General features: G+C 40.9%; 4 protein-coding genes across 6 annotated transcripts; all 4 read left to right on the plus strand.

Moving 5' to 3' along the window:
- The first annotated feature begins 28,037 nt into the window (after positions 1–28,037).
- Positions 28,038–49,676, plus strand: map1b (microtubule-associated protein 1B). The gene is made up of 7 exons (XM_037118012.1): positions 28,038–28,667; positions 30,943–31,044; positions 39,373–39,455; positions 40,658–40,798; positions 41,101–46,282; positions 46,373–46,611; positions 47,308–49,676. Exons 1-7 carry the CDS (start codon positions 28,484–28,486, stop codon positions 47,461–47,463), a joined length of 6,087 nt encoding a protein of 2,028 aa, XP_036973907.1. The 5' UTR covers positions 28,038–28,483; the 3' UTR covers positions 47,464–49,676.
- Positions 49,677–53,194: 3,518 nt separating this feature from the next.
- On the plus strand, positions 53,195–56,341 carry ptcd2 (pentatricopeptide repeat domain 2). Its single transcript, XM_037117339.1, has 10 exons — positions 53,195–53,341; positions 53,755–53,847; positions 53,946–54,075; positions 54,203–54,320; positions 54,425–54,503; positions 54,607–54,698; positions 54,991–55,104; positions 55,201–55,275; positions 55,364–55,477; positions 55,807–56,341. Exons 1-10 carry the CDS (start codon positions 53,212–53,214, stop codon positions 56,020–56,022), a joined length of 1,161 nt encoding a protein of 386 aa, XP_036973234.1. The 5' UTR covers positions 53,195–53,211; the 3' UTR covers positions 56,023–56,341.
- Positions 56,342–57,184: 843 nt separating this feature from the next.
- On the plus strand, positions 57,185–65,373 carry cacfd1 (calcium channel flower domain containing 1). Its single transcript, XM_037117798.1, has 5 exons — positions 57,185–57,826; positions 60,139–60,211; positions 61,589–61,714; positions 61,944–62,051; positions 62,975–65,373. The coding sequence occupies exons 1-5, from the start codon at positions 57,718–57,720 to the stop codon at positions 63,063–63,065; spliced, it is 507 nt and encodes a 168-aa protein (XP_036973693.1). The 5' UTR covers positions 57,185–57,717; the 3' UTR covers positions 63,066–65,373.
- A 5,633-nt stretch (positions 65,374–71,006) lies between these two features.
- Positions 71,007–121,423, plus strand: si:dkey-34e4.1 (carboxyl-terminal PDZ ligand of neuronal nitric oxide synthase protein). Of its 3 annotated transcripts, none has more exons than XM_037117718.1 (11): positions 71,007–71,603; positions 73,113–73,184; positions 95,192–95,284; positions 95,526–95,584; positions 97,351–97,459; positions 98,807–98,948; positions 100,354–100,526; positions 104,495–104,650; positions 106,514–106,718; positions 108,698–109,016; positions 114,911–115,173. In XM_037117718.1, exons 1-11 carry the CDS (start codon positions 71,499–71,501, stop codon positions 114,948–114,950), a joined length of 1,473 nt encoding a protein of 490 aa, XP_036973613.1. In that variant the 5' UTR covers positions 71,007–71,498; the 3' UTR covers positions 114,951–115,173. The 3 variants fall into 3 exon arrangements, with proteins under 3 accessions (XP_036973613.1, XP_036973612.1, XP_036973611.1); XM_037117717.1 differs by lacking the exon at positions 114,911–115,173 and adding an exon at positions 118,941–121,423 and having other exon boundaries at positions 71,009–71,603; positions 100,354–100,502; XM_037117716.1 differs by lacking the exon at positions 114,911–115,173 and adding an exon at positions 118,941–121,423 and having other exon boundaries at positions 71,015–71,603.
- Positions 121,424–144,179: the final 22,756 nt, after the last annotated feature.

Raw genomic sequence — 144,179 nt, forward strand, 5'->3', positions numbered from 1 at the left:
ATCGTGGTGGGGATTGCTTGCTGCAGCTCCCCAAACGAGACCAACATGATCACCCAAATTACCAAAAAAGAATGATGCCCCCAACCACCACCCTCCGCGAACACCACCTAGTCTGCTCTGATTGGTCAGCTCACACACGCCTGAGCCAGTACTGCTCACTGTGTCTCTGGTTGTGTTTTCAGCTTCCAATTAGTTTCATTTCTACTGTGAATATAGGCATAAATTAATCATTTGTTACATGGTGACGTACCCTGATGTCACAAAGTCACGGAATTAAAGGTAGGTTTACTGATGAGGTGTGTTCAGGAGCAGTGTTTTCTGTGGGAGAGAAGAACTCCCGCTGGACTTCAGGCTTAAGACATTTTACATCTAGAAGCCTTACATTCAATGTCATCAAAAAAAAGCAGTCTATTCTCCACGACCACTCCACCACAGCTAATAATTTACAACAAATTAACCAGATCCATAGTGTCTCCTGGCTAAGTTATGATGCCTCATTTCAACTTACTGAATGTTTTTCTTGCAGAAAACGGTCAAAATCACTAGTACAGTAGACAGCAAAATATATTTGAGGATGAACCCCTCTGTCTACATTTTGGCAACAGATGTTGTCTTATTTTCATATCAGAATTAAATGAGACAATCCTTCATCTTTAGCAGTGGGTGCTGGCATCTGTTGTGATACCACAGTGCCACACCTGTCCTCCTCTGCATTCCTTGACAATAAACACGCTCTGATGATAATGGGAACTACAAAACCCTGCTCACCATGACACTTAGACTGTTTAGAGATGTTCAAGTGTGTTTCGTCAAGTCTGCACACTTGTTTGTTTCATGCTGTCGGGAATTTCTCACTTACTCTCACTCAAATTTTTTTTATTTTTTTTATTGCCGCTTTCCATCATTTTATCCCTCCGGCATCCTGCAGGTTCAAAACATAATATATAGCCGCTGCTACATACAAGGAACCTTTGTCTAAATAAACTGGCGCTCACACTAATTTGCATGCCAGCTATGTCTTGGTAAATAATCACTTTAATTTCTGATTCTTTCTCCAGGGTTCCCTCAGGCGTTTGTCTTTTCACACATCCATCATCCAACAAAAGAAGGCTTTTTTTTTTTTTTATAGGCAAACCAGCTGCGTAAGAAGAAGAACATCCATACAGGCCACTTGATCTGTCGGTTTCACTCTGGGGGATTTTTGTAGTTTCTGTTAAGTGAGCGTGGACTGTGGTCGCCACCTCCGGTAAGCAGACCTGCTATGCAAATTAGTAAAGTATTGATGAGCCATGGCTGCTCAAGAAATGATGTCATATTACTCGAGTGCTTGAGTCCATGAACTACATTTTCTTCCTTGAAGCCCACATGTTGTACATATGTTTAAACTTCTCACGGACATGATTACCATGTTACTGTTGAATTACTATCCTCACAAAACAAATTCATAGTTGTTCAAAATAGCTGGGACTTGCCTAAACGCCAACGTCAAAGATGCATAGCAGGCAAATGGACTTGTATCAACAGTGTTTGGTTTGTCTATTTGCATAGGTTGCAGATGTGATGTCTTCAGTAGTGACATGGTACTAATATCACGCTGTATGACAAACAAAGATATACCGCACACAGACAGATATAGATTGTGTGCTGATGGTGACACTGGATAATAAGGTCAGGGTGCATTACACAGCAGACTTCACGGAAATCTGGTTATTAGCTTGCAGAACACACTTGTTTTTATAGCCCAAACTGCTGATAAAGGGAACGTTCTCTTGGCTCAACAAGACAGTGAGTAAAGTTAGTTTGTGAAAGTTAGTCAGTGTGGATTAGCTGTAATAATGATAATGTACTGAAGAATTAGTGTGAGTAATGCGATAGTTTTGAATTCAGTAATCAGTGTACTGTAGAGAACGTATCAGGATGTTAGAGTAGGGGAAGGTTTCCCCCTTAGCCCCCAAGGGTCAGGAAGTCACAGGAGGGGTGATTCTCTCTGCCTGAGGTGTTTACAGGAAGGTAGATCAGATGACATTTAGTGCCAAAGAGATCTGATTCATTGCACTGATTCTAAAATTCTTAGGAGAATGAGCAACTCTCTGCCTCATCAAGTAGAATTTCCCTCACATTAGCATTAACAATTTTTTCAGTTAAAAATGGTTTGACTCTTGGCGGACATTTTTTGTATTCTGTGTTATGGTATTTTGTTCACTGCATTTGCTAGATCTTAATGGAGATGCAGATCTTTTTTAATTATTTATTTTTTTTTGCTAGTGGTGGGACATTTGGGAAGCTGATCAACAGTCAGCAGGGAACGGCATTCTGAGGCAGAAAATCTTTTGAAAACCAAAACAATGAGCTAAAAGACGCTAAAACAAAGATAGGAAGTGTTCAGAGTTGGTGAGAATTCTCTGTGCGTCCATTACAATGAGCAGAACCATTGATAGTGGTAATTTTGTTCAGTTATTAATCTAAAGGTTAAATATTGCGCCGTTGATTCATCAGAATTATTATTCTCCGTAATAAAATGGAGAAAACGATCTATTATTGATATCTGCTTATTACAGGTGCAATTCAGGTCACTTTCCTGATTAGAGTCACTGGCTCACTTCCTTCAGCTCCTATTCAACAAAACACTGAAGTAGTCCAAGTCACAGACGTTAAAACATGATGTATACTAATGATCGTAAAAACATCATGTTTTGTCAACGCCTCCCTTTACAAAACATTCCTTATTTAATGTCAATGCTGGCGTGTGTGTGTGTGTGTGTTTGTGCGGACAGGATATGTCTGTGATGTGAGTTTTGCCCTGCCTGCCCATAGACAGCTGTGTTTATTGGAAAAAGGACGAAAGGTGATCCACCTTCTACGACTATCAGACCTCACATCCTGACATTCCTGTCCATCTCTTAAAAAACTGTGTTCCTCCGAACAAATGTTCGACACCCCATTAAACAAAAGGAAAAGGATATAGATCAAAATGTCTGGAGCACAGAACTTTATGTGGACACTTCCCCATCAAATGCTTATTAAAAACTGATCCCAGCAGTTGGGAAATCAGTAGAACCAGATATTGTCGCTGACTCATTCAGTGATTTGCATGCTGAAAAGAGCTTTCGCAGCCTTTTTGCGGATGAAATATGACAAGGCCGCGCAGCTGAACTGATGAATCCACGTTGCGTTATTCAGTTTTATTGCACAGCCCTTCAAATCTGTGGCTTTTATCTGTGAAAAGTAAGAGGAATAAGAGCCAGGGAGGAGGAGATGGATCGAGAAGTCGGAGCGAAAATGCGGGAAGAGAAAAGACAAATCACTCTCTGCTTACATTTGTCTGAATTTAACGGAGCTTTGCGGGAAACGGCAGCAAAATAATTTACTTTGTGCCAAAGAGAAACATTGCTCAAGCAGCACACTGTTTTGATGAACAACACACGAGAAAAAATGAAGTCATGACTCTTAAACGGCCAGTGGTCTTTTTCCCACTCTGGTGCTTCATATGGGTGCAGCGCCGGGCTTTCCAAAGTAGGGTCAGCAAGCCAAAGTTGGCTGTGATGTGTAATTATTCTTTTCTTTGACAGAGTGACAGTGACAGTTGACAGATAGTCAATTTATGAGAACTTAGGATCCTAGTACTATTTTGCATCTTTACAAACAGCGCAATAACTTTTTTCCCTTCTGGCCCCTGGTCCGACGTTAAGCTTCAGTTTTGGCCCATTTCGGAACAACAAAACAGGCTTTAAAGCTGGTATGATGACTGCATTGCCTAAGTTCAGGAGACAAGGAGGATCATTAGCATTCATGTTCATGGCATTGGTCTCCACCACCTCCCATGGGAAGTATTAGTCCCTTTAGCAGCTAAATGCTCCTCCATGTTAACTCCGCCTGACAGTTATTTGGACTGAAGCGGGTGCTCTGAGGTGGATTTACAACTGATTTTTGGTACGAAAGATCTGCCTGAAAACCATTTTGTCAGCTGTGTAAATCTAGTTGCTCAATACAGAACGGTCATGTTCTTCATTGAATGGAATTCCCCCCTCCCAATCATTAATATTGCCGAGCTTTTTAACATGTATTCAGACAGAGAAGTACGTCAGAGTATGAGCAGTTTTACAGGTGTACATGGTGGTCCCAGGATGAAACTGGTGTGACCAAGACAGAATGAGTGAAAAAGGAGTGGCTCACACCCACGCCGGGTGAAAAAAGCACCGCTCCATCATATGAGACAGATATGTGTGTGCATTTTTATGTCCTTTTCAGACTAGCAGGAGGCCGTTGGAGCCTGCAGGCACAGTGATGAAATATTTGCAGAGAGACACAAAGCACTTCCTGTTTCGAGACAGCCAGCTTGCGCAGGCGGCTTCCTGAGTGTGGGACCCGCTCGGCCAGGTTGAGCTGAAAAACCGACAGGAACACGAGAAAGAGCGAAAGATCAGGCGCGCAGAGAGTCATCCATTTTCATCACCCGGCTGTGATGCATTGTTACAAAAACAAGCTATGGATTCATGAAAACATAAGGAGTGTCCGGTTCTGCCTCAGGGAAGGCGCAATGTGTGACGGGCGCCCATGTGTGTCCGCGGCTGCTGAGCAGTTCACCTTCATGCTCCATCAAGTTCCTCTGAAGCTGTTTGAGAACATGACTCTACACTTTGATTGCAGCATTTTAAAAGAGGTCGTTTTTCGGGCCACAGCTGTACGTGCACTTCATGTGACTTACCATGCCTGACCTTATATACCTTAATACCAAAGAAACAAGTCGTATCTGCTCAATTAGCAGCACATTTCAAACGCTACGAGAATATCAAAATTCATAAAAAGATAAGAAAAGGTCTTAAAATCACAGTATGGAATTTTAAGGTTGTGCGCAGATATGTCTATGGAAGGTTTTTAAAAATCCTATGTAGGTGGAATTGATTATGAGGTATTTAGCACAGGTTGCGCACCCCAGTTTCGAGTGTGAATAATGGATTTTCGTCTTTTTTTTCTAATATCTAAACCCAAAAGGTTCCTTTAACAACACACACACTCACAAAAACACAGTAAAAACTATGTGCATAATTCTATTTCAATGAATAAATACAGACAAAATGTGTGTTTCTTCATTCTTTTGGTCATTTTCTAGCTATTTTTAAGCTTTTCTTGTTATTTGTTCACTCATGTCTGTTCGAACAAAGGTTTATATTAAAAATGCTGTGACCTCCCATATGTGGGTTTGGTGGTTTCCCAAAACGGTGAGAAATTTAGGGGAGCAGGCATTGCAAACTTTTATGATTAAAAGTTCTTCTGTGGGTGGAATCCACTAGTGAGACATGACATCATGTCTATCGCCTTTTCAAATATTTAACCCCAGAGATTCCCCTTAAAAAATCACCAGCATGAAAACTACATGCTTTATTGGAGATTAGTACGTTTGTCTTGTTTTGTTGTCCTTTTTTAAAAAAAAAACTCCCTTTGTGTGTGTCAGACAAAGCGCTCGACAACATCATCAAAATTCATGTTTGAATTGAAATAATCAAAACTTATATTTTCAGAGATCTTTTGGGATAATTTATAGCATGTATGTCAAAATGTCTGAAATGCAAGAGGTTTGAAAGAGAAAGCCTAACACTTAGTCAAATGATGGCTGAATCAATATTTCTGCATTTTCCTATGTCCATCAATTGTTCCTTTGTTGTATGTCAATTACTATGGCAAATATTTTTGCTGTGACTCGCTCCACTATCATTCCCATCATAGGTGTTGTCTTGTTCCATGGTTTGCTTGTGTTAAGCTCAACTTGTGTTTAATCTGCACAAGGATGTCGCCAGTTCATAATTTACCTTCCGCTTTCCACATGGCTGCTCGTGCACACCCTTGTGTCTTTAGTGTCTGTCGTCCTTTCAGGGTGTCAAAGGTTAAATCAACAGTGTAAAAGAATCCCTACGCATCAATACGTCATGTGACCTGCTAACCTGGAATTAGAGCTCTGAGGAAATATTTTTCTGAGATATGGAAGAAGTTTATCTGGGACTGTTCAGCCTTTGTAAACAGGGATCACTAGTGATTGTGAAAGCTCCTCAGACAGGTTCAAACTGCTGCACATGCACACAGACCCGAGCAACATTTTTAGACTTAAATATATTCAGTGATTGTTGTTGTTGATTGTTGATCACTGTATGGTGGATGATCACATATATGGGAGCCCTGAAGTGACATTGGAAATAAACAGTTTATTTCACAACTATTCATTATTATCTTTTTTTAATTTGAACTTATTTCCACATCCTCCATCCTTTGGGAGATGTGGAAATACATGTACTTTTTAAAAAGGTATTAATTATGTGATCATAATTGACAAAAAACATAAATACATGTGAAAAAAACATAGATACTTTGTGATTTAGTCATTGCTGGCAAATGTTTTGTATTTGCATAATTATCTTTTAATGCGTCGTGTTATATTGTTTTGTCAATTTTATTTCTAATGTCTTTGTCACTTTTGGGCTCCAATACACATTGACGATGTGACCACAAATCAGCTGGTCTGGCAAAGTTGGTCTGCATGTGGAGACTCTTACTGACCTCAGACTGCACACTGACAGATTCATGTTGGAAGACGTTGCTGGACGCATTACGTTTCAGGTAAAAGGCTCTTTTACCAGCAATGATGCTCTTATGTGTGTTTATTCTCAACTCGGTTCCCTCTTGTAAATTATTACCACCTTGCAAACGTTCCCATGCCCGACTTTATTCACCACCAGTAAATCCTACCAGAGAGACTCCTGACCTGGCCTGGATTTCGAGATCTGGTACATTCCAGGACACTTTGGGCATATCTGCGTGGCTTGGGAATAGGTCTTAACCAGATTTCTTTTTGATGATTAATTGTATAATGACGTTACTCGTATGCAGGGTTAAGCACAACTACAAGCCAAGTTGTCCCTATCAAGACATTCATGTACGTCACTGAATCCGTGCAAAGCCAAAACCCCGACAAGCTGATATTCCTTTGTGTATGTGACAGCAAATTCTTGTCCTAATTCTTGAGATTGTCGACCTCTGTACCTCTTTGCAATCTCACGAGATTTTCAAAACCCAGACAACATGATCGTGTGACCCCCACTGCTGCTCACAGGGACCAAAGTCTGGACCTTATACGTCATGATTTGTAGATTGTCATGCTATCTCGAATTGATGATAAATGTGAAGGCGGCAAATGAAAACCAGCATCTTCTTAGACATTATATAGTCAGTATCTTTCATGGCATGACTTACTGTTGATGATGCCACAGAGAATTTTCCTTGGTGCCTCCTGATGGCCAATCTGATCCTGCTGGCAGTAAACACGCAGACGTACGACCACCCACCACTGTCCCTCGGACTGAATCGTTTCAAGGGATGTGAATGTTTATTAGTAAGAGTGGAACGGAAAGAATTGCTCCCCAGCAGGGCTTTATACGGATTAATTGATAAGCCTGACTTTCTTAAGGCTACAAACATTCTGATATAAATGGTTTGTTTGCATATTATCTGTCTCATGCCTGAGGCTCCCAGTGCTTCAAAGTCCTCACAGTATGGTATATTAAGTTGCATTCATTGATGTATTGGAAAGCGTTCTGACTATATCACACCGTACAGATTACATGTGAATATACATTCCTATATGTAGCCTACATGCTCTCTACATGTCAATTTCTCTCTCTTTTTTGTAATGTTGATGTGAAAACACCTTTTGTTTTTTTGTTTCCACTGTTGAAACCTGCATAACAACCAGTATAAATCAAACAGCAGCAGGAACATATATAGAAACTTCATACAACTAAAATGTTTCGCTCTTGAAGGGGATGTCCTGAATGAAATATCACTTTTAACTCCAATGTGACAATTGAAAAAGACCAGCAGACAACAATGTTTAGCAGGTGTAATTGTGTTTATCATCCTTGTTAAGTGTGCCAGCATGCTGACATTGCAGATTACCACTCAGCTCAAACCACTGCTGAGGATGGTGGGAACTTAATTAGTTTAGGTATTTGATCGTAAAACGTCAAAAGTAAATAAAGTTTTTTACATAATGACAGCTCTCGTTAGATGAAAGATTTTTATAGGGATTCAACATCATAGTGGTTGAGACCACAAAATGTCAACCTCATGGTGGCACTGGGGATCAGTGGAGTCAGCAGGAGTAATAGAGACTTTTTGGAGTCTGTACTGCACTCTGTGCCTCTCCATCCGATGTTTGTTCAGATATTTCCGTCTCGAACCAAAGAGGCTAAAATTTCGTGAAGGCGATGATCTAATCAGACATTTATGGACAATTTAAGTAGATAGTGAGGTTAAGAAAGTCATAACCGAGTTTTAACCACAGATTGTATTTGGTTTGCAGTAAATAAGTGACGGAGTTTACAGTATCTTGGAAGTCTGTACAGTACAAACCTAATTTCATGGTGGCTACATTCATCATTCATCATACATTTATTCATTTATGTTCTCTGTTTTCTATTTTATTTGGTAATTCACCCCTCCTCAAGTTTCAGGCTACCTCACTTCCTGGCCCTGTGTGTGTGTGTTTGTGTGTGTGTGTGTGTGTGTGTGTGTGTGTGTTTCCTGACTGGGCTCACCTGTCGTACGTTAACACTCCCCCTCACTGGAGTATTGGGTTGTCTCAATACCTTTGTGTCAAGTGTCTCAGCCTTTTTACACACCGTAAATTTTAAAGGCCAACTTTACTAAAACAAGTCAGGAAACCGTCTACCGTCTCAGGATCATTACAGAGTGAGCTTCTGTTGAAAGACACATAAGACCCTTTGTAACTTAAACACCTGATGTGATCTTTGAATCTCTTGAATCAACTCAAATTGACGGCACCTGCCCTGTGATCTCCCCTCATATAAGGCCAGCACAGGTGAGACTTCGGTCAGGAATTGACAAAAGCGTGTTGATGACCAAAGACAAGCGTGCAGCATGGCGGCGTGTTGATGCCGCGGTTCATAAAGCTCATGCAAAATTCACAAAGTGTAATACCCTGACACTGCGGGAGAAAGTGACATAATTTTTAAGATAAGATAAAATCACAAGACCATTCCCTCATCAATGACAGGTTTCTTTGATTGTTAGTCAGGTTTATATCTGTTATTTGTGATTACAAGTCCTAACAGTCACATCTGCTGACTGTCAGTTCAGTTTTTTTCAGAACACAAGCGGGAATGACTGGAATCCATCCAATCACCCAGAACCCTTTTTACACTTCAGCTGTATCATTTGGAATTGCTAAAGCGTTGAAATATCACAATGGCTGATTAAAAAAAAAAAGAAAGAAAAAAGAAAAGAAATTCTTTTTAGCAGCTGCAACTTGTATTAACAAGCAGGATGAAACTACAAGGAAAGAGACAGTTTGAGTTCAGGAAGAGGTAGAGATGGATATGAAGATATGTACAAGTACAGGGTGAAGGAATGGATCATTAGCCTGAGGAGAATTCACAGCATATTGGCCAAACTGCCTGAGCTAGTCTACTTCACAGGAAAAACAGAGAGCCATAATAATTCCAAGTTATCTAATTTCCTCATCACTTTCATCACATAACACTGCTTTTCTTTCCTGAGTAACATGACATTGTTTGGCAGCAAATCATTCCCACAACAGCCTTTTTGTTTAAAAGTCTGTTTTGTTTTTAACTAGTATTTTTTATTTATGAACCTGATCCTCTTCTATAGAAAGCCCCCGCCACAAATCCTTGAATGCATTTTTTTTTTTGCCCAGTCAACTGGTCAAGACATGGAAGGGAATGTATGCGACATGGCGATGATGTGTAGGCGGACAGTTATGTTCTTGAGAAGATCTATATTGTGAAATGTGCTGCAAGGCTAAACAGATGGAACCACTTCTCAGTACAAAAGGGAGGAGAAAACTCTGACTAATGTTTGCATGTTTAAACACTTCATCCCTTTTTAAAAAAAATAATATTTATAGGAACCACATCCTTGTGATGTTAAGAACCATCATCTGTCCCTCTGTCATAATCCTGTTGATTTAAGATGCAGATTCTGTGCAAAATGACTCACAGGTTGATCGGTACGTACAGCTGAGGTTCGCCACTTTCCACTTCATTTTTACATTAGTTTTTTTTAATTAATTGACGTCTTTATTCTTGTGTTACTTTACAATTTAAGGCTTTTGCACAGAAAACATGCAAAGAGCTTGTCAAATATGTTTTGTTATGGATTAAACCAAAGCGATTCTTTTCATCTAGCTGTCAGCAGAAAGGTAATAAAGCACATGCGAGGTTATGTTCAGGAGCATTTCTTGCCTGTAAGCAGCATCTTCCTGGGGGCATTGCACATAAAACTTTTGTTTCACACTTTTTAATTTGGCCTCAACAAACTCCATGTAACATGCTTATAGTGAACTTGCAGATGTTGCAACTTTTTGTGCAGAGCCAGGCTAGCCGTTCCCCCCACTGTTTCTGGTCTAGTTCTGCTAAGCTAAGCTACCCCTTCTAAATTCCTTGGCCACACAAAGTGACCTCCAGAGTCGTCGGATCACTGCACTGTTCACACTTATTTTCTGTCTTGAAATTGCGAGTCACACATTACAAGTTCACACATGCAAGTCCCGATACGGGAAATGGCACGGTTTGATCAGTCTGAGTTTTTTGTTCACCTGATCAGCAGCGAAATGAACAAGGACGTTTAAGAAAATTACACGGGTGAGAGAAGTGATTTGGATGCACAGGCTTTAGAACTTATAAGTGCACTGTGGTATAGCAAGGGCAAAACAGTTACAAATCCCACAAATTCTGCTGACTCAGAACAAATAGATGCATGATAAGATGACAGCAGAGGAGAGGAAGAGGCGGAGGAGGGTTTGCTCTCGCTGGCAGTAGTGCGTCGGTGACTCAGCCAGACTTTTAGACTTTTGGCGTCGTGGTGTTGCCGACAGGCTGCTGGATCAGGTCTCAGAACAGTTCACACATGACAATCATAGCACAAAAAGCAGCAGATTTGCCTCCGATCTGGTTTTTGACGAGGGGCAAAAAATTTCCCAGGAACAAATAGGACAACAGGAAAAATGCTTTTTTCTGTCAAACTCAACCTATCAATAAATTAACGGGGACCTCCGTGATACATTGTGAGATTTTATGCATGCTCAACAGTTAAAGGGATAGTTTGTGGTTTATGGGGTAATATAAAGTACATATCTATAGTCGATCTGTTCCCTACCGTAATCACCGATCAGTGCAGCCTCAGTTTGGAGAAGTAGAGAGCTGCTCCAGCCCAGACGCTCAGCTTTGTACTGCAGTGAACGGGGTCCAGAGAAAAAGCAAAATAAACCACCTAAGACAAGGCTCACCTTAAAAAATCTATAACAGTTCAAGTGTACGTTGTATAGAGAAAATTCACACCGCTTTACGTCGCCGTCAGACCTGCCTTTCTTTTGGCACTACATTTTCTCAACCTTAGAACCTCTGTAACCCTACGCATTAGTGCAACTGCGCTAATGCGTAGGGTTACCGAGGTTCTAAGGTTGATATGGAGGATATGGAGTAGCGGCTCTACTTCGGCTCTACCCTCCAAACTGAGGCTGCGCTGATCGGTGATTACAGTAGGGAACAGATCGACTATAGATATGTACTTTATATAACCTCACTTCAAAAAACACAAACTATCCCTTTAAATGTCCTCTTAATAACGTGTTATCAGCAGCACATTAAAAAGACAAACTGATGTGACGTGGAGGGAATCATAAACGTCAAGCCTTGCTGCAGATTGCATCTGCCCTCTCCTGAGCTACTGTTCCTTGTTTCCGTGGGAAAGGAGTCGGAGCTGCATGGAGCACTTTGAGTGACCCCGGCTGGACCGCGTCCTGTGGTCAGGATGCGAGCTGTTGTCCCCGCCTGACCGCAAACTCCACGCCAAATAATTAACTGTGTGATCTTTCGGAGATAAATGATTTCCTTGAGAAAGAGGGAGCGTTTGAAGCTGCTTCGATTCCGCTGGGGTGAGCGTGTTTTGCGCTTAACGGACCTCTCTGTGTCCCCGTTTGTCTTTTCACTGCCCTACGTTGTCACGGCGGGGGGATTATCTGCTTCTTGAGATTGTCAAGTGAGCATTTAGTTCCATCTCTGCTGTTGTCAAGAGCTGTGAGAGGCTCGCTGCCATGCGTAAGGCCCCTGGAATGACGGATCAGGAGACAGCTGGACTGTCGCACCGGCACTTCTCTGACAAAACAACTCTTCAGTGTACACCATGCGCTAAGACAGTAGATGGAAAACAGAAAAACAATGCCAAGTAGTATTTTTCTTTATGTTTTCTTTCAACTATATCACATCTGACTGTTTTATTTCCTTAAAGCCTCAAACTAACTCATCCAGGCAGCAGTGCTTCAAAACCTGTGTGCGAGGAGGAGATCCAGAGATCTGCGTGGTATTAATGCATCATTTCTCACCAACAACATTTCTTTCTTCAGGATAAACTGTTGTTTACTTCAATAACTTGAGAGATTGCAAGCAATTCTCCATGGCTCGACTGACACAGGCAGATCAGATGAGCAGTGAGATTAAGCGATCGGGTGGCTCTTTTTGGGATCAACCAGACAAATAGTTATTAGCAGCCACTCGCTCCCATGTGGCTGTGAAGTGCGTGCTCGAATTTTGCCCCACGACGAATTTGAAAAACATTCCCAAGGATGTCTGTCTCTCTGCCTTTTTAAAAGCTGGCCTTACTTGGTTACTTGGAAACACTCAGACAAAAAAAAAAAAAAAAAAAAAGTCTGAGGGAAGATCCCTACGGTAACAAGCTGGCAGCCCCCCCTTGGCAGAACACAATAACATTGGCCAGGGTTTACCACACAGACCAGTGTACACAAAGTCTGGGTAAGGTTGTGTTGAGACAAGCGAAAGGGCATTGAAAACACAAGACAAATGTACATAAATTGAGTGACACATTAAAGTCATCACGTCTATACAGAGGAAGAGGTGCGTGCGGTGACGTTTCATCAGTTTGTGAAAATGGTGAGGTTCAATTAATTAGGCAATCGCTGTTTCTTCTCCCCGATCAGCTCCAGACAAATAAACAACAAAAAAACAACACCATCTAATACACAGCCTGGCAAAGATGTAGGTGTATTGGAAATGAGAGGTGGCGCTCATTGCATTCATGGCAAGGTATGTTTATAGAAAGGGAACATTATTAGTTAATAAATAGAAACTGCCCACACTTCTTTGGCAGATGAAGCTGTTGTTTTCTTCACGGTCCTGGAAATAACACAACACAGGCAATAAGTCAAACATGTGTGCTGTTTTCTTGGTGACTCAACTGCATGTTCGTTCCATAACGCAATATAACTTACCTCTAATTCTGTCATGTGCGCATGAACGCACCGAAATGTCTGTTTGAGGTAAGGCAACTTATTATACTTTGGGAATAACCTCACAGAGCTCGCATTTGTAGGTATGTGCCGTTTTGTCCTTCCACACATGAGAGCTGCTGCGCTTCAGAAGAGTGGTTTAAAAGCCCGCATCGCTGGAGAGGCAGCGTTGGAGGGCGTCGTTATGCACTCCTACTTAATGATAATTGGTTGGCAAAGACAGTTATTGAGGCGGACCCTCCATGAGAACACACAGATGGAGTGATAATGAGGGGCAGGGTGTTGGGTTCGCACCTCATTTCCACAGAGTTTTGTGTTTCATGTTTGTGTCCTCATGTGCAGATGTAAATGGGGAAATGCGTTTCTTTACAGATGGACAGAAACACAGAGGGTCATTCTCTCTGTTTTTATTAATGTTCGGAGCATTATCAAGACAGAAACAGGAACAATGATGCAAGGCAGCATAAAAGTGAGAGGCCTACGTAGCATGTTTTGTGGAATATTTAGAAAAGGATGTATGAACCACTATGATCGCACTTTATGTACTTACTTACACAGCTAACGTGCTACCAGTGTTAGTAGGGGTGTGCATCTCTCCCTATGACGATTCGATACGCATCTAGATACATGATCTAGGTTACGATTCAAGGACGATACATTTTAAATACGGAATGATTCGATGCGTTTCGATACGATACGATGCAATCTGATACAGTTCTTAATATTTGTTTAATGTAGACATTAATTTTCCATTATAAATCAAAATAAGCGATTCTATAAAAGTGGCACTGCTTACCTTACCATGTCTCAAAAGCCATCACTCTCCACACTGTAAGGCTGTAAGTCTTTTGCAAAAAAATGGGCTATAGATTCCGTGATTACCCTGCCTCTGTGATTTGCGGCAAAGTTGTGGCTAGAAAAAGTCTTTAATAGCCACGTTGTTGTCCTGCGTGTTCTTGCTTGTGCTAGCTGTAATGTTACTAACGTTAGCATCCACAGACTCCTCGTCACCCACGTAGTTTTCTCCTTGTCGTTTCACCAGGTGAGTTTTCAGATTTGTCGTGCTACCGCTGTACTTAATAGCTGTTCCACAGACCTTACATATGGCCAGACTGTTGTGCAAATGTCCCTCTGTCTTATAAAATCCAAATCTCTTCCAAACTTTACATTTCAGTTTTCATTTCAGTTTAGCTGGTGCATTGTAAACAATGTGGGAGTTGTCGGACATGTTGTTGTTGTTGTGGTTTTTCCCTCGGATATGCTAACGTTACTCTCGGTGAGAATCTCATGTTGAACTTTAACCTTTCACAAGAGTTGAGAGACGCTCTGCAGAATTAGCAGCAAAGCTTCCGTCAACCGATACGCAACTTTAGAATTAGGCCATCGACCAGTTAACGGTAAATTTATATTGATACAGGGATCAATGTCGTAATAATTCATTAAATAATTAAACAAAAAATAACAGACATTATAACAGAATGTTTAGTCTCTGGGAGGTCAAAAGGCTGCAGGAATCACCACCTGAGAAAGCTATTTGTTCCGATTGACATCACATCAATGAAAATAACTGATCTTTGAGCAGAGTCACAAGTTCAAATGCCCACTTTTTAATTTAGCCTTGTGTTGTGTCATTACCTAGTTTTGCTTGGCTTGCTCCTTCCTTCCATTCTGGGAATCAAGAACTGAAAATGTGGAGAGACATGAAACCAGCCCACAGCTACCCACAGATGAACATGTTGGGGACATAAATCTCATGTTCTCAAATAACAAAGGTGACTCAGCTACTTACTGCCCGACTGGTTTTTTGATACTGGTGTTTTTAATATTGGCTGAAACTGTCTTTGGTTGAGGGCATCACAAAGGCAACCACTCAATTCAACCCCTCATTTGGCAGTCATAAGCTGTATATAAATAAGCAATACATGGTTTGTAATGCACTAAAATGTAGTCATAAGCTCTGTTTATATTTGTGTATTCATCAACAGATATAAATCCTCACACGAAGCATCCAAAAGAGTTAATAAAATTGAATATGTGGACAGTTTTAAATACCTGCCTGAGTCTCTGTGTTTCTTCTTACTGATTCATGACTTTGTATACACGTGATCATGTTACTGTAAATACTGTAAACCCTGTTGATGTGAAACGTGTGACTGTGCAGTCATTTAGCTGTCTGAGTCTCAACCTTTCAAGGGCAACATTTCCAGTTAAGGCCATTTCACCGCCGTCCTCCATCTCCTGTCCAGCCGTGTTCCCTCTCAGGAGGTCAGCTCTGGTTGAGCCTGGCCCCGGTGCTCTTTGGCAGGAGCATGAACGAGCACCGGGGCCCTGCTCAACTCAACCGAGGTCCCGGCCTGGACAAAATCTAGAGCCACAGGCTCCACAGCCAACTGAACCAAGAGCTAATAAGCTAATGGTGGCTAGCTGCAGCCAAGTATATAGAGCAACGATAAACACTTTAGGGTTACTCTGGTGCAGTGATGGACAAGTTCCTCAGGGGGTGTAACCTCTTACTTTTTATTTGCTTCTCTTTTAAAAAGTATTAAAAATACTCACAACTTGTTATCGAAAGCAAGTCGTTGTTACTCTCAGCCATCAGCCAAACTGCGTACATGCAAACGAAGTTGTATTTGAAAGCTGCAGTTGAAGGAATTTGCTGCTCACAAAGTTTTTTTTTTTTTTTTTTTACAGATGACAGTGATATTTGCATCAGACTTTGTGCAACTGTGTGTTGCAATCAAAACGTTTAGAGCAGAGTAGCTTAAAATAGTATGCAGATGTTTTTAATGACACTGTACTACTGTTACTATGGTAACAGCTAATGGTCATTAAAATTAAATATCCCAGCAGCCCCACTGATGCCTATCTGAACGGTCTCATAAGACAGATCAAAATAAAGTCAGCCAAAGGAGTAGGTGTGTGTGTGCATGTGTGTGTGTATGTGTGTGTGCGTGCGTGTGCATGCAGCATGGGTATGAGCTTTGGATGAACATCAGTCGACCCGCTGATACCTACAGCAGATAAGTAGGTATTATCTGCTGATTGGCCCTTTAAACGGACAGGAACCAGAACAAACAGCCACACAGCGGGGAACAGCACAGTATGGAGAGTTTGTTAAGAGTTTCCTCGGCACAAACATTTTGTTCTGAGGACATGGAGGTCCGGCCTGATTAGAAAACAGAAAGGTGGAGAGCAAAGTCCTACATTTTTCTCTAATGGAATATATAAGGTTGATCTTTGGTGTTTATCAAGTAGCTGTATTACATACTACCTTGTTAGGCCCATGAGAGCGTATCCAAATGTACTTATATTTTTAATAACTTGACAAGAAGTCAATGATAAATTCCACCATTTACACTGATGGGTGGCAAACAAGTTACATTAATGGGTTTTATAGTGGTTTCCAGCAAAGAGAACCGGTCTGTATATTTTCTGTTGCTGTTGCTTCGGTTGAGAAATCTCTGTGACATGAAGTCTCTGTGTTTTCCCTTTGGTTTACATACAGTCCATCACTAAGACGAGTTGGCTCCAGCCCGCTGCGAGTTGTCGGGAAGGGTCCTGCCGTATGCGGCGCGTGCCAAGCATTTCCACTGAGCTGGTGTCAGTGGATTAAATGTTAACCGTTGTTGCTTTAGTGCCCTCGCTTGAAATGGAAACAGCTGGCACGTGGAGCAGAGTGCACGTGTGAGCTGATGTACATGCACAGAGGTACATGGAGTCCCTGCCTCCTGAGGCTGAGCTCAGACATCAGCGCTAAGAAGAGAGGGGTTAGTTTCAAACCTCTGGAAATGCAGCAGCCGGGTGTCACCGGTGGTGGTCCCAGCTTGCACGACCTGGAGCCAGTGTGTTCTTTGGTTGTCGAGATAATGAACCGCAGACCACCTCTCAGATGTTTGACAAACTGTCCTCTGCAGGTTTCTCCAGGTCTTCCTCAATCTCGGCTGCCGGGTTGTTAAACCTCTCTATACAATTATCTGATGGAAGCAAAATAAGTTTGTGACACTTGTTAAAGGATGTCGAACTTAACTAGAATGGCAAGTAAAAAGCAAACATATAATGGCTCTGTACAGCTCGGCTGGCATAATCTAAGTCTCCCAAAGCTCAGAGACCACACATTGATTTGAAAAAACCTTGTCAAGCTTGTGTGCTCACTTCAGACCCAACACTTTTAGCTTAGCAGCTATAGTGAGAGTTTGTACTTGAAAAAGGTTGTGAATTTTGTATCTCTGGACTTCTGGAGGCTTAGATTATGCTGGACAAGCTGTAGGGAGCCATTTTATCTTATCATCTGCTCAGTTTTTTTGTAGAATGCTGCAACACTGTCTCGAAGCTCTTTTAACCTACTGTTCACCGTTGCAGAGACATTAACTGCTGCTTTCTTCGGTGGGAGGTTAAACACATGTTTCCTGTGCCGATGACCGGAAACAACTTCTCAGAGATAGTGCGCATGAAGACGTGGATGTGTTATCAGGAGCGGAGAATGACAGCCCTCCTCTGTTCCGGTCAAGATGAACTCTGATCCTCTGGAGCTGCTTCAGTAAGAAAACAGTCTATTGACGGGGTGGAGAGAATGTTGTTCATTCACTGTAATAGAGCCTGGACTGCAAGCCTATATCTCCCTTTCTCTCACCAGACTCTGCTGCCACACTGGCAACCACAGCTGGACTGTCTCCGACCTCGACGTCCCGGCTGTGGGTTCCTGAGTCAAAGCCCAGTCAGAGGTGAGGACAAAACGATAACAGTCGACCCTCTCTGGACTATCCAGAAGCGTCTGTCTCTCCCCGTGTCTCACACCTGTCAGATCTTCAGATGGGAGGAGTTCTGGATGGTGGTGGAGGTTTGTTGTGAAATTTTCCCGTCTGTTTGCGTGACTTATATCAATATAAAGTTCAGTAAACCAAATGTCTGATGTCAGAGACGTGTCCAGCCTGGGTTGTCGGTGTGGCAGAGGGAGACACAGGCTTCCATCGCTTTGAGCTGCTCAGCTCCATGCAAGCAGAAAAACATGTGTTAGACTTCTGCAGCTAAGAAATTTAAATAGGGAAAACTGTTGAAGTGATTTCAATTTGGTATTTGAATATAATTTGCACATGGAAACCACAGATCAAAAGCCTTTTTTCTATTGTCAGTTGCTGCCTCTGGCCAGCAGGTGTCACTGTTTTTGGACGGACTTTCATTCTCCGAGCTGTGAGGCTGAACTGGTTATTTCTCATCATCTGGTGCAGGTTTGTTCAGGTTGTTTTTAACAATAACAAACAATATCTATGGAAACAAATGAGTCAGAGCATTCAAACAAAACTCAATACCTTTAAAAAAGAAAGAAGCAAAATACTATCTATCTATCTATCTATCTATCTATCTATCTATCTATCTATCTATCTATCTATCTATCTAATGAATGAAATGTGCTTTATTTGTAAGCATTCTTGATGTGATTGACTTCAGCCTACTAATTAAATGAATCCCCTGCTTCACCGCTACCCTGTGGCAGTAGGGAGAGCTGAGGTCCAGAGGTGAACCCTTTGAGCGGGTTCTCATGCCGCCCCTCCACTGGGCGGCTGCCCATATTGCCCGTATGAGGAACCACCCCTGGATATCACATACTGGACATTGTGTTCGGTGCACTTTTTGTTTACAGGCTTTGTCAGTGTGTGGAGGCTGCATGTCAGGCTTTGGTTTACATGCAGGCCCCTCTATTGATAGGACCACATAGTGAGGCCCCAACACTTACTGGAGTTAGATAAGACGGTGAATAACAAAGTCATGTCTGTTTGCTAAAAATGAAGCTTCAGCCGACAGCTGGTATTTTTAGATTTAATCTTGCATGGACAAATTGATCTCCACAGCTCTGTGATAGCAACGGAGAAAGTCTTGCTGCACCCATTCTCATTCTAGTCTGCTCGCAAAAAATGCTCTGGCCTGTTTCACAATCGTCTGGGGCTGCGTTTAACCCAACACTAAAGTAGCTGAAGTCCCCTGCTAAAGACAAGGCAACAGCTGCAGCTTGATTACATATGTGCCGTTCGGTAACAGGTTAGCGTTACAGTAACTTGCTGGTTTCAGCGTGTAGATCATTAGCTTGGATTTGTTGTTGGTGGGTGGGCACCCCACAACATACTTTACACCACCAGTCTACATACAGTTAGTCGGACTAGCTTAGTTTAGCCAACTGGAAACAACAAAACAGCCAGCCTAAAAAAAAAAGCTCTGCCTATTAGCACATTTATAGCTCAATTATTAGCATGATTTATGCTGGGGTTTTTTTGTCTTTTTTTTTGTTATGCAGGACAAGACTTCTGGTCGAGCCAGGCAAAGAAACAGTCCTAGCTAAAACCATACCTGAAAGTCTATGTTTTTACACATGTTTTTGTAGGTATTCAACACATGATATTGGCTATTTCTTGTTAGCTTTAATGTTAGCATAAAGACAGTTTATACCAAAGACGGTTTCCAGTCTTTATGCTGAGCAACTTGTTGATAGCTTCATATTTAGGCTGTTATAGAGAAAGTAATATACGAAGGTTAGCGACGACTATTTAGAGACAGGGACAACAACTTGAAGTCTTGCTGCTCATAACCTACCATAGTTGTTACTGCACAAACTTCATGTATCGTTATGCACTGAATAGTGAACTTCAGAGGTGTTGGGAGGTGGCAGTTTTCCCATTTCCACTCTCTATGCTAAGTTAAGCTAACCAACCGGCAGTACAGTCATGACAATGGTTTTGCGCTGTCTTCTGAATGTTGGCAAGAAAGTGAATCAATGCATTTACCGAACATATCTCAAAACTTTCTTTTTCAACTTGAATAACCTTCACCATGAACTAAAATCTGAAAATATTGCTTTCCCAAACTGTCAAAATGTTTAATTGATTCTCAGCATTTCAGATGTACAGAGGCACACACAGCCTCACAGGATGTATTAGTTTCCTTTCCTTCAGCAGGTGTTATGTCTCCATTTGATGGCACCACAGCTCCACTCTCTGGTTGTGTTTTAATCACAAATAAAGGCTCGGAAATTCAGATTATAATCATGCTGGCTGTGCAGGTCGCCACCGTTAAAATTGCTCCTGTGCCAAAAGAACTGACTGACAATAAAAGTCGAGCGTGGTGAAAGAAACAAAGACCTCACAGATTGTACGTCTCTGTGCGTTCTGTAATTTATGTAGAGGTCACTGCCAAAACCTCTTCTCTCTGTCTCTGTCTCTCTCTATCTCGCTCACTGTGTGTTTGACTTTCAGGTAATGACAAGTTGAGAATCACAGAGGAAGTGCATGTTGTAATGATGGAGGCTGAATCAGGGCGAAGCCTGTGATGTAATATTGACCCGGAGAGATCAAGAACAGAGATAGTGATCTGAAAGGTTTCCCTATGAGTAAAAAGGAGGCAGCAACAGGCCAAAAGACACTTATTTCACAACTTTAACAGCTCACTTGCACAAAGCTCGGTCATCAGAAACGGAAGATCAACAATACCTGGCAATTATAGAGAGGTTGTAGTGGTAATTACATCCTCGGTTCAGGGTGTAATTCATTCAGGTGTCACTTCGGGACAAAGTTGTTCATGTTGGGATCGTTTATCAAGAGTCAGCGCAACGGAATGTTTTTACATTTCAACAGCTTGAGAGTAATCAATCAAAACACTGTCAGATTAAGTGTGTAAATGTCATATAATTAAAAACAACACTGCATCGCTGTCTCCTTTTCACTCACGAGCTTGAAACCATATAATTTAAACTACATTTCTTTTATAAACCTATAGTTAAATGATTATGAAACAGTGTTTTCATTCTTAAACCAAAACCATTTCACTACAAGTTTAACGAAACAAACTGTATACATTTATTTATTTACAACAAAACAGAAACATCTTCTTTTGAAAGCTATAATTTAATTTTGAAAATGTAAAACATTTTGATATATTATTATAAAATGTTACACTGTTTTTATAGATGAACATCAGATAAAAACTGTAGCCACTTTTTGAAAATGACTAATTTTGTCCTTTTTTTTAAAGCATTAATAATTAAAAATGTGCTCAAAACACATCTCACCAAGAAATGTCATTTAACAAATGAGGTTAAATCTATTTTAAATAGCCCTTATTTATTTTCCCGCTCACTGTAATTAAATCTGCCCTTCAGTCAGCCGTTTCAGAGAAACTCAGGCCAAAAAGAGAAATTACAAGAACTCTCGTATTCCCACTGCAATATGCATTTTATACAAGGAAGGAATAGACACTACTCTTTTAATGTGCATAGCTTTGCACACATGCTTTTAACTGTAAACTAAATGTGTTTCCCGTCACTACTTTTCATACTTTAAGATCATTTTGCTGATGATACTTAAATAGTTTATTGTTTTTCCCCTGCAGGATTTTTACCTTTAATGGAGTTTTTTTGTAGTGTGGTATTGCCTTTAACTTGGGCAGTGGTGGAGGCAGTATTTACATTTTTAATTATAAAATAAGCAGTTTTTAATCAACAACAAGAATGGGCATTAAAATCTCAAAAATGCATGTTATAAGACTATTTTTATTTATTCTATGGTGGTAAAGGGAGCACAATATTATATGCTGTGGGACCAAAGAGCCAGCAACATCATAATTTCTAGAAAAGTGCAATAAAAATATCAGTATTAATATTAAAGTATGTATCTACCAATTAAATAATCTTTAATCTGTGCTAATCTTTGCTCAACACAAATTCTTGGCGGCAGCTGCATCCTGGTCAGCATGTCATCCTTCGTCGTCAGCACAAGAGGGAGCTGTCAGTCTGACTACGGCAACGTCTCTTCTGCACTCTCAGCTGCAGGATACTGAACAGCTGCCCATGTGGTCTACACTAAAAAAAAAAAAAAAATCAATCTCCAATAGACTAAAAACAGATGACATGATGAAACGTGACTCCTGATATTTCTGCCGTGTCATCTCAGAATTTAACAGCCATTTTGCTCCACTCCGCACTGCACTGTTTTGGAGTATCGAAACCTCCGTGGCGTCTCGATCTTGCTCTGCTCATTTAATCAGAGCTAATGTCTCCTGGGATTGTTACCAAAAAGCCATTTTGCCACTCTGTATAGCCAATAATACCCATTTCCTTCTCGGTCTCGGCTGGAGATCACTTAGTTAAGTGCAGACTAGAGGGTCATGGTGGGAGGCTATTGACTTTGCAGTGACTCTGTTTCCTCTACCTTTTACATGTCGGCCTAAAAAAATATCAGATGCCTTGTCTCAAGCGTCCATCAACAAAATGGCAGTGTACTGATAGACAGAAATGTGAGCTAAGGTGAGAACACGCTGTTCTTCTCATATATATTTTATCTAAAAGCTTCAAAGTCGGCCTGCCTAGCCGGGACATTTTCTCCTCACTGGCTCTACAGCAGCGCCTTGAGCTAAATGCTAATGTCATAATGCCAGAATTAACATGCTGATTTCAGCAGGTATAACGTTTACCATGTTTACTATCTTACTTTAGTCCATCAGCAGGCTAATATTTGCTAATTTGCAGTAGACACAAAGTGGAATACAGCCGAGGTGAATGGGAATGTCGTGAGCGTGATCTTCCTGTGACCCTAACCAACCGCTTCTCGTGCCGCGACCTAACCAGAGCATTAGCACAGGGTTGTCACAAGATTCAAAATTTAGCCTAAAGAAACATAAGCTTGTGACACAAAGGAATGTAAAGTTTCAACATAGCATTAGTTTGCAGATGGTGACATTTATTGTGGCGACTGGGTTGCTGGGGATGGACAGACACGCTTTGCCATCACTAGCACAGCCACACAGCTAGCAGGGCCAGTACTCTTCAGTGAGCCGGCTGGTTTGCTGAAATCTAGCTAGCCATGCTCAGCAATCGTCCAAAATATACACAGCAGGGTTCAACTGGTTTAGATACACACACACACACACACACACACACACACACACACACACACCCCACTGCTGTGCACAGAGGTAGCTTGTCTTTGTGAGTTGCGTCCACAAAAACAGGTCAGGCACTACTATTTTCTTCATGGTGATCTCAAATAGAGTCATTTGCCCGGCCACAGGATGAGACCTGCCACTGAAATACCGAATACTGTATACAAAGTGTAAAGTGACACGGCTGAGCGTGTAGAACTCTCTGCTCGTATGATTGATTGAACTCTGCCTCTCTTCCCCTCTGCCTCTCCGTTTCTGTCTCTCGCGGTCAATTGCATGTTCAGACGCCCACACACTCACACACATCGTCTCTCTCGCTCTCACAAACACACACGCGCACACACACACAATGGGCTGACACATTGGTGTTGTCAGCTCAGCAGGGTGTCGGCTGGCCCAGAGAAATACCACAGAGATGCAGGCGAGCAGAGCGAGGGACTCCTCCGTGATGGAGTGTTGCCTCTGCACCTGCCTGAGCTTTCCTCCACAGGGTTTTTGTGTCCTTGTGTTTGCTTCAAGACCTAGTTTCTATATTTAAAACAGTATCTACTCTGGAAAAACAGTTTTCGTTCTGGTTCTCTTGATAAAACACTTTTATACGTTATTTTTTTCATACAGAATTGTGCAGTACCAGTCTCTGTTTTCTGATTACAGACACAATTCAATCCTGCCCTTCAATACATACACATATACTTCTACACTGCTCTCTTATAATTCGAACAAAACGATGGTTGGTGTAACTATTAAAGAGACGGATATGGATGTGATGGAGGTGCCAGCATAAAAGTGTTAAGATCCTTTACTAAAACAAAAAGAAGTAGTTTAATCCATAAAATGTTCATTCATGTTGCGTTTTGTTTGAACTGAATACGTTTGGTGTGTGAAATCCAAAACTGACAACTAATCATCCCAGTTGCAAAAAATGTAGTTGAAAGGTAACATTTGACTCTGAAATATTATTAAATAACAAATGATTAACATTAATTCAAATACAAAGGTGATACATGTAATATAAAGATGAATATAAAATTTCATATCAACCTTTGTCAAGGTGAACAGTTGTGCACGCGGCGCCTGTTGGCTGCATCTCTGCTTGCTGGATGTTGGTATTCTGCATGTTGGCACACACACACACACGAGCGGTGTTAAATGTGTTTAATCACACCTGCTTTGTTCAAGGTCTGTGCTGATTCATAGCGATTAATGCGTATGAGTGAAATTAGCATATTCAGTATTGCAATTAATATAAATGTTAATTTGCGCCATCATGAACACTTTGTGCCAGCTCCACACAGGAGGAGCCGGGCGAGATGCAGCCCGAGCGCTGCCCCTCTCTCCAGCAGCACCGCGGCAATGAGGTCTTAATTGTGGCCCTGCGCCAAGTCAGGGCAGATGGCTGTCTCCATGCCAACAAATCATGACTATAAACCCTGTCGCATTAGATGTTGTGATGTCGCTTTGTCGGGATTTATTATTAAAACCATTCAATTTAGCTTGTTCCTCGCTTACGGCAGGTAGAAGTTTATTTAATGGAGCATCTTAAACACAGCGAGGTCACAAAGTCCTTAAAAGATCATAACATCAGACCATGAAAACAGCAACAAATAAATCAAACATAGGCAACAACAGATCAGAAAAAAACATGCAAAATGAAGATACAATTGTTTTTGTTTTAAGTCGAGTGCAGGGACAACCAATAAACGAAAATGAATGCCACATTTCAGTTCGAGTTATCCAAAAGAATAAGAATACAAGAGGACTTTAAATTGACCCCTGGGGGACACCACAGAAGGGAAATTGTCAAACTTCAAACCATCATCCACACTGCACTTAGTTTAGTTTAACGCAAATTAACAACGATGCGAAAGACATATTAAAACTAATAAATACATAGCTTGTCTGAATGTGTATTTTTACTTATCTTATCTTTTCTGTTGTGTTTTTTTTCTGTGCTGAATAAATCTCTCTGCTCTGCCTAACACCACGTCTTACCTCTCTGATGTTTTTTTATAAGTGACTCGAGGCGTCACAGGATTTGATGTTCTGTAAGACCCAGAAGGGTTTACTGTCCTTGAATTATTAAAATCCCAACATGTTCACTTTTTGAGCCGCCAAACACAAAGTGTACGAGGGCGAACGAATCCTACAGCCATCCTATTCATCAAGCCTCCCCCCCAAAAAACAACACACACACACACACACACACACACACACACACACACACACGGTCATCGTTGTCTGTCGGGGAGACTTTTGGTGGCAGCCTGTTGTATTTTTAATGCCTCCCTTCTTTCCCGGCTGTATAATGAATGTTTGATTCAACCTCTCGTGGCCTGAGGAGAACATGACCGTGCCCGGCCCACCGGGCCACGCAGGCCCTGAAATATTCACATCAGGAGCTGCTGAGTGGACTCCCGATAGCCCTTTTCTTTAAAAGTCAATAACGCACCTGCAGTGACCCCATCCGAGAGACCGAATCACATCAATGAGGCTCGCCGGGGGGAAATCCAGCATGAAAGTCAGGGTTCACGTGTGTGTGTGTGTGTGTATGTGTGTGTGTGTCCTTTTGTGTTCGTATCTTTGCATCCTGCGCCGTCTCTTTCGAATATGTTACGTTTGTTCTCGCAACCGTCGGCTGCAGCTCTGAAGTCTGTCTGCTCTCACAAAGGGCAGAGTTTCGGCTGCTGCTTTAGATTATCCTCCTGGGAGAACTGTTCACGTCCTTCATGTTTACATCACAAGATAGAATGGTTTATTATTCGCTGCCAGCTGAATTTTTAGTTCCACACACACTCACACACTCTTTCCCCTTTTCTAATAAACTATGACAGACTGGAATCCTCTGATCTCTCTTCTTTCTATTTACTCTCCATTTGTAGTTTGTTCATCTTTAACCGCGCTCTGATTTCATATTCCTTTCATATGAAAACTTGCTTTTTTGTTGAATGGAAGCGTCCCACAATCAAAGAGGGTTCGGGGGTTTTTTTTTTTAAGTGAATTTCTCGAATCTCCATCTTTAGATGTTGAGGGACCGACCACAGTGAGATCAGAGATGGCTACTAATAAAGAATAACAGATATAAAATATATATATAAATAGTCATATGAAAAATAAATGAATCAAATGTGTCTGCTTGAACCGTAAAAATCAGTGAGCCGTGATGTTTTGTAGACAATGACCCCGTCTCCTGACTGTGAATTCCTCTGAATAATCATTATATGAAACTACATTTAGGTTAAATCAAATTAGATTGAATAAAGATTGAACTACTGGTGTTTAAAGATGTTGAAAATGATCTTACCCTGTCATCTCTGTACTTGTTACTTCCCTTTTTTTTAATCATATGGCACTGCACTGTTTGTATAAAACTGTGGCTTTAAGCAGAGTAAAGCTCGGTCTGGTGTCCTTATTGAATAAAATGAATAGAGTAATTGAGATGAGCCACTGAACAAAGTCCAGGTCTGAAAGAGACGACACGTGAGGAGAGGTTGAGAATATTACATGTAGCTTCTCTTATAAACAGAAGCCAGGAGAGAGGTGTTAAATATATGAGTATATGAATGAATATATGATATATTTGAGTGAATATATCACTGCTGAGCCTTTTGGATTAACACCTATAACTTAAGATGGTGAATGTATTCCCATTAAAGTGTTTTTCTAAAAAGAGGGACTTTTTTGCTGTAAAATCATGTAACGCATTTCCAGAAGATGTAAGAAGGGCTCCATCAGCTGACGCTTTTACACGAGAAACGGTGAAATTAATTTACGTAGAACATTTCATACACGATGGGAACCCAAAGTGCTACACAGATTATGCCAGTGAATGAATTTTAAAAAAACAATTACTTGTGAAGATAAAAAAATAAATAAATACACGCAACATAACACAAAAGTAAACAGCTGAGCAAAAACACTCAGAGAACTAGACAGAATAAAAAGAAAATGAATTTGAACAAATGGTGAATGGATTTTTATCTTGTATTTAAAGCTGATTTGTAATCATGACAGTAATGTCATTTTAAATGTCTATATTATGGTATTTTCTAACCCACGTCAGACTCTATGACTTTGCCCTATATTACGTTCCAGAGAATTTTCATTGAATTTCAGTTAAAAAAAACAACAATAAATCATCACTTCTGAAAAAACACACACAAAAAAAAACGAACAACAACAACAACAACAACAACAACAACAAAAGACAAACCAAACTTAAAGGTGCACTATGTGGTTTTTGGGGGGCAGTCAGATCTTCTTTGACTCATTTGTTTCCACCTAAACAAACCAAATAAACAAACTCTGACTGAATAAATTAATCAAACAAACAAAAACACCCTTATGCAAACACAGCATATGTGGCGGACCCTGCCACCTTTCCAGCTTCATACAGTGTTCTGGTGACCTTATCTTCCTCTGAGACCAGCTTGTTTATTCAGTTATGCAAAAATATCTGAGTTTATATTTTTTAAACCTCATTAATACTGTAAATACAAACATTCAGAGTTTTAATTCCTTCTCCAAAACAACATAGCGCCCCTTTAAACCCTTTTTTTGTATTCAAAACCCAATGAACTAAAGGGATAGGGATCATCCAGCAAAAAATATTGTTCTGCCATGACATAAGGGAAATGTAAATATAAATCAGTTGTTCTTAATGCATGTTTTTTTTGTTTTTTTTTAGGATGACCCTTATAAAGACGACATTACACTTAGTGGAAGTGAGGTGTTGCATGCTAAAATAGATACAGAAAAGCCTTGTTCATAGTACTTTTTTCATTATTTGAGAAAAAAAACAAGAATATTTCATGGCTGTGATTGTTTTCGAACAAGTCCAATAAATAACCCCACAGCCCAGCAACACTTGTGGCGGAGTGATGGACGTGTCCAACACAAAGCCTCAGACCTCGGTGACTTCCGGAGGCGTTTGATTCGTTGCGGATGACATCAGCTGAGGAGTGAGTGTGCGAAAAAAAAAAGAAGAAGAAGAAAAAAAAAAAAAAAAAAAGCCCCGGCGCCCTCTTCTCTCCCCGGCTACCGAATATGACACAATGTCTGCTGGTATAAAAAGCCAGGGCCACTCCTATCAGCGCTCCACTTGTATGTCTGGAGACCAGTGAGAGGGAGGAGGCTGCTGCTGCTGCTGCTGCTGCTGCTGGATCCTGCTGGTGTGTACGGGAGATACGAGACACAGACGGAGGGAGCGAGAGAGAGAGAGAGACAGAGGACAGGATGGCCACCCTGGTAGAATCCGCAGAAATGGAGACTTTAGGCGGTCAGAGCAACACCGGGGCGTCCCCGACCTCCTCCGGCCCCTCGCAGCACTTTAACGACGGCAAATTCTACCTGCTGGTGGTCATCGGGGAGATCGTCACGGAGGATCACCTGAAGTGTGCCATTGCGGACATAGAGAGAGGTAGGTGGGTGGGTGGGTGGGTTGTAGGCCACTGGGAGTCCGGACCTCATGACAACTTACACAGAGATGTTTATCTGACAGGAGTCCCGTCTCATGTTGTCGAGGATGTCGATGTTGTTTGCAGCGGCCGGGTTTTTATTTTTTTATTTGTACGCGCGTCTGAGCCAATTACGCATTATTACCGGGTCATTAGTGACATGTCGTTTATCATCTGGGTGCCTGCTTGAACTTGAAGGCATCATGATACCGAGCAGCCACTCCCTGTAACCTCAACGTAAGATGTCGCCAAAAACGCTCCTCGCGTCTTATTTCACCGACCCCCTCCCTACATTCTTGTGATTGTGTTTTTTCTTTTCGCCTTCTTGTCATCGTCTGTTAATGTCAGCAGGCCCGGTTGTTGTCATCCCCCCCAGCACGTGGGACCAGGTCCTGTAATGAAGCTGACGCCGGTGATTCAGCGTTCGATCCGGACTATGCGTCAATAATGCAACAAATCTCGTTTTGCGTTTCTTTTATGCGCGCACGGCACCGTGCCAGGATTTAATTCAGGTGCGTCAGGCTTTTTTTTTTTTTTGTCTCAGGGTCCCACGAATCAGTTTACACTCAGGACAAGAAAAAAAAAACAGCAGCAGCAGCTTTGTGTCTCGCTGCAGAGAAAAGCCTCGACAGAGATGAGTAAAATATGCGCCTTGTGTTTTGAGACTGCCACAGAACAGATTCACTCCTCGTCCATCCTGTGGGAACATCTCTGTCAGCATCAGCATCATCATCACCCCGCATCCAGCTCTCTCATCGCCTCACCGGCTGGTGGGCGTGGCTCGGTCCGCACTGCGGTCCCTACGGAAAGCCACGAGGAACGATCTTCAAACCGAGCAGGGCGTTTTTTTAAAACCCTTTTTTTTTTTTCAGAAGCGCTCCAGCTGCTGTGGTGGGCTGCCTCCCCTGGCCTGAGCGTGAGAGAGGAGACTATGGCGCAGTTACTGTGCGGCTGTTAAAGTGCAGGAGGAAACGAGGAAATGAAGCCTGTTCTTTATGTTCTTCCTGTACTTTGTTTCACAGACAAAAACAAGCTCAGAGGTGGTTAAATAACTCCTTTATCTGATTCAAGGAGTCTATAATTATAAATTAACAGATTATTATTTTGGCCCTTATATATGTCAGATGTTGCGCCTGAATCTTTGACATTGACCTTGGTGAAAAATCAAAACACTTTATTAGCTGTTCTGGAGCTTTTGCCTGTCTTCTTCATCAGATTGATGGATAGTTTTTGTGGATTTTGTTGATTCTTCTGGGCACTTTAAAAGCTTTCATCCAATTTTCATTCTTCAGCTCTACTGCGATTAAAATGTACCAAAACATTTATCGTGCTGCTTCCGCATCTTATTGATTGGCCTGGGAATAACAACATTTCACCCCTTTCATCGCTGTCACAGATGAACAGTTAATGCTCTTGTGTTATTGCCACACCTAGGGATGCGACAATTAAATCATTTATCGTGGATTGCGATAGTATGATTGATTGTTTTGCACTTAAAAAAAGATTCAAGAGATACAATTTAAATATTTGTTTCCCAACAATGCGTAAGATTAAAGTGATTCCAGTATGGTTTCTAGTGCAATTTTAGCTTTTATTTAACATTTTAAAGAATATTTTGATGATTATTGGGATAACATCCAAGATCGCAGTTATGTCGGACAGTATAATAGCCTTGACACACCTATTGTGTGACACACCCAACTGTTCTGTTGCAGTACCCTTTAAACAAACAATTCTCCTTGTTTGAATGACTAATCTCACTTCTTGCCATCACCTAACTTCACGAAGCCTCCAGAAGGCCTTTACTCTGCATATTCATGATGAGAGGATGATAGCACCATGACTCAGCTGAGTGGAGGCAGCCAGTGCGTCTGGCCCGTGGCGAAACAGAAACAGTACTATAGATATTTCCCATCATGGATTTATTTTCTCCTGCCAAACCGGTAACACGTCCATATATGTTCCCTCGAAGATTTTCCAATGAACTGGAGGCAAAATGATCACTGATATAAATGTGTGTGGGTGTGTGTGGGTGTGTGAGGCTGAGACTTTGCACATTTGTTAGACCTGTTGCCAAGTGTGTGTTGGCGATGTGATGTCTGCCGTGTGCATTGATTCATTTTTCTGACAGCAAAGCTGACATATGTTTTTCCTCCTCGTGTTTCTCCGTGTCCTTGCTCTCCATTGTTTTTGTGTTGATTGTTTTTTTTCTTGCCATCTTTGTTTGTCTTCTCGCAGGGATCCGCTCGTGGGACACAAACCTCATCGACTGCAACCTGGACCAGGAGCTGAAGCTGTTTGTCTCCAGACACTCGGCTCGTTTCTCCTCCGACGTCAGAGGTAAACTGGAAATAAAATACTTTTTTGCGCTAACAATTTCACACCAGCAGTCTGATTAACGCTTAACAGCTTCCATTGCATCTTTACTAGAACCTGAGACAAACACGTTGTGAGTGGTGGAAGAAGTATGAAGGTCATTTACTTAAAAGGGCAGTACGTAGTTTTGGGGAAGAAATTCAAACTCAGAATTTTTATATTAACAATATAAGTGAGGTACTATTACACACTAAGAAATATTTTTTTTTTAAAAATTCAAATTAACTGAATAAAAAAGCTGTTCTCAGAGGAAAATAAGGTTCTAAGAACACACACAGTTTGAAGCTGGAAAGGTGGCAGGGTTAATTTAAACAAGGTAAAACAGTATGAAATTTAGTTTACTCAGCCATGAAAAACATAGACAGTTTGTTTAGGCTCTCTTCCCCAAAGTTACTGTACACCTAAAAAAAAAAAGCAAAACAACTCCTGGATTTAACTCAAGTGAAAGTACATACAGTGCTGAAATAAAGTCATTCATTAAAGAGAATATGTTTTATATACTTATTAGTCACATGGAGCATCAGCATTTTTGTTGTGGTTGGGAGAGGTGATTGCAAATACTTCTTTAAATGACAGGGAGTTTGATCAGTAAAAAAAAACAAAAACTCTTAAACTTATCAAAACATTTCTCTCTAAAAGTAAAACCTTAATTTGCAGTGAAATTTGAATATTTCAACCTGTTTTTGATGAAAATGTTAAATGAATGTTCTAGAGACAGTGTTGGGCAAATTACTCCCAAAGTGTAATGTGTGACACGTTGCGTTATAATATTACTGCCTGTGTAGAATAAAGCGTTTCGGATTAATTTTTGCGTGACTGTCACCAAAACAGCTGCAGAAGTACGTATAGGCATTATAAAATGGAAAAGCTCAGGTTTATTGTGAAGGTGAAGGCTGTCTGACATGGGGATGGGCAGGCAGACAAAGGATCAAAGTCTGATAAATAATAAATAGCTTGAAACATGTGTTACTTGTCAGTAAACTACGAGTACTTCTAAACTGTACACGAGTATGTGTACATTCATACGCGTCACTTTTCAGCAGCGTACACTAACAGTACCCTGTGTTTGTGTGTGTGTGGAGGTTTTATTACCTACAGCCGGATACGCCCTTTCAGCATTTTGTTGCATTGTGCCGTGATAGGTGCGTCATGTGTAAGATGAGGGACAGGCTCCATAAAGATGGAACAGATCCAGTGTGGCAGGACATGTGGTCTGTCAGTGGGCAGTACGGCCTTGACGGGCGGCAGCAGTTAAAGCCTCTGCTTGGCTCTCCTCCATATTGGGTACAGCCGGCAGGGCTTCATTCTTCATACTGCTGTTGCAGCCTCAACCAAGTGATTTACTGTAATATTCCTGTGTTAAATCTCTTAAAAGGTTTACAGTGTGGGGTGGGGGTGGGGTGAAACATGGTGATTTATCTGTGATAGCATTCAAAGAGACTCTAAATCCCCTCTTCCTTTCATCCCACCTTGTCTTTTTTTTATCGTTTTCCCATCCTCCATTCTCATCCTCGTTTCTTCCTCCATGTGTGCTGTTGCCTTGCAACCCAGCACTGGATGCACAGTTGATTTGGGAGTAATTAGCAGCGTGGAATCCCCGGTGGCAAGTGTCTGTCCATGGAAATAAAGAAAGGGAGGAGAACAGAGAGGACTGGGGGAACAGAAAGGGTGAGGGGAATACAAAGGGTTAGGGGGGGGGAAGAGGAGAGCAAACAAGGGAGCAGAGGAGGGAGGGGATCGAGTACGTCAGGAGGGTGAAGATAGATGTGAGTGGTTAAAAAGCTGCAACACAGAGATGGAAATGCGGCTCTGATCAGAGAATTAATGAAGCCAAGACATGGAGATTTAATACTGTGTAAGCGCTAAAACTGGAATAATGTTGTTCCCTTTTTTTCTGCGCCTCAGGCTTTTTGCCAAGTCTCTTCTTCAAGGGGGGGATTTTCACTGTCTTTGAACTTTAAATACACCAACTGATTTATGAAGGGCTTTCTAGAAACTACAATGTTTCGCTTGACATTGAAAAGGCTTTTATGTTTATTAGAACGGCTCCTCTGCATGGAGTTGTGTTTTGTAAAGTTTTCTTTTTTAGAAGCTTACTTGAAATTTAAACTTGTGATTTTCATGTACCATTTGATGAAACACAAAATACTGAAGAATCTTTATCATGAAAAACACACATGATTGATGTTTTGTGGTAATTCTTAAAGAAAAAGCTCAAAATTTGGGGATATAACTTCTTGGCTTTGTTCTCGCGGGTTAGATGAGAAGATTGATACCCTACTTGGAAATCTTTCCAATAGATATAAAGCCACAACTGGTAGCTTGTTAGATTAGCTTAGCATAAAGACTAGAAACAGCAAGTCTGTCTCTGTCCAAAAGCAACAAAATCCATAAGCATGTTCAGGGCTAAAGTAAGTTCTACAGTTGTTTGTAGCATTTATTTATACTGTAACTATAATTACTACCTATTGTTATTATTACCTTTTGATGCTAAGCTAAGCCAACTAGCTGCTAGCTGTAGCCTTATATTTATTGGAAAGATATCCGAGTAGGGTGTCGATCATCTCATCTAACACTCGCAACAGGTTAAATCCTAAAATATTGAGCTATACTTATACTTTAGAGGGTGAGCTATAGCTTTTATATAAGGTATTATTTCATTTACATTTTAGGGCATTTAGCAGACGCTTTTGTCTAAAGCAGCTGACAGTAATTCATACATACATTCATTTAATGAGGGCGGTGGCTGCCATGCAAGGTGCCGACCAGCACATTAGGAGCAGTTTGGGGTTCGGTATCTTGCCAAGGACACTTCGACCAGGGGAATCCAATCAGCAACCCTTCAGAGAGCAAGACACTTGGCTCTACCCCCTGAGCCACAGCCGCCCTCATTCATTGTCAAAATAGATCAATTATATATCTTTATATGAGTTGTTTATGTTTACCTTTAGCTTGCACTGTATCGGTTCATTGGTTAGAGCTCGGTAATTACAGGGAAACGCAAACCAGCAGGTGGTGTTGGGCGCAGGAGGACCAGCGCAATTATCTGTCTGCTTGATGGATGACATGTCGTCCATCACGCTGCGTTAGTGCACAGTAAGCCTGGACCCCACAGGGAAGAGAAAACAAAGGGACGAGACAGGAGAGCCTCAGTGTCTCCCTGATGCATATGTGATACTTCAGGTTACGTATAGATTCGCCTGCAGACAAGCACTGAAGCCTTTGCGGCAACTGGAAAGGTAAATGGCCGTCTCTAAACCACAAATCCATTCGCCGATCGATTGTAATAAAGAATCATGTCGGCTTTCACAAATGAAAAGATCCTCCTGATATGTCCTGCAAATAGGATCCTGTTTTCTCTCAGTATCTAAAACAACTGATCCAGGCTGATCGGTTCTGTAGCCGTAAATCAGCAGATTGATTGATCAGTCATGCACCTATCAAGCCGCATTATCCTTCATCTTCATAGCTGGGGGAATTGGGGGAGAAACAGGTTGCTGGAAGACATAATGATTTTGTAATCATGGTGTTTCACCTGCCATGTTGTCACTTGTTTGACATGTTAATTCCTAAAGATGATGGGAGCAAAGGAGCTTAAAACTGAATGTCCTTTTAGAGGCATCAATACTACAACACAGGCGATTGACTGCTTTGCGTTTCAGCCGGTTTAACAGCAGCGATGGTGCCATTAGCTCCATGCCCAGACATGCGGGTTTCCTTTTTAATCCATTTGTGCAGGGACACGGGAACAAGTGACATTGAAAGCTGTTCTCCGGGGGCACCCATTTTTGCCGCTGAATGTCACCGTGGTCAATTATTCTGTCGCCTTGGAAAAAGAAATGACAGCGGAGGGAAAGGTGCTGACACATGCAGGGGATCCACCTGAGGGGATCGAATCATAATCCTACCCTGCGAGGTCCTTCATGTGCTGCAAAATGAAGGAGGCACCAAATTTTGTTGTTCCACTGATCTATTTTTGGTGTGGTGCCATCCACATTGACGTTCGCCTGTCTGGTTCAGTCTGTGGCAGACAGGCCACGCCAGTCTTACACTTTCTATTCAGCCAGAAGGAGAATGCTCAGTGTTGCATGTCACATTACCTCGCCTCCTGCTGAGACATAGACACAGTGGGCACTAAGGATTTTTATATCGATCAAGGTAATTGTCAGGGTCACTAAGGCTCCAGTGCACGATCTGTCGTATTTTGACGAGTAAGTGTGGATACACACCAATTTGGCAGGGTGATGGTGGCTGCCTCGAGCTTCTCTAATCCTAATACAGACTGCTGTATTTTCAGTTTCATAGCATGAAAGGCTGTAAACAGGGCGTTGCCCACAGAGAGACAACAAAATGCTTTTCTATTGCATTAGCGATTACAGACATGGCTGGTGTACAGTATCCTGAACAGGATGAGCGATAGACCTCCGTGATTGATTCTTCTCTCATTTCGCAGACCAGTGACAAACGTGTCTGGTCATCAGTTTAAGACTGCTGCCTCTCCAGAACAAAGCTGAGTGGAGCTGGTTCCTCCCACAGTCAACTGGGATTTTGATGATGGTGGTGTTAGACTGACAAAAATCTCTGCTGTAAAATTGCTAATAAAAAGCTCATGCAGCGTCAGTAGGCTTTTTTTATGACAAGCAGAATAATGTATTCAATATTTTTACACATCAGCTACAACTAGGGATGTCAGTTTTGGTTAGTTTGCTTTCGATAAGCTAAACTAATTATTAAGTGGACAAAAAATGCTTAATGCATGAAATATAAGAGGCACTTTTCTTTAAGTCCAGTGCTCTGTTGACTCAGTGAGCTCCAACATCATGTCAGTTTCTTGGACACGTGCCGGACAGAGGGGATCTGAGTGAGGGGCACACTAGTCTCAGATAGCCAGACCTGTTTAGCTAATGCTAACAGAAATAGCATTAGTTTTTCATGATGTGGTCATAAACCAGAGTATAGGACAGTTTGACTTTCGACCTTGAAGAATGTTTTTCAAGATAAGTGAAAACACCACAGAGTCAGTGAATCACCAAAATGAGAGGGTTCATCCACTGGGGATCATGAATGTCTGAACAAAATTTCATAGCAATAGATCTGGATATGAGTAACTTAAGACAAATTATTTCAACTTGATGGTGCCTCTTCAGGGAAAGTCAGGGAAGTCATTACGATTCACCCTCTGGGAACCGTGATACATATTTCAAACTGAGGGATTTGAGAACTTGACAGAGCTGTTGCTGATTTGTGCACGACAGTCCTGCATTTTGACATAGTACAATGTTGCATACCTACTTTGATGGCAAATAATGACAGAATTTTAACTAAGGTTGAGCAGTGAAGTCGCTACACTTGATACTGCTCCTCTAATGTTACTGCAGACTGTTAAAGTGGGAGCACGGGTTGCTAACGTTAGCCTGAAAAGCACAGCTAGTAGCCAGGTAATGAAGCACTGTTCTTTTTTATCTGATGACTTAATTGTTAGTGTGAAGTTGTGAACAACAAGCATCCATGTTTTTCTCCCAACCAGATAAATGGCAGCGAGATAATAAGAGGATTGTCACAGCAACACGAGAAATCGCGGCACGGCATTGACAACAAATTATGTTTCAAAGTGTTGTCCCATTTCTTAAGGGGAGATTCTAACCACTCCCTTTCACAATTGTGTCTTGGTGGGCAAGGGGGAACTTGAAAATGAGTGGTAGGGGTTAAAAATTCAGTCATTATCTCTACCTTAATCGAATTCCCCAGAATACTAGAGGCGAAGAGTCATGCACTGTATAGAAGCTACTTTACTATTAACAGCAATGAATGAAAGAGTTCTTCCATATGGAGGGACTGACAGCCCTCGGGGAGGATGTGGCAGGGTTAATGGCTATGTGCTCCATAACGAGAATCTACCATATGAAATATGTATGGAGGAATCGGCCCAGCAGGCTGATAGCTGCTGCAGCATCGTGTCTCTGGAGACGAGGCACACGCTGCACTCTTAGGATTCTGAATATGAGGCTCATATCCAAGCAACACCTCAGTGCACTCTGAACCTGACAGGTAACATGTTCTTGTTTGTCTCATTCTCAGAATGTTAGAGAATTGACTCGGGGTTTTACACCAGCAGAAATCAAATCTAAATGATCAAAACTGGAACAGAATTTCCCAGTTTGCTTCATGTATTTATAAAAGAACTTGGATAACGAGGAGAGGAAACAAAGAGAGGGATCGAGTGAGCGGAGCCTGGTGTGTTGGGGTGGATAATGATTACCTGTCCATGTCAGCTGGACCGGAGGATAACCCCCTAATACACACACACACACACACACACACACACACACACACACACACACACACACACACACACACACACAGCGGGATCAAGGTCATTATCATAATCAATCATCCATAACCTAGGATGATTGATTATGAGCCTGTCACACCCTACTGTCCATCTTCTATGTGACATCTCTGAATTATGAGAGAAAAATGTTACTTGGGTGGTGTGATGGATTTATCCATATTTATTCTGAATCATTATACAGAGAGATCAAAAACTGGTTGGGTCTTGTTTGTATTGTCTGGCTTTGTCCACCTACAGAAGTCCGGTATAGCTGAACCGATCAGGGGATTAACTGATTAGATGATTAGAATTATAAGAATAAACTGATCCTTCATTTCATCACAAAAAATCCTTCTTTTAAGCTTTTGAATGGAAATACTGGCAGGTTTTCTTCTTCTGTGACAGAAAATTTAATATCTTTAGGTTTGGACTGCTGGATGGGAATAACAAGACATTTGAAGATGGCATTTTTAGTTCTGGGAAACTTCATTCACTACTTTGACCACAAGTGTTAAATGTTAAATGTTCTGTTATAAAATGTTAGAAAAAACACTGAAAAGCTGCATTAATGGATATTTTTATTTTAACACGGGAGGCATATAATAAGAAATAAATATAAATAACTAGATTCATTTTATAAAGTAATATTGCAGTGCAGTGTTTACAAATTAACGTGGCAAGAAATGAAAAAAATAAAATAAAAATACAATTCTTGCAGGTGGATCAATTAATTTTTTGTCATGTGTCATGTGTTCCTGATTATAACATAATGACAGGACTATAATGATGCTGTTTAATTACGCTTTAAAAAATGTACTGCACTATCATCATTGCCTAAACACGGTGCAAACAATGATATCTTTACAACAAAGGCTGATAAGGGAGTGATGACTTCATGTTGAAACAGGTTTTCATGCTGAGGAGTGAGATTTAGGGTATAAGGGGCGTGTTGTACTCGCATCTCCAGAGATTTCATCCATCTTAGAGATGAAGAGCTCGTCTCCGTAGAGACCATTAACATTTACACAGCCATATTAGAGCTGCCAGGTTGACCGGGTTTGATGAATTAGTTGATAAATGTGCTGAGCATTGCCCCATATAAGAACCAGATCAGTGGAGATTCATCAGGATGTGTTTAATCTAATTTAAATGGAAATTAGCACAAATAATAGGAATGTTAGAAAATGAAAAATAGGATGTGAATGTTTTAGTGATTTTGAGGCTTTGTTGGTTGAAATATTATCATATCATATTAGTGTAATGAAAGAGACATGATTCCAAATCAAGTCGCAAATCCAGTTCCTTCAGTTTGACGGCACAGGCAACGCATAATTTTGACAAATTTGCTTGTTAGGCACAGTATGGCTGCAGCTCAAGATCATTTTTGACTGTCACTTAATTGGCCAATAATTCTCTCAGTTAATCAACTAAATATTTGGTCTGTAAAGATGTTGCTATATACAATACTTGATAATGATCCCTAAGATGATGTCCAACAGTCTGGAACCTGAAAATATTGAACTTACTATTGCATAAGAGAAATTAAAGGTGCAAATCCGCATAGAAAATAAGACAATTAAATCAAATGGGGGAAGATTCCTTTTGTGTTGATTGTCTAATCAATTAATTTCCTTTCATCGCTAGTTTGACAGGTACTGTTATTTCCTGTGTTAATGTCATAGCACAAATGAACATATGTTCTACGTTTTTGTGGCATGGAGTAGTGACAAACTTTCACTGTGTTAAGAAGTCGTTATGTTTGCGTAATGTGCTGCATATTGAAAAACATGCACGTTATTTCTACCTGAGTTGCGAGAGTAGAATTAGTAGAGTCAACACCGTGTCAAAAACAACAAACAGGCATGAAATTAAAAACAACCCAATTTCTAGGTATGATGAAATTATGTGACCGTGAAATTATTATTTTTTCATTTGCACCTATTTTCCCTTTTGTTTTGCAGGGCAGAGGATTCTTCACCACAAAAGTAATGTCCTGGAGACGGTGGTGCTTATCAACCCTTCAGATGACGCAGTCAGCACCGAGGTAAAATGAGCTATAATTGTTGTTGACAGTCTGTTACATCAACATGACTTCTGCCTCTATTCTTTCTGTAGCCCAGTATTTCATTCTCAGATTCACAAAAAACACACACATTTATGCAGCAGTTTGCAGCTTTAAAAGCATCATTATTCTGCGTTGATTCTCCTCCATGTTTGGCCAATTATCCATCCTCTTTATTTAATTTGTTTGCTGTTGGCTGGAATAAAAATGTAGGAGCAATTAGGAACTCAAGGGACATGACTAATGCTTTGTTTACTGCTAGAATAACAAGTACAACCTTTTACCTTTTGCATTTTGAAAGGAAGAATTACATGCCGGAGCGCAGATGCCACAAGATTTTCTCTTGTCTCACTGCTCTGTTTCAGCGCTGCCTCCACCCCCTAGCCATGTCTGCAGTCAAACTGTGCGTTAATAATATCTGAGAGCGCAGCAGGATTGACCTGGCAAGCTGCCCGTAACAGCTGATGTTGCTGAAGTCGAAAAAAAAAAAAGACCAATGGAAAGGGAGAGAGGCACGAGATAGAGGGATGAAAGGGAAACTTAGCAGAGTGGATGGCAAGCAAGCAAGTCAGCTAATTAGCTAATGGATTTGAGTGACGTGAGGCTGGTGGTATTTCAAATACACAAAATCATTAAGCTGATAGCTGCAGCAGCAAGGCTTTACAGGCAATAATACCCCGATCCCAAAAAAGTTGGGCTGCCGCATAAAACATAGATAAAAAAGGAATGCAATCAACTGTGTACAGACAACGGTTGTACAAAATATTCCTGAGTCCATGCAGGAAAATCCCATCCTTGTTTTTGAACGAGCTTTTAGAGGATGCCCCTTTCATAGCCAATCATGATACTGTTACCTTTCACCAATGAATCTGGGAATGATCCATACAGGTGTTTTTAAGCAATTCACAACCTTCCCAATCATTTGTTGCCCCCGTCTCAACAATCAATAAACTTAATCATGTAAAACATTAGGCATGTTGTCTATGTTAAGAAGGATGAGCAAAATGTCACATTCTTTTGTATTTATGGTTTACACAGCATCCCACTTGGGTTGTAATTAAAATATGTGTTTCTCTTTCACGGGCCGTGCAAGTTTGTCTCAATGTTTCTTCCATTAAGTGTCCATTTACATTCGACAAAGGTCAGCGGCACTCTGTCACAGAAAATCTTCTTTTGATTTCCAGGTTCGTTTGATGATCTCAGACACGGCCAGACACAAGCTTCTGGTTCTCTCAGGGCAGTGCTCTGAAAACACTGGGGAGCTGATTCTCCAGTCCGGATCTTTCTCTTTCTTCAACTTCATTGACATATTCACCGACCAGGAGGTGAGCCAACGTGGGCAAATAATTGTTTTCCATATGTCCATACACACATTTTGTTGCCCTGAAAAAGCAAAAACCTTAACTTTTGGCAGTTTTCATGTTTTACATTGATGATGGTCAATGAGTACATGATAGGAAAAGCAATATTCTTGTCTGTATCTATGTCGATTTGCCTAGTGGTCTAAAGACACCCACAGTACAAGTATGTACATGCACACAGACTGAAACTGTGCAAAACACAATTCATCTCATCACAGACTGCAGCATGTTAAAAATTAAAGTCACTTCATCTTTCTCATGCACAGATTGGTGAATTGCTCAGCACCATTCACCCAGCAAACAAAGCCAACATTACACTGTCCTGCCCCGAACAAGGCGACTGGAAAAACTCCAACTTGGACAAACACAACCTGCAGGACTTCATTAACATGAAACTAAACTCCACTCTTATTCTCCCTGAGATGGAGGGCCTCTCAGAGTTCACAGAGTATTTATCTGAATCAGTAGAGATCCCATCTCCGTTTGACATGTTAGAACCACCAACCTCTGGTGGATTCCTCAAGCTCTCCAAACCATGCTGTTACATCTTTCCTGCTGGTTGTGGTGACTCAGCTCTCTTTGCTGTCAATGGCTTCAACATGCTGATTAACGGTGGCTCGGACAGAAAGTCATGTTTCTGGAAGCTGGTGAGGCATCTGGACAGGGTGGACTCCATCCTCCTGACCCACATTGGTGACGATAACCTGCCAGGCATCAATAGCATGCTGCAGAGGAAAGTTTCAGAGCTTGAGGAAGAACAGTCGCAGGGTTCGACAGCTAACAGTGACTGGGTGAAAAACATGATTTCGCCAGATATTGGTGTTGTGTTTGTGAACCTTCCTGAAAACCTGGATAACCCTGAACCTAATTACAGAGTGCGGAGGATTATTGAGGAGGCAGCGTTCACTCAGCAGTTCCTCACCAAGCTAAATTTGAGGATAGAACCTTTGCATAAGCCTGTTGGAAACACCATAGAGCCGCTCACACTTTTTCAGAAAATGGGCGTTGGGAAGCTTGAGATGTATGTGCTTAATCCATCCAAGAACAGCAAGGAGATGCAGCACTTCATGAAGCAGTGGACAGGTAGTGAAAAAGACACCGCTTCCATCCTGCTGCCAAATGGAAAAGAGTCTGAGTTCCCTGTCTCTTACTTGACCTCTATTTCTTCCCTGATTGTGTGGCACCCTGCAAATCCCTCAGATAAGGTTGTGCGTGTCCTGTTTCCTGGAAATGCCACCCAGAATCACATCTTCGAAGGTTTAGAAAAACTAAAGCACCTGGACTTCCTGAAACAGCCAGTTGTCACTCAAAAAGCGATGTCCTCCTCTATGCCGTCAACACCAACACTAAAGCAAGCCAAGATGAAACACAGAACAGACAGCAAAGAGAGCCTGAAGTCTACCCCAAAGCCATCACCGATCAAAAGCTTCAGGAAGGACTCAAGGGAGGAAACACCAGAAAAGGCAAAGACTGATGCAGAATCAACTCATGAAAAAACTCAGAAGGTGGAGAAAAAAGAAAAGGCTCCGCTGAAAAAGGAAAAGGCAAAGGTATCTGAGAAAGAGTCAAAAGCAAAGGCAGAGCAGACAGCTCAAAATGATACTCCAGAGAAAAAGAAGTCTGAAGTAAAGCCCAAAGCTGAAAAAGAAAAGATTGTTAAAAAGGAGAGCAAAGTGTCTGTGGAAAAGAAAAAGGAGGTGAAAAAAGAAGTTGTAAAGAAAGATGATGCAGCCATTAAAAAGGATGAGAAAGTGAAGAAAGAGGAGGCAAAGAAAGTTATCAAAAAGGATGTAAGAAGAGACTCACCAATGAAGGAGAAGAAGGAAGAAAAGAAAGAGCTAAAGAAAGATGTCAAAAGGCCAACTAAAGACATAAAAAAGACATCTGCTCCGGGCGAAGAAAAGAGTCCGTCACCAAAGCCAAAGCCGCTGAAAAAAGACAATGCCTCAAAGAAAGATGCAGGAATCCCATCAAAGTTAAAAGACACAGGAAAGACGAAAGTGACAAAGAAGGAAACAAAGGTGGGTAGTGGTAAAGTTGCAGCTGGTGTTGCAGTTGCTGCTGCTGCTGCTGTTGCTGCTGCTGTGGAGGATCCAGAAGCAGAAAGATCTCTGATGTCCACACCAGAGGACCTCACCAAGGACTTTGAGGAGCTCAAAGCTGAAGAGCTGGTGGAGGATGATGCAACTGTGCAAGAAAATAAGGAAGAAGAAGCTGTGATGATCCACCATGAAGAAATAATACAAACCAAAGAGTCACCTGAAGCACCAGAGTCTGTGGATGAGGGAATAACCACAACAGAGGCTGAAGGAGACAGCGGAGAGACTCCAGAAGAACCAGTTCTTAAGGGAAAACTCAATGGCAGCATAATTGAGAAGTTTGAAGATGAAGGCACTGTGATGGAGGAGACATCTGAGGGAGGGGAATACGAAGAGAAGGGAGAGACAGAAGAAGTTCATGAACCACAGAGAGTGGAGCCAGAAAAAGATAAGATTAGTCCCAGTGAAGATGGACACCAAGACAGAAATGATGAAGTCAAACCACAAGATACTGTTGAGGACAACGATGATGTGACAAATAAAAACATAGAAAGTCAGCATGTGATCGAGAAAGAAACAGAGAAACGTAATCTGTTTGTATCAGCTTCACCCAAAGTGTCCTCACCTGTTTCTCCGGCTGCATCGATCCATGATGAAATGCTCCCAGTCGGCTTTGAGGGATCAGTAGCCTCGGATGACGAGAACAGAGATGAACCCCCTGAAGATTACACTGTCACCTCTGGCCACACTCAGTCCACCATGGAGATCTCCAGTGTGCCTACACCCATGGATGAGATGTTGACTCCAAGGGACATTATGAGCGACGAAGCCACCAATGATGAGAATGAATCGCCTTCACAGGATGTTGGCAGGTTTGGGACACCAACATCTGGAGAGTTTGATAGGAAGAGGCTGTCTCCACTTCAGGATATGCTCGGGTCAGATCACTCTCAGAGTCATGCAACAGAAGGCCACGACTACGACCACTCCGCTTCCACGATATCTCCCCCTTCATCACTTGAAGAGGATAAAGTTGGGAAGGAGTTTCCCTCTGCAGAGAGACCTGAAGGGTTTGCCACAGACCCCACCAGACTCAGTTCAACCTCCACAACATCACCACTTATACGTTCTCCGTCAGTGGACCGCAAGGACAAGTTTGATTCTCCATCATTGTTTGCTGCTCCAATAGAACTGTCCACAACACTGGCAGGGTGCCCAAAAGCAACAGCTGATTCCTCGATCAGCCCAGATGACAAGACATTAGAAGGAGGTACCTCACCTCAGTCCTCTGGTCACACACCTTACTATCAGTCACCAGTAGATGAAAAAGCAGGAATTCTACCCCCTGTGTCAGAAGACAAAGCGCAGGGTCCAATAATTGTGGAGGTCACAAGTGATAAGGAGGATTTCTCCAATAGAGTTACTCCAGAGCCTTACGAGCCAGAACCAGAAAGTTCCTCTCCTTTGGAGAAGGAAATGTCCTCTCCAAAAACTCCACCTCTAACTGATTCCCCAACAAAGACAGAAAAGTCACCGTTTGATATTGATCATAAGAAAACCGAAGAAAATGGCCATTCAGTCTTGTCCTCAGCGCCAACAACCAAGCATGAATTAGACAGTAACCCTTTCACAGCTTTCAAAGAGGAAAGCAAAATGTCCATTTCAGAGGGTACCACATCAGACAAATCAGGAACCCCTCTTGAGGAAGTGGTAGCAGAAGATACATTCTCACATTTAGCTTCAGCATCTACTGCTTCTCTGGCCACCAGCTCCTTACCAGAACCAACCACTGACTCTCCTTCACTTCATGCTGAGGTAGGCTCTCCTCACTCAACAGAAGTCGATGACTCTTTGTCTGTCTCTGTGGTTCAGACCCCAACCACTTTCCATGAGGCAGAGGGATCTCCTTCCAAGGAAGACAGCCCAAGGCCAATGTCTATCTCCCCAGACACTTCACCAAAGTCTAAAAGCCGAACACAGATGCAGGACTCGAAATCCCCAGAGCACTCCACCATGTCACTGGAGTTTGGCCAGGAGTCCCCTGACCACTCCTTAGCCCTGGACTTTAGTAGGCAATCCCCAGACCACCCATCTCTGGGAAGCAGCTCACGTGCCACAGAGAATGGCCCGACTGAGGTTGACTACAGCCCCTCAGATGGAAAAAGATCTGATGAACAAAACTCTACAACGGATAAGCCCTTTATTTTTGATGAGAGTGACTCAGTCCTTGCTGCATCTGCAACCCCATCAGATGCATCCCAGTCCACTCCCTCTGTTACAACCCCATGCCAAATGACAGAGTTGCCACAAGCCGGGGCTGAGCAGACGGAAAAGTCTCCAGTTACCCCCAAGGCATCATCTTTATCCCACTCGCCCCATTTCAATGAGCCATCCCCAGTGCTAGACAGTCCTCCAGCTAAAGACAGCATCAGCCCACATTCACCATCTGCAGACAGCATTTCTAATAAATCTGACACACAGCAGAAATATGACAAATCACCCTCACCTCCAAAGGCTGCTTCACCATCATCGTCTTTTACCATTCCAAAAGAGGAGACCTTTTCCCCATTAAAGGAGACTAATCCCTTTAAATGTGAGGATTCTACACCTGAGGCAAAATCCCCTGTGAGCCCGAAAGTTCCCTTTCCATCATATCTACCTCTCTCTTCTGATCAGTGTAATTACAACTCTGCCTGTGGCTCCAGGGACCCAGACTCCACTAAGAGGAGCCCCTCTGTTCCATCCAAGACAGATGTCGACCTCTGCCTAGTCACCGCATGCGAGTACCGTCACCCCAAGACAGAGCTATCCCCATCTTTCATCAACCCTAGCCCTCTGGAATACTTCATTAGTGAAGAAAATGCCTTGAATGAGGAGAAACCTCTTGCTAAGTCAGGAGGAGGACCCCCACCCCCAGGAGGTAAGCTTTCTGCCAAGCAATGTGAGGAGACCCCACCCACATCCATCAGTGAATCTGCCCCCTCCCAGACAGACTCAGATGTTCCACCTGGCACAGAGGAGTGCCCCTCTATTACAGCAGATGCCAACATTGACTCTGAAGACGATTCTGAGACTCTCCCTACTGACAGAACCCTGACATACAGGCATGCTGATCCTCCCCCGGTTGCACTCAGGGACTCTGCTCCATCCTCAGGCCACCATGATGTCTGCATGGTGGACCCAGAGGCCCTCAAGGCTGAGGAAAACCTCCACAATGCCAATACAGATGGAGAAAAGGCCAAGAAGAAAAAGCTTGTGAAAAAGTCTTCCTCACCAGCCAGGAAGACTGGTCTGTCAAAACTGAAGGACTCAAAGACTGCCTCTCCAAAGAAAACTATCGGAGAAGGGAAAGATGCCAAAAATGCAACCAATACCTCTGCATCCAGGGGTGTAAAAAGTGCCACATCAGGTGAGTAGAATTTACTTACAGTTACACAACCACTACACATATTTTTTAAAAGGTGATCTAAGAGGAAGAAATATTTTTTGCCTCTTTCAGGTACTGGCAGTGGAAAAGTATCAGGCGGGGCATCTTTGCCGAACTGTCCTCCCATGTACATGGATTTGGTTTATATCCCAAATCACTGCAGTGCCAAGAATGTAGATGCTGAGTTCTTTAAGCGGGTGCGCTCCTCCTACTACGTGGTCAGTGGCAATGATATGACAGCTCAAGAGCCCAGTCGGGCTGTTCTCGATGCTCTGCTGGAAGGAAAGGCCCAGTGGGGCAACAACATGCAGGTAAGTCTCAAGTGTTTAAGATATAATTTAACATTTCCACAATGAGATGTCTTAAATCACTCATCCTTTGTCATATATTTTGTTGAGTTGTCTACTGTCAGTATCCTGAATGTTTCCACAATCTTTCTGCCCCTGCACTGTCGATAACCATGGCTGGAGGCATTATGTTTTCCTGTTGTTCATCCATCCATTCATCCGTCCATCTGTCCCATTCATGTGAACATGATGTCTTAAGAATGCTTTAAGAGAATTTTCTTCAGATTTGGCACAAGCATACACTGGGACTCAAGGATAAACTGATTCGATTTTAGTGGACAGAATTTTACACATCCTGTATGTCTAATAGGATAAAATTGTGAAATAAAGAAAACGTGTATCCAAAAGGTCAAAAGCCATTCTTTAAACATGTTCCTCTTATTATTTAATGCCATAGCTCACGAACAGCAACTTGACTGGTGCGCCTAGGCATACAATTACAAGACGGTAATTCTAGTATTAACGTTGCATAAATGCAGTCACCAGTAATAAAAGAAACTGCCGACATTTTGGTTGCACACTATACTCTACACATCTTTCCATAGTTACATTTTTCTCTATAATACTGCAGAGTTCTTCATGCAAACATGAACAGGGAAGAAGCGATAGAAAGACAAGATCATTTTTGGTAAATAAGACTTCCCTCCTCTCTGGTGTTAGGTCACTCTGATTCCAACCCACGACACAGATGTGATGAGGGAGTGGTACCAGGAGACCCACGACAAGCAGCAGGAGCTCAACATCATGGTCCTGGCCAGCAGCAGCACTGTTGTTATGCAGGATGAGTCCTTCCCAGCTTGTAAGATTGAGATGTAGGCCTGTTCAGCAAGAGGTGATGAGGCCTAATGACTGATAATGGGAGGGTTCATTATGTGAGCAAGATCACAAATTCACGTAGCATAAAACCTAAGCAGACACTTAAACACTTATATGTTAAATGATAATTCTTGTGTACTAAACCTTAAAAAAATCTGCAACGAGGACTACAAATTAGCTTTGTGGGGCAAAGGACAATGTTCTAGATTTAAAGTAAAACACCTTGACACCCTCAAGGTGTTTTCTGATTTGGGGTGTAAGTGGACTGCAACTGGAAGGAAATCAGAAACCAAAAAACAGCCAAGCCATTATTGTCCAATTAACTTAAGTGCAGATCAAATAATGTTGTTGCTGATGTATTGAGTTTCTTCTGCATCCCCAGATCAAAATGCATGAGAACTTTTAATCAACTTAACTACTGTCAAGGAACAAACCTTCCCTGCATATGATATATTCATGAATAACGGTTGTTATCCACACCAAAGGTTTGAACAAGATGTTTTCTGTTATTGCCTTAGGGGGTCTAAATGAATGTAAAAGAACTGATGCACCTAGCAGATGAGTGGGCAGGTAACCCTACACATCGGAAGGTCTGTCCTAAGGAGGACTGTTAAATGGTTACAAGAGTTGAATGATGGCAAATATAAATAAACTTGAAAGGATGCTCAACATTAATTAGCATTAACATAATGTCTGACTTCATATTCATCACGGGCAAGACCAAGAGCCCCAGCCATTGTGAAACTGATCCTGGATTTTATTTAATTTTATTTAAATGGGTGTGTTGGGTATTTTCAATCTGGTTTTATGTTGCTGCTGATGTGTGAATATTTATTTGTTATGTTACATTTAATTTATTCTGCTTGATTGTCCAGATAGCCTTTTACATAAAGCAACAGGAAGTTGCCTCAGAATGTTCTGTGAAATCATTTCCCATCAACAATGTTGACGCTACAGATCTTAAGTTATTTCGAAAGGAGAAAAAAACAGATCTTATTTCTTATACCTGTTTTTTATGTAATCATTGTGCTATGGGGAAGCTAGACTTTTCCCAGTGTAAAGCTGGCGAGGCAGGATATTTTCATAATCCTTAAAATGTCTTGTTTTTCTAAAGCATTGTATTATAATTATAAATAACTTTGTGGCCGATGGAGTGGGTGGAAGCTGTGCATGAGTTATTATACTTTTAATTTTTCTTTCTTTTTCTTAAGGGTGTTTTGCTCAGACTTGCATTAAGAACAACAGGGCTAAATAAAGGAGCATTTTATGTTTTTTTTTTGCAAGTTGTGCCATGCCATTGTACACTACAGTAACTCCAGCGATTTGCAATGGCACTGTATCGATATGAGACTTGATCGTGGGTGCAGCACAGTGTAGATTTTTCAGGTTGACGTGAGCATTTTGGGAGGCTGAACGTTTCGTGCGACGAAAGAGTTTCTACTCTGGAGCCAGGATGAAATAGATAAAAACAGCTTCCAGTAGCGGCATAGTCTTGAGAGAGGCAGCACACAGAGGTGAGAGTGAGTGGCTTGTGTGTTTTAGATGAAAGTATGTAAAACAAAAAAACTCGACACTTTAAACACAAACATGACACAAACCAAGCGAACAGTACAGAGAGCCACAGGTCTAAACACCGACAGGCCAGCTTCTGGAGAAACATTCAACAACACACAACTAGATGATTACAGGCTTTGGTACTTGGGGCTATTCTTCACTTGATTCACCGAGCTCACCAGATACTTTCTGAATGATGTCAGGTGTTCATGCTATCACTACAGACCAGTTTTCCTGCATTGGGGGAACCTCAAAACCAACAACCACAACAAGCCTACAAACTCTGAACGGACATTTCTCTTGAACCGACATTTCTCTTTTCTCTGTCTTCTTTCTCTACACTCCCTCTACTTCTCTCTCTTTCTATTTATCTCTGCCTTTTTCTCCTTATCTTTCTCTCGGGAGAACTTTAATAATGTTTGTCTGCAGCCGTGTGGTATATTTGTCTTGTGATCTCTTGCATCCTCTCTGCTCCCCTTTCCCCAGACTCATATGTAACCTATAGCAATTAGTTTCAAGTGAAAGTATTCCTTAGTGCTTTCTGATGTTTGTGTGCAATATTTCCTCTAAACATATGGCGAATCTCATGTAAGAAGAGGAACCACTACTAAAGAACAAACACAAAAACGACCACAATAAAAATCTATTGTGAAAAATAAGTATTTGTCTTTTTGTATTTATTTTTTTTGTATGTATTAATTTATCATAATGCCATTATAAATTACGATTCTACTCACATAGAACAAGAAGAGTTTACAGGAGCTTATCAATTATACTGGCCACCTCATCTTATTTAAATACCCCTGATCACTGAAGTTGTTTTCAAGAAGGCTCAGTCTGACTATTCATCAACATCATGGAATGTTGTGTCCTCTTTAAGCTATGCTCTGTTGCCTTGACCTGATTCACTTGAGGTCACTGTAGAAAAGGAAAACAAGGGGCGTTTTGTATTTTGAAGCCGTCTGGTGACCACGGAAGAGGATTAGGGCCACTCTGATAAATTTGATTGAGATGTGACTTTTTTTCTCAGAATTCTGACTCTTGTTTTTGACACTAGCTTGGCTTCAAATGGACATAACAGAGATTTTGCAGCTTTTAATTCCTATGCCCTCCACCTCCACGCTATGTGTTTTGACCCTGTTCTCCACTGTCAGTGAAGAAACTGGCCTGATTTTGCAAGCTGGATTTTGTTGTATTGTATACAGACAGATTTCATTCTAGTTGTGAAGGAATACCGGGCAGCCACAACTCAGCACCTATGAATCAACTTCAATGTGAATATTACCATACAGTCATGTCTAACATGCATATCCTGCATTGTGGCTACCATGATATGCATCTGTAGCTTGAGCCTAAGAACATGCTGTGAGGCAGCGTGGCTCAGACACCACAACTGCCTTCAATGCAACAAAAGAAAAGGAATTTAAAAAATATGTAAAATAAAAAAAAATATGAAGCTTTAAAGAATAATATATTAACAGATATAAATATATATATATATATGTATATATATGAGAATGTAACATCAGAGAGTGAATATCTCTCCTCCTGTGGTGAACTGAATGACCTCTTAGATCAGATGCCCTGGGGATACTGACTGACTGAGAGAGCAGAGCAGGATAAGAGGACATGTCTCCACAATTCAGCATCCTTTGTTAAGCAGTGGGGGGGACAATGAGTGCACATGTCTGATGTCTCTCAGAGCCTTTCCAGCAAATATACTGCACTCCAGTAAATGGAATGCTTTATACACACGTCCGTGTAGTATCACATTATTATACAGGAGATATGCAAATGTGAACGCTTTCCCACCATTTATCAAAACCTAACATGCAGCTACAAGCATTTAAGATTTAGTCGGCCACTGAGTGAACAGGCACCATGCATATAAATGCGTATCATAAGTCTTGCTATAGATGGAAGCTAACAGGGGAGGAAATATTCAGATCCTTTACTTCAATAAAAAAAAAACTGATATACTGTTAAAACAAGTAAAAGTTTGTCCTGGGAGAGGAAGAAGTATTAAGGCACATGAAATGGACACATGTAAATAACTCCATTTTGTACTCAGTTACAGTAATTTGGGAAACATACTAAGTTACATTCCACCACTGGAAGCTAACCTATTTAATTATCTTTCAAGGACAGTGACTTTACAACTGTGGCACTCAGCCTGACACACTAATCAGTACCAGCTGTTTTTTTTTATTCTGTGCCAAAACTCTTTCAGTGGGGACATTTATTAATGATGATGGAACACCCCAGGCACTTTCCAAAACCAAAGGGAAGTGCACACAGGGATAAATCAAAGACGAGGTAAGAGCTGCTGTCTGTCAGCGGAACCTGGTTGATCGGGAAATCAAAGTCTGTGTACCAAAATAGACCGCACTACAAACAGAGCTGTATTTCCCTGTTGAATTTTGCAGCGTTTGAACACCTTGACAATAGCTGCCGCTGCACTAAACCCTCAACCTGTAGCTGTAGATGGGCTGAATGTGGGAAAGCCTGTTATAAAATGCATGCAAACACATACATATGCAGAAAGAGAGAGAGAGGGAAACCCACAGAGACTCATACACCTTGCAGGATACCATAAATTATCCAAGACCCTGTGTCTGATTGGTTGAGCAAGCAATCTCAGCTGGATGGGCTGAGATCTTGTTGCTAAGGCAACAGTGGGGAACCTCCCTGCCCCAGCCCTGTTTTCTCTGTGTGAGACAGTCTGTCTTAGGAGTTAATTTAAGAAGCACCTTAATCATTGTAATGATTTTCTTTCTTTTTTTTTTCTCTCTTCTTTTTGTACAACGTACATCCAGCTCACTTCTCAAAATGGCAGCATGTTTAGCAATTTTGTTTCCGCAGAAGTCTACCGAATGGCTGCAGTGGAAAATCATATCTCATCATTAAATCCTGTGTGAAGAACATTAGATTGTTATGATAAAATCTACACATGCATTGTGTGCATTTGTGATATTCACAGTTCTGCAGCAGAACTTTGTAAGGATTGAAGTCCCTGGTTATGTAATGCTGTAGAGGTCAATGGGTACACTAAGTAGAGACAGGGTTTGGTGTTCACCAAGGCCTCTTATACTGAAGTAGAGCAGAGGTTTATCAGAAATGACAGAACTACTTGCAGTTTTAATTTTTCCAACATGATATTTCAACCAAAAATAATCAATGTGCAAGAAATTCTGATTATAATTATTGGCCAAACCACAGCTGTGGTTTTTGTAACCTAATCATATATATTTAAAAGAGAAATTAAAAATCTGTTTTGATTAAACTTTGCACTGTTTCCTCACAACAAGACTGACTAGGGTGTGGCCTTTATATGTGGAGTTAGCATTAATTCTCAAGCGAGAACCCTTGAACAAGGCACTGGCTTTGATCCTGAGTTGGTCCCAGGGCACTGTACTGTACATCAGATGCCCTCTGCCCCCTCGGGATGGGTTAAATGTAGAGTACCAGTTTCACAATGCTGAACATTTGAGCATACATATGAAACTATCTCCAATCTGAATTATTAAGTAATGATTATTAAGAGTAATACGAATAGGAAAAATAGAAATAATAAAAGTACTCATTTATTTTAACATACATGAGCAAAGAGGTGAAAGGAGTGACTGCTGCCTACATAGAGAGACTAAAGTTAATTTATATCAGTAAATTAATAGTATGCACTGTAGTACAGCTGGTTTTATGACAAACGATACTACTAAATGCCTCTAACTACAGAAATGTGCATGACCGCCTTCAGACTTGCTGTAAGTGCAGTGCAACAGCAACACCTGGAGGTTAGAATATGAACACCTTTTCAGCAGCTGGCGTTGGCCAGTTATTAAAATGTTTGTCCCGTTTATTGCGAAGACAACATGTTCCTCAAAAAACAATGCAACTTTGTGCAACAGAGAAGAAATAGACGACGGTAACATAAATTACATGCTACTAAAACTCACTGTACTGTACAGCTGGGCCGGATCACAGGGCGCCGCCATATTGGATGATACCAACTGCTAATTGTACATTACGAAGTTAAAAACAAATTAAACAAATAGCTACAAACGATGTCAAACCCAAATCGAAATAATGCCTGGATATCAGTGTAGTCAAATAAATAGCGGGCCATTTCAGTCAGCATTCGATAGTTTAAAACGTCATAACATCTCTGATGGCAACCCCTTTGTTTTTGTTTTTATGGTACAGTCAGTCGGCAATATGGCGCTGGCCAGGCTAGGTAAATGTTGTCGGTCGTTGGTTCGTGAGTCCTCCAAAAGTGTTTTTTGCAGTGTTGTACGGCCAGGCTGGAACGAAGGCTGTGTCGGGGGTAAGACGAATAAAACTCGCCAGCATGTTTCCTGTCTGATACACATGTGTCATTAAAACTAGCTGCTTTACAGACAAAAAAGCTACCGTTAACGTACAGCAGCCCCATGTAAATAACCTACATGTGTAAATACATAGGTGCTAACTGATCACAAAGATCCGCTAAAGTCGGTGTAGCTGAGTTTGTATTAATTGTCTTATTCAGCAGCCATCTTATTCTAAATTTCAAGGGATTATGGCATCGTAAGCTAGCAAGCTATGCTAAATGATGATACAAGGGACTGGGCGCTTACCTTAGCAAATAGGTGATTTTTAATGTTTGCTAGCCTTGCAACTGTCCCATCATTAGTTTCAGCACACAATACCACTGCATGTTTATAGTAATGCGCATCATTGGAACTGTTATCTCTGCAGCTAAGAGGCACCTGTTGTCAGAAGATGTTATCAAGCTACAGAACTTCCAGCAGAGGAAGCTGGCTGTGGCTCACCTTCTCACCGGATACAAAGGTGATGTAGCTCTCATCACTGTCTCCAAGCTGATTTGTGTTTGTTTTTCGTCTTGTGTGTTGATGTCTAGTAGCTCATTGTTTCCCCTCATTTTACAGGAAATTATATTGAGCTCTTCAGCGAGAAGCTGCAAAAGAATGAGCTGATATTGAGAGATGAGCTAAAGCTTCTGCTTCACTTGTGCCAGTCTGCAGATGATATGATGATAGTCAGAGATGCCATTTATAGGTGAAGTACATCCTTGTATTGACAGTTTTGTAAAGCACTGTGTGTTTTTAGCTCATGAATAAACTTTAATATAATTTTGACTGTTTTTGAATTATATAAAAATACTTATTTTATTTGCACTCTCAAGGTATCATGCAGAGAACGGGAACTTGGCACATGGAGAGTTCAGATTTGGTCCTCTCTTCATGAGACTGTGCTATGAGCTGGGTCTAGAGGACTTGGCTGCTGCCACTATTACAGATCAAGTAAGTTAACCAAAACACTGACTTTTGACAAAGTGCCGCAGGAGGTTTAAAAAAAAGAACAGGACTGATTCTTTTCTAACATTTGCTGTGATTTGTCTGAGCAGAATATGAGAGGATTTTTCAACGATGCAACCTCCTTCAACATCGCCATTGACATGTTATTCACAAAAAGCTCTTATGAAAGTAAGTGACTGCACAAACATCGAAGGGTGTTTTTTTTTTTTTTCTTTTCATTCCTGAAATTATGATCTGATGTATGTAATATTCCAAACTTTGGCTATTACAGGGTCCCTTGAGGTACTAAGAACCATGAGGAGCCAAGGTGTACAATTTAATAAAGACACAATGACGCTGGCGATCGGCACATGCTATAAACTGGTAATGTTCAAATGAATTGAAGTTTATTTTATTTAGTGCTGCGAAGTTATTTAAATATTGTTGAAATTGCAGTATGCCCAAGCAAGACAAAGAAAGATTATAATGAAGTACTGTAGTGCTAAAGAGATGCTCTCACCCACAAATCTTATTCACCACGTGTAAGAAAACATGTTTGTTTGGCACAGACCCCATTTCATTACTGTCCCCAGAGTTACATTGATGGCAAGATTATGTTTTAATATTTAAAAACCCTTCACACTCAGTCAGTCTGTTTTGTTTTTATTGTTGTCAGAACACTACAGAGTCCTACAGGATCTGCACCGCTCTGATAGAGGACGGACAGTCAAAAGGGCACTTCATCCCCAGACATGCTTACTGCTTTGCTGTAGCATTAGCACTTCGACAAGTGAGTTATATCCTCTACTTCTGTTCCTTTCATTCATGCAGAAAGATGTGGAAAATATTTAAACATCATGGGTCACCTCTTTTGTATTTGTTCCAGAATGACATTGAAAAGGCACAGTCATTGTTCTCACAAATAATGAGTAATGACAGCAGATTATGCCAAAATTTGAAGGTAAGGCTGCATCATGTAAGATGTGTGTATATACACTGTCTTAAAGGTGTCATTCAGTGATTAATGTTTTTATTTTAATGTGATTTAGGTTTTAATGCTAGCGATGTCAGGAGCACTCACGGATGCCATTTCCGTCCTGTCTGCAACCATGTTGCCTAAAAGCCCTTCTTTTGTAAAGAAGCCTGAATTTTCTCAAGAGGTGGTAAGTCTGATGTTGGATTGTCAGAGCAATGACATTTATGCAACCTATTATATAAAAAATAACACCATAAGACACAAGTTAGCTGAAGATGCACTAGGTAAATGTTTAAACTTAATCTTGCAATTAATATTAGTGCTTTTGTTCTGGAAATAGATTTTTATAAAATATCTGACTGTTTTCTGAATAAATTCTGCTAACAGAATAAAGAGAAAACCTAACAAACATAAAAGGGTTTAATCCTTTACTGGAACTGGAAATATTTCCTTAAAATAGATAATACAAGCTACAGAGAGACAGTTTCCTCAGTGGTGTCTTGTGTCTTGTTTAAGGTGGAGCTGCTGCGCTTGCAGAGTGAAGGTGGACCGCACATGATGAAAATAGAGCAGGTAGTGACTTTGCTCGAGCAATCCAATCAGGTTACTATGCTGACTCTCGAGGACATGCTATGCCGCACACCCACAGGGAAGAGGAAGCCAGTAATGGAGGAGAGGAGGACCAGCCGAAGGACCCTCAAGCCAATACAGTCCACTCTGCTGTTAGAGTGAGAGAAGCTGATTGCCATCCCCTCAGTGAAAGGGTCTGACATTAAGGCTGAACAGAACCAGGCAAACACACTCACTCTGCCTAGAGTTGACTCTGTCATGATTGCTTAATCTACCTCTCCTAAAACACAGACAGTCACCTCTGTACAAATTTGTCCCTTTTTGGTCTTCCTTATCAAAGGTCACCATTCACGTTTTTGAGAAGAGAAACCTGCTGAGAGAAGAAAAAACTGTTATGTCCCGATTGATTTGGGAAGAATCTGTTGTATATAAGTGTGAATGACTGATTAAAGGTGAATCTGATACTTAATTATGAAAATAATCTTTTTTGTTTTGCTTTCATGAAGAGGCATGAAATCTTCAAGGCTGCCTTGAAACAATGGTCAGCTAGCCAGAAGTTAGGCTTGCTGTAATCATTCGTCCTGTTCATGGCCATTAAAAGGTCACTTTCAGTGTAGGTGATGGGGGTGAAAATTCAATTACATAATTTCATCTGAGGTATTTAGGTATATTTTTGCCTTTAACTACATTTTTCTATAAATAATTAACTGGCAGGTCAGTGTTACTTAATAGGTAATAAATCCCTGTACATTTATATTCATTTCAAAGGTCCTCATTGTCAGATTTCAAAGAAGGATTCAAAGAAAACCTGAATGCTGTAACAGACTCATCTTGGAAACAGTGACACAAATGCAATAAAAAAAATATAGGGGGAAAAAAAGAAGCATACAGATGTGCCTCTAGTCCTACTGGGGTTAGGGACAAAAAATGCAATATATACAAGCACATTTTCTAATTCCCACAGCACTCGGATACAACATTATATATACATTGCTCATTCTGATAATCAGAAAAATAGAAAATATCACATCATAGAATTGGCCAGGTTGATGATTGGTCAACCCATAGTTTACATCACAGTATATAGACCTTTGAAGCTGTAGTTTTATTCTAACTTGTACTTTTGACTGTTATTCAAATACTATTAATTTGGGTGACTTAAACTTCCACCAGATACATATTTTACCACCATATCAGGTAGGAATTTGGGGTAGATTTTATCATCACATTTTTTTCCTGAAGAGATCATCACGCATGTGTAGTAATATAATCATCGCATTCCTAAAATGTTGATGATTTGAACAGCATGTAAACAAACCATGACGCATACAGGAGTCCTCCCACAATGCACCGCTTACATCGACTGAGCGGCAGCCAGGTAGAAGAACAACAGAGCGGCTACTTCAACCGAAACAAACCTCGTAAATATAACGTCAGTGGACAGGTTTTAGGCGTGAGAAAGCGAGCCCGCGGTTGTTTTAGGACATTTTTAGGCTTCCAGGAGGAGTTTCGGGCGGATGCGGCGGTGATAGCCACTCCTAGCGGCAGCTGGTGGCGGTGCTTCTTAGCATCAGCTAGCCCGGTTAGCTAGTTGTAGCTGACGGGGCGAAGCTGTGAGAAAAGCCGCTGGTAACATCAGACAGCTCGCCCAAACACGAACAGAAAATATACATATATTTTTGAATATAAAAGAGTTGAAGTTACGTCTAGTTTTACTAGATAGGAGACGCTGTGTCGGTGTAAAAAAGCGAGTGAGCGTTTAGTTTGAGTTAGCTAAGTTAAGTTAGCTTTTGTTTAGGTTGTCTCAGGCTGACATCTGTAAATACTGGATTTAGCTAACGTCGCGACAAAAACACAATGAGCTCCGAGGAGACTGCACCGTCCACTAAAGCCACTCCGGAGGATGATGGCATGACATGGTGGTACCGATGGATCTGCAAAATAGCCGGGGTCTTAGGAGGAATATGTAAGTAGTTCTCGAAGTCTGTGTCTTTCGTCGCTTGATAACTTAATAAATGATGAGCCCACATGAACCCACGTCTTGCTACAGCTATTCACTGTTTACTACAACAGTAAATGTAATGACTTCATACTGTTTATTATGTGGACTCTTAAGTTTTGTAATAATGTTAGAATTACACGACAGAAAGGGAATCAGATCAATTGGTAAGAAACAAAAAAAAAACCAACAACAACAATCAAACATGTATCCTTAAATTGCTGAGCTATCCCAGACAAAAGCTTTGTCACAGCCTATTGTCCCCTCACTGCAGCAGCCACTGCTGGGCACCGCCTGTTTGAAAGGCTTGCTCATTCCATAACACCTTATTATTCCTAAATTACCTGTATGATGTGAGCACACACAGCTCACAACAAGTATGTTGACACTCTCTCAGGAGTTCAGTGTGAGACAGAATGATTTTTTTTTTCCATTTACTGCTGGCTTTGCAGTTTTCTAGTAGCATTGCAGCCCTCTGTCCTTCTCTCCTTCTCAGTGACACCAGAGTCATAGTGCCTGTATCACATTAACCACCTGGAGCACTGCATATTCAATGGGGCTCTGTATTATTAAGGAGGCTGGATGGTCTAAAGGGGAAGGATGTGCTACACGGTTATTCCACTGTTTGTTACAGCGTGGGCTTGTCTGAGCCAAACTTAACTTGCCCTTTATTCTACCCAGACTTCCGGCCTGAATCTTGCTTTTTCAAAGTGCTGACTCTCAAATATAGTATGCGGATGGGTAAAACTATCCTTTAATCCATACATATCAATGCTGAGTCATTCAAATGGTATTGACACTATACTGGAATTTCCTAACTTTTATACAATACTTTGAGAAATAGGGACATTCGAGAGGTGAGCAAAAAAATGCAGCCAGTACTGGTGTACCGATACTGTGAAAAATTAGTCTTGAAACAGTTTCAAATATTCAGAATGTACATATATTAATGTTTTTAAAGTGTTTCAATACTGCCTTCTTGCTTTGTCTTCTTCTCATCATTTGTCTCGTTCACTTCAACCTGTTTGGGATGTCAAAGAAAACAGCAGGAGTGCAGTTTGTTTGCATTTGAGACAAATGAGCAAGAAATGGCAAATGATGCAAGCATTTTCAATAGGTGCAGGTTTGGCAGGTGTGGCTTCATGTTGCCAGAAATACAGCTTACACAGACACACACAGAGGACCAGTGATCATTTTTAACAGTTGACCCCAAAAGCTGACATGTCCTCATTGTGTTTATAAGTGATACATTCACAACAGCAGATAAACCTCACATCACATCCTCTGTCATTTATTGCTTTATGTTCTTGTGAATAAAACTGATAATTACATGTTTGGGTTTTTTCCACCTCTAGGACTGACACCATTAGGTGATTTACTGCTGCTGTGTTAATTGCTTAAGCTGACACAATTCTGCAAGGCTTGATGTTGCCCTATATCACACATTATTTAACAGCCTACTGAAGATTTCAACAAATCTATTGTTCACAGATTTCTCACAACCTGTGAACGCATAGCCAGTGGTGTACCTGCTAATGAACTTATGGAAGTTAATATACCCCTTATCTAGTTTAACAGTCCTCACATATTTTAGACACATATAGACACTGGATTCAGGCAGCGTCAGTTTGCCTTGTTTGTGGAGCTCAGTGGAAAAGTAATAGAATAATTAGAACAAATCACAACCATGGCATACTCTGAATTATCATCAGAATAATCTGTCTGAAACAAATTACATTAAAAATGTAGCCTGCTCTCATTTTGACACAGTTGTAATTAGTGGGTCAAATTTGATATTGGTATTAATTTCAGCCTAACAACGTTTTATTATAGCTCTTACATCTAGATAGCAGAGCTGGAGTCCAGCCTGTTATCCAGTGTTTTTCCAAAGTTTCCAACTTACTTTATTTTAAATAGAGGTTATATAAAGCAAAATTATTTAAAAGTAACGTGCTGCTGTTGCTCTGGACATTTCTCTTCTTGACATGCCTTTGCCTCCACATGCTCTATGTGCTCAATATGTTCCGCATTGCTGATTTTCTTGTGGTGTGTATACTGTACAGGCAGTGCTAACCAAGCAGTATATAAATGAAAACTTGTATGTAGTTGTCATCTCTTAACAGCCACATCCATCATTTTAAGATCTAATCTTCCGTCTGGGATAAAAAAAAATCTTGAAATAAAATACCAATAGCTAATACTTTGTGTATAATTGTGTGATCTGTCATGTGTCATATCTTAATAACGGCTCCCGCTTTTGTCTTGTCCAATTCATGCAGCCTGCGCCGTCTCAGGAGTGTGGAACTGTGTCACTGTGAACCCTTTAAACATCGCTGCAGGGGTATGGATGGTGTAAGTCTTTGCCACTGTTACGCTCACTTTAAAGTAGCATGTATACATTTGATTTATTCGCATTCTGTAAGACAAATTATTTTGATATGCTGTGTTGATATACAGGAGTAAAACAGATATACAGACATACTTAAACATATATTTATTATACAATGTGCTCTGTTTCCTCAACTTTATTAATTTAAGGTCAGGTCCATTTATTGTAGCTGTCAGAATACTAGAGATTATTGTTTTAAAACAGCCTGATGATCATTTAATATATTCAATAAGACAATAATTCATTGCAGCAGTAACGCTGGTTACTGACAGATGGTTCTGTTCACATACAAACTATCATAAACATGAATGATCTATTGGAGCTTTACTGTGCAGATTTCAAGTTTTTGGAGGACATGAATCTTTGGCATTATGCAGCTGTATTACCTGTTAATTTGCATTTCTCTGTTCGTATCATACATCGATAGTGAGCAGCAGCCTCATTTAGCCATGGGGCCACACCTACTACTCAAATAAGAGAGGTGTAAAGTTATCTCTATCATGAGCATGTTGTGCCAAAGACTGCAAAGATTTGCTCAGAATTTGAAGACTAAAGCACATAAAGGAAACTCAGCTGTGGTTTGTTTTCTTTCTTTAAAAATAAGATATCAATATCTAGCCAGCTAGAAATAAATATGAATTAATACAATTACAATCAAGACATTTGTGACCTTGATCACGAGAGACTGAATGAACAACTATTCTGATAAATTGTCAGTGATTTTTCAGGTAACAGTCTTTAAAATGCATCGAGGTTTCTGAAATGTAAGGTTTTACTGCTGGTCTCGTCATATGTGAAAATAAACTAAATACTAGAAAGATCAAATAATTTGAACACTCTCCTTGAAAAATGGGAAATTTTCACTATTTACTTACAGTGTTTATTCCTATGACTGTTTTGATGACTGAGTCATCATTTTAGTTTATTTTCTAGCAAAAATGGCAATTATTGATTAGTTTCAGCCGCTCGGTCTGAGGATCTACTGCTTTTATTTGTCTGATGTGATGGTGAACTGAACATGTTTGACTTTCAGATTGTTAATCTGGTAAGAAAATGGCATTTGAGAACAATATATAATAACGATTAATAATAAATAATCATTAAAACACTGTCTCACTGTGGAAACTTTTTTGATGTTTCTACATCAGTAAACATGCGAGTGCTCCAACCTATTTTGCCCTGAATAATGACAATGACACAGTAATGCTTCGTTGCTGCTCTACTGCTGTATTTAAATTGCTCCAGACCTCCATCACTGAAGCCACAGCTGTCGAGTATTTGAGATAGAAATGCACAAGATGATTCACTCCTGTGTTTGTGTCCTCTCCTGCTGTCTCAAGGTTGAATGCCTTCGTGCTGTTTCTATGTGAAGTCCCATTTTGTTGCCAGTTCATAGAGTTTGCTAATGCAGTAGCAGCCCGGGCAGACAAATTCAAGCCTTGGCAGAAAGCCTTCTTCTACTGTGGGTAAGAACAACTATGCATTGTACTCCGTATGTCATTGGAGACTGTAATCCACTGTATGAAAAATTAAGTTTTTGGAATGTGAATTTCTGATAGTTATTAACATTGCATAAGCAGTTGGACATACTTTTGGGAAATTTTGTTGCTTTTATCTACGGTATGTATTGAATATGATTTACTGACTTTTGTTTCTTGTCTCTTGTTGGATGTCCCTTTGGTTGCTAATTTTCAGGATGGCTCTGTTCCCTGTTTTCCTGAGTTTCTCCTTCACAACATTGTTTGGAAACGCCATCGCCTTTGCTACAGGAGTTCTGTATGGCCTTGCGTCTTTAGGCAAAAAGTAAGACTTTTGTTGTAATTTTGAAGTAATTTATCAAAGTTTTTATGATTATTCAGAGAAAATGTCAGCTATTGTGTAAAATGTAACTATTTTGACTGTCTTTCTGAGTATAGACTATACAATATGGATATTTTGTAATTACTTCTCTCTCTTGATGTCTCACTCATAAAAACACTCTTCTAAAATGTCATTAAAACAGGCTCCCATATTTAAATTAAAGATTATTCTATGGGAATAGAACAGTGTCATTGAATTTTGGCATTGAAAACGAAATCTAAACTGAAAAAGAAAATATTGGCATTGAAACATCTGTATCTGAAAGAACTGTATTGGCACTAAAAACATATTTAACACTAGAAAAAGTTCCACTGACACAAGTTGAAAAATTACATCAAAACACAAAAAAGTTTGCATTTCAGCATTGCGATTTGAGTAAGTTGCTCACAGACTTCATGAAATATTTAATTTAATTTTCATATTTTTTGCATTTTGACAGGATTTTCAGCATCTTTTGTTTGTCACTTCACAGTAACAGGTTTTTTTACGGTGTCAGTATGCCACTACAATTCGCCCAAATACAGAAGTTTAATACCAGTGTTTCCTTTTTCAGTTGATGTTTTGTTTTCGCTGCCAAACTTTATTTCCAGTGCCAAAACCCGCTGTCGCTGTTCTAGCCCTGTGGCGTTCCACATTCTAATCAGTTAATACGATTTTATTTTATGCTTCCTAACAACCCTAATGAGCCTATTTATTCATGTAAATTAACTTGTGACAAGGTGCGCCGTGTAATAACCTCGCAACTAACAATTTCGTCTTCTCTTGTCACACCTGCTTTTCCTTTGTTTCCATCCACCTCTCCCTTGTCACAACGTTTTATTACCCTCCTTCTCTCGCATCCTTCCTTCTTTTTCTTTCTCACTCAGGGGAGACGCGGTGACTTACGCCAGACTGCAGCATCAGAAACAGGGTGATGAGGAGAGGATGACGGGAACGACAAACGGGGCTCCAGAGTGAGGCGCTTGCCTTCCCACTCTCTTCTTTAGTTCTTACCGATGAATTTTTCTCCCTGTATTCCATCCATCATACTTCTTCACCCCATGCTTTCCTCCCTCCCACCTCTATCACTACACAACAATGGTATTTGTTTTATTAATTTTCTTGAACTACTGCATTCTTGTTGTCCTGACCTGATAGTATCCAAACAGATTGGTGTTGGGTTCAGTCCATGGGGGTCTCTCAGTGTGAATCGATACCTCAGATTATAAATTTAGTTTTTACGATTTTACTCCTGAGTTATATTTATTGTCTTTTTCCCTTTGTTGTTTGTTGCTGTTGTTAGTTGTAAACCTTGTTTTTGCACGAAAAAAAAGAAATGTGAGGTACAGCTTTGTTTGTTGCCCAAGAGCCTTTCAGGAAATCCGAATAGAAATGATTGTGATGATTATTGTGCTAAATATACATCATTGACTTTTGGTTATTCGGTTCGACTTTGAGGCTGTGATTCAGAGTTGTCTGATTTAGAGAGCCAGTAAAGGTCAAATGAGGACATTGACACCCAAATATTGCAGCTCTTTTGCAGCTGATCATTATCATCACAGTTTTAGGCAGTTTGGTTTTCAATTCAACCAATTTACCTTTAGCATTGAATGTATGTGACGAGAATTAAAAGTCGAGGTAACTGTGAAAGCTAGGGCTAGAAAAGTTACATTTCCATTCAAAATTAGGGGATCTTATTAAATACTTACAGACTGAGCTTTGGATTTGATGACAGAGGTTTTGTCTTATTTGTGTTGACCAGGACTAGATTACCAATTGTATTGAAAGAAACTGCCTGAACTAAAGATTACATTATTCAACTTGACGGTTACATGACAAATCTGTAAATAACCTCAAACGTTTCCTTAAGTTTTTTCCTGAGTTGTATTTTGTTGGACAACTTTAAATTATCTGCATATCAGCAGACTACTAGTGGGATTTGTGTTGATGATTTTAGTAGTTTTAGGTTAGATTCAAGCAAGTACATGATGAGGAAAATGTGGCAGTTTGATTTCATGTTTAGACTTCAACTACAGAATTTAATCAACCAAACCGAAATTATTGAGCATCCCTCAAAAAAAAAAAAAGAAGCGTGATTATGGTGTTGCTTACAACTCTGAATTTCAGCCTGAATGCTTTTTAAACATACATAGAAAGGCATTATGACTATTCTTAACATTGGGGGAATGTATCTGGTAAACCCAAAGATAAAGATGGTTTCTTTATTTTTGTTTAATGCTTTCAAATATTCATTTTTGTTCAGTTGGTCTTAGGCTCAGTTGTGGCATTCCTGCACGAAACTTTTGGTAGCACAGCCTCTGGTATATAGGGAACTCAGTTAAAAGATTCAGTGCATTGGACAGCTTGTTTACATTTGGTTTGTCACGATCAAGTAGCCAGTTGCCAGGTGGGGCTGCAGATTATGTAATATAAAACTAGAATTATTTGAACTAGAATGTATTATTTGTTCTCCTTTTTAAAAACATCTACCTTTTTTGTAATTCTTATTTTGGAATCCGTTACTGAATATCTGTTGTATTTATTCTTAGTCATAATTAGTACACTTTACCAAAACCTGTTAAATTATTGATGTTAATGAAATGTATTTAATGAGGGGAAGTGTCTTGATTCAGGGACTATTTGGTCTGTATCCCACACAATGATCAGAGCCGTGGTTTGCCTTCATCACTCGAATGAGGTATGCAGTGGTCAGCAATGTACTTTTTGTGTTGTTTTGTTGCCTTGCCGCCGTTGTGTTATGTGTAACGAGGATGCTTTGGGAATAATTGTTTACACGTACCTCTTACAGCCGTTTCTATTTTAAGTCTATTACTCGCTGCTGGATTATTGACACATTACCACCAGCTCTCAGGTATCGTACTTACCAATGCAAAGCGTTAGTAGTTCATGCATAGATCTTAGATTTATGGTAACTCACATACAGTTAGCATGTGTAAAACATGGAAAACATGCTCAGCCAGCATTTATGAGTGATAGAACACTACACACACACACCAGCAGTATGCTACAGTCTGACACTACACACTCTCACACGACAGTTTTCATAAGACGTAGAAACACAAAATCACCTCTCTCCTTGTTCACAGCCACCCACCTTTATGTTATTGCAGTGACTTGCATCCAAGACTCCTTTTGATTTGAATGAATTCACATCTGCAGGTGTTTGGAGCATATTTTGCTGTAAGGGATATGTGTAAAATGTGTGTTTTGATGTGAATCCTGATCCTGTTATCATAAAGTGAATTAAACAAACTTGCTACTACTACCGTGGTGTTGGCTTCTCATGTTTTGTTGGGCCAGCCTCTAGGTCCTTAAATTCTTCTGACCTTGATTATCCTTAGACTTCTGTGCTCGGGTCACGAGCAGGCCACAATTTCCACTCATTCAGTTAAACATAAACACTACTTTCGTTGATGATCCCCCGGCTTCCACTTGCACCAAGATTACTTGTCAGCATGATTAAAGAAATGTTACTAAATGGAAATCCACAACATTTGGGTAGAGGATGAGTTTTGACACTTCGACTTTGTTGGTGGAGGTATGCACTCTACCAAGTGCCACCTATTTAATGCTTATTAAAACCTTAGGCTGTTTTTAACTGTACATTGATACATTTTCCCAGTTCTCTATAAATTCTGTAAAGAAACAGTTGAGTAAGACTTACAGATGGTCCGGTTTCAGGTATTTATAGAAATCTAGAGGTGTTGGCCTCACAAGTAAAGTCAAAAGGCTCATTTCAGGGTCCAGTTGATACAGACATACATTGAGTTGTATGTAAAATATGGCAAATGGCACCAAAAACAAAGCAAATGGAAATGAAATGAGGTTTCAAATTCTGTTTAACTGGTCAGAAACGGTTCAGTTTCTTAATAAAAATGATAATTAAAAAAAACTGTCTTGCCAGAATTTTTTTAGTGCTTAGGTTTCAAGGAGTATAATATCAGCAGGCTGTAAGCTGTAGGTGGGTAATTTCAACATATTAACCCAGGGAAACAGTATTTGCTGACAACATGAAACCCCTAGAAATGTCTCCATAATGTATCACATTAGGAAGATATTAAGCTGGGGAACAAGGGGCACCGTAACCATATAACACGAAATATAGATGCACACCCAGATTAAGTTGGGAGTCATTAAAGCTTATATCTCTTGTGACCACTGTGACTCAGAGTGTGATATTATTCAAATACTGTAGGTATGTGTCTTAAGGGGAGCATCAAATGTTGAGAAAGAAAAAAAACACAACAAAATGCCATGTTATGATATAATATTAGAAAGAGAAACTATTATTTCTAATGGAAACTTTTATGATGTTTACCATGACAATTTAGATCCTCTTATGATATGATTTTATATCTAAAGACACTTATTGTCCGGCATGATTTTTCAAAGTAATTAAGGTTGTTAACTAGTTTAAATTATTGAAGATAACAAGATAATATATTCCTTTTCCATCACTGAACAATATATCTAGAACCTATGAATAATAGCTGTTACTTTTACACATTTTTTTGCAAACATCCAAGTTAAACAAAGCAGATGGAGTTGATGGGGACTTTGAATGATGTGGTTTTTTTTAAACCTGTGCACCTGTGATTTGTGCACTGATCGTCTCTTTGGATATTTGTGTTGTGTTTGCTTTGAAAACTCACAAAACAGCTTCACCTTATGAATAACACTAATTGGTATTCCACCTAATGTGACCCACAGTGTTTGTAATTGTGATGAGGCTGCTTCAGAGGCGGTCCGTTTCAATGAGACGCTTTCATTATTCTGTCCCCTCTCCGCTGTTCATCAAACGCTGTCTGTGACATGAATGGCTCTTGAAACCAGACCTGTGATTAATGGAACTGGATCGCTAGTTGGGCAAATTCAAATAAAGCATTTGATTAATTTGTAGTTCAGAGGATACAAGTGGCACTCCCGTTTCTCTATAGCCTCGTGACTTGTTTTGGATTTGAGACTAATCAAATGTAAACTGCTATGGAATGACGCATTTTGGACTGAGACAACAAAAGAAAAGACTTGAAATTAAACTCAGTTGTTTACTGACACATATTAGGTATGAGTAGTTACACCTGACAGGACCGAGTCATGTACAGATAAATATTCAGTGTAGAAAAATTGCCTATTTATTTATAGAGGATCAACTCTTAGAGGAGGGTTGTGTAAGCGTTATTGGAACAGCGTACAGAAATATCAACTTCTGTAAAGTAAGTGTAACATCTGAGGATTCTAAGCACCTTCACAATCTTCTTAAAGGTTTATACTTCTGGGTGTTGAGAGTTCTTCTCTCATTTTTTTCTTTTATTAATGATCAAAGAGCAACATATGAAAGAGGATTTCAAGGCCGTGAGTGCTGAAGAATTCTTCATAACACGTCAGTCTCATCACAGAAAATCCAGGTTACCCGAGGGCTTGTCTTTTTTCACGTTTGTTTGTGTACTGCAATGCTCCCCTTTTGTTTTGTGATGGACTGTTTATGGTGTTTACAAGTAAAATGAGGTTAATTCTTTTTTCACTCACCATTTCTGATGTGGTCTGGTCGTATTCAGTTGAAAGTTGCTCTGTGCCCGTCACTTCCTTTGTAGGCTCAACATCCCTGTCACTGGTGTATTTTACAAATGGACTGACATGTGACACACGAGGCATATTGCTCTGATATCTGTTAAAATCAGATTGGGAGACTGAAATCCGTCTGACTTCACAGACACAGAGACGAATGAGACACACCGCTGATCTGATGCTGCCAGGTGGGAATCTCTTGCTAGGCATTGCTAATGAATGACTGACGGCCAGTCTTTTATCATTTGTCATATTTTCAGAGAAGAGACGGGAACTGTCTGGTATCATCAATCAGAGTTGAAGTGGGGAGTTAACCCTTCGGCTGATCACTGAGGAAGCAGTGAAATGATAACACGTTGTCAGATTTCCTATGTCTACTGGACTTGTATCCTGGAACACAGCAGTATGAAGATGGCTGGCGTGTGAATATGGTCTGTTGTTTGAGTTCTCCTGATCTCTTTTCCATGTGGGCAGGTTGACAAATAAGCCACTCCTGCATGTTACACTCCTCTCACATGGATCCTTTTATGTGGATTGCTGCGGTTTGTTCAGTCATATTGTTGCATTGCACAGTCAAGTCAAACAGACTGCGTAATCTACAACACAGCAAGCAGTATTAAACCAATATCTAGACCTAACCTCACATGTGGCTAGGATATTTAAAAGCAATTTTTGAGGATGTTTTTTTTTTTTTTTTACTGTTAAACATGCCTGTTTAATGAGTGTATCAGGTTAAACAGGCCATATAATGCACATTTTCCGGTTCATACTTTTATTCTGGGGTCGTAGTAGAATAGGTTTGCGTGCTTTAATTTTCAGATAACACATTCCTTTTTCTCATAGGGTGTGTTGCTGCAGTCCCATTTTCACACTGTTTCTTGAATACTCTGTTTTAACTACAGAGTGAGACATCTCACCTCCGTTCAATTCTTGGTGAGAGCTGTACATATGCATTAATTAATGGGCAGGATGTAGCCAATCAGAGGCATGCCAAGCAAGGTAGTGTGATCTAAAATAACGCCACTACAGCAGTAGAAGCTAACTGTATGTCTACTGACTGGTGTGTATGTATTTCATAATGAATATATATTCATATAACTCTCTGTAGACCTTTTCACCTAGCAGACCGCTTACATGCACAAAAATGCTTAGTAACACAATAAAAGGGAGGCAGAAACCCCCCAAACCATAATATGCATCTTTAATGTTCAGCATTTAATTAAAAACACATTAGGTCAGCATTATCCCTCTCATGTGGTGTATCTTCTCTCACTCTCAAGCTTATAATTTCCTATAATCTTAATATTTTGCAGACTTGTGGGATTTAATTGTACTTGACTCTTACATTAATTGTCTGTAACTCCTTTTATTTTCAAGGGTTAGTCCATATGAGTGTATCTTCTGCCAGTTAAATGTAAACGTAGCAGTTACAGATGAAGAGCTTTCTTTTATATGCACTAATAATTCTAAAAATATATCTGGAAACGTGGTCAAAATTGCATTTTAACTTCAGTAACTTATAGTGAGCAATCAACAGAGGGCGCCATTACATAATTTCAGCTATGTCTTAGTCTTAATCATTTAACTGTGTATTTAATTGATTATGTAAGACAGGACTTCAACTGATGGTACACAGGGGGGACACTTTACACTGGGGGGCTTATTATTTCTGTGCACATGCATTATAAGTATATTTTTAAGACCAGAAGTATGATGTAACACAAACACAGTGAGAGGTGGGAGCTTGATAAAGGCTGGAGATCATCATCCATCATTTCAACTACATGAAAAACAAACAGCAATCTATTGTCCAAACAGAAATGTCATTAAAACTATTTGTCATGCGGGTAATAATGGCTGTTCAGCGACTGGACTCTTGTTATCTCTTAATAGTCTTTTTTGGGCTCCTGTTAGGAAACTCCAAGGATGATGAAAACGACCGAATGAGGCTTCTGTGATGAGTCTCAGCCGTTTGATCAGCATAATGCAACGTGAAAGATTTATATTGTGTGACACAGCTCAAGTCTCACCGCCTGCAGCAGAATAAGGGAACAGGAAACAAATTCAGTTGAGGTCTGAAAGTGAAAATATATTGTTTAATTTAGAGGCTGCTGTATGATATTACTTTTGTTGACTTTTTTGGAGATGGTGGTGGGAGAAGATCATAAATTAAAGCTGTACTACCGACGTTTATACATAAACAATAACCACTAAAAGTCTTCAAATGTATTATGCAGATTTGCCTCTATATCTAGATTATTATATTACTGTAATGTTATTGATCCTTCAACATCTAAGCAGGGCTTAAACGTTGTAGGTAGTCGAGGTGAATTCTTTCTAACTGCTTTATGTAGCCTACTTTTTAACAATGCATTATATCTTATAACCCTTGATCTTTTGATCTTCCATGTAGTTAAATGATAAATTCATCCAGTCATCCACAAAACATTTCTGGAGCTTCACAGCAGAACAGCTTCTCCGTAACAACTGAAGCAGATGGGGACTACCATTTTAAAAAAGTGCAGGAAAACAAACAAGATAAAAGAGCTCTTTGCAGGTTGTCTGGAGTATGTCAAATACCAGAGGTCCCAAAAATATTTGAAAAGATGTTATTTTCACCTTTTACACTAGTCTAGCTCATGCATCTGCTTCAGACAAGTTGCTAGCTAACGCTTTTAGCTTTGCAGCTACAGGAAAAATGTCAGCTTTAAAAAAATAAATAATGTCTTTTCAAATAATTTTGAGATTTTGGGGCCATTTTATATTTCCTTTTTTTTCTGCCTGTGTTAAATGTTTTAAATCAAGTCCCCATCTGCCTCAGTTGTTTGGGGGAGAATGCTGCAACAACGCTGTTTTGGGTCTTTTAATCTATAAATCCAATAAACTGATCATATTTGTGTATTTTTTAACCAAATTTAGAATGTTGATGATTTTATATTAAGTTTCTTAAATCATAAAAAGGGTCTGTTCATTTAATTTGTTTAGGCTTGAAAAAACAGTCAAGGAAGATCTTTCTCTTCTGATTAAAATTAATTCCCCTCCGCAAAAAAAACAAAACAAAAACTAGATAGTGCACCTTTAAGCTCCTATTGTGAATAATTCCATCTTTTATTTCTCTGTAGAGTTTCTCCCCCACAGACGAACCACTCTGGTCTCCCTGGAGCAAGTGTATGAAATTTTCATCTCCTGAGTGGGGGGCTGGAGGAGTGGAAGGGGGGGGCGACTCTCCCCTCGGCTCCTGGTTGCATCATGCTTGGGAACTTTGCTCCAATGAGGGTTTGCTTTGTGCTTTGTGGAGGGAGGCAGAGGGGGAGGGGGAGGGAGACGGGTGCACCACCAACAGGACGGGATTCAAAAAAAAAAAAAAAAAAATCACCCACAGAGAGCAACATCACCTGCGCAGAGGAAACGCTGGCCTGCCTCCCCTCCACCTCTCCTGTGGCTTTTGAATACACACATCCTGCACGCTGTTATTTCACGAGAAGCGTTTCCAGGAAGGAAATCCTGAAGTGTCCCCTCGGTGTGTATTGTCACAGGACAGAAATACAAGAAGGGAGGAGGAGGAGGAGGAGGAGGAGGAAGGGGCGCCCAAATCTGTCCCTGTGTGGCTGTGGAGGAGGACGGGACCTTTTCTCTTTCTTTGGAGCTCAAAGCAACAATGGACTGCGTTTCCAACGGGAAGTCACTCCGGGAGCCGTGCGGTCCTCTCACGCCGGATTGTAGCGTCTCACACCGGGTTAGTTGTTGAAACAGTGTCGGTGGAGGAGGAGGAGGAGAAGGAGGAGGCGGGAGAGGGGAGAGGGGTCGTCGGTTGGAGCCCGCGAGATGCCCGCGAGGAACAGGTACAACCTGGTGGACGATGTGGCGGACTCGAGGGTGCCGCTCCACAACGAGGAGGCGTACCAGCATGGGATTCATTTCCAAGCCAAGGTGAAGTTACATGTGTGCTTCCTGCGTGTTTCGACATTTACAGCATGGTGTGTGTGTGTGTGTGTGTGTGTGTGTGTGTGTGTGTTGTGTTGGCGCGCGGCGGCAGGTGCACCGGATCCATCGTGAAGTTTGAACGCGACCAACACACACACACACACGTGGCTTCATTGTGGCTCACGTCCCTGCTGTCGGAGCTCAAAAAGTGAGCCGAACTGAGTGTTTTTTCAGGTTTTTTCCTCCACAGGTCATTGAATTATTAAGCTCTCAGGGAAGGCAGCTCCACAGAATTCAGTGTTCACACCAACTTTATGTGGAGCCCGTTCACACACAGAGGCTACAGCGGTTACAGCTTTTAGTGCTTGGTGGTACAAAGGGTTAAAAGAAACAGTTTCTTGTCCAAAGTTCAACAACATGGCTGCTTATATGTTGTATTTTATTAGGCAGCAATCCCACCTCAGTTTGTCTTCCTGTCTTGATACTCCTGTATTCCATTTAGGGCTGGAAATAAACCTTTTAAATCATACTGCAGTTCTGTTTGCATTGTAGCAATATACCGGTTTAAAGTATGAATATTGATGGTCATCTTACCAGATACATTCACTTAACTAGAGTGTTGAATTCTATTTTGTTACTGTTATTGAAACAAATGATATATTTCACATTTTCAGTAAGATACAAGTCTGTCAGGACATATTATTTAATGAAATGATATGTTTGAAGGGGCACTGTGTAGTTTTGGAGAAGAAATTCAAACTCAGAATTTGAATGTTTACACTATAAATGAGGTAATGATAGAAGTGCTGAATAAACAAGCTGTGGAAAATAAGGTCCACAGAACACTGAAGCTAGAAAGGTGGCAGGGTCCGCCACATATAAACAAATTATTAGATATTGCACCTTTTTAAGGCAAATTTTAGAACAACAACAACAGTCATTTTACTGTAATGCAGCCTTTAAAGCAGAAGAAGATAACACTTAATGTCATGTCACCTTATAACAATATCCAAAATCTAAGAAGATACTCATATCATATAATGATAAAATGTCACTATATTGCTCAATCCTGAAGCCAACAATGAAACAAAAAGAAGGATTTAATGTCAGTGTTACTCAATTATGCCCATCGAACATTAACAGGATTCAGAATAACCACCACAGGAGTAACATGTTCTCTGGAGCCTCTATTTACACAGTAACACACCTGAATATATGCAAGCCACAAAGAATTTCTTAAGAAGGCAAAGCTCAGTCAAAATATTTGCTTTATCAGGTTCTCTGCGGTGGAAAATATTTAAAGCTTTTTTCCACTATTGTGAGTGTTTAGGTTCATGTTCAAGACAGTAAGTCGGCAGTTTTGTCATTATAAAACCCTAAAACCTCACTGCTAGGAGCTGCTGAAGGTGAATACTTTAGTTATGATAGCAAGCAATTTAACACATGCCAACACTGAGTTTGTTACTTATGATCACGGAAGATTAACATCTCTGACTCTCTGATTGTTTACTACAGTACGTGGGGAGTCTCGACGTGCCCCGGCCCAACAGTCGGATGGAGATCGTGGCGGCCATGAGGAGAATCAGGGTAAGATGGCGCGATGAAGCGTTTCAAGACCAGAATCACAAGCGCTTACAAGCTCCTCTTCGGTCCTGCGCTGATTGGTTTGGTCCATGATGGAGGACTGAAACTTAAGAATAGCACAGCACAATCACACACACAATACAAAGAATCTGTGGCTGTCAGATTACATTTTTATTGAGTTAATAGTGAGTCAGGCAGTGGATGGACGGGAGAGAGAAAGCAAGGCGGGGATGAGTTTTGTTGAAAAGAAAGAGCAATAAGAGAAGGCTTGATTGTGCGGCTTTCTTTGCTGAATCGCCTGCCCTAGATGTGTTTGAGAGGCTGAAGGGCAGTGTGTGTGTGTGTGTGCGTGCGTGCGTGCATGTGTGTGTTTGTGTGAGAGATCACATTCTTCATCCAAGTCCTTGAACTGATTTGATACAGTTTTTTATTTGAGTTCACAAGCTTAATTTTTCTCTCTGTCAACCTGCATTCACTGTTTCATCCTTGTTTTTCACACATATTATATCATAGTCAGGCTCAGTGGGGTTTCTTTTTCCATGAGGCTATATCAGTAGTGTTACTGTGGGGATCATGTAATCATTTTTCCCTCTCATTGTCCCGGTAGGCCGGCATTTTCCTCCCGAAGCCGTATCAGGCAGCCGGGGTGGTTCTGTTACTTAAACGTGACTCACTAGACGAGCTTGGCTCAGACACGACAAGGCTCTTAAGCCCAGTCAAGTGAATGTGCAGGGATGGGAGCAATGTGTGATTTCAGTTTTTTTAGCTACTAAAAAGCATAAATGTGTGTGTAGCCTCTGAAAAATACATGAATCATGAGGCACGGCGTTGAAACTTTTTTGGGGGAATCCAAGAATCTTTGGGGTTTTTTTTCTCCCGTAGTATAAAATAGTGGGTTTGTAGGTGGCCGAGCTGTTGCTTTAAGTGTGAAACTGTGTGTGTGTGTGTGTTTGTGTGAAATCAGAGGAACCCTGCTGTTCATAAGAGATATTTCAGGCAGATCTGCAAAAAGTAGGTCTATGGCACAGAGACAAAGCCTGACATTTTTTTTGAGTCTGTGTGTGATTGGGCTGAGTGTGCAGATAGTGCCTGTTCTTCACCGAGATTCCCATACTGACAAATCAATAAGCTTGCAAAGTAAACATGATCATCTGGGTGATACACAGCAGGCTGAGGCAGAGCGTAACACAGCAAGCACAGGCAGGCAGGCAGGCAGGAAGGGAAGATGCTTCTGATGGCTACAAGAAAAACCTCATTTCTCCGAGGCAAAAGACCTACTTGTTTTCACATCAAATACCAGCATCTGTTTGTGCCATGCTCCTGTTTAAAAGTACACACAGTGCTTCATTAGCAGTGTGAGCTCACATGTGGATGCATACATACAGTGCATGTTGGCTTTGTTTGTCTCAGTATATTGTGTTCCCTCGAGGACTGAAGAAAGCCTTGAGTGAATAATACATGAGTAAGTGTATTAAAGTTGAAACTCTCAGCCTATTGTAAAGTATATTTGCTCTATAGAGTCCCCTGTGACTGATGTAAACAAGAAAGTCCGGCTGATAGGAACGACCTATCTATAGAAAAACTGGACTGACCTATCTATAAAAAACAACCTCTTATTTATTCATCTGTCATGTGTGTTTAATGTCATCTCTGCTGACAGTGAGTACAGTCTCTATTTTTAGTCATGTGTTATTACCCTGACCGGTGGATGACTCTGGTTTTCTGTCATGTCATCTCTGCAGTTTAATCTTTAAAGCGAGACCCGATAACATTTAGTGAGCGGCAGTCACTGTGGACACAGTGGAGCGTGTGAAAAATCATTTTCCCCTTTATTTTCCAAGATTTTATCGAGTCGGTTCTCTTAAAGGGATCAATATGAAGTTCTGGTCATGCAGGGGATTAGAGGAGCGATATGTTGGTTTAAAACACTCATAAAAGGAACCGACATTATCAACGGACAACACAAAGATATATTCTGAGAAATACTGATTTGTACAGTTAGACAACAGCAATAGCGAAGTCTGAAGTTTGCTAACCAAAGCAAAGTGACATCAGCCGTTACAAAGTACTTGTCATACTAGTGTTTAAGCATTTTACGCCTTTGTGTTTCTCTTCTTTCAGTAGTTACATGTCTCTCAGTAGTTACATACTCTTTTGAAGATACAGTATGTTCTGGATGTGTCCTTGCACATGCTGTCCGTTCCATTTGTTTTCAAACACATGCGAAAGCAAAGACTGCATATTTTTGCCAAGAACTTCTTTTCTGGGTTGAACCCGCTCACACTGTGCCTGCACTGTGTGAATGCAAACACATGAGCGTTTTAGAGGGCGGGCGCGTGCGTTCGGGGTCGGTTGCCAAGTCAAATGTAATTAGCTTTGTGTAGATGAATATTGACTGGCCTTTCCTGACTTTCTCCTCATCTCTCCTCACAAAAGCCGAAAGCCTTGTCTTTAATTTCAAAGAGCAACCCTTTAGCCGAGGGACCGCGCACAGACTCGGCGGAGTTGAGTGTGATTAAAGAGAGTGAGGAATGAACCGATGGCAGTGGGAGAAAGACTTGAGAGGAAGTCCTGGAAGCAAGAGGGGTTGGTGGCTGGCAGAGTCATAGTCGTTTCATCTCCCTCAGCTAATCTCTTTAGTCTCAGTCGATGTGAGGAAACAGGAGCAAACATGAGAAGAGAGAGCAACACGGCCCGATCATCTCTGAACAAACAGTGAGGCTGGGTTCTGACAGAGCAGAGGAACCATCCTCAGCCTTTTGACAAACACACACACACCTGCCTTTCCCACCGCGAGAAGTGAAAGGACACAGTTTTGTACCCTGTGGATCTTTTCAGGGTTTTGTTTTTGTTAAACCTTCTCCCATTATGGCTGACTGGTCCCACTGTGTTGGTTTATAAGAATTTGTTTCATTCAGTTTGACCAGTGGCATAGAAACCAGCCCAGTGGTATGCGTTCACACGCATATTTGTATGTATTAATGTGTGTGTGTGTGAGCGCCAGTGCTCCATAAAAGATAGCCCCCTTGCATTCTCACAACCTCCGCAATTGATTAACGAGGAATGACAAAAGCTGGCGTTGGCGCTTCCCAAATGGAGAGATTTGGTCCAGCCGTCTGCAGCTCACTGCCTCGGAAAGGGACGTGTGTATACTCTGGAATTTTTTTGGGGGGGGGAAACAATTTACAAGAGGCCACTGTCTCTCTACAAAGGAAAACAAATTTAAGGCTTTCCTGTCCTCTGCCATCACCCTCTCTGTTACCCCCTCCTCTCCCTCCCACCACTGCTGTTTTCTTTTCAACCCCTCACTCTCTTCCTACCAAAATAGACTGTCTCAATTTAGCCCATCTCTGCCATCTACTCAGTGCTGACAGGAATAGATTTTTAGTCTGAGGGCAGGCTATGCATGCATCCCTTTGAATTTTGATCGGCCCTAATGGGATTTTAAGCCTCCCTCACATGTCCGTCAGGATGCAGCCTCCTTCCTCAGCCTGCCAAGAGTCTCGCTGGAAATTACACGGCTCCCTTCTTTCTGCATTTGTCCCTCTGTCTGTCTTAAACATCTCATGAGAAAATCTCTGTGCACGAAAGAAACAAACCTTGTGTTTTTCGGCTCGGCTTCTACATTTCAGTGAGGGTCCGCTGAGTCTGTGTCAGACTTCTAAGAGCATGTTAAGCTGTCATGACTCTGACAGTCGAGAGGAATGTAGTGGTAAAACAGGCACGCCAGACCTGTCAGAGATCGCAACAGAAACTTTCACACTGTACACTTTTCTTTTGTGCCCTTTTTTGTCTCTGCGCCAAGACTTAAAACTTTACAGAAGGATTCTGATAAATTAACTTTGTGTATCGATACGGAGCACCAGTCAGATACTACTATACTTGCATGGATGTTAAGTTGCATGTGCTTGAAGTCGTTTACCATTTAAAGTACGGGAGTGTTACAGACTTTCTAACTTTGATATGATACCTTGAACAATGTTGATATTGTTTTTTTATTGGCTCTCTTGGTGGGTTTAGCTTGTCATCCCAGGGCTGAGTCAGCAAATAGGACTGTTAGCTACACAGCTACAAGCTAATTACATTTAGCAGCAGATTCCTGTTACTTTAGCATCAACGCTACAAGTACTTATCAGGAAACTCCATAAATGACGTAGGTAGGACTTCCGGAAGTACTTTCTCCTTAAAATGCTATCTAGTTTGACCCAAATCAGTGAATGACGTTATAAACTTGTTTTTTTACAGTAGTCCACGAGAACCGCAGCCCAGAAACACACCTTTAAACACCTATAGTGGCATAATAAAGATTGAGAAAGTGTTTATTGGACAAAAGATAAGTATATGCTGCCTCAACATTTAATCATTTTCCAGTAAATCAACCTCTAAAGTACCTACAAAATGTCTTTTATGTTTTTGTTGGGCCTTTTGGGTACAGTCAAGATACAGAAAAATATTTGTAATAAAAACACTTAAATAGCGATTTTGTCTCCATGGGAACTTCTCTATGGTCACGTGACCAGCTGTCAGTCGGCCATATGACACTGTGGCAGCAGTCAACTAATTTGTCGGCAGTAATGAATAACTTCCACAGTGTAACAGAGAAATCTCCATATTTCACTTCCTCTAGCTATCTCTGCTCCTCTCTCTCTCTCTCTCTTTCACCTCATTCTGTATTGTCAGAATTTGGCAGCTAGCCATAACAATTACCTACCCATGCCTGAAGGCTGCAGAACACACACAACACAGACAGAACAGTGTTAGCGTCACATATGACTACGCATGAGTGTGAAATACACAAATGAGGGGTTTCACTCTGAACCTACAGTAGAAAAGTCAAGTCAAAGTGAGACTTGAACACAGGGCAATCAAACAACGTGAACATGACGAAAACCGAACCGGGAGTCGGGACCTGATAAACAATTCTTAATCATCAGTTAATCACATTTTTGCATAACAATAAGGCACCCTGCATGTCCCAGAAAACCAAAAGAGAAATGAGAGCACAGCTTAACTCCAGGGGGGTTACAGATCTATAGCAAAGAGGGGGCGGTTGGGTGTTTTTCTGCGTCTGCACTGAGGCATATGCTGTATTTAGGGAGACATGACACATATTGGGGGGCATTGTTTTCACTTTGTATTCATGCTTTCTTAATGGCAGATGTACAAGAGCATAGTAGGTGACCTATATGTGAACCAGATTAGATGTTTCTTTCAGCTTTGAAAGGGTGCAGTCACCCTTTGTTTATCCAAACCCAGAGAGAAACGGGTGTCTCATTCTTCTTGATTAACAGTCACTTGAAAACAAGTCACAATCTGTGATCAGTGTGCACAAGTGCACTTCTGCATGATGTGCTCTGTAAAGGCTCAGTCACACGAGAAAGCGGCACATTGAAATTCATCAGGAGTCTCTGCCAGATGCGATTTGGTCATATAAGATCCATTTCCATCCACGTGGTTTCCGGCCTTATGGAGACTGTAAAGTTCTGCAAATTATAACAAGAAGCAAACACAAATGGCATATTTCCATTGTGTGTTGTCAACGTTGTTTTTGACCATTTGAGGTTTTGACTGGCTCTCACTGAATTAGTCCAGGTTGTCTTGTTGCGCTCTCTTCTTCTGCAATGTTTTAATGCACCCTCTTCGAAAATTATCACCACTAGCTGTTAATCTCCACTATCTCAATTATGTCAGACTTCTCTCATCAGTCCTGTTGATCACACCAGCTCAGTTTCAGAGACACAGCACGCAGTTTATTTGCAGATAACATTATTTTTCACTTCCCTGGGCAGATGATTGCATGAGGCATTACTCTCACTCGAGCTCAGAGTTTACTTGCCCTGGGCATCCTCGGTCAACAGCTCTACCGGTTTTAGCACCATGGGGATGTAAACACATTAGAACAGTACAGGATTGGAACCAGATACCGAAGTTTCATTGGACCAGTCCAGTCTCAAAGCTAAAAAAAGTGAATTGTGAAACATGGCTTCCTTCATTTTGGCTATATAGGCTGTAATTATGTGTAGGTTGCAAACTCCTGATTATACACTGCACTGCATGGATGCAGAATCTTCCACGTTCATCTTATAATCTTTTCACATCTCTACGGTCAAGACAGCTCTCTATTTTTAAATGAAGTTGACCAAAATGGGTACTAAAATGCCCTACTTTGATTTACTTTGACCCCACAAGCAAATGCACTGATTGCAGTGATTCCATGGAAATTAACAGATTCTTCAATAAAATTTTATATTGTAACCAGTGGAATGTCCAAACAGTTCAGGCCTTTTCACACCAAGTCCAATTTATTTTGTCCAAAGGCACAGACACCAAAACTTTCCATCTTTATAAATTCTTTGTGAACAGGTTCGATTTTCTGTCTTATTTTGCATCCGTCAAAATGACAAGAAGAAAAAAAAGATGTCGGACTGTGCAAAGTTTCTGAGTGTAACTTTTTTAAAATCATATGAAAAAATAGACTTGGTGTGCAAAGGCCTTTAGTCCAAATTGTATTAGTTTATTTTCCCCCTTCTTTTTTTTTTTTGCTTTTTTTCTGTGTGTGTGTGTGGTAGATAAGAGTACTGAAGGGACAGCAGGTCTTTGCTCACATGGATGGACAGACAGGTGGTGAGTGGTCCCTGCCTCCACGACCAGCATCATGTCGCACGCATAGACAAACACACAGGCTTTCATCATCCGCCCTAAGGCGCTGCCATGTCTTTCAGCACTACAATTAGTCAAGTCTTATGCACTCTGATCTCCCCACACTCTCCCAAACCAAGCCCCAACTTAAAGGAAAAGACATTTTCTAAAGCCATGAACTCAATCCTGCTGAAGAGCCCGAGGGCACATTTTCTGCAGATACTTTTCCTGACTGTGGCTCTCTGCAGCTTCGGCATGCAATGTTGTGTGAGTCACGTTTTTTTGGTTTCCTGCACATATTGGATAAATAAGTGTAGAGTGTCTTGTCTGTAAAATTTTAAGACTTTTAATAGATTTCTATGACTCAGTTGTTTCAACAACAACAACAACAACAGAAAAAAGACAGACTGAAATTGAAAATACAAACGTTGCACAGACTTATCAAGGTTGTCATTTTTTTAACCAGGTCAGCTATATATAGGCAGTATTATTTTGACTCTGTTTTGTGGGAAATGCATTATGTCAGCAAGTCCACGCTTATGGTTCATTACAGTGTAAAGGTCCCTGTGGAGCTCATACGCAGAATGGTTACAAAACCTACTCGCTACTGTTGTTGCTACTGCCTGCTGCAAATCTGTCTGTGGTTAATCTGAAGGACAAACACAACTAATGTCAACAGACCAGGATCTGGACACATGTGGGTGTGGTGCTGGTGTGTGTGCCTGCACCTGCATGCAGTCATGCATCTGGGTACATGTATGCCCTTGGATTAGCATAGAATACTGTCTGAGAGTTGTATAGGTCAAGATGTCCCGTATATACACTAAGGGTGGGGGGGAAAAAAAAGACATTTACAATTTGATTAATTCCAATACAATCCAAATCAGCTTCCCTTGTACTAATGGTGGGGCGATATGGGCTTCAAATGATATTACAAATATTTTGAGGCTATATTTGGATGTGCAATGTTTTTTTTTCTTGAAATCAAAGCCAGGTAAGTTTAATTAAATTAAATTAATTGACTGTAATTTTCCACCAAATTATCCAATTACACCATGATTTCCATACATGTTAACTTCAGTTCCTCTCTCCCTGGTCGTTAATTTAGGTGAAATGAAAGTCAGGACATAAACATGAAATGTGAACATGTCATGACACTTGTAAAAGATCCTAGCGGTGGTTTGCAAAAACATTAACCTACTTGTCCTGGCAACTGAACTGCATCATCAGCTCGAAAGTTTTATTTTCCCGAGAACTTCATGACAATAACTTGCGAAATAAGTGAAATTCCCATCAGCCTCAGCTGTAGTGTTGTAAGTGCTGATCAAATGTTTGCGTTCAATCACACTAAACTGAGATGGAGAGAGAGACAGACAGACAGAGATGCTATCATGGCATGGAGGACTTTTATTGTGGTTAAAGTTTATTTTTAGTTTCAAGCATCTTTTGAAATGCAAGTGAAAGTCCTTATCACCGTCTGCATCTGCTCCCCGGGTCAGTGCTTCACATGCTACTGTAACAACCACAAATATTTGTCTTCTTTCACTTTCTCTCTTCCTCTTGGCGTTCCCTGTGTCTACATTCGGTCAAAGTAATTCTCTGATCCGATCTCTGTTGGTGTACAAATTCGGCTCGGTCATCCCGCTCATCCCAACAGAACGATTAGATTTGAATTAGATTAGAATTTCAGTTGCACGGTTTGCCTCAGTTCGTCTTTTGATGAATGGTACTGTTGAGCCCTCGCTCCCTCTCGCTATTATTCCGCCGATCTGAATTAACCACAAATGTCAGGCCGCTCCTCAGGTCTCCCTGGCAACCAGCTCTGCCGCCAAAACATGTCTTTCTCATCTCACCTTCAGGTTAAGGATGGGCTCAAACTTTGGAGGAACTGACTCTGTTCGTTTGTCATGAATATATGTGACGACAGTTGCACAGGGAAAAGCATATATGTCGCCTTATCTGTAGAGTTTACACTGTTTGGTTGGTGTTCAGTTTTGAAAAACACCAGGCTGAAGTGTTTTTTTAGTCATATTCACACAAATTAAAGTGAATACTTTACCAGAAACTCTCTTAAAATAAACATGTTTCATGTTTGCAAGTTGTGCCTCTCTGCCCGGAAGCCTTCTTTCTTAGCATGAGTAGGCAGATAAACTAGGCCTGTTGTATTATGGTATCGTTTGTTGGATAATGATTGAGGAATGCGCTGCAGGCTTTTGAGCTGGCAGATAGGCTGCCCTACTTCTAAATGTTATTTGGAGTCGTGTGTGTGTGTTTGTGCAGTTGTGTATATGTGTGTGCGCATTCATCTCACTTCTCTCATCTTGTTCCAGCGTGCTGCACAGAGAGCCTCAAGGTCTCATTCTCCTGCTCCTACCGTTCAACCTCCTCCCTACACTCTTGATTCTCCTTTTGTTTCACTGCCTTCATCATTGTTGCTACATTTACTCCTCGTGCTGCTCAAGTCTGTGTTGGTTTAAACACGCAGGAAGCTGTTGGGGTTTAAAAAGCTCTGAGATCAAGTTGATGCTAAATCGCTACTGACTTCTGCTGTCAAAACCTCTTTTTAGCTAGCTACACAGCGCGTTTGTAGCTTTAATGTCTTTCTGCTGACTATTTCGGATTACTTTAAAAACCCTCAATGAAGCAATATTGTGTATTCCATGTGGAGACGGGCTTACATCCTGTTCAGACTCAATGAATGGGTCAACTCACGTCAGCTGAGTCTCCTCCTGACCTTCTCCTGACCTCAGGTGGACGTTTGTCGACTGTTGCATGAATGGGAATCCTACATGCAGGCTACCATCCTGGTTGCTATGTGCATTAGCACAACATTAGCTGGTTCCAGCCTCCTAAAAGGGATTCGTTGCTTTTCTCTGTCATTTATGATAGTAGATGAAGAGTTTTTGGTGTTTGGACAGTTGGTTTGACAAAAGACGTTACTCTAGAAAGTTGTAATGAGCATTTTTTTTTACATTTTAGCGAGGCACTATGTTTTCAGATTGTCCATTTTTCCATTAGTCCCATACTTGTGAATGCGATATCTGAGGAAATCCTTTCAAATTTGGTGCAAACGTTTACTTGATGGTCAACGGTCACAAGGTCACATTGACTTCTGCTCCATCCCATTCTCCTGTACACAGTATTTCAGGAGCACCAACGGAGAAGTTGTTCGGATTTGGCAATAATGTCCACTTAAACTCAAGGATGAGTGAGAATTTGGTGGTCAACAATCACTGTGCCCTCTTGTTGTTCCCATTCTCATAAATGCCATATCTCAGGAACACCTGGAGGGGATTTGGGGGAAACAACCTTTTGCTAATATTGCGTTTAAGGTAATTACAGTTGCACCATGTCATGAAATAGTCTGTCAGTGAAGATAGCCTGTTTGAAGATATGGATCACTGCACTCATTATCTACAATTTATCATGTTGTCTCTGTGTTGAAACACTGATTTTATCTATAAAGTTCCACGAATGGATGTTTTTAGGAATCTAAGATGTGTCAGTAGGTTTGCGTTTTGTACTTTGGTCCGTCAGGGACACAACGGTTGTTCCATTAGACTCTAATTGGATAAATTATGTGAACAAAATGCTGCTGCTGATCCCCAGATCTCTGCTGTCACTAACAAGACAACACATTCTCTGCTGTCCAAATGACAAGACTAATGAGACTGTCACTCAGATTAACAACGTCCTGGGCTCACAGAGGACCATGTCTCTGCCTGTCAAACTCCGTCCTTACCGTCAGTCACGGAGGCAGCATGGGTTTTTAATAGATTAAATAAAGTCAGGCACAGGAGGAATGTGTGCCATATGATTAACTTCAGTGTTGTTTATATAACACACAGCTCTGCAGTTAAAGTTTGGGAAACTGTTTCTCTGCATTCAGTGTTATCTCCACTTGCATCGAGCCATCAGGGCAGAAAACCTGAATAGATAATGAGGGAGGAGACAGCCCATAAGCTGTCTAATCATATGCACTGGAGGCATTAGCATATTTTCAGAACAGAATCTCAATTTCCCAAACTTTGTACTTTTTTCTTGGGCTTTGTTTGAATAATTTGATCCCACTTGGATCTTAGTGTCTGCTCTCTCACTTTCTCTGTGTGTTTGGGGGTTAAGATAAAGCCTGTGCTCCTCAGATCTGTCTGTCTGATTGTTTCTTTCTCCCTCTGCCATCAACTACATGAGATTCATCAAACTAGTACAATACTGTGTTGTGTCTCCATTATCCCAGCTAAAGGTATTACTGAACTATACCTCTTAACATTTGGTCCGAGTTACAGTTGATATAAAACAAAGAGATCTGTCATCGAACTTGTAACTTTAGGACTCTATTATTTCAAGCAAAGCATCCTTGCAGCTTTGGTCAACATCCATTGACTAAATGTCCTGAATATGTAGCAAAGCCTCCCGTCACAGCTTTCCAATTAAGAAACTGAAATGTAGCACAAACAGGCTTAAATGAAACCATCAATTTTACACATTAAAGTGTGCTTACAGGTCTTTGGGAGAACTACTGTATATGTGGAAAAGTCCTGAAAGTCTATGAAAGCCCTGAGGAAACTGTATGTTATCTGATAAATTGCGTCTATGTGATGTGATTGTGATGTCACTCAATTGCATTATGGATAATGTAGGCTCCAAGATATGAAAAGCAGTCCGCTGGTCTAGTTTTGCGCTCTTATAACAATGGTGGACTCACTGTGGACAGTTTGAAGATGACTGATCAAAATACTTGGAGATATCCCATTTTTTTTAATTCTACAAATTCTTCTTCCTTTTTAGAATCTGGCTCCTACGTTACCCACAATGCAACTTAGCCACCGGGTGATATCACAGGAAGAAATGTATTATTCTGTGTTTCGTTGTTTTTTGACACATAACAATAAACATCTATTCTACTCTATTCTATTCTATTCTATTCTATTCTATTTAATGCAGTTTCCTCTATACTACGTTTTTCACATATGCAGTTCTTCCCCCTAAGACAAACATGCTAACACGCTAACCTGTTCACATTGTCGTTATGGGCATGTTAGCATGTTTATATTATCAAGTAAAGAGCTGCAGACTGGTTATGAATGTAGACCCTTACATCTTGGTTTTGGGCATTACCACGAAAATAGGACACTGATCATCTTGGTTATCAGACTCCATATGAACTACTGCTCATCTCCACTAAGTCCTTTGATTCTGCACAAAAATCATCCGGTGCTTTTGATCTATATGATTACCTCAAATCTGCTGTGGTGCATTGCTCACTGTGAATCAAAGAGCCTCAGTGATACAGGGCCAACAAAGGTAAAAAAGCTAACTTTACTTTTTTTCAGTTATTTTGGGGGGTTTGTGATGATTTTAGCACTTCTCCTGGGTGTGAATAGATGTTTACCTTGACAACTGGAAGGAAGAAGTTAGCGTGTGGGAAAAACTGCAGGCAGCACTGAGTAGAGAGGAGGTGGCTGTCATCAACGAGTGCAGTGTAGTGACACACTTTGCAGCACCTTCTGTTGTCGCCCGCATGAGGACCTGTCTCAGTCCTCTCAGACAAGGATTTGGGCTACTCATGACTGAGCCTTATGAAAGCTCTCACACACTCTTAAAGCCTCTCCTCCAATGGGGCATGTTTGCATGTGAGGCACAGATGGCACCCCACGTTTAACCCTCTGAAACAGGGTTAACATGTGGTTAATCAGGCAGCCGTATTTGGCCTCAAACCTTACATTGTTTTAGTAAATGGTAATCACCTACTTTCTTGTTTTCCCCAGTTTATATTCATCCCTCACACCAGCTGTAGGCTCCCCAGTGTCCCGTCCATTCACATTTGTGTTTGTGATGCTAGACATGAAGACCTACAGGTTGGCAACAGATATGCATGCTAATATGTCTAAGTTAGTCTAGGTTATTATTAATCTCCATGTGTTTTATGCACAGAAAGGCTATTTGTCCTGATTTAATACATTTGAAATATATAATAATCTTTAGACTAATGTAAGACTTTATTTATTAGCTGGATGTCAAACATGTCTCAAATAAAAGTGTAGACTCTGTTGTAGACATGTTGACTATACAGTGACATAAACTGTGTTTTTACAGTATTTGCATGTAGAGCTGTGATGCGTAGCCCCCCCCGCACTGGGTGCTGGGATTTTCAGGTTTGTGGTCTGACAGCGTTCGTCTCTGTAATCCTATTACTCTGACTGCTGCTTTGCCAGACGACTGCATTGGACAGAGGCACGCTCAGCATCTCTTAATCACCACGGTCCCTGTGTTAACCTCTTGCTGCAGAGCACTTTTTATCATTTACTCGCCAGCATGTTTGCATTTTTCTGCAACAGTTTGTTTTGATTGATCTGTGAAAAAAAATGTACGAGACACACAAACCGGCGCCACAAATACTTTGTTTTATACTTTATACTCTTGGCTGGATGAATATTGAGTGATTCCCAGACAGCGTCTGCTTGTTGAGCCAGTGAAGCACTTTATAAATGATATGCAGCTATTTACAAGCTTTAGAAAACAGAGGCATGCATCACTGCAGTGGACCAAAATGACCCTTAAGTCATTGTGACGTGGACTTGGACTCACTGTTTTGATGACTTGTAACTTGACTTTACAGAAAATAAATGACTTGAGTCAGTTTGGACTTGAATGTTGAAGACTTGACTTGAGACATGAGGACTTGAATTACTTGTCTTTGTTCATTTAAGGTTTTAAGGATTTTAGAATATTTTCAGTGATTATCAGTTATAATACAAACACTTTCAGTCACTGAACCAGTTACATACATCAGCCAGTAAAATTATTGAGATAGGAACTATTATCTTGTGTTTTCCCTTTATGAAGATTGAAAACTGCAGGTAAGACTGCAGAATTCTTGGGAGGTGAAGGGATTTGACTTATCGACTTGATTCAACCTGATACTTGACTTGACTTACGCCAGAGAAAATGACTTGGGACTTGAAACTTGGACCAAATAACTTGGGACCTACTTGACTGACTTAAGACCAAAGCATTTGTTCAACAAAAATAGCATATTCTTGCATTTTTGGATTGTTTTAACTAATGATGATAAAAATCATAGTAATGATGTCTTATGTTTTCAATGAAACTGTGATATTTTCTACGAGGATTTCAGATCTTGTTCCCTGGCAAAACTACTCACATTTTGTGGCTCATTCTTGTTAATTTCACTGGATCTTCTTGTGACTCAGATGTACTTGTAAAGGAGACACCGTCACTGTCTGTAAGTGGAATAATTTGGAAGAGGATAACAATGATATTTTCTGTGTCAGACTCAATTCAGGCTGCAGGTGTACTTCTGCGTATGAAACATATCAACGCCACAGATGAAATTATAAGTCACTGTTACATCACTGAAGTTGTGAAATAATGTTATTAACATTCTGGGATAGAATGAATATATATATATATATATATATATATATATATATATATATATATATATATATATATATATATATATATATATATATATATATATATATATATATATATATATATATTATATATATATTTATATATATATATATATATATATATATATATATATATATATATATTATATATATTATATATATTTATATATATTATATTATATATATATATATATATATATATATATATATATATATATAATATATATATATATATATATATATATATATATATATATTTATATGTATATGTATATATGTGTATATATATATGTATATATGTATATATATATGTATATATATATGTATATATGTATATATATATATATGTATATATATATATATATGTATATATATATATATGTATATATATGTATGTATATATATAAAATTAATATGGTTTCTTTCTGAATGCACATGTGGATGTTGATACTTTGAGTGTATCCTTGAGCACCTTCTTCCTGTACATCTTTGAGAGCGAGTGTTTGGCATGCTCAGGTTGTTCCTTTGTATTTCCTCTATGTCCCATGTGACTAACCCTGAGTAGCCGCCGTCAGCGCTCTGGGACTGGCTGTCCTTTCACTGAGCCTGTCAGTGAGTCACTCAGGCGTGGGTCCATTCGCACTGCAAGGGCGCCAACACTCAAGGAGTGCCTGCCCGGGCCCGCTCTGGGGCCTTAGCTGTTTCCCTCTGACAAGCCCGCTTCAAGTGAAGTTGATTCTTCTCCAAAGGAACGGGTTGACTCATCCTACGAGTTCTCATCCGTGGCAGCTTCTCTGTCTGACCTTGCTGCTTTAATTCGAGTCTGAAGGACCTAACGATGATCAATTAAGTGTACCACATGGTCTGGTGTAATGGTTGCCCAGAGATTGTGGGCTCTGATTCCTTCAGTGCCTTCTGTCCAGACGTATTAACACCAAGCCAGGATCGATCAATATTGTCTGTCAGCCACTATAAACACACTTGCGGTGCAAAGTAATGAAAGTCATTTATATAAAGAGTCACAGCTGTAGCTCCCAGATGGAGCTGGTGCAGTGTCAGTGCCAGCTGTGGTTACTTATTTATCTTCCAGGAGTTTATCACTGAAATCAAGAATAAACAAGCTAGAAAAAATCGCAAAATATGACAACAGAATCAAAGCTCTTCAATCAAAACTAGGTACCGTGCTCGAAAAAATTAATTTCACATAAAAGCCTTGGTTGTTCTATACCCTTGCAGTAAATTGCAGTCTTGCGTGTAACCCTGCTGTCATGCAGAAGCCTTCGTTAAGCAGCCCTGTGAGCAGGCTGATTCCTCTTAGCACCCTGTCTCCTGAGGACCAGAATGCTGCTGCTGCTCACTGGAGGCAGCCAGCAGACTTGAGCCCTGGAGTCCAATCGATAATATCTGCACTCAGGCGGAAACTGCTCGTGTGGGCAGAGACAAGCACCAGCAAGCGTCTAAATTCAAGAAAGACACATTCAAAAAATGTGTCTTCCTATCCGGCTCTCGTATCTTATTCTTTCTTTCCTTCTTTTTTTTTTTTTTACACATAACACTGCCAGTGTACACAAAAACAGTCTCCAGTCCGTTGCAGATCTAGGCCAAGGTCGTCGTCCGTGGCGACTCTTGAGGTAATTGCTCCCTTATCACACTGCTGCTGACTAATGACGAGACGTGCCAGTTCACTCCGGAGGTTTGGACCTCTCCAGCGTCATGGGAGTCACTCCGTCCTCCCTGCTTGGCTGCAAGTCTAAGAGACCTGTCTGAAAACACCACTCGCAGGGTGAGAGGCTGGTTGAGCAGCCATGATTAAAGCTCAGACTCTTTGTTAAATTAATGGGACATTGTGAGAAGCAGCTGCCTGGTTGCCAAAACAAGTGAAAAATTAGCACTCACAGTTGGAGTATAACAGAAAAGAAATGTGCTAGTTTTAATTCAAATTGTTTCCTGCTACTTTGATTTCCGAGAAGTGTCTTTTCACATTAAATGCCGGGCTGGCCGGACAGCTGTTGTGTTTCTCAGCTCGGTTCTGCTCCCAACAGTCGTCTCTTTGTGTACCCAATCGAGGGAAAAAAGAAGTGAAATTCCTTGGAACTCCCCAAATCCTGAGAATTGTAATGAAGGGGTTGCTAGGTTGCGATCTATAGGGCCTATTGTGTACTCCTGTATGGAATCAATGGTACTACAGGGGAGCATCAATGACCCACAATGCACCCCACATTCCTCTGCTTTTCAGGATCAGCCAACGGGAGTGGGGGGTTGCCCATGATTTCTTATTCCATGATTTGGTTTGCAAAACCTAATCCTGCACATTAATTCACTCTAAAAATATCCATGAAGAGCAGGAGGAAAAAATGACCTTATCTAACCTTTCCCTTTAGGATTCTTTGAAGCCAGACTTTCAAGGATGAAGGAAATTACATAAACTGAAGGACTTTCATTAAGAGCTTGTTAACAGATACCTGTCAGAGCCCAGAAGGTTTATTTACAGTATCTGTAATATGGCTGCTTCCATATAGTGACTCAGAGCTCTGTTCTCAGTACTGCAGTCTCAACAGGAAGGAGGACGACAGCGTTATAACACTTGGGACTCCCTCAATAACCACAGGGTCATCCTCTACAGTGTGTTCTGAGACTCAGGCCTCGTTATCCATCAGAGTTAAACATCTTGAAGTCAGTGGGTTTTTTGCATGTGTTTTCTGAAAAAGATGTTTTGTTTTATGACGTAAACTACATCAGTAAATCCTGCACATATGAATAATAAAGACTTAACGTGTCTTTAAAAACATGGTTGCTAACAATGAATGGCTGAAAGAGACTGCAGTCAATGGCGATATGTCAGTTTGGCTATTTGGTAATGAAGTTTTTAACAAATTACAGATTTGACCCGATGATGGTGCTTTGAAAGGTTAAGGGAAATTATTACAATTGATCCTGAGGGGAACATGAATGTATGAACACAGTTATATTAAAATTCATTTCATAGTTGTTGAGACATTGAACTCGAAACCACAAATGTTAAACCTCATGGTAATGCCACAGGAAAAGTCAGAGGCTCATTAAATATAGCAGGATTCATCTTCTGGGGACCATGCATGAATTGAATGGTAATCTATCCACTAGTTGTTGAGATGAAACAGAATTAAGCCAACTATTATTCTACAGCCATCACAATGACTCTGATAATCATCAGTTGAGGTCTCAAAGAAGCTTAAAGCTGATTTGGGAGATGTTTTTCTCATCTCTTGATGACTTTCAGATATTAAATAGTCATTATGGTCGGGCTTTGTTAGTTATTCATGCCACTAAAAGGAACTGTCACATCAGATTCTATTATCTTGTCTTCCTCTGATATTACTAATAAAAAGTGAATGGCCTCTTGTCTCCTCTGGTCTGATGTTGTAATATGTTGCACGCCTGTTTTAAAGCGGCAAAATATATTAAGCTGGGTTCAAAAATTCTCCCGAGAGCCGGCTCTCCCTTCCTTCATTTTGTTGCACACAGCAACAGCCATCACTATTCTGTCTGACACTTTCATAATAGATTGCAGAGAAGAACGCAGGCTGAAATTTGTTCCGCTGTCTGGGAAGACTGATGAGTCGGAAGGCTTAAATGCACACATCCAGACGGGGAGAGATTTGGTATAACTGCTCTCACTAGGGTTTGCTTTAAGCTTGAACGCTGCTGTAGCCCTGCGACACCCACAGTCAGAGTCAGGGGCACAGTTTTAAGGTGCTAAGACAAATCTTTGAAGAGCACGTCTTAGAACTTAAAGCCCATATCCTCCGCACGCCTGCTCAATCCACATATGAGTCATACACGAGAACTCATTTGTTATTCTTTCAACTGTGCCCTCCTTAAATTTATCCAGCATAATAAGTCAGAATCTGTAACAGCAGAGTAAACTAGGCTCTTTTCAGCCAATATTTCCATGCTGTGGTGAAAGTTTTCTAACTGGACATGTTGAGGCTTCAGCGAACGTGTGTCACAAGCTTTTAATTGTTTTGTTCTGCTGTCGGTTACATGAAAACCATAACAATGCAAGTGCATTAAAAGCCTGAATATTTCACAACACTTGGCACTTAAGCAAAGAAAATATTAAAATTTCATACTTTGCATGAAGTTGCAAAATCCCATTTTGCTTCACCAGAATCCTGGCACAAACTGAATTATATAGGAGCTGTGTGTTTTATGGCACTGATGTGTTAGCAAAGGTATTAAGTAAGGTTGTGTGTTGTGGACTTCGTAGTGTGTAGCTCATTTATTTATGGAAAGTACTTGTGTTGTTTTCTTTATACACAATGTCATTGGTGTTGCCAGCAAGTTTTTGGATTCGGAGCCTCAACACTTGGGGTCAGGTTGTGAGCTTTTGGGCTCATAGCCAGCTCACTTTGTTAGCGCCAGCTTGCCATTAAATTTTTTTTATAGCTATCGCTACTAGAGTTGATTTGACGGTTCTTAAGCAATATGCAGTATAGTAGCTTATTTGAATGAGTAACACATGCAGTTGTTTGTGCAGTTTTGTGATAAATGTTTGTTGGCTAAATAAGATTAATTTAGCCTTCAGCTTACATTATTGATTAGCCTATACAAGCCACGGATGCTAATAACTGACTAAATATTTTTATTATTGCTTAAGCCTTTTAAAAACCTTTATCTCAGTCAATTACTTCTTTAGTTGGTATAAAATGCCAGAAAATGTGAATGAAAATAAAATGTGACCACATTTCCAAAGGTTTTTTTACGGTTTACAACAAAAATCATCATTAAGAAAATTATGAAACCGTTAAAAACAAGACAATCCTCACAGCGTAGAAGGTGCAACTATAGAATATTTAGCAATTTCGCTTAAGAAAATTGTTGATCGACTATTAATAGCTGCAGCTGTTGTCATCAAATCCAAGAGATATGTATTTTTTTGGACGAATATGACAGCAAACGTAACCACATTTTAACACACAGTCAAGATAACCCCAATGAGACTTCCTGGACTATTTGGGATAAACAACTTTGATTTATATAATAAAATAATATTTATTTTTTTTCTGGATGGACTTTTCCAGTTTTGGAGCACTAATTATATGAAGTCAACAGAGCAAATTAGAACACTGAGTAAAGCCCATATTATCCCACAGTAAATAATGGGTGATCACGTAGGCTTCATTGATTACACACTGTCACAATAATACACTCAAATTTTCCTCTGTAATGAGACAACAATGAACAAAGATGTGTTTTGTTAAATACTTCAGATACACTGACAACAGCCAGTTTGTCAGTTTTTATCAATGTATAGAAAGTCACAGACATGATATCTACGAACCAAAAGCTCACCATCTCTGGGGCATTTATCTCATAGCTATTGGAGAGGGATGGATGTGACAGAAAGACATTTTTGATTTATTCACCAGCTTATTGGAGGTAAAGGCATTGAAGCTCCCCTCTTCTCTGTATGTACCAGTTGATTGAAGGGTAAAGAAAATAAACTGACCTATTGTAAATATTCAAATGGAAATATTGTGAGTTAAATCATTCAGTCATATTTTTAATCTCGTCTGATAACCTTTTGCTGCCTCTTCTCCGTGTCGGGTTTCCGTATTTGGCAGTTTGAAAATCATCATTCTGCTCAGTCACCTTTCTTTAAATTGCCTCATCTCATCATTTTGCCTCAGAGCAAATACTGTACCCTGAATATCAGTGGATTCTGCACTCTGTTCTTAAGCACACTGCAGTGGAGATAAATGACGTTCATCGCCTGGTTTTTGGTTTCACACTTGAAGACATTGCTTTCATCTCACCACCGTACCACTTTTCCCCTTTGCTGCAAGAGCAGTTCTTCATTCTTGCTCTCTAAACCCTGGCTCGCGTCTCGCTCCGTCTCTGTGGTGTGTTTCCTCCTCTCCCTCTCTAAACCTATTCTCCATTTAATCAGCTCTCTCAGGACTCAGTTCTGTATAATTAGAGACTGAAACTTTAATCACCATGGATCCAGGGCAGGGAGAGCAGGGCATTTCAAATAGACACAAGCAGTAAATTAGCTGCGGAGAAGGTATGGAAACCGATGTGACAACAATTGCATCATTTAAGTCGTGGCTGGCAGTCTGTGCTGCACATTCACAGACAGTTAGGACACATCCTATGTTCACACAATTAAAAGCCTAAATATCTCATAATCACGTGTGGTAGGCCTTGACTTGTTCACAATGCTCAGCTAATTGTTCCATGGCAGCATTGTGCAGCCGCATGAAAAGGTCACAGTTTGCAGGAGGTCCTTACATAACAACAGCTGTCTCCTCACCTCCTCTCCTTCTGTCTCCTCCTATCTGCTCACCCCCTCTAACTGTATGTCTTTGTACTTTGATACTCGCCTTGTCTCCATAGTGGCATTCACTTTAACATTTGCGGTTAAAAAACGTATTTTCTCTCACCTTCACCTAGTCATTCTTGCAGACTGGATATTTATCATTTTCGGGGGAAAGCCAAGAAAAAAATTGTCCAAACTTTTTTTTGAATATGGCAAAAGTTATTCTGGACTTCGGCTGCTGACCTGATGAGGTTTTCAGATTATATTTAATGCAAAATAGAGCTTGAAAACAAATGAAAATGAAATAAGATGTGGATTGTAATACAAACAGTGTTTAAAAAAAAGTCAGTGCAATGAAAACATCGTTATGATGATCATCCGCTTAGTTTCACAGAGTGTTTATAGTGGGTTTCAGCTCATTGTTTAGCTGCTGTTTGGCTAACTATTATTTTGAATCTGTTATCTGTTAAACAGATAAGCCAGAAAGCTGTTTTTCACGTCACTTCTCGTTTGACCTTGTACAGGCCACAGTTTGGAGCCAGTTTCATAGCTCAGGAGTCAAACCACTGCATTTTTGCAACACGATAAATGGCTCTGGCCCCCGCAGTCTTACTCTAGCCCTGATAGCTGGTAGCTAACAAGGGTTGAACTCTGCATCATTTTTAAAAGTGACACTGATGTGAGTCGACAGGCCAGACTTGCTAAGTTCCTGAGCAGAGAGCCCGGCCAGCTGACGAGATGGAAACATGTTAGTCGCTCGGTGGAGACACAGCTGTTGTGTACCACTCAGCAAACGGAGCGGAGTCAAGCCTACATCCTGGGTCTTTTATCTTGAATCTTGTTGTTTAATTTAGCTTGCGTGGTTGAAACATGCTTCAGCTGTGCATTTTTAACATACTTCAGCCAGGAGGACTAATGAGATAAAACGGGCAACTTTCAATGGTGGTGGCTGTATATAATTGGTCAGAATACATCTGAACTTGATATTTTGACCTATGGGAAGTTGCTTTCTCATTATATTCAAGGTAAACTTTGTTGTTCATCGAGTTTTGTGTCCTCTCTCATTTCGCTGGCATCCGAAGAACTACGGAGGAGGTCTTCATAGTTGGCTCGGCTACAAATATTCATCAGACTTTATCAGTGCTCCTATTGTGAGCTGCCAAGCTATTAAAGATGCTGATGGATTAAAGTGCCCTGCAGATCATTTTTTAATGCTGACAGATTGTTCCTGCTTATGCCCTTAATTCTGTAAGCAAGCCAAATGTGCAGCAGGATGATGTTTAATGTTAATTTTCTAAAGGCAAAATGTCTCTCCAGTGTTTAGATGTCTTGCTTCTATTTGTCTTGTGTGATGATGAGTGTTTAGCAGATTAATCGATGGTGAAAATGATCATCAGTTGCAGCCCTGCTGTTTTGTCAAATCAATGCTCTGATGAAATAAATGGTTTTCAAGCTCTCGTTAGATTATGACTGATTTATCAGCCGTTTCTGTTCAGTTGTGTGTAATCAGCTGCTACCAAGTCATCTGAAAGTTTTACAGATGTTATTGTTTAATACAGGAAGGATGATGTGCTATTCATATGTAATACTGCTGTTCTCATCTGCTGTTTATTTTCTGTTTTCCTTAGTATGAATTCAAGGCCAAGAACATCAAGAAGAAGAAGGTCAGCATTGTGGTGTCTGTGGACGGAGTCAAGGTGATGCTGAGGAAGAAACAGAAGGTAGGACGCTACAGACAAACCGTCAAAGGAAAAATATGTATAACTACATATAAAGATATCACTTTCCACTTGATTTAGAAAGTTAATCACCAGAAATGAATGTCAGCTTACAGTCACTTTCAAAAGAGAGTTTTAGTTTTTAGTTTAAGCATACTGATACTTAAGTACTGATGCAGGTGTAACTTCTTTGATATAAGATGCTTTAACAGTGTGTAGTCACAACCATTTGTCTCTTACACAGAGAAAAGAATGGACATGGGACGAGAGCAAGATGATGATCATGCAAGATCCCATATACAGGTCGGTGACAGCCTACGTCACTGCAGTGTGCAGTTACATTTATGGGGAGGTGCACATCAGGCTACAGTGTCGGCTGTGGTGTATGCTCCCTGACAAATTTCTAACTGAGGTGCTCATAACAAATGTGTCTTGTTTTGTTGTCATTTTTGTTGAACTATAGCAGCAAATGCTAAGGTCACAAACCATCACTTTCTGTTTCCTGTGATCACTTCATAGTAAAAGTCAACTTGTGCTTCACCAACTAAATGATGCTAATGTGAAGTGGCAGTAGTAGGAAATGTTCAGTTTGCATTAGCAGTAACTGAACAGCACTCTATAGATAGTGTGAGCAGATTTTCCTGTGAGATGTCCGCCGTAATTGGTAACACCAGCGCAATAATGTATGTGAACAAATGGAGAGTCTTGCTATCTTTGCCACTCGCTTTTTTTTACAACTAGGGGATTAAACTGTCTGATATAAGATCCAGTCTGTTCTCTGTGCTCGGCATGTTCCTGTTAGCTTCAACAGGAGTAATTACTGTGAGCATACTGCAGATAACACATACTGTATGTCTCTCTCAGTGGAAATTAGATCTCTGAGGATGAAGCTGAGGATCGCCTCTTTAAAGGCCATCCAGTGTACTACACCATGCAGGACTAATGTGCTTGAATATATGTGCCAAATGCAGCTACATTCATACGACAGCTTAATGAATAATCTATAGCTTGAGTGTGTAGTTGGCAGAGCATATGTTTGTATACTTTGAAGGGATGTCATTTTTTTCAAGGGAGGACCTCTCAGATTATATTCACAGCAATTTGGTATTTAAACCATCTGGCCAACAAAGTTTCAGTATGTTTGAGAAAACATGTGCCCAAAGAAAATGCAGTCATCCGTCCCACCCCCTCCCTAAATGTTTACATGGTGATGCAGCCTGTCATTAACGGGACGATGAAGCTGTCAGTCATTGCTGAACACGAACATGTTTTTTTTGGTTTGGAGGACTGAGGAGTGATTGAATGTGATTTCTTTTTTCTTGTTCGTTTTTTTTCCCCCGGCTGGCCAAAATAAGCAATTAAAGCTTGTGAGGCAACATCTGCATGGAAATGGAAATCTCAGAGATGGAAAGGAGTGGGCGGCCACTTAAAAGTGTCTTAACATTCAACATCTAACCAACTCCTGTGTGTGTGTGTGTGTGTGTGTGTGTGTGTGTGTGTGTGTGTGTGTGTGTGTGTGTGAATTATGCATATTTCTGTGTGAGGGTCTAATTCTAAGTCACGCCTCATCGGGGGCCTGTGTGTTAAATATAATTCTCCTTGTGTGTGTTTCTGTGCATCCATGCCTTGATGCGGAGGGGATATGTAGTCCACTCTGTATCATGTGACTTTCAGTAATACATGGCCATAATCTTTTTGCCGTCCTTCCAGTTGCGATGTTTTATAGCCGTGGCGCTCCAGATTGAGACGCAGGGCAGACCATTGGCTCTGCCAGTTTACCGCAGAGTGTTGCTGGCAAGAGCAGAAGCAGACAGGATAGCGTTCTTGTACAGTATAATACACAATGCGTATACAGTGTTGTAGCGCCATGTATTAAGTGCTACACTGTATATTACCATTTGATTTATATCTGCACCAGGTCGGTCTTCTCTCCCTGATTTTTATGTTGTGTTTTGGTGTAATTTGAGGACAGTCACAGTCACAAAAAGGGTGGACAAAATGATTAAAAAAACTTGTTTTGCATTTGGGCTGTTTTTGTAATTTTGCGTAATTTGTGTCATGTTTTCTAGGATTTTCTACGTGTCTCACGACTCCCAAGACTTAAAGATCTTCAGCTACATCGCGAGAGATGGCACCAGTAATTCCTTCAGATGTAATGTCTTCAAGTCAAAGAAAAAGGTAAAACCAAAATCCACACAGACACATGCACCTCCTGACAGTAGACATGCACAGCTGGTTACAGATCGACACTGTGATAACTGAAGCAATAGCTGACATGCTGGAAAATACACATATTCACTTTCTTGCTGAGCTTCAGAGAAGATCAGTACCATTTGTTTCTGTTCATTACATTATGAACAAGTGCATTATTAACTTGGCTTAGCATAAAAACTGGAAACAGGGGCAGGGCTACCAGGCTCTGTTCAGAACCAGGCTAGCTGTATCGTCCAAAGCATCTCTCTGCTGTGGCTTCGTATTTAATAGACGGAACTTGGGAGCAGCATCAATCTTTTCTCATCTCTTTCTTGGGAAGAAAATTGATAAGCATATTTCCCAAAATGTTGACTTATTCCCTTGACCCTTATCTGACCACAGATATAGGGATTTTATCATTAAATAGCACATTTAGCTTCAGTGCTGCTCTGTGTATCATCACCTATGAGAGCTCCAGTTAACAGAACTGGAAATGGACCAGTCAGTCAGCAGCGATACAGGGACAAATCAGACGTGTTTCTCATTTTCTGGTATTTAGAATAACCTGTGCACTCCTTAGTTTGCTGATGTCATTGCCCCTTCATGTAAATCTTCCAGCTAACCCTAACCCTAACCAGCAAGTGTTTTGTACACTGTGGGAGATATAGTACTGCAGACTTGAATGTGACTTGTTTCATTTTACTGTGTCCATCCAGCTATGACTGCGAGCTTTTTTGTATTCTGTGTTTTTCTTCTTTTCTTTTTTATTTAGGAATTAATATCCTGATAATGTCAGCTTAGTCAATAAATTTCTTTTTAAATTTTATCTTAAATTAAATTTTCAGTGGGCAGCTTATTTAATATCCTGTGGCTAACCACTGCAGATCCATAACCTGCACTGAATACAGAATAGATGCACTCAAGGACAAGCTCCACAACTGCATTTTTCAGACAAGCATCTCTGTACCTTTCCTCTGTCTAAGCTGCTGTGTTGTTCAGCCGTCTTGGCTCGGAGGTCTGTTATTATCAGTCGGCCTTAATGGGAAATGTTCGGCAGAAGTCTTATTATTATTCTCTGAAAGAGAAGTTTTCATCTGCATGTAAAGGATGACTGAGAGTGTGATTATTTTCCGTATATTCAAAGACTACAGGAGGTGATTTCATTGTCTTAAAGCAGACGGGAGGAAGTGATCAGTGAAATTAAATACCATGGTTGTTGATGGAGTGAAAATCCCGAAGAGAACTGTACTGTTAAATACACCTCCTCACTCGTCTTCTGAACACCGACCTTCCATTACAAACTCTCCACTCCCTGCTCTCTCTCCCTGTCAGACGCAGGCCATGCGTATTGTGCGGACAGTGGGTCAGGCCTTCGAGGTGTGCCATAAGCTCAGTCTGCAGCATGCTGAGCAGGATGCAGACGGACAGGCGGACGGAGAGAGTGACAAGTCCACAGAGGAGCCGAGCAGCCAAGGTGAGGCCTACCTGACGGGATTTACTGTTATCAGCTATGCACAGTGTTGCCTTTGCCGAGGCCACTCGGACACACGCAGACAACATTTTGGGTTATTATATTGTGGCTAATTTTTGTGACACAAGTGTGAAAAATAAAGTAAAAAGAATATACTACATACGTTTTAAAAAAGGTATTTAAACGTTAGGAACAAACTCCTGAAAGGTCTGTGTGAACAGATTATTTGGCTTTATTTTCAGGAAACTTTGCGAGCCAAAGTCTGTTTGTACAGTTAAGTTTCTGTTTAGCCAACACCTGCTGCTGGTCTGAGTCTTCCAACTGTTAAAGAGCCAACAACTCTTCATCAGCCAAACAGAAGAAACACAACACAAAAATTGCACTTTTTTGCAAACTTTCTTTTGGTAGACTTTTAAGGGGTATTTTCTCGATTTGTTTTTCACTTCAGTTGGTCACACATAGCATTTTTTTACTACACAAAAACTACTGAATGGATTTCTACAAAACCTAGAGGGAGGATGGGTCTCACATTTTGGTGCAGATCTGGATAAAGAGATTCATAACTCTAATCAAGTTGGTACCTCTGAATGATAACACAATCGATGAAGATGTTTAAATTGTCAACCAGCCTAACAATTGTGGAAACAAAAGCACACAGACACCAAAAGCTTTGTGGGTAATGTCATAAAAAGTTGCATTTTGCCTTTTTACAAAATGATAAAGGTACCAAAACACACATCTAGCCTGAGCAATGTTATTGTAGAAAAACATGATGTTTATGAGCCTTCACTGTCCATGTTCTACACATCAAGACCGTCTCTCTTCTGAAGCTCAACCATGTCTGTTTAGTTTTATTACACACCTCTTTATGGACTCAATCAAACCACCAAACCTCACTAGCTCATTAATGAATCACAGTGATCAAACAGCAGCAACACAGATGTGTGGTTACACAGACATGTGAACAGACTGAAAGGACAACACAAAGATAATCTGGATTTGTTTGTTCTCTGAGGCCTCACGCTGCCATTGTTTCACATGGGACGGAGGGCAGACATCCCTGTGATTACAACTGTCACATCATTGGACAACGCAGGAGGGTGATTGCCAGTGCTACCAGTAATGAGTGTAATTTGCACAGTGAATGAATATTTTTGTGGCACTGAGCTACAGTTGTGTGACAGACACAAGGAAAAATACAGTGTTATGTGCTTTAAATAGCAATAATTTAGGGTTTAGGTGTCAAAATGAAGGCAGCCATGTTTTCATGCCTTTCTCAGGACTCTTGTGCATGACATGATAAATGTAGGATTTTTTAAAAAAATGATAAAAGTTCCACAGATTTATAAAATAAATGAATGAGTTAATGGAAACATTTTGAATTTAAACTTTGCGTGTTTTCTCCCAGGCCGTAAACTGACAGGGGCAGAGCAAGGAGGGGAAGAAGAGGACGGAAAACAAGGAGGAAGACGAGGAGGAGAAGATCCTTCAACTGGCAACTCGCTGTGTGAAAAGGCAGTCAGTGAAATTCTGCAGAGTCTGGCTGAGCTGAACGTGGTGAGGCCCGGACAGACAATTATAGTAAGAAACTGCAGGATACACACACTCACACTTAGACACACACACACAGAAGATTGCGAGTACATTGCTTTGGTGGTTGATATATGATAACTGTCTACAGTTGTTCCCTGCAGTATTTCAAAGGTCAAGTAATGGAGATGTTTAAAAGTCAAACTGCAAACATTCACTCTGCTCGCCTCCTCTCCTCTCGTGCATTTAGAGGATTAACATTTTTTGGGACATATATTTTTTGTGGATTTGTGTTTCTTGTCGGTTGTGGTTGTCTGACATCACAAAGATAGCATTGCTAGGAGATACGCACAGGTACTGCTGTCATGGACTTTAGCCCCATAGCTTCTGTATGTTGATACAGTGAACTTACACTTGCACCTTGATCTAAACATAAGAATGCATGAAATTCTGACGTATTTCCCGCCGTAGTCGTAGCCACATTTTTAAATAAATGGTAGCTAGAAAAAAGAAAGGGAAAATATGAAGTCCATCTAAACTCTAATTGATTGACTGACTGGCCTCTGTCATATCATGTGTTTTATTATCTGTAATATATTTAAATCTGCCTATAATTTCAGAAGGACCTAGACAGTGGTGTAAACTCTTAAACAAACCATATTGAATATTCAACTAAATTATTTAAAATCACCTCAGCGGAGTCCCTCTGGACAAACAATAGAGTTTTGTTAAGGGTCATTAGTGACTCGCATTCAGAAGTAATTTGTGTCTGACTGATGATTAGTTGTCTGAACGCGCTGCTTCTTACAGAGAATTTATGAGCAAGCAGGAGTGCACATTTATTGAGAAATCATAGGGACCGTCTTTAAACGGAGAGGAGGTAAGGTCTGCCAGAAATGTTGCGAGATTTGTTGCTAGGGACATTTTAAAAAAAGAGTCATAAAAACTGCTAAATGTGGAGGTAAAATTGCCAAGTTGGCAACAGGAGCAGTTGAGATTCATGTGATATTACAAAGTAGCTCACCCCCACAGAGACACTGCACAGTACCAGAAGTTCACGGCCCACGTTTTGCTGTACTTTGTAAACTTCACTTTACTTTTTAACAAGTTCGGTTTGACCAAATCAGCACACACCAAGGCTTCAGTCGGCAGTCTTTGTGTTCAGTAAGCACTCTTTTAAGGGCTGTATTTTTGGTCATGTCAGGTGCAGCCTCACATTCACAGACTCACATCATGAACACCACATTCACACGACAGGTCGTTTCCGTCACAGTTGGAGTGAATTCACCTCTTTATGACTCACACCGGATTTGAATGATTACAGCTTTCCTTTCTCCGGACTGCTTCTGGCTTCATAGCTGCAGGACTTAGCCTCCGCCTTGATTCATTGCTTTTTGCTTTAGCGGTGTTTGATGCTATTATCTAGGCATAGTGCTGCCAAATGGCTCATTGAACTAAGGAAGTAGAGTATAGTGCTCTGTCATCTACTGCAGTACCTGACCAGATCATTGATCTGCAGCTCTGAGTTGGCAGCGGAGACTATAGGGATGAAATAACCTGGTCACTCTTGCATGAATTAAAACGACTACATTTTTATATCTCTGTGTTTGAGATTTGGCACACTTTCATTCCTCATGAAGTTAAGGACTGAAAATCATCTTTAATGTGTTGTGACAGGATGAATAGATGCAAACATGCAGGCTTTGGTGTGTCAGGATGTGTTCCCTTTGAATTTGTCACCAGAGAGAGTGTGTGTACACACAACTGTTCTCATGCTGCTGAAAGAGGGTGGGAAAGAGGAAGAGAGTGGGGAAAACCTGAATATTCCTGCTGGCTCTGAAAAGGGGGACACCTAATCCCAAAACCCAGTCTGTTCCCTTTGATTTCTGAGAAACGCCACCATAATCCCGTAGAGGGGTTCACCAGCATCTGCTCCATGGAGATAAGCAAGGAGCGCGGGAGGGAAAAGAGAGAGATGGAGGTCGGAACAAAGAGTGTTCAGGATGGGGGGGGGTGGCCAAAAGATACAGACTCCACAAGAAGAGTGGACAAAATAACAGAGGTGTTGTATCGACTTGTTTTTTATTCCACATTCCAATTTTCAAACCCATTAATGGACCTTAAAACCTATTTCCTCGCTCTGCTTTTTACTGGATTAACAATTGGGTCCTGTGAGCAGAACATTTTAGAGCAAAGGTTAGGACAGTTCTAATTAGTTCACCTTTGTGTGTTTGTTTTCCATCTCAGCTCCTCCCAGCAGGGCGGGGTTCTGTTTGAAAAAGGTGATGTCACATAGTTCCCTGTACCAATGACAGTTCTGATGACAGTTGGTGGCCTGTTTGTTCATGTTTTCAGGCTCCTGTCAATTCAATCTGATCAAACCACACTCACACACACACACACACACACACACACACACACACACACACACAAACACACACAGTCCTAATTAGGCTGTTTATCAGAGATTTTGCATGATAAACATTTGATAACGAGGACAACTGTTTATGCTATTTTCTTTTGATGTTGAAGTTTTCAGGGGCCTGTAAGCTGCTCATTGCTCTGTTTGTTTTGTCTGTAAAAGAGCAGTAAAGCATAATTTAATGGCTTTTGTAAAAGCAACATTTAATTCCCACCGGCGCAAAACAAAAATGTGATGCAGCAATATGGAAAATCTTCACGCAATGTTTCTGTGGCAACGGGGTCCGATGCAAATGATCTGCAGTGCCATATTCCATTTTTGTCCCCGTCCCCTGAAAAAAATGTAATAATGAATATACTTCACGATCAGATTTGGTAATTTCTGTTTCATGAATAATGCCTAATAAGTTCCTCCTGGACCCCAAAAGTCCCTTTCGATGACCCACATATAATGTAATCAGGTGAATAACTTTCACTGTGAGCCATCTGCTGGGAAAAAAGTAATATATTTCTCCTTGACTTGGCTGTTGAGGTAGTCGTTATAGTATTTGTCATACAGTATTGGATGCTGTGAGACTGAATTGATAAGTCTTTCTCCCATTTTGACCTGGACATGAGCTGAAACGAAGGATTCCGTTGGTCAAACATATATTTATTTACCAGTATCTGATGTTGTTATTGAAGCCTCTGAAACATGGTTTGACCTCTCAGATTTTTTCCTCTGTAACCTTAGATATTCACCACCTGAGCAAAATAAGTTGAGATTCATTAATATTGAATTACAGTGAACAAACATGACCAAACATGCCACCAGCTGTCATCACATTCTGATTAAGAGTGTTTTAACATGCAGAAATTGTTAATAAATATCTGAAGTAGAAATGTAGAGTGCCAAATTAAATTGTACTTTCTTTACACACTTACTTCAAAAGTGTATCCACAGCAGAATGTGCCGAACTTTACAGTGTGCTACTTCGCCCTCTAGCGGGGTAATGTAGGAGTTACAATATACTGTGTACCGCTGTGCCCAGTCATTTCACAAGACAGTAGAAGTGCAGTTACACAAACGTGATTTTTTTGTGTTAATGTATGACTTAAGCACCCAAAATGCGTCTGGATTGGTCAGTCCCTCCAATATGAGAGAAGGGGCTGAACTGAAAAGCTGTTTCTACTTCTCCGGAAATTCATCTAAAAATCCACTGAGAAATAGAGACTGTGAGAGATAAATGAAGACAGAGGGAAGAGAGTGGTGTGGTGTGATAATGAGCTCGGAGATGATTTCAGCTCTAGTGAGGAGCTACAGTCGGGGCTTCGGGTGCTCCAGATCAGTGGGTCACCGTCCTGGTCTCATTGATGTTGAGGACTGGGTGGTTTCTATCCTACTGGTTCGTTAATTGCATTCATCTGGTGTCTGAGGTCTAAAAATAGCGCTGATTATGTAGAAAAGATGAAAACCCTGCAGCAGTACCGGTCCTGTGGGCCAACATTGAATTCCATTGTGTTACTGACTGTTCTCGTGGGTACAAGCTTAAATTATGTTGTTTTTACCACTCTCTTCCTTCAGTGGATATAATGTTGTTTTTCTGTGTGTTTGTCAGGACTTGGATCGGAGGTCCCTCTTCACTGTGACATCCCAAGGCGTTTCTCCCAGCAGCCCTTGCTCTCTCACTCCCCTGGCATCACAGCACTACTTGCAGCTCCTCCAGCAGCAGCTGCAGCAGCAGCAGCAGCACACACAGGTGGCCGTCGCACAGGTAAGACAGACACAGGCGATCATGCGCAGTGTGCAGGTTGGACTGAAAACACATTATGAGTACAGTTGAACTCTCTACTGTGTCACATTTACAATACGAGCTAAGATTTAAGGTTTTATGTATGTATTGTTTCCAGAGTTCCCATGAATCCATGAAATCCTAAAACGTATACATACATTGACATGAGTTTTTGAAAGTGTTTGAATTTGTATTTTACATGTCAGAAAAGTTTTTTTTTCTGCATGTGCCATCACCGTAACACAGAAAAGGAGTTCAAACATTCAAGCCTCTCTGTTGCCTTTGTTGTTGTTGTCTCTGAGCTTCTGTAAAGCCTGCTAGGCTCATTATACCAATTCTCAGTGTTTGAACAGTAATTCACTTTGATCCACATCTCAAACTGTGCTGTGTTGGGTCCTTGAACTTGATTTTAAGAAGGCGTGGGAACACTGGCAAAGAAAAGAAGCAAATCTTGTCATGTCAGAACTTCAAACTCAGGAAGTTACTAACAAATTTGTGGTATTTACTTACTATATTTACTACATATCTACATATTTGACTAAATGATTATTTTGGCTCCAGTAGTTTTGGTCATACTATAAATATACAAACATTTATTTCTCAGAGTGTTTCGCTTTTTTATGAAGTTACATTAATTAAACCAGTCACCAGTTGTTTGTAAAAGCAAAATGCATGTACCATTGACTTAAGTTTCAGTCGTCTCAGCCTGCCAGATCCTGACTCACTTTGTGGATTTAGCTCATCCAGCATGGCATGAATTATTAATTATTATTTGGCTTATTCAGTCTGTTATGAAGATTCATATCTATTTCAGTCAGCTAGTGGAGACCTGGGCTAAAAATGCACCTGGAATCATTTTATTTTGAAGCTTTTACTTACTACAAAAAAAGGTAACATTTTTCCTGCAGTCTTGTCAGGATATTTTGATAGATTTTTTTTTCCTAAGCTTTTTCATCTCTTAAAACTGGTAGGATAAAGGTTTTGACAGGTCTTTCTTTTTTCATTTGTGAAAAAAAAAAAATGGGGAAACATTTTTGTGAGAAATTATTTTGTGTTAAAAAAACAAACAAAACACCAAAACCCTATTTAGAACATGGTCTAGGGCATTTCAGCCCCTTGTGGCCAATTCGATGAAAGTAATTATCTGAGCAAAACTTCTTTCTTTCTGTTTTGAAAAAAAAAAAGGACTTGGATTAACCTGATGAAACCTTTTTTTCACCTTTTTATTACGTCATGTATAACAACAATTTAGATTCGATTTTCTCACTTGCCTCTCAGGGCATCTGTAGAATAGAGACCTTTGGAGGTGAACTTCATTTTTGCAACCACTTCATAGCCCGCTGATTCAAGTGTCAGACTGTCATTCACAGTAAAGACCCAGTAATCTGTGTTATTAACCTCATGGGACCAACAGTGTTATCTCTGTATGTCTTTTACTGCTGCTGTACCACTAGGGGACAGCATCAGCATAGCAATGGAGGGACGGTCAGAGCAGCATTATCAAACACAAGTGGTGCTGAGACAAAAATGCATTTGCAACAAAGCATCTCAAGAATATGATCAAGCCTTGTGTTTATGGCATCATCTGTGCAACATGAATGCTTATTTTACTTCAGTATTTCATGTCTGATCCATTCTGTTGTCCTGCTGTAACAAAATCGACCTGCAAGTTGATAATCTACCTAAATAGTCATCCGATAATAGTCATAACCTACAGGCATAAGACAAAAAAAATAACCATTCAACGAGGCACTTTAATTTATCTAGGTTTTACATATGAATTGAATCATATATTGAATGTTGACACACAATCAAAAAAAACCTTGCCCTTTGTTTCTTTTCCAGGTGCAGCTGCTGAAGGATCAGATGGCAGCAGAGACTGCTGCTCGTATGGAGGCTCAGGCCCGTGTCCACCAGCTGCTGCTGCAGAACAGGGACTTGCTGCAGCACCTGGCACTGCTTGTGCAGCAGCTGAAAGAGCTGGAGACCCGCTCCCCAAAAGCAGCACTAGCAGAGCAACCACACCAGGAGCCTCAAGCTAACGGGCACAGTAAGTGACTGGAGGGAACAGTGTAATCCCTCGGACGGTCTCATGTCAGGTCATGTTCCCCTTGTGCTGTGCTTGTCCTTGTCACCACTCACTCCCCTGTTGGCAAGGAGATGTTCCAGTCATTCATGACACAAGCCATGATCCCTCACTGGCTTCCTGCCTGGAAACATGGTCAGGTGTGTTTGATAGGGCAGAGACACAGCTGCAGGCGAATGAACCCCATCCACAGGTGAACACAACTTTTCCCTGTGTGCCACCTGGGTGTCCTGTAATTGAGCTTTTTGCTTTTATCTGTGCTGAGGAGAGAACTTTCTCCACTCTCCAGGTGTCAAACTAATTTAAGGTTTCATTTCGGGTTGTTTATGTTGAAGATGTCCAGAGCACAGCATCAAAGGATTAGTCACAGCCAATTAGGACTTTGCAAATTCCTGGTCAATTTTAATGATTAAGATTGAGGATGAAAAGGAAAGAGAGTTAATACTCGATAGAATTTTACTTTTAATTTGACAAAAGCGTAAACTAATTTTCCGTTCATGTAGGTATTTTCAGATGTAATTGTCTGGATGTTAAATGTCCAAGTTTCATGTTTATGCATGAGTAATATGAATTCAGTTAATGTATATTGTTGTACCAAATAATACTTCCCAGACAGAGTTAGAGACCAGAATTTCCTTGCAAAAGTTTCCGACTTCTGACCTGATATCAGAGGAAAAGTCAGGGATCACCAAAGTCTGCAGGATTCATCCTCTGGGTACCATGAATGTCCGCACAAAATTTCCATAAATCCAAATCCATAAATCCATACAGCTAACCTGACCCGTACAAATATGTAAATAGAAAAGCACATTAAAAATCATAACATATCACACTCAAGTCAGTACACATTAAAACATATTGTTGTGCACTGCCTCACATGGGGCATCTTGTGTGATGCAGTGCATAACATTTACACAGCAACACGTTAAGGGCTACATTAAAAGGAGCACCAGCTACTCAGAAGGAAAATATTAAAGATATAGTTAGATTAATATTTACGGTTAAATTATTAATATATAGTTAAATTAAGACGTCTCTGAGGTTGTCAATGAAAACAGATCCCTATTACTTTTGTAAAGGTAAAATCGATGAGCTGTTGCCGTGGGCTACATTACATTTTACTGGTGTAACTGATAAAATGGCCCTTGAGTGTGCATCAAAATTAATTTAGCAGCTGCGGTTGTGTTGATTACCAAAATTATTTCAGAATGGGATTACTCCCAATTAATTTAACACTATTACATAAGCAGAGGGCCCTACATCAACAGCACGTTCACTCTGTGTAGCACAATGTGTGTAAACACAGATTTTACACAATAGCATCTTCATAATAAATAACAGATTATGTAATCAGAGTGGATTTGAAGGTGTTCTGTCAGCATTATCTCATATTCACAGACTCTGTGAGCATTTTACAGTGTTTACAACCTTTATTCTGGTACTCTCCCTCTGTCTCTCTCTGTCGCACACACACACACGCACACACACACGCACACGCACACACACACTTCGTCCCAAGAGGGGATTTTTGGATGAGGGTATTTTGTATTTAGAACGGTCAGTCTTGCCAAAATAATAATGAATAGCCTCACAAAGACACACAGACACATACACACATACACACACACACACACACACACACACACACACACACACACACAGTGGACAGCTGTGTTGTGTTGTGATGTAGTTTATTTGTAGTTTTTGTAAATGACACATCATGGTTCATGCTTGCATTAATCATGTTAGACCCTCTGATTGAAAATGCTAATCATGCTAATCTGATACATGGTGGACCTAAGTGCTGCTCTGGCCCAGTGCCAGCTCCTCCTTTCCTTTCTGTAATGAGAATCAACGCTCTGAGAGATTTAGAAAAAGGAAACAACGAAAACCAACAAGTTGTGTTTATATCTTCTTGACTGATTTTTGTGTTTCGATTCCAGGTGGATCCGAGTCGTCAGTTTCTCCATCAGCAAAGTCACTGTCTCTGAATCTGAAGAATCAACTCAACCAGACCCTGGACCAGCTCATCACCTCCACACCTGCATGGCCAGTCCAAACCTCACCCTTCTCCCCCTCCCAGGTGGATTGCGCCGAGTCCTACCTGAACCTGCTCAACCTGGAGAATGGCACCAAACCAGACGCATCACTGAACGGAGACCTGGACCCCTTCATCAGGGCCAATGGGATGGTGGACAACAAGGAGAACTCGTGCAGTGAGATTGTCCCGTCCCAGAGGAACTCTGCCAGCATGGATGAAAAGTAAGACGACCGTCCACAGAAATGAAAGCAATACACTCACTTGCTTTCTGACTGAGAGTTGCCACTCTCATGCCTCAGCATTTGATCTCTATACTGACAGATTTACAGACCAGGAAGTAAAATGTTGCCATGGAGTCAGTTAGTGAACTGTGGGTCCCATGGTTTTAGCCTATACATGTTTCCATTTTGTGCAGATTGGCTCCATTACAGATATGCCTAATTAGTTATCAGCAGTTCCTGTTCATGTTGCACCCATGGATATACAGATAGCTGTTACTCTATTACATTGATCTCGAAACAAAACTTAAAAAAGAAAATGTTGGTAAGCATGACTAATCACCAGGCCAAACAGCACGTCTAACTGTCCTACACCTGACTATGTTGTCACACCTCATGGTTTGAATCCCTCTGAAAACAGGTGGAAAACAGCTAGCGTGGCTCTGTTGAAAGGTAACAAAATAAAACAAGATATCTTCTTTGTTTATTCTAAATCAAAACAAACAAAAACATAACAAAAAGGCAAATCCTACAGCATACTACTGGGTTATTCTGCAGGACCATTTCCTGCCTCTGAGCAGCAGTAGACAGACAGCCAGCGGCGACGAGGAAGTTAATGGTCTGAGCCGAGAAATTGTTTTACACATCACGGCCCGTAAAATAGTGAATTGTCACTTTATCTGCTTTTGTATGGACAAAACAAACAAGATAAATCTTGTTGATTAGTATGGGTTTTTTTGAGAACTTAACACAGAGCTGTGCTGGCTCTTTTCCACTGATTGCAATGCTAAGCTAAGCTTGCCACAGCTTCATACCTAATGGACGCACACAAGCGTGATGTCAGTCTTCTTGTCTAACTCTCTTCCAGAAAAGCAAATATTTCCCACGATTCCAACTATTCCTTTAATGCGCATACACATTCCTGATGTTGTACAAAGTCAGTTTGTGTTTGAAGTAACAGGGCCGCGCAGTGACATACACAGCCTTTTTAGCTTTTAGTGTTATTAGCGGAGAACAGCTCAACTCAGCAGAAACAGCCTCCAGCTAATGAAAGTGTGACTGTAATCAGGGGATTACAGAACACAGGGAAAAAAGGGTTCGAGTTAGACAAACAAAGAAGGGATCAGGTCTGAGGTTGAAAAAGGGAATCAGAGACGCCTGTGAGAGAGAATGAGATTTAAAGAAAAAAAAACGCGTCGGCTTTAACTCAGTCAGTGTTTCTGTTCCATGAAATGGCTCATCTGGAGAAGCGAGAGAGTAAAGACACTAAACGGAATCATTTTCTTTTGGAATAATTTATGACAAATGTGTTTTGCTTTCCAGGGATATTTGAGCTTCTATTTCTCACCGTCTCGCACATTTTATCTCACGGAGTGCTTTTGCTGTTTGCACTCCTGACTTAGAGTCTGAAGGCTCTTCATGCAGCTCAGTGATGCACAAGCAGCTCTTACCTTGAATGCATACATGGAGCCACGGCATGTAATTACTTTTTAATGAGCTTTTTAATGAGCTTTTAATCTCCTGAAAGCCATCACAAAGACCGGGTATAGTAAAAAAAAAAATAAAACACAAAAGACAGAAGATCAAGCAGAGCTCTTGAGCAGGACAAACTCTTCAGTCGTTTTCCTTTTATCCCCTTCCTTCACTCTCTCATCCTCTCACTTGAATTGTCCTCTCTCCCGCTGTTTCTCTCCCTGAAAGAGATCCATGGTGAAATGCCCAGAGGAGGGTTAAAGTTGTTTTCGCAACAGACAAGGAGAAAAAAAAAAAAGTAGTCAGAGTTGGAAGTGTGTATTTGGCGTGCTCGTGCATGCTGTTGTTTTGAACGTCTGCTTTGTTTTGTGTGTGTTCATCTGAGTTCCCTCCAGCCAGACTCACATCCTGTGGTTTCCTGCAGCACAGACTTCCAGCCAATCCCAGCTCCCATCCCTTCACAACCTGAAACTCTACCCACGACATATGCTATTTTTTTCCCCTCTTTTGCATGAACATGTGGGGGGAAAATATCAAGGAAACATAAACTTCAGATCTCTTCCAAAGAGAGGCATCTGTTACTGTATGTTTCCATCTGAACGTTAGTTTCATCTGCCCCCCACCCCATTCTCTTCATTGTATTTGTAATTATGTAACAAGCGGCATCTCTTTTCTGTCTGCTTCTCTTCCTCTTGGGCTTTTCTATTGTCTGTCTCAAAGGCTTGAGAAAAGATGTTGAAATATACCACCCCAGACACATTGTGTTCTTCTTCTTGAAAGTGACTTTCCCTTTTCTGCCATCCTCCCCCTCTTTTATTGTCGTTTTGTTTGGCTCTCCCCCTGAGTGACATCATCTTTATGTAAATAGATATCATAAAATTTTATGCCGGGGTTTATACTCAAATGGCATATAAAATAATGAAACGTCGGGTTTTTACTGCAACAGAAAAATGGGCAGCGACTATGCAAACGAGCACTGAAGCAGAGGAAAAATGAAGAAAAAAAGAGATGGAAACTTCAGCCCCTCTGTGTTATTCTTTGCATTACCTTTGGCACAGTCGGACTCCTATACCAGCCCTCCCCCCATCGCACGGCAAATTTTACTGCCTCCATTTGCTTTTGTTTTCTGGATTTCCACGGCGAATCGATGTTTACAGCCGGAGTGGCTTTATTTCATGTCCTGCAAACTTGCAGAAGGATACTCCTCCGCCACTCTCTCTCTTACCGTCTCTCCTCTTCCTCCTCTTTTTCTTCGTCCTGCCTAAAGCCCACCTCCCCATGGGTCCAGGTCTGGTCATGCAGAGCAACGGAATCTGTTCACTTTACTGTACATTATAACCGCAATTTAGCTTTAAATCACACAGGCACTTTCTCCCAGCATGGATCATATCCATGAGTGCTCTCCAGCTGGCCCACTGACTGGAGCACTGTATGATCACTGCATATGGTATGTTGGCACACTGTACCAACATTATATATGAGCACATAGTGAGTCACACTTTACACAACAAAGAGAGAAGTGGAAGTAGGATAAAAACAGGATGTAATAGTATTCTTAAAATACACTTTGTGGGCAAAACATTGCACCCTGTTATTTGCAACTTTTTGAGTCATCCACCTCTTTATATGAAAAACACGTAAACAAGAGTCAATAGCCACGTCACGTTACAATCCGCTCACATATGGTCAGTAAAAAAGCGAGTAGTACATGTGAATTGCTTCAAATTGAGCCCTTTGAATGCTTTGAAGAACAACATTACTAGAATTAATCCTGAGGGGGACATAAATGTGCAAACCAAATTCCAGGACAGTCCAACAGTTGTTGAGAAGTTTCGTTCAAAACTGCAATTGTCAACCTCATGGTGGCATTACAGGAAAACTCTGAACATCACAGAACATATATCTGTACATAGTTTCATAACAGTCTATGTCCTTGTTTTTGAGATATCTCCGGATGAACATTGAGATCCCTCAAGCCATGCATCTTGCCCACACAGAGCACAAACAGTCACACATGGCGGCGAGCTTATATGAACACTCAACTATACATAAATCACAAGTGAGTCATGCTTTCCTCTGGCATGGTATGGACTCCACTCCACTCTTTCGCACTGTGACCATATATGTTGTATAATCACATCTCCTGGCCTGACCTGGAGATCTTCCCTCCACCTCCATCATTTTTCTGCTTTCCCTCTTCATCATTAGCACCATCCTCTACACTGCACCAGCAGCCTCGCTGGCCACTAATTTCATCTCAGGGATGTGATCAGACTGTAATGGACGATGTTTGCAGGCGTTTGGCTGGAGCCGATCCTGTCAGATGGATTTCCACACTGTTGTTCAGAGATAGGAAGATTAATTTGTGTGACTCACGTGAGGCTGAATGTGATATCAGAATATCAGGAAGTCAGCATGTCAGTCACTGAGTATTATCTGACAGATGCTCTTTAGAATATAATGGCTTGAATTTTGAAGTTTTGCAGACACTTAGCAGTTCCCGTCACACTCTTGAAGACTCTCACGTTCAGCCACCTACATGCTTAAACATCCCACACAGTCATCCCACACACTCTCAGATTGGTGTTGGGTGTTAATTTCTTGCTTTTAAAAAGGCACAGAGTGCTTTCTTTGAGTTGAAACCTCCCGCTGTGTAATGGATTTCACTGGGAACCGTTCCTTTCAGAGACCTGACTGAAGTTGGAGACGTTTTCCTTTTGTCTCCACCTGTTGATCTGCAGAGCTCCTACTGGGTGTTTTTGTAATCAGAAAGTGTTGCTGAAATGTGCTTTTGTCCTGTTTGCTGAATGGTGATGCAAAGAAAAAAACATGCTGTGCTTATGAGTCATCTGTATTACCGACACAGCGAGGGTTTTTTAACTTCAGAAACACCTTTGCTGTTTTGGTCTCTACATTGATTTTCATGTGACCTTTTAATTTTGCCAAGTAGAAACAAAAAGTGAAAACTTTAAACCATCACAGTGGTTGTTCTGACTGCCCGTTGTTTGGCCTTCATTTTAGAGTGAAATAACAGTGACTTGCTAATGTTTTTAACCCATCACATTCAGCTACCTCTGATTCCATATGTAAAAGTCCAATTGATTCTCTTAATAAATGTTCGCTCAATCACAGTTCAGTGGCCTTGATAGGAATTGTTAGATACCGAGCTTTACCCCTGTCCAGGAGGTACTCGACCAGCTCTCCGTTTAAAGGGTTGGATCCCTAAACCTACAAGAGGTTGCTTAAAAACTGGCAATTTAAATAGGGATTGCTTAAACTGGTGATGAGGAGACTCACCTACCTTCTCACTGCCTGAATCCAAACATTTACCCTGTTTCCTCTGGTTTGGCACCTGACATGAATAGCCTTTGAGTCAGATACAGCCACCAGCCACGCCCGTGATGGCAGCTTTCCTCTAATGATCTGTGCACTTGGTGTGGTGCTAGGTTGGATTTTAACTCCCCCAAATGAATCATCGGGACAAGAGATTAACAACTGTGTCATAAGGGCATTCACTGCATTTTAGTAGACTTCAGATACACCCAGAGAACCGACTAGTCGAATGATTGCAGGATATTTTTTTCATCAAATAAAAATGATCAATTGTCATCAAATTGTCATTAAAGGGTTAACTAATGTAGGCAGGACCAACCTGGATGGTGGCAGAATAGTAGAGTGACCAGATCCCAACAAACCAAGTGGGTTAAATATTTTTTGTGCTACGATGGGAGACACTTTAGCAAGTTTTGATATAACGGCCAGTTACTTTTCGAAAAAATAAAACATTTCTATCCTGCCCTTTAGCTTTGAACATCTGCTTTGCCCTTTGGATGATTCAGTAGAATCTGCTTTTGCTGCTAACCCACCACAGGGTTTTTTTGTTCTTTTTTTGCAATCTCTGAATGTGGAAAATGTGACACGCTAACCAACTACCTGCTGACCTGTATCATAGGCAGTGCTGCATGCTGTGTTCAGTGCTAGTTATTTCAGGTGCTGTTACCAGACTTACTTTCCAACAAAACGCATCTCAGTGAAGACAGCCTTCACTGTTTCCTCTTCACAGCCATAGTATAACAGCCAGATTTTAGGAAAGCTTGTCAAAAGCCTCTGTCCTGCACAGTGGACTATTGAAAATATAACCTGTTGCCCTATATATCGAATACTAAACTATTTAACATTCTTTCCCCAATATCAATGTCAGCATCTACCTGCATACGATAAAAGACCATAACGTAGACTCCAAAGACTTTCTTGTTTCCATCTTGGTAACATTGAGGTTATCAACAAAAGAACAATTTTGAATTGGGTAAAACATTTCTGAAACCAGCAGCTCCTCTCACGGTCACATTGCTGTCTTACAATCAGCTGCTCCAAAGTTGGAAATTGATCGGCTGTAGTCTAACTGTTGCCTCTCTTTGGTACAGGTGTGAGGACCCTCTCCTGCTCTTCCTCTTCCTCCTCTAACCATCCCTCATTTTCCCTGTCAGTCTGCTCAAACAAACAAACTGAACCTCAGATTAACACCCAACAAGCTCATGCGTTCCATCGTCCCGTCCCTCATCCCCGTCCCTCTCATCGTTTGCTGCACCAGCCTGCCTCTCCCTGGGAGCCTGGGGTGCTCTCTGCCACTGCCCCCTTCCTCTCCTCTTCCTCCTCCTCTTCTTCTCCTCTCTGCCCCTTCTCCTCCCTTTATGTGAGTATTATTCATAACTACCAGCATGTAGAACCAGTGTCTGTGGCACAAGCATGGGACGAGGCATGTTGTGGGTGAGCGGTGTGGTTGGCTTGTGTGTCGGTCTCACCAGTGATTTCTCTGCTAATGGCTGCATAATAACCTCCATTTACATGCGGATGTGGTCCTGCAAATTCATAACCACATTAGCATCAAGCTCATCAGTAGTCACACATGTGTTATGCATGGTAGCACCGTCTGTATTTTTCTTTTCCATCCTTTGCTGGACTTGTTTTGTCCGGGGTACTTTCCTCCAAAATAGACCAAATGTTCTTGTCAAGATCTGGTATTATCTTGTCAGTGCAGGTTCCACCTGAATGGTAAAGCTGTCAGAGCAGAGGCAAAAGAAAAGTACATCTTGATGTACCTGTCTTATACTCACTGTGTTACACTGAAGTTTATGTTTGTGTGAGTGTGTGTAGGATTTTGTCACGTGCATGTCACCAAATCACTGTCCTCAGGTGGAGAATGTTGAAAAGCCCAGGCTCAGGCACACAGCAGCAGAGGGCTCGCATACTATAGTGTTTGGGGCCAAAATTAAGATATCAATACATTTGCCGCTACATTTTTTGCAATGATCACTTAATCCTAGTAACAAAATGCTACTGGGGTCAGAGTATTTTACAGTTTAACAATAAACGTTATTGTATTAAAAGTCACTTGAACCGTAAACTTCATTCCGAATTTACTAATTAGAAATGATCCCAAGCATCTTAATGTGCTCTGTAATGACTGGATTAAAAAGGTCTATGTTGGTGCATATCAGGCAACATATACGCAGATAACAATATATCTGTGAGGGGCTGGTATTGGCTGATATTATCAACCAACCGTTTCATCGGTTGGGCTCTAAAATAAAGAAATATTATTTTTGTCTAGTTTAACAAAATTGTTCTTAAAATAAATAAAACAGGGTTGTTGCTTAGATTGATTTTGGGGACATATATCTATAAAGTAACATTGTAGGATTGATTATGATATTGGTTCTGTGGCTGACCTCTTTTATATAAGATGGCATTTGGGAAACACTTTTTAGAAAGTGTGCTCTTCTAACTCAGTCTTGGATTTTTATTCCACTTCATTATTCCGTCAAAACATTTGAGTAGTGTGGTCCATATAACATATAATCCTAAAATTTAATGTAGAATAAATCAGATTGAAGGAAATCAGCCTTTTCTGGTCTCCATGAGTCATCTTATTTCTATTATACAGGTCTGAGGATGACAAAGAATATTTTGTTCTTTCAAAGGTTAAAACTTGGCACAAAGGTCTGTCATTGACAACAGCAGCTGAGACACATGGCAGGTTTGCTGAATGAGTCTAGAGCGATAAATGGTGAAACAAAGGTAAAGTAATAAAGCAAAGAGGTAGAAAAATGCAGAGAAAAGACACGGCGGAGGGAGACGGGGACAGAAAAGAGGAGCGCTGAGTCGACGGTATGATAACGAGTCCAGGGAGGCAGACAGCTCCTTGATCCAGCTGCAGATTCATCTTCAAAACTTGGCAGCACAAACATTCACATTCAAAACTAACAGCACACGACACCAGAGCTTAATCCAACTCGAAACAAAAATGTTCTCAAGTAGCCAAGGGTTTAATTTTAGCACCATGTGGGCCACTCTGTCACTTTGTCACATTACTGATGTAATTTCCTCAAATTAAACAAAACCTTCTTCCCACACAATGATTTGTTGTTCGCAAGAGTGTAAATGGGAGCAGGGACAACACTAGAAGTATAGATACACTCAGACTTACAGCATAGCGACTTGTGACTGAACTAAGAGATAAAGCCAAACTGCATTTTTGAAGACATTTAATGGGGATGTACGATAATATCGGCACTTCATCGGTATCCACCAATAGAGGATGGTTAAAATATCAGCATCTGCCGAAAATAGACATTCTTCCCAGTTTGATACGCTGTAAAACGACGAAGAAAGATCAAATCAGCAAATATACATCTCTTTAACATGTTGTCAAGTCAACCAAAATTGAATTCATGGCAACCGATGAAAATAAAGTGAAGTTATACACAGTTATTTATATACACATTTATATACAGCAACAAGATGGTGATGTATGTGGTCGACATCTTCATGTTGATCTGGGAAACACTGTATGTCCAGTTTGACTGTGTGTGAGCTCCAAGCATCAATGCTATAATCACAGAGTCCACCATCTTGTCCCACTGAAGCGTAGTGTTATCTGTATTTAGATTTAAAATGTACAATTTACATTACCATTTCAATTTCTGGACCAGATGAAGTTTGACCTGCTGGTGGCACTAGAGGGAATATTTTGGGAAACTTCGAAGTTGTGAAGTTGAATTCCAGTCACCTTCCAGTTGGAATTTCCCACTTCCAACCTCCAAGTGCTCCAGCTGCAATGCCAAGAAGGAACAAAACCTAAAATGAAGTCTCTTGCATACAAACTGTTGAGGAGTGCAGCCTCCCTGCATTAGTTAACTTAATAACCAAGGACTCGTGATCTAACAGACGCTATTATACGTTTAAGTTTGTCTAGGAAGATGGATCCGCCCCGAGTTTACAAGCAGCAATTCTGACTTTTTATGTTTTTCAAGTAGGAGGTCAGAACATTTTCGAGCTGTCTGGAACGCGGCATAAATACCAGGTTTTATGTCAATGTAGCAAATATTTTCCAATAACAATCCAAGCATCTGAATTATGGTCTTGCTTAAGGTCAGGTAAACACCAGAGTCAGTTGGCTTCATCCGGTGGTAACCATGATAAACAAAAAAATCAAGGCAATCTCTTCAATAGTCATCGAGATATTTCAGTGACAGCATCACCATCCCTTATGCCGTCCCACTACAGTAATAAAACCTGATGATACGCCTTGTGACATGGGTATCATTTGAGTTTATATTGCTGTGCTGTATTTGCTTCTCCATTTGTTGGCAGGGGAAACAGTGGGTAATTAAGTCTGGAGATGGTTTCCCTGCACCATTACCAGAAGTCTGTCATTACTGTAGCAGCAAACACCGACCTTGTATGAAAGCAGAGACAGTAAATACATCAGCAAGTTCATTACTGAGACCAGATCCAACCACAGACCGGATTTCACAGGAGAACGAAGTTAGCAGCCACCAGTACAGTGTAGGTGGGAGGAGTCGGGGAGGAAGCGAGGCTCGTTAGCGTGTGTGTGTCAGGATTCATTTTCAGAGAATGACTGTGTGTGGCTGTGCACTCTGGTGCATTTCTGTGGTACAATCAGAGACACTGCAGTGGAGCTATTTCTGGTGTGTGTACGAGGAGGCGGAGGGGGGGGAAGCCTGCAGCTCTCTCCTCGCTTCTTTACCCCCCACTCTTTTTTTCTTCAGCTTTCTTTTCTTGCCCTGTCTCCGTATTTTCTCAGCAGGGTAGCTGTGGGATGTAGATAAGTCCCCAGACGCCAGGCAGCCAAAGAGAGAGAGAGAGAGGGAGTTACTGTCTCATCTAGTAACAGCTAGCATCATTGTACACTCAGGTTAATGGGGTATAATGTGACTGATGGAGAGGAAAACTGGCTTGAGGCTTATTCTCATACACCTGTTTGGTACAGAGAGATGATCGTGCTGAATCTGAATCAGCAAAATGGAACGACAAGGAGAATGTCCTCATGGATGTACAGCACATCTTTTCAGTAAAGGCTGCTGAACAGGGTAAGATGAGCAAATAAAGGCTTTCTGTCGCTAACCAGTGCCTCTGTTCTCTCCCTGGCAGGTATAAACAGACGATCCCCAAACTCGATCCCCCTCCGCCCTCCATGAACCGCAAGCGGGCCAGCAGGACCTTGTCTCCGGGGTCAGACTTCCCAGCCGTGTCAGAGGCCACCAGCTCTAACGACGTGGCCCCCAGCCGCAGCAGCAGCCTCTCGTTCCCAGACATCACCCCCAGCTCCTTGTCGTCGGCTGATTTCCACTCGCTCAGCAACGGCGAGAGCAGCTCCTGCTCGGCCAGCGAGGACTCTGGCGTGCGCTCTGAGACCAAGTCCCTGCTGTCGCCACTGCGCGATGACGACGACCTCTTCGGGGACCGTGGGACATTTCTAACGGCCTCCAGCGGCTGTGACAGTCCCCTGGAGGAGAGGTGCGAGGCGATTCTCTCTCCCTCCAAGTCGTATCCCGCCGAGCCCCTCGTCCTGGTCTCACATTCGGACACCTTTGAGCACCCACTGCCCTTCTCCTCTCCCATGAATGATACCTGCCTTCACATCAGTTTCTCTGAGGATGAGCTGCTGGAGAGCAGCCAGGAGGACCCTAACGTCCCGCAGCGGAGTTAGGGGGATGAGCTGACGGGCCCCTGGAGACCTCTCACCGTGTCCTTCAATCAGCTTTTTAATGCAATACTTCCTGTCAGACCCTCCTATGTTTGCACTGGGCTCCATTTCAGGACCTGTAATTAGCTCGTCCACTTGTGACACAATACAGACATAGAATAGTTGCCGAAGAATAATCTATCGTAATAAATTATTAGCCAGATTTAGTATTTTTGTAATGAAATTAATGATCTAATTTACTTTGTAGTGACTAGAATGTTAAGCAGAAAACATGTAGCAGTTCTCGCACTGTTAAGGTCACGCGTAATTTACCGTAGAGCTCAAAGCCAACGAGGGACACATTTTTATTTTTGCTAGTAGTCGACATTACACATTGTTTTTGTATGATGCTTCACTGTGGCGCAACAACTACTGTGGAATATGTGACTTTCTGCAGGTTTTATTCACGATGATCATGCAAATGTCTGGTGATGTTGGGAAGAGCCTCGCAGTCTGTAAAGCACCTGAGAGGATGATGAGCGGAGAGAAAAGAACAAGAAAGTCAGATTACGGAAAAGGGGGAGAATAAAAATGTGCAGATGTAGTTTCGGTGTATGCACATCCATTTGTGTCTGTTAAGTGGGTTTTAGAAAGTTTTGTGCTGCTTGTATTCGTGTTTTTTCAGACTTGTAGGTCTTAAAGCAGCGCTGGAAAATTGCATTCGATTCTGTTGATAGCACGGCGGTAATCCCTGAAAATAAAGGGATTACCACATTGACCTGAAATGTGTTAGTTTTGAGAAAAGGCAATGGAAGAGAGCAAAGTCCACACAATGATGGCAGTGAAAGCTTCGGATTGCACCTGTCTGAGTGGGTAGTCCGGTATAAAATGAACTCGATGGAAAGATGATTGTGGAATTTGGAACGCTTGGCAGATGGATTTTCTATGTTCTGTCATGAATCTTGAATAACCAGCAAACTGGTTTTGTTTCGAGCTCTCAGGACAGAATGACATTGTTTATATGTTGTCCTCATATGTGTGTAGCTTAATCTAAACATTGGGAACATTGTTTTAGCTTCATACAGTTGAGCTACAATGACGATGATCAATCATCAGATAATTCATCTATAATAATTAGGATAATCAGTTTCTGGTTAGTGTTTTTAAATGTACTCGTTCCAGCTTCTCATATGTGAATATTTGCTGTTGCTTGTTGGTAAGATTTTAAAGCAACAGTATGTAATTATGTGAGGCAGTGGAGAAAATGGTTAAATCCACAATGAAAATAATCCTTTGTTCCTCCATAGAACTGAATATGGAGCTTTCAAGATAAGATATTTAATAAAACAAGACATTACCGTGTTGTAGAGCTGTGCCTTAGAATAATATAGCAATATTTTTAGACTCTTGACATTTTGAAATCTCAAAAGCAGCTTTTTGACCAAATACCTTGATATTGCGATAATATTGTATGGATGATTATTAGTGTTTTCACAGAATATTAACCCAGTTATATTTTTGATCAGTGATCATCAGTAATGTACATATAATGACTTAGTGGGTAAAGGGAAGTATTAAAACAAGTAGAAGATCCTGGTAAGTTCAGAAATGTAATGTAACGCAGCCTTTAAAACCAGGAAAATCCAAAATCTAAGATGAAATACAGTCTCATATCACGATTATGATTTAATATCATGACTGGTTTAATGATTAAGGTTACCGGTGTAACTGCTGACAGGTAGAAGTAACAGTAAATGGAAGCGAGAGGGAAAGCAGCTGAGGTGTGAGGAGAGGGGTGGTGAGAAGGTGCAGGTGTAAAATGCCCTCTGGCGGAGAGCTTTTAACGCCCAGAGACGAGGCTTTTCTCAGCATCACGCGTGGCAGGCGAGGTATGACAGCAATAACGTGTGGAAGAAAAAAAATAAAGAGGAATAGCTGGAGAACGTCAGCGCTTACCTGTGTCTTCTCTTTCTACATTTTCTCATCCGGAGTGCGTTTGTATGACATGCGAAAAACTACAAATGATTTGTGTATGTAGTCATTCAGAAGTAGCTGTGGTTCACTTTATTACTTAAATGAGCCTGTCACTGCATGGTTTCTTTGTTGATACACGCCTTCTATGCAATTTCCCTTAGGTGCAGCTCTGTACACATAATTTCACCCACTGACTGACGCGGATGCACTTTAAGTGGCATTCACATGTAGTGTTCGAACAGGTGAAGCAGTGGAAGCTGCGTTTAAACCACTGAGTAACAATGCAGCCACGGGGCCACTGTTCGCTCCATCTCCTCTGTTTGAAAAGGGAACAAGCTCTGCCCTTTTACTCTGCGCTAATTATGCCTCCTTACATTCACATTTGGCATTAAAAGTCCGTGTCTGTCAAACTTTTTCCCACACGTGTATCATTTCGGAGGCTCGTTGACACGCTCGGTCACTTTCCTGAGTGGTTTTTGCTCCCGAGGTGCCTTCTTTAAGGTGAGCCGTTTCCTCTGTTGCCCCCGAGGCCTACAAAGCTCGCTTCCGCAGCGTACACCGCCGCTTCGAAAGGCAGGAGCGGTTGACTGACAGGCTTAATGTGTTCAGGGCGTCAGAGGGTTGCGGTAATGAGAATGGAGGCAAATAGGAAGTCCTTCAGCGCTCAGGTGTTCGAGCTGTTATTTCCCTCGAACCTCTCTGATCTCCGGAGAACAAACACCACCTCTGGTACGGGCTGAACAAGAGAACTGATGAAGCGTGTGTTGTGTTTTATTTCTGGCGCAGGATTTCTTCCTGTGTGCCCTCGCACCCTCTTTCAACTCGGAATTCCCCAACTGGCCAATCAATAATCCAGGATGTCTACGCGGCTCAGGAAAGCAGGAGCGACTCCCTCTTCTCTTGTTCTTGCTCTCCAGAGAGGGGGCTTCCATCTGAGCCCGTTCAATATCAGACTGCATCTGATCTGCGATCAATCCGACGTGCCTCGGAAGAGCCAGATCACAGCTTGACATCACCTATGGCCACGGTCCTTCATGTGTCCATTAATGCTGCTGAAAAGTCTGCCTATCGACAGGAGCGATTCGCTGTCAGCGATCAAAGCTTTGTGTGAAGGATCACAGACACAGGGTTTATTGTATGCATTTAACAGCTGCCAGTGGTGGTGAAGATAAAACAGCAGATTAGGTGTTACTATTCAAAATCATTAAAAAATGCTTGAGCGCCCCTTTTTTTTACAGTCGACTCTTACAGGATTTTGAAATACGAAAAAAAAAAAAACATTAAACAACCAATAACACATATTTGGGGGATAAGGAGAAATCATCCCCACAGCAGGCTAACCCATAATTACACCTAATTGATTATCCGGTTAGCATAAAGGGATCTTTCAGTAGCGGTGGTAGCATCAAGTAAAAAGAGAGAAGAGATGATACCATCAAGGTCAGGGCGTCAGCCATCTTTCATTTAAATGCAGATTTTTTAATGTCAAAAAGTTCCCCATGGGATGCCAAATCATTGCAGGACCATGATTATCAATTAACAAACTGTATTTGTGATTCTGTCGTAAACCAAGAAAATTAGCTGTTTTATTCATCGTAATGTTTGATAAGAGCCTAAAAAGGTGGTGCTGCATCATTTAGAGATGTGACTGCCAGTCCGCACTGTCTGGGGGTCTGATTGTGAGGAACTCCAATATCCATGTGGTCAGGCAACAAACAGCATCCTGATGGAGTTGCTCTGATTCTTCAAGGTGTGTGAAGACTGAGTGGAGGACAGTGGATACGGAATCCTGGATGAGTATAGATGTGTGAAATTCTCAATGTTGGGTCAAACCAACCCAAAATATGAGCGTGGCAGCAACGTTCCAACCTTAAAGTGTCTAAAGAACCTTAAGAAGTTTGGCAAAGCAGATTTTGGATAATAAAAACATGGGAAAAATAGACTTTTTTTTTTTTTTACACAAAGATAGAAAGTACTTAATGTATGACACATGCACAATTTACAAGATGGGCCAAATACTTGCAAAATTGAGCGATTTTGTAAGGGAGTCTGGGGAATTTCTCCCCCTCTTCATCTCCTTGCTGTTGTCGCCTGCAGTTAATCTGGCTGCTTTGACATTTGACCCCGTCTGAAGTGGATGCACAAGCTTGACTGCGCGTTGAAGCCTTTTCAAATAAATTTAGTCCCCGTCTACTTTAGCTGTTTAGGGGAACACTGTTTTGCTGTGACGCTCCAGACATTTTCTCTGTACGACAGAACCTCACTACTTCCCATTGGTTTGATCCGTTGAGTAGATTTCGACTCGAGTTTCATTTCTGGGTGAACTTCTCCTTTAAACCAAACACATATGCTTCAGACATCTCTTTCCAGCCGTACCCAGCTAGAGTCCTTTCTCGCTATGTCATAGCTTTATTAGGAAGACAGTCACCTCAGATATGTAAACAGTGGTGTCAGGCAGACAGATGAAGCTGGGAATAGGAGGAAGCAGAGGTGGGACTGGAGTCATGCAGCTGCTCTGCCATTTGTCTTTTAAAAGCCTTAAAGGATGAACAGCGTACGTCTTCAGTGAGACATTTAGCTCTAGGTGACGTTAATCTGTTTGGATTTGATCATTTATCGTCTCCTCGTCTTACACTTGGTAATGCCACTGCGCATTGTCATTGCACACACAAATAGTCTCGTCTCTGTTTGCCATTTCTTTTTATTGGCTTGTAGCAAACTCAATACCAGGATAGACGGGCATAAAGGAGCCTTGTTGAAAGAGTCCTGGAGGGCCCGTGAAGCACCTCGGAGCGAGGGCTTGAGGTGAGCGCTGTCTGGAGTCAGGCCCCCCCCCACGGTTCAAACCATTTCATTTCCACAAAAATGTTTTCTTCTGCGGTCAAGTGGAGGAGAAGTAATACTTAGAGTATCCCTGCACAACTTTTACAACCTGCTGGAAAGGGTCAGCCACAGTCTGAAAGCCAAGAGGCTCTTGTTTGCACTTTGAGATCTAATACCAGCTGGCCTTTTTAAAAACAAAGCTAAATATAGTTTGTGATGACAAGACTGAAAAGTGATGTTTGCTTTTTCATTTTTTTTTAAGCTAAAGGGAATTGTCCAAAGAAAGAAACACTAGCTCAGTGTGTTCAGTTAAGAGCCCTGCAGGAGATGTTACTGCAGAGCTGCTGCTTGGACCGTTTGCTCCCTGGCTTCTGATGAGTTGAGGTTGAGGCCAAGAGAGAAAGTTTAGGAGGCGGTTTGTAGTGTGGGAGTTTCCTGTTCGCTCCCAAAGATTCCAGTTTCAGTATGTTGATGTAAATTATACCTGTAACACAGCAGCAATCCAGTCTCGACTGAAGAAGAGTTTGACTTTTCACAAAATATTTACTTTCTTGAAGAGAGTTGGATGAGAAGATCTATAAAGCTCTCATATCTGTCAGATAAATGGAGTTACAACCGGAAGCCCATTAGTTTGGCTCAGTGCAAAGACTGGAAACCACAGAAAAATATACCTTTTTTTATTGTCACGGTTTGTAAAAAGCCTTTGTGTTTGGAATGTTTGGAAAATGCTTAATTTTGACCTTCATGTTGTGAAGGTTAGGAACAATTCATTATATGCTCAAAAAATGCATTTCCAACAATTCACACACTTATGTTTTCCTTAAAAACGGAAATAAATTGAAAATAAATAAGAAATAAGGAGACAGATCTGTTGACTTGGTTTATAAAAGAGTGCATATTTAACATATTTTCTACTGTATATTGGGGACAGATTGCCCTTTTCTCAATATTGCGGGGGACACGACCTCCCAAAGAATGCGTGGTTACGCCCATGAGTCCAGCCCACAGGTTTTCTGACGAATTCATATGGTGCACGCTAAAAGGGGCGGTCTCGCTCGTTTCCCGCGTGAAATTAGCACATTTCCCTCCAAAAAGTTGGGTGTTTGTATATATTTAGCAGACTGATCTTCACTCTGGTCTCTTCTCTGAGGACGCGAACTTGGTGAGTAAACTGTTCTGTACGAATCTGCTGTGTGTGTCCAGTTACCTGCTCAGTACAGGTGTATTCTGTCTGTGTGGGAGGTGGACAGATAGTTAATACTTATTGCTCTCAGGTAATAAGCCCAAGTGATGTTCCTTCAGGTATCAGCAGCTCCACATAGTAACTAGCTTCATGTTGTCTCAGCCCAGTATGTGCGGGTTAAAATGGAGCCAGCCTCCCTGTCGGTGAGATTTGTTTCTACCTCAAATGTTTCTGAAATAACTCTGAACAGAAACTGAAGACATCTCATTTAACTGTTCAGTGATGAGATAAATTCGGCTGGAGCATAATCCTTTAATTACAGCCAGTTAAAGCCTTGATGGACGTTGTGTTTTGTTCCACGCTCCAAACTCCATTGTGATTTTAGTCGTTTTTATCTCTGCCATGTTAATCACATGAATAATGCACAGTTAACTAAACTTAGGTCACTATCTTAAAACAAGAAGGTAGTTTCGGCATGAAGTATTTTTTAATTTATTTATTATCTTGAACAGCATGAAAGCTGTTTAGCTAATGTTATACTGGTCTGTGTAAGTGAATGCTAATGTTGTGTTAGCTAGCTGACTTTAAAGTTGTTGCAGATTCACTGCAGGTTTGGGAAACATGTTAGCAGCGGCTCAGCTGCCTTTATTAACTGCCTATCATTTAATCGTTGTGTTTTTACAGACAGGTTTGCAAGTTAGCTAACGTGTGTGTCTGTTGGAGAGTGTTAGCTTGAAGGCATTATCCTGCTGTGTGATGTTAACTTGTTAAAACTAGCATCTTTGCAGCTGAATATCTGAGTACAGCACAGTTAGCAAACAGGCTCCAAGTGTTGTGTGTTTATAATGTCTGAGTATGTTAGTATGTCAGCATCTAGAAGGTTATTTTGAGCAGCTAAAGTAGTTTACACACAATATGGTGCCTCTGTAGCCTGCACAGAATGTATTCAGTTTACCTTTAAAAAAAACACACATTTATTAAATCAGATTATAGCAGATTTTATAGTGCAGAGTAATGTGAGACTCCTGAAGTGATGTCTTGCACATGGTTACAGACTGCTGTACCATTCTTTATTATGAAATGATAATCCTGTAAGAAATCCCCTTTTTGCTGGATGTGTCTGTAATCTGATTACATCTTCTTTTTTACTGCTATAATCAGAAGATATATATATATATATATATATATATATATATATATATATATATATATATATATATATATATATATATATATATATATATATATATATATATGGCTTCCTCCTCTCTCCAGGTGAACAGTGGGAGCAGCTCTGACCTGTATGGTGATCAGCACCGGAGAGGAGAGACACCTGGTCCAACAAGGTCAGTGCAATGGAGGTGCAAAAGTTAAAGGCAGAAAGTGTGAGATTTGTCAGTTGCTGACTCTATTAATACTCTAGGATCAGTAAATGATTCTAGAGGGTAGTTGAGTGTCATTCACAGGTCGGTGAATACCGACAGTTTGGGTTGGTAGAAGCCACTATAGTGTCTCTGTTAGGACACTACTCTTTAAATTTAGTAGTATTTTAAAAGTTTAAAAGAGGAAATATAAACAGTTTGTCTGTTTAGAACGCCTGCATTTATTTGATCTCATTTATATATAATATAAATGATATAATCATATTTTATTCAACATGTATATCTACACTGTTCAGCCACAGCATTAAAACAACTGACAAGTGAAGTGAGCATTGATCATCTTGTTACAATCAAATGTTCTGCTGAGAAACTTTTACTTCTGTCATTTCTGTGGTGCCTCTTTGACAAACACCACCCACCTAAACACCGTTCAGACCAACTACACCCCGTCATGGCAAAGAACCCAAGGTGTCAAACTGGCCTCCTCATTCTCCAGATCCCAATCCAGTTGAGCATCTGTTGGATGCGCCAGAACCAACTCCCATCCATGTTGGGGCCCCCATGGATTGTTCTTGGCTCTGACTGCATCCAGTGGAAGCTCAGTTGGATTGAGATCTGGGGAACCTGGAGGCCAGGTTGACACCTTGAGCTCTTTCTCATATTCCTCGGGTCATTCCTGAGCAGTTTTTGCAGTGTTGCAGGCACATCAAGGAGTGCTGCTGCCATGAGGAGGTGTACTTGGTCTGCAGCGGTGTTTGGGTGACTGGTGTCTGTCAAAGAGACGTCCACATGAATGCTAGGAGTCATGGTTTCACAACCGAACATGGCATTGGAACACAATGATCCATGTTATTTATTTCACCTGTTACTGGTTCTAATGATGTGGCTCTCTGGGAATGACTGATTTAGAAACTGTGTGTTGTTTAATAATGTCTGAGTAAGTTGGCCTCTCTCCATCTCTTATCACATGAATAAAGCTAACAGCAGCTCAGTGAGAGGTTCATAATGTTTTACCAGCTGCTGATATGAAATATACCTGAAATGCTGCCTGTGATATCACCAAGCAGACAGATAAATGGTCATTTTGAGCAGCTACAGTAGTTTATATGATCATTATGCAGCCTCATTGTTGTCTGCACTAGTTCACAGGCTCCTCAGCTGCACCAGTAATGGTCAGATTTTTCTCTTTTTTCCTCCACTTCCCCTGTTTGTTTTCAGCTAATTCAGTCCGAGCCTAAATATGCTGTCTGAACTTTAAGTATTAATGTTTATGTTTTTAATGTGATCACAGCAAAGGAAAAAGTGTGTGTGCGACTTGTGGTTTTACTCTATGAACAATTTGAACTTATAGAAACAATATGGTCCTCGCGCAGATGGTGCTCGGGCCCTAATAATACAAAAAATACATGGAAGTCTGTCAAGAATTTGATATTTTAATTTGGTCCTTGGATGTAGCAGCAGTACCCAGTCACTAACAATCTTACATTACAGCCGATCAAGTGGAGAGCAGTCAGGGGAAGAGAAAATGACAGTTGCAGCCAAAAGTTATCGCTGATGTTTTTATTATGGAACGGCTGGCTTTTTTATGCATTGGGGTTTTGCATTGATATGTCCATGTTTTGGTGCAGTTGATTATAGCATCACTGGGGCTACCAAAAGTGTGTGTTGTTTCCGTGCGTCAAAAGTAGGGTTAGATTCCATTTAATATCAGGTAACTAACTCTAATTGGACATTGATAATGCACACAAACCCCGACTAAACTACAACATGCAATTTTTTGTATTTTTTTTTTTTTCGTTTACAGATTTAAACAAACAAATCATAATAATAAAGACTTGATATCTTCAGCGACAGTGGTTAGCATCCCTGCACAACACTGAACGTGTAGAGTGGAAGAAATGGTAATAAAACGCAGCACTTCAGAGGAAGGGACGTCTTGATGGTGCACGGGGACAAATTAAATGTGCGGATGAAAAAACGGCAGAGAATTATTAGACGTCAAGTGTGTGAATAACAATGTGGCCATCATTTCATGTTGGAGGCCAAATATCCGGAGGGAGTCTCAGCAATATGATAATTGATGGCTGTGCGTAGAAAGCAAAGACTATGGAATTACAGAAAAATATTATCTCTGGCAGCTCTGACTGAAGAGCTCTGCGGTTTTCTCCCGTCTGCTGAGGGCGATGGGCAGCATCGCACCGCAAAGATGATCAGAGGAGAGAGGGAGGAGCAGTGGGGGGATGCATGTTCTGGCGGAGTTAACATGGTGTTGGAGGTTTGGCACCCCTTTGGTCTTTGTGAGCATGGATGTGGTGTGGTGCAGAATAGTAATGTGGTGTTAGCCTTGATTTGAGCTACCCGGGGAGATTTAATGTCACTGGTGCACTGGAAGTCTGAGGGAGCTCGTTCAGCTCTGATTATTATTTTTTTCGGTCTGTGTTTTCACAACCTTTTTAACCTTCACCACGGCCCAAAACGATTACCAGAGATGGAAACTTAAGGACTTTAATTAATCCGCTCACTGCAATAACAATGGAGAAAAGAAGACTCGCACACAGTAATGATTTAAGAGAAAGAGGCAATAGATGACACTGCCACCAAACATTCATAATTCTCATTAAACAGTCCTCGTGTGGTAACACCACCAGATTACAGAGTTTATCGCCCTCACAAATATCCTTGACTTTGTCCCTTGATAAGTATTCTGTTTGGCACAGTCCTCCCTGCCTGTTACTCAGCACATTCAACAATTCAAAAACACAGAGGTTTCACTGAATGTAGAGAATGTGGAAACGATTCTTGATTGTTCATTTTACTGATGGCTGTTTATTCACTTCATAATTCACAACATCATCTCTAATTCACCTCATTTTGCCAACACCTCCTCCTTTGTGATGACTTCATATTTAGTGAATGCAATCACTAACAGATGACAGCTTCTCACTGTTCACCACAACATCGGGACCATTATTGCACCGGACCAATCACGTTTTTTGTAAAAAGATACCTCTGCAACACGGGAATGAAACCAAAAATATACGCACACGGGAAAAATTGGCTTTTCTAACATGTGGTTAGTTGTTGGGCGAGGGTGTTTTTGACACCCTTTCCTAAACCTAATCAAGTCATTTTGTTGCCTATACCTAAGCAAACAGCGACAGTGCTGCCAGATGGGAAATGCCAACTCCTCTTGAACGTAGCACACCTTTGTGAGACGGCTCAAGCGCCATTTGCGGCAGGACGGAGGGAGAGTGGCATTATTGATCATACATCACACAGAAGTTATCGTACAAATGTGAGATTTATTGTATATCTGGCCTTGCTGATGAGAGAAAATTCAAAAGAACTTCAAATAATGGGTCTAGTAAGTATATAATAATAATGATAATAATAATAATAAATCTATATATTCTGCACAGGACGTGAACTCTGATCTCCTCACATCATTCAACCACTACAACAGTGCAATGATGGTTTGTGGAGCAACTTAATTGGAGGAAAATTACAATCAGGTAAACTGTGAAGCAGAAGTTTAGGAGTTTTTGGAACCACTGAATCAATAAACATTTAGTCGTACTCATAAATCTGCTCTTCAGGGCTTGTTAGCTGTGTACTGACTAGAGTCTTAAATAACGTTCTCTCGTCCCTTTGCACATTAGCCAACACTCGTGTTCTGCTGCTCTTTATACCCACAGGCCTTATTATCAGTAATGAAATAATCACAAAAGCCCAAAAAAGGCGACCACCCTGCCCGTTTCAGAAATCTTTGTTACATAAGGCCAATTAGGGCGATGCTGGTAATATCTCATCTCTCCCTCGGCATTGTCTGCCTGAGCGTGTGGGAGGGCTGAGTGTAGTTTTTGTGAGAATCTTACCTGTTTCCCTTTGGTCCGTCTGCTTTCTTTTCTCTGAGGTACATACTGAAGTGCTGTGTGTCAGACGGTCCAAGCATAACAAGGTCTTTATTAGAAAATTCTCTCAATTATTTGTTCAACCTATGACAGCCTCTCACACAACGTCCTCGCGTTTATTTTAGTTATAGATTTAACTTATTTAACTTGGAACTGTTTGAAACCAGCAGCACAGGCTTAACATCATAGACCCGATGTTCTTCCGCAGGCTCTCCCCCGAGCTCTTCACAGGAGGTATCCTCGCGTTGATTCACAAATTAATTTCATTCGATGCTGTTTTTGCACCCGACCGGCTCTCAGCGTCTCCGCAGCTGAGCTCTCACCAACCGGTGTAATTGAATCTTCTCAACAATAAAGAAATGGAAGACCCATTCAGTCATCCCTGTTTATATATTCCAATTTCCCTTGTAGCAGAGAGTGCAATATTAACACTGATCTGATGAAATGATCGGATTCGCCACAGTGCGAGTGAGGATGGGTCGGGAGGTGGTGAGCTGTTTTTAGTGCATGCGTACAAAAAAGAATTTTCGGGTATTAAAGATGCAAGAGATACATCATTTTACATCATAGTCACAAACATTGCTTCAAATCAATTAATGCATGTTTCTTAAACCAGAATTACGTTTTAGAAAACTTGACTCACTATACTAACAATACCGAGCCCCTCATCTCTGCAGCACGTGTTGGTTCAGTCTTTATTTTTACAGTCTGCACAGTGGGGTTAATTAATTGTGGCGTCCCTCCTGGTTCATTTTTGGGTCCTTCTGTAACACATGTATTGACTGGAACACAATCAGTCAGTGAAATGGGGGCTGTCTTTAGTTTTCACGTTTGTTAGCATCATCAGGTTTATTTTTGTTGACTCATTCATTATTATTATTTTTTTTTTCTCAACTTAATTGGTCAGATTTTACAGATGAGCAAAAGTTCAAGTTGTGCAGCTGCGTTTGGTTCCACTCGGTCAAAGGTTCACAGTCGCTGTGATGATTTGGCATATTCAGGTTGCGGAAGTCTGGGGCAGACAATGTTCTTCCTCGATCATATTATCTCAAAGTTTGAGTTCTTGTGAGTGCTTTGGTGCGTTCATACTGTCCCTGATTTGTTGCTTTTTGTTGTTTTTGTTGTTTTCATTTTTTGGAATGCTTGCATATGTAACATCACCTCTGTGCTCATCCGAGCAGGTGGTAGGTTCTAGGTGAGATGATAAATTCCAGTCACTGGTCCTTAGTAAAAATGTGGATATATGTTGTATGCTGTACATTGAATGTGTTGGTCTCTGTTTGTGTAAAAGTTTTAGGCCTCTAGTTTCATTTTTGTGGATAAGACTCCCCTTTTTATCTTTTGCTCCTCATCCTTTCTCGTCCAAATCCGACAAACGACTACCACCAGCAAACCTATTCAGCCTCTATGTCAAACAACATGCATATGTACATATGTCCTCTTGTGTAAACGCTATTTTTAACTTAGTATTTTCAATGCTATATATGTGCATTTAAATGTTAAATATTTTTCAAATTTTTCAAATATTTAATTGGTACAAGTCACAAATTAGTCACAAGTCACAACTAAATAGAGGTAACACAAATCCCTGACAGGACATCTCTTCTTCTTACTGTGTTACACTGACACAATGTAAAGAAAGTAGATTGTGTAACTTGTAGCGTCTTTCCACATAGTCACTGTTCCTGAGTATACTGTAGCTCTCATCCACACCCATGGACCCAAAACGAGCCTCCACCCCATTTCTGACCGGGGTGAATGCAGATTCAGTGCAGTTTCACTTCTTCTTTGCAGTGACCGTGTTCTCAGAGTTCAGGGTTTACATCTCTATCTTTATTATGTTTATCTGATCTTGCAACACACTTCATCCACCCATCCATTACGACATGTGTTCCATCAACAATAGATCACATGGCAGCTAATGTTATGAATCCAAAGCCAACTCTTGCAGCTCTACTCAGCTTCATAGCTGGAGGCTTGTTGTTTAGCTATTGAGCCACAACTTTACTCTTTTTTGGTTCATGGTAGCTTCACTCACCTTCAGGTCGTTTTACTGCCAGATGTTCGGCAGTTATTTTTGGTGAGAGAGCTGTAAAAATCAACCGTGTGCTACCTGCTCAGCACCAAATGATAAATCACATTACCTGTTTATAACCTGGCTGTGTTCTCTGGAGGTGGAGGTTACAGGCGAGAAGACCACAATTCGAGACTGTGTTGCAACATTTGTGGCAACAAAACCAGGTGTTTTAAGCCAGCGCATAGTGTTTTCTGTACTCTAACCTAGTGTTTTCTTTGTGACTAAACCTATGCAAACCATAAGCGCAGTGTTGTCGTCTGAAGGATGAACCTTAAAAGCCTGATAACATGTCAGTGTTGTTTCCTATTTCAAATGCTCCCACGAGGCCAGTATAAATCAATTTATTGAAAGTTAAAGGTGCCCTGTCTAGTATCAGCCATGACTGATGTGTGTTGTCAGTTCAGTTTTTACTCAACGCATAACATGACATTATAAAATGTGATATTGTCTTATGTTTTGGCTCAAATCAAACTGTTCAAAACTATAAATGGAGGTTGACATTTCCTCCTCCAAGTCGTTCATTTCTCGTACGTCCCATTACGACCCCAACAGGCCATCAGCTTCCCTTAGCTGCCCCATCTCCAGCCCCCCTGCCTCAGCTCAACTGAGTGTGCCATGATTTTGTTAATGGTTTCAAATAATTCAGACTCAGACTCTCACGCTCAAACGCAGTAATACTGTCATAAATACTAGAGGAGCATCCCCCTCATTGATTTTTCAGCAGCGAACAATAATTTCATTAAGATCCTTTGTGTTTATCTGTGTGTGTGTGTGTGTGTGTGTGTGTGTGTGCGTGCGTGCGTGCGTGCGTGCGTGCGTGCGTGCGTGTGACCTTGCTCCTAATCTGCCATCTGGACAAAATGCTGAGCACAGCCTTCATACAAATGGATTGTGGGAGAGAACTGCTCACTATGTTGTGCTGAAATTAAATGTTTATTCACTTGTGATCAGCAGCTTCCCCTCAGCTGAGCCTGTAAAATGCTATTTTCCATTCACATATAATGTTGGTGGAACACAGATTAAATGTTACAGTCTTTGATGGGCAACACTGGACAATGCAGTGTCTCAACCCTGTCTTTGTAATGTAGAGTAAATGGTGAAACTTTTGACCAGGAGTAACACTGATAGCAAAAGCAGACTTCCAGGGGACCTTAGAGAGGTCTTAAAAAAACATACCTGTTCATGTATAGTCGAGGAGCTGTGTGTGTGTGTGTGTGTGTGCGCGTGTGTGTGTGTGTGTGTGTGTGTGTGTGTGTGTGTGTGTGTGTGTGTGTGTGTGTGTGTGTGTGTGTGCATGCACATTTTTTTCAACTTTGCAGACCCTGGTGATGGTTAAATTTGTTCATGCAGTCAAAAAGCCTGGATTATCCATCCAAGTGTGCTGCATTTACAAGATCCCCATGAGATGCCACTAATGCATTTGGTCATCCCCCGGGATTCCAGAAATACACACAAATAACATAAAAAGACTCTTTCAAAGATGTCAAAGATAGATTGGAATAACTGTATTGGAATACTTTCGGAACTTAAAATATAACTTAAGAAGTTAGGTTAAGGTTAAGACATTTAGATAATTGTACTGATGCTTTTACTTGACATAACATTCTTGAAATGTTGAATTTAAAATGTCTGCAATTACCCTTTCTTCAAACCACAGATACGTTCATATTTGCACATGTCAGAGGCTACGTACATTTCTATGTCACATCATGTGTGTTTATGACTTGACTTCAGGTGGAGGGCATGGTGGTGGAGTTACAGGTGAAAGGGTTTTCAACCCAGTGACCACAGATATTTTTAAAAACGGCCTTTGGGCAATTTCTGCCCAATGCAATCTTAAACCAGAACAAGATTGTTTTGTGCCTAAACCTAACCAGACAATACAGTGTGGCCACAACATAGAAGAGAGAAGTTAACAGAAAGAAATGGAACAGTTTCAAATGTACATTGCCACCATTTTTTCTGCCGATTGGGTCAGTAACAATCTTTGCATCTTGAACACCTGCCCGACACCGAACAACACGACAAGGCTGTAACTGCTGAACAAGAATGTTAAAGGGCTCCAAGTTTACACCATCTTCATTATTTTAAAAGCATAAGTCAGCAGTTTTAAGCCCTTTCCCCCCGTCCCTCTGCCTCCCTATTCATTAAATGAGATACCTGTCACCTCTTATCAGACCCCATGTGTCGGGTTTTTATTTAGTGCGTGTGTGCGTGTGTGTGTGTGTGTGTGTGTGTGCACCTGACAGTAATAATATCAGTGACACAGAGCGGTGAGTCAGTCAGTATAAGCTCATTCAGCTGTGCTGCTTCAGCTCTCTCCAAATCTGTTACGTTTCACACTCAATTTATTTCATCACATCCCGAGGAGAGGACGGATTTGACTGCAGCACGTGGGGCATCTTTGGAAAAGAATTACAACAAGACAAAAATACAACCGAAGCTCCTGCAGTCTCTGGAATTTTACTCCATTTGAAGTTTTCAACATTTTGTTCAGACTTGTAAGTCTTCTGATTGTCCTTGGGTGTTATCATTAAATCTGCTGCCGCCTCTGGCCACACAATAAACCTGAATAATGTGGAGCTCCATTAATGAATATAATGAACAAATCATGAACAAGATTATTAATTCATGTTCAACTTATCCTGTGTGATAATTAAGAAAAAAACCCATCACCTCAACAAGCAACACACAAAGGACACCTGATACCTAACAAGTGTAGAAAATGTTATTTCTGTCACCATGAGTGTCAAAAAAATTAAAATAATTTGCTGAGTGTTGTGTGGGGAGGGCGAGGCTCAGTGGAGAGCAGAGCGATGAAATATGTGACAGTGTCTTTAAAGGTCCAGTATTAAGAATCTGGGGGTAATATTGCCAGAAATGAAATACAGTATTCATAATTCCGTTTTAATTTGGATAGAATCACTGTGGCCTCTGACCAAATAAAAGCTTTGTGTCGACAGAGGGAGCGGGTTAAACATTACTTCTAGAGAGGGCATTCTGTGTTGTTAGCAGCCACCATCGTTTCCTCTATATGTTTGATGAGATGAGGTGTATTTAGTTGGTTGCAATATGCAGTCCCACCACCAAATGCCCTACTGGTCCTTTGAACAGCAGGTAAAATGCTAAATGATAATAAATGTTTGGTACTGGATGAGGTTAACTCAAGTGTGTTTCAGTGACCAAACTGAATGAGAGTTAATTTTGATTTCAGTGTGTAATTTACATTCCTTATCATTCTTATTCCCATTTGTAATCATTATGAATCACACCTACTTTCTCACCTCCTATACCTTTTGAATATATGACTCAGCTCTTTCACTGAAAAGCAAGATTTTTTTGAGGCTCTTCTGGAGAATATATATAAAGCCTTTCAAAGCCACACGACTCCCTGCGGTCACACTTTCAAAATTAATTCCTCCCTTATGGAGATGAATCCGATTATTCTGAGTGTAAGTGACAAATTGATTGGAGTGATGCTGAAGCAGCAAGAGCACCGCTCTCTGGAGGGACACATAGCGGGAAAACATCCCGTCTCCTTTGCAGCACTCAATCTCGCACTTGTCACAAAGGTAAGCATGGACACACACACACACACACACACACACACACACACACACACACACGAAATGAACATAGACCCAAGAAGCATTGATTTATCTATCTCCACAAGACTGATTTATGTCTTTTAATTTGTCCTCTCTTTTTTTTATAGGAGGAGGTGACAGTATCATTGGAGCATCTTTGTCGGCCACGGCAGCCACATGAAGCCGCTTTCATCCTCACCGCATCAAATCCCACATCGGCAGGTAATGCTCTCATGTTGTTGTCTTAAAGTGTCAAAGCCTCAGAGCTGTTACTGCAGCTGTGTTCTTGCCTGCCCTGCGGTATCATCATCCCAACAGGCTCATGCAAATAGATGACTGTGCTTTCACTGTGGCCTGTCTGTGACCTTGGAGAGTCATTTTGACTGGATCTCATTTATAAAAAAAATAAATAAATCTCATTTTGTCTCAGTTTATCTTCCTGTTACTGTTCTCCTGCTCCAATTATTATTGTCTCCTTCCTCCTTTAGAGCAGCATCATTTAATATCTCTCCTCCTCCTCTCTCTAAAGATCTTTCCTCTTTTATCCCTCACCTCCATCGTCTCCTATCCAGCATCACTTTAGTGTAATTTTCCTCCATAATCGACTCTTTTGTCTCCTCTCTGCGCGCCTCCAATGTTACTCTCACACACCTGTTTGCATGCCCTCACCTGGGATTTCTTCGTTAGATTTGCGCTTTAATTGATGGAGGCAGATGCAACCTGAAAGGCAGAACATGAAGGCTTAATCTGTTTACTCTAATCAACTCACAGAGCCATTTCGCTCAGCGGTGCAGCTGCCAGGAGTGCACACACAGCCACAAATACACATCTTTTAATTTCTCATCCGAGACGTTTGATGTGGATTCAGCTGCAGAACGGTTTGGAGAAAGGTTCAAATAAACCTCTAAAGTGGTTGTCAGAGGGCAGGGGGAAGAAATGACTTTCTACTTCTACATTTGAAAACATAATATGGCAAATTTTGACAAGAGTTGAGAATTAAGTAACGCATGAAAAGAACACATTGCTACTCTGGTGCCTCTCTCACAGTTTCTTTTCATTTTTGGTTAAAAAGAGTTTTGTCTCATCAAGACTGTGTCACGCTTGAAGTAAAAAGCAGCAGGCACGAAATATTACCCAGATTACTGTCTGAGTTGATCTTGTCTGGATTCACTCAATATTTTTGTGGTAATGCATTGATTCTGAAAGTGTATCAACTCAAAAAGGAGTTCTGCATTTCTAACACTTTTAATTATCCACCACATTTGTAATCCACGTTTGGAAAGAAAATCCAGTTGCATAGGAATGTATTTTATTGATGTATGAATATGTACATTTACTGTGTGGGAGTTTTTGTCCATTATGTAAAAATAGCTAATGAGCTGTGAAAATGTGCAGTTCACATGTGACATTAATACATTTTCCATGAGAAAAAACAAACTTTTAATGTGACATTTTTATGGAAGCAAACTTCATGTGATTTCTTGTGCAATGTTTTGTCTCAACATGTTAAAGAACGGCAGTTGCATATAATTGTATGTAATTCACATGTAGAAATTATAATAATAATTAATTACAAATTTTACATGTGGAAATTAGATTTTTTTTTACATGAAAATGTCATGTAAAATGTCATGTTCATACATGATATTATTTTAGGGTTAAAATGTTAGTTTACATGTGAAAAGGCAAAAAGTTCACATTTTGAATTGTGCTGTACACCTTCAAACAACCTTTAGCCAGACTCTCAGATAATTTGTCTCTAAGTTCTACAGTTGACTGAGCCATATTATGGATTATAGTTTAAGTGGATGGGACATTGTGTGCCACAGTGTCTAAATGAGGACATACATTTTATAAACTGGCCCAGTATTGAGTGAGACTGTCACAGTCGGCAGCCATGAGAAGGGCTGCAATGTAATCCCTGTGGGCGATTGCGTAGCATCAAAGTGTATCCACTTAGAGGGGTTGTTTTTTTCCCCCATTAGTCGCTTAAACACAAAAACATAGGCGTGCAGGCGGAAAAATACCGAAGTTACCCTTCAACGAGGCTAAGGGTCGATGCTGACAACTCTGCGAGGCTGCACTTTAGGCTCATTGATGTTTTGAGCCAAATGCCAAATTCCTCACATGCTGATAATCAGCTGGTGTAATGACTTGTGGGAATGCAGAAGTATTAAATTATTGACTTCATGATGCCGGTTGGTGAAATGTCAAGGCATTACAAAAGTTATGATAAGTCATTCTGCATGAACAAAATGTTTTGTCAGTCCATCCAGCAGTCGTTGAGATATTTCCGTCTGCGGGAAAGCGACGGACCGAACAGAAAATATCACACTGACAGTACAAATTATTGTGATTAATTAATGCATGCTGATGTCATCGGATTAGAAGGCAGAAACCGAAAATCACTGGCACAAATGAGACAGTCACCTCCGAGTGAGTCAGCGTCTCCACACTTCATCAGCCAACTGGAGTGTCCTGCCACAATGTCAGGCTTATTAAAAATAATGTTAAAAAATGAAGAATACACACAAAACTGAAACACCTGTGGGTGCAATCCTGTTTAAGTACAGGTATAATTTAAGTTATGTATTTGCTGTCAAGCTATTTAAATGCATGCAGCCTTCAGATAATTAAAACACACCACTGAGTTCTTGGTCATTGTGTAAATAACAGATGCTCGACACCTCCGCATCGCATGTTTCTGAAGGCGCTGCTAAAATAGAAAACTGACATTAGTGGAATAAATGATGAAAGGACATTGTTATCTTGAAAGACACATGTAGATAAATGAAAAAAAAAAAAAAAGATAAACCAGAGACACGTTGAACCCCTCTCATAAAAACACACACACCCCCCCACACACAGAGGAAGACAGACAAGAGGGCAATTTGTTTGACAGCAGGAGGAGCAGCCTGTGATGAAAGGATAATAGATGAAAACCCTGTTGTTGGTCTCTCTACAGCTCTGCGGATACCTTCACATCTCTCACTGTCGGAGGAAAAATGCGACACAAGGGACTGTTTGCTCGTCCTCCTCCTCATCTCGCATTATTCGAATTCGGGAAGGAAGGCACAGCGATGTGTTTGTGTGTGCGCTTGGCAGGGGTTTAAGCGTGGTCCGTGCCAGAGAAAAAAGCAAGTGAAAGATGAATGAGTAACCGCATTAAGAAAGGCAAGTAATGAGCAAAACATTGTGTCTTTCTTGTAATTCCATTTAACAAAAAAAAAACATCAGTGACCTTATTTTATAAACTATTGTTATGATTCTGTTCCTCAGAGGCCGGATAAATGCACATTTCTGTCGGAGGGTTTTGTTTTGTGTGTGTGATGCGTGCCTGAAAGTGGCAGAGTGAACACACACCCCAGTGTTCAAGGGCAAAGTTGCGTCTTCAGTGATGGTAATGAGCCTCAGAATAATCAGGAGCAGCACATCACACAGGGACGTCGACACGGAGGACGGATTTGATTGTCACGTGATGATTGTTGTGTGAGAGGACGAACCCGCCGCCTCGGCTGGTGCCCGGTGATTGACAGACACACCCCGTTGTCCGTGGCCTTGTTTTGATCCTGTAGCAACACCAACAGAAGCCAGGAATGAAAAATTTTTTAAAAAACAGGCTATTTTTAGAACATTAATTCAGGTGTAAACTCATGGGAGCACATGGTAACACCACACTGTGACAACTGACACACAAGAAGTTGGGGAATATCTAAGCATTCTCATGAATGCTAATTCATGCTAATTCATGCTAACAAGATAGCAAACCCATTGATGCAGCTTCTGATTGTCTACAGACAATAGCTGCAACAGTGTTTTCTGTTCAACACACCAACAGGGATGAGGCCATTCTCTTCCTCTGTAAGTCTGCGCTGTCGTTTGATCAACGGGACATTATGCAATACATGACTCCAACTTCACAGAAAATAACATCAATTTATTCAGTGTTTAAAACGGAATAAATTGAGTTTAAGTGCCCCTCTTGAGTCACCTCACGTCCTCATTAACATACATTTAAGTTCATTTCCCGTTTGTGAAGAGCAGCGTTTTTAAAATCTCAGACACTGGCAGCGAGTGGGAGGGATAAGAGGCTGAGAATAGAAGTGACGAGGGACAAAGAAGTGGAAGAACAATCAGTGTTTTCTTTGTTGGGGTGAGGAAACAATTTCAAACAACAAAAGAATAATACTTCTATGACTTTCTAAAACGTCTTGAAGAAAGTGAAGTTTCCTGTCTTTTTTTATCATAAAGCAGGTCTCAGTGCTGTTTGAAGACTGTGAAACAAAACACTTCACACTACCCATTTTAGAAACTGTTCCTTTAAAGGAGCCTGAAGGGGAGACATGGTGGATGGTGCCTGCTCATGCCTGTTAGAGCTCACCAATCAGAGCAGACTGGGCTTTTCTGAGAGGGGTCTTAAAGAGACAGGCACTACAACAGAGCATTCAGACCGAGGGTGGAACAGAGGTGCCGCTGTGATGGACAGTGTGAGAAAACCAATTATTTTTTGGAATATTAAACCATGTAAACATTTTTTAATCAGCACTAGAAATAAAAGCATGCACCTGAAATTGAACATAATATAGCACTTTAACAACTTGCTGCCATTCACGTAAAGACCTGTGATTTGGTTCATGCAAGTGTACAAAGTTTTGGCAACTCACCGATGGAGCGTCTGGGTGTATCAAATTCTGACAGTCTTCTCTTGTTCCAAAATATCCAGTAGATCAATTAGAGTAAGTTATTTAGTCCGAAACACGGTATTTCAAGCATAAATGTTGAGGAAATTGTACGTCAATCTGCTATCAATATGTTTTTGTGCTTTTATCCATCAAAAAACTCTTGATTGACACCTCATTTGACGAGTTAGGAGCATCTACGCGCGCCCTGTGTCTTGCAACAGCCAACATGTGATTTCACAGACCCACTTCCCTCAACTCCCTCCCAAGCTACTTACTTGCCAACCTCCAGATGATTGATGCACCATATAACCAACGCAGTTTAAAATCTGTGATTATATAATTAAAATGGGTTTTACAGCCCAAAGTTAGGATATTATACAAGTTTATGTCATTTTGACATTTTATGCAATTTTTTCTTTAAATAGTTTTTGCACCCAAGCGCTCGATTTTGACTATTTCATAGATGTAGTGAAAATAAAGAAGTAAGATCATTTCACATCAGTTTCAGGGAATGGTAGCAGTTTTTTTAAGTCTCCTTTTGAATTTTACATCTGTCCACTATCTGGAAACAAGGGAAGCCCTCCAGCTAAGCCTCACTCAGGTGATTGACAGCTGTTGTGATTGGGTGACTCTGCCTGAAGAGACCGCACCTGTTCACATCGCGTTCCCAGGGAAACAGCTACACTATAGTGCCTTTTGTGCATATGCATGTGTGCTTGTGAGCGTACACACTGCACAAAAGAATAGATGTGTGTGCATGTGCAAAGTGTTCACATCTGCTAAATCTCAGACACCTAATCGCCCGAAAACAAGAATGTTTTTCCATCCCTGAGCGTCCAAGTGGTCCAGGTGACATTTAGGAGGAAAAACTGGGTTTTTACATGGATGCATCGGACAATCTTAATCCCATCTCTGAGAGCCACGGTGACACGGAGGCCTCATGAATAACTGACATCTGATCCTCCTACAGCACCAGGAAGCCATCAGCAGCCGGAGAGGCCCGGAAAGAAAAAGAAAGTGATTTGCATAGTGGCTGCTTATACGACTTGTTCTACAGATGAGACTAATTATGTTGAATCATCCTTTATAATTGTCCATTATATGTGTGCAGGGTCGTGAGCTCACTGGAGAGACGGATAGCGAGCCAAGAAGATATTGACAGGTTAATGTAAGTGAAGGGAAAGCGGGAAGACACATGATACCTGTGTGCATTTATTCATTCACTTAGTCGCCGGCGTCTCCATCTGAGGGATTTCCTGTGCAGACACACAGCATCTCATTTGACGTGTGTGTATATTAGAGTAGAGGACTCCACCTCTGCTTTTCAATTTCAATATTTACGTACTTGCTGTGAGGCTTTTCTTGACTTTTTCTGTGTTTTCCTGACATCAACATCAAACGAGGGGGAGGTGGGGGCATTGGTTTTGGGTTACTTAACAGCACCACTTAAAAACACAATTATCAACGTCTAATGATGTTACAATATCATGTTGCTAGGACGGTTAACATGATAATGTTAAGCAGACACTGCGTTTGGTCACCATGTACCCCACGAAGACGTTTAACTTTTCTCACGTTACACCACAACTTAAAACTAACAAAATCCAAACATCGGCCGCTGTCAGTATTCCACATCAGCTTGGCGTTGGCATTAAACGTTGTCCTGACACTGAATTTTGGTCAACATCACAAACTGTACTCAACCAAATATCAACATCCAACAACGCCTTCATTGTTGCCCTGTTAAAACACATCAGTGAGCCTCATTGTTACACTGTTTTAAATGTTCCGTACCATATGTCATCTCATACGTCGTTAAACTGCTGTGAATACTTGCCCCAAATGTGTATATAGCCAAGCCTGAGAAAAGATCCCAACAAATGCACTACTGATCTCTAGTTAATTAACATTTAATATAAAAACAGCTCCCATGTGCTTTAGATGCTTAATTATTAAGCATTTTTACACCAGACGAATCCAGTCTACACCCGCATTAGCACCTCCGTGAGACTGTACTTGCAGAAGTGCTTTGAACTGAATGCTAACATCAGCATGCTCACACACTCACAGTGACAAAGAAAACACGCTGATGTTTTTGCAGTTTTACCATGTTCAAAAATATAGTTTAGCACAAATATCAGTTGAGACTGCTGGGATTTGTACATGTTTGGTCTTGGACTTGTTAATGAGTTTGAGGTTGACATTTCACTTAGAACTACAAATGTCAACCTCATTGGAGACACCAAAGGGAATGTGATGCAGCCGACAATGTCATTATGATTCATCCGCTGAGGACCATGAACGACTGTTTAAAATATTTTTGTGATCTATCTCATAGTTGTTGAGATTGAGACATGGGTGGGTTTGGTAAGTTAGAAATTATTGAGAGGTGGACTAACACTTTTATTTTCTGTTTTTTCACAGGATTTAGAAAATCATATTTTTTTCATGATGAAACTGTTACTTCTTATGTTTCTGCCTCTGTGTAAGATTTCCAGACGGCATATATTCTCTTATCCTTCAGCTATGTTGGTATATTTTAGATGTGAGCGCTGGGAGACGACAGACACAAATCCAGGTGATCGTCTCGATATAGGGCTCTCGCTTATCAAAGCTCCGGGAGGGGAAGCGATAGAGTGGAACCATCTGCTCGTTCAACACTGCCACTCTTGCCGACCCCAACTCTGATGTAGCGAGTGTGGAACAAAGTGTCACTGGCAGCCTGGTGAGGATGATGTGTGTGTGTGTGTGTGTGTGTGTGTGTGTGTGTGTGTGTGCGTGTGTGTGTCTGTGTGTGTGTGTGTGTCTGTGTGTGCATTTGCTATGATAAGCTATGAGTCACCCTGTAATAGGTAGAATGAGGAAAGTGCCAAGGTACATACAGACCTGCAGACAGAGTTTACTCAAGATCCGCCTCGTTCTTTAGGATAAACTCCAACATAGTTTCAAAGACTTCTGTTTCTTGTGGTCGTTCCACCAATACAGCTGTCTGTCCATCAGGTAAATAATCTAGACTTGAGGAGAGCAGCTGGAGGAAAACCAGAAGACATTTTCTCTGTAAAGTACACTCCAGTTTTACCAACAC

The sequence above is a fragment of the Acanthopagrus latus genome, chromosome 12, assembly GCF_904848185.1.
Source record: "Acanthopagrus latus isolate v.2019 chromosome 12, fAcaLat1.1, whole genome shotgun sequence".
NCBI lineage: Eukaryota > Metazoa > Chordata > Actinopteri > Spariformes > Sparidae > Acanthopagrus > Acanthopagrus latus.

Excerpts from the sequence above, each read along its gene's own strand:
- ptcd2 (XM_037117339.1), top strand. The coding sequence starts at position 53,212 with ATGGTACAGTCAGTCGGCAATATGGCGCTGGCCAGGCTAGGTAAATGT. Across the intron at positions 53,848-53,945 it reads CCTTCTCACCGGATACAAAG|GAAATTATATTGAGCTCTTC; the intron begins GTGATGTAGCTC and ends CTCATTTTACAG. Across the intron at positions 55,105-55,200 it reads TAGCATTAGCACTTCGACAA|AATGACATTGAAAAGGCACA; the intron begins GTGAGTTATATC and ends TATTTGTTCCAG.
- si:dkey-34e4.1 (XM_037117716.1), top strand. The coding sequence starts at position 71,499 with ATGCCCGCGAGGAACAGGTACAACCTGGTGGACGATGTGGCGGACTCG. Across the intron at positions 104,651-106,513 it reads CACAGGTGGCCGTCGCACAG|GTGCAGCTGCTGAAGGATCA; the intron begins GTAAGACAGACA and ends TTTCTTTTCCAG. Across the intron at positions 109,017-118,940 it reads TCTGCCAGCATGGATGAAAA|GTATAAACAGACGATCCCCA; the intron begins GTAAGACGACCG and ends TCTCCCTGGCAG.
- map1b (XM_037118012.1), top strand. The coding sequence starts at position 28,484 with ATGGCCACCCTGGTAGAATCCGCAGAAATGGAGACTTTAGGCGGTCAG. Across the intron at positions 39,456-40,657 it reads ATGACGCAGTCAGCACCGAG|GTTCGTTTGATGATCTCAGA; the intron begins GTAAAATGAGCT and ends TTTGATTTCCAG. Across the intron at positions 40,799-41,100 it reads ACATATTCACCGACCAGGAG|ATTGGTGAATTGCTCAGCAC; the intron begins GTGAGCCAACGT and ends TCTCATGCACAG.
- cacfd1 (XM_037117798.1), top strand. The coding sequence starts at position 57,718 with ATGAGCTCCGAGGAGACTGCACCGTCCACTAAAGCCACTCCGGAGGAT. Across the intron at positions 57,827-60,138 it reads CGGGGTCTTAGGAGGAATAT|CCTGCGCCGTCTCAGGAGTG; the intron begins GTAAGTAGTTCT and ends CAATTCATGCAG. Across the intron at positions 61,715-61,943 it reads AAAGCCTTCTTCTACTGTGG|GATGGCTCTGTTCCCTGTTT; the intron begins GTAAGAACAACT and ends GCTAATTTTCAG.